Below are 144,179 nucleotides of genomic sequence, written 5' to 3' on the forward strand. Positions count from 1 at the left end.
GAATGTTATTTCATTTTCAAAGACAAAGGAAAGCTTTGCTGGGTACATTATTCTGGGCCAACAATTTTTTTTTGCTTTTAGAATCTGGCACATGTTGCTCCATTCTCTTCTGAACCTGTAGATTCCTGTGAGAGGTCAGTTGTGATTCTGATTGCCATTCTTCAATGTGTCAATTGATTTTTTTCATAATAAAGAAATTCTCATTTGTGATTTCATTAAATACATTTTCAAACCCAGCTTCTCTTTCTGAAACTCCCATAACTCTTACATTTGGCTTTTTAATAGTGTCTCTTAATTCTTGAACACATTTTTAGCTCGATCCAGTTTTCCTTCCTGATTTATGATTGTTTCCCCACGGTGACAAGAAATATTTTCCAATTCTAAGATTCTTTCTTCTGCTACCTCCATTCTATTATGGAGACTTTCCACTGAATTTTTAATTTGCTCTGTTGCATCCCTCATTTCTTACAATTTGGCTTGATTTTGTTTTAGTGTTGCTATTTCCTGTGTGACATACTCCTCAAATTCCTTAAATTCCTGTATGTGTGTCTCCTTCTAATAAGAAGCTTTATAATGAGTTTTCTGAATTCTGTATCCACCATTTTGGCAAAGGCTTTTGCTGTAATGCGAGGGAGTCTTCAGTAATATTCAATTTGCCTGTCTCTTCTTTTGCTCTTGGTCATTGTACTCTGGTTAGCAGATTCGTTTTCTTAGGGCAAGTTTCTAAGCCATGTCACCCACAGGTGTCTAAAATTCAATTTTACTTATTGTGGTTGGTACACAATTCTTTGTTTGCAGTCACATATGCCACTCCCTCCAGCAAGTTTCAGCTCTGGACTCTTATATTAAACTTCTGCCATGGTCTCTGTAGCCCCAGCTCCTGGCTCAGCACTCTACCTCCCGTGACACGGTGCTGAGGCTGCACCATTTTCTGTAAAACCTTTCTCCCACTTCTGGCTCTAGCAGTTTCCAGGATTAGCGAGATACCAGGTGTCCTAAATTACTAGGTTGTTGGTGGTGCTTATCTTGCTGGAACCTGTTGGCCATTACGTCTGAGGGCCACATGGACCTATTTTGACCCATATGAAGTCAAAGTCAGTATTATTTTCCCTGTGGGACCAGTGCAATGCACTGAACTCAGTGAGTTTACTCCCAGCCCAGCACATTCACTGCTCACTGTTGTCCCTGCAGTCTTAAATTCTTTGCCACACTGTACAAAATGGAGCCTGATGTGCCGCTGGTGGAGTTCTTGATCTGATCGTTGTTAGGTGTGAGGGCTACCCTGACCTATTTGGGGTGGAAACTGTAGGATGCCATGCCATTACAATTCACTGAGCCCAAAATGAGTTTGCTCCCAGCTGTGTGCACAGTCCTGTCCCACTTTGCCTTTGCCTCCCTACACAAAATGGTGCCCAGTTCAGCTCTAGTGGGTGTCTGGTCTGTGAAATCCATCCTGTTCTCACACCACCTGTCTGGGACTCGCTGCTCTGTCTTTGTACAAGTTCAACTCAAATAAACAAGCAGGATGAGCAGTTTATTGTCTGGGTTCACCTCCTGAGCTCCCGGTGAACGTCCCTTCCCACTTTGTTGCTGGTGGAGTTTCAGTTGCTGGTGGAGTTTCAGTTGCTGGTGGAGTTTCAGTTGCTGGTGGAGTTCAGATCGCATTTTGCTGAATGCCTCTAGGGTATCTGGTCACTGCAGCACCACACCATTTTCTCCACTGCTTTCCCATGTCCATCAGTCTCCAGGTGACCCTCTGCTATCAGTCTGTCCTCTCCTATTTCCTGGAATGTGCCCACTCTGCTTCGCCCTGGATAATGTTTCTCTGTTTAAATGTTTCCTAACCCTATTCCACCATCTTGATTCTACCCAAGATTTTCACATATTTTAATCCAAAGAATTTCTCATAGATGTTCCTCACATGGTTAAGAAAAACGAAGAAGGATAGAATGAAGAAGTATTCTTTCACTTCTGCAATGTTTTATTTTATATGTCAACTTGATTGTTGCAAGGAAGGTCCAGATGGCTGAAAATGTATTATTTCTATGTGTCTCTATAAAGGTGCTTCCAGAAGACTTTAGAATTTTCAGTCAATATACTGAGTAAAGAAGGTCACTCTTACAAATACAGGTGGGCATGACAGAATCCTATTGAGGTCTGACTACAGCAAAAAGGCAGAGGAAGCATCACTTTGATTCTGCTTGAACTTGGACATCCATCCACTGTTGCTCTGGGACATTGGTTTCCCCAGTTCTGAAGCCTTTACATTCAGACCAAATTATATCACCCAGCTTGCATGGACCAAATCATGAGAGTTTTAGCTTCTGTAATTGTGTGAACCTAATTCTATAATAAATTTATTTACAAATGTACTGATGTAGATTTCTACACATTGACAATGGAACACACACACAGTACACGTTATACATTGCAAATACGATAAGATTCTTGACAAAGGAATACTAAGTGAAAGAAGTCATTCACCAAGAGATAAATTCTGTCATTCAAAAAAGAGCAAATATTGTATGATTCCACTTAATATGTGGTGCCTGGAGTTGTCCAGTTCACAGAGGCAGAAAGTAGAATAGGGACTGATGGGAAAGAAGAATTGAGAGTTGGTATTTCACAGATATGAGATTTCAGATGGGAAAGATTGAAAAGATCTGGAGAGGGAGGGGAGTGATGATGTCATAATAATATGAAAATATTCAGGCCCGGCGGCATGGCCTAGTGCCTAAAGTCCTCACCTTGAAAGCCCTGGGATCCCATATGGGTGCCGGTTCTAATCCCGGCAGCTCCACTTCCCATCCAGCTCCCTGCTTGTGGCCTGGGAAAGCAGTTGAGGACGGCCCAATGCATTGGGACACTGCACCCGCGTGGGAGACCCGGAAGAGGTTCCAGGTTCCCGGCTTCGGATTGGCGTGCACCGGCCCGTTGCGGCTCACTTGGGGAGTGAATCATCGGATGGAAGATCTTCCTCTCTGTCTCTCCTCCTCTGTGTATATCTGGCTGTAATAAAATGAATAAATCTTTAAAAAAATATGAAAATATTCATTCCACTGAATTATACACTTAAAATGGTTATGATACTAAATTGAACACAAAGACTAAAAACACAATAAAATAAAACCAAGGACACATGTTTAATCTATTATTAAGAGGCCAGTCAGCATGGCCACATCCCACTTCAGATTCCCAGCTCTGACTCCTAGGTCAAACTTCCTTCTAATGTAGCCCATTGGAGGCAGTAGGTGACTACATAAGTAGTTTGGCCCCTGCCACCAACATGAGTAGATTGAGTTCCTTGGTTTCAGCCCCTGTCGCACCCTGGTTATTCTGGGCATTTAGAACACAAAAAGCAAATGGAAATGTTCAATCTCTCCCTCTCTCGCTCCTTCACCCCCTTCTCTCTATACTTCTCAAGTAAATAAATGATATTTTAAAAAATGATATTGCAAATGCTTTTTTCAATTTTAAAATTCACTATATTTTACCTTTTTATCAATTTTTCTGATAATGATGAACAATATTTATGAATATGGGGAAAAGGGATATTCTTACGTGTTATGAGTAGATTCAAAATTGGAAGAGCCATATTAGAAGAAAATATAGGCAACTATGTCCAAAAGTCTTATAAATATTCATATCCTTTAACACAGTGGACCATATTTATGGATATAGTCAATAAAATAATAGAAGTGCAGATAATATTTTATGTCCAAAGATGTTTATGAGAACATTGTTCATTTCAGATCATTTGAAACAATTTATGTGTCCTGCAAGTGTTGATTTAAATGCATTTCTGCCCATTCTTTCCTGGAAACACTGCACTGGCATGAAGAACAATGTGATAGTTCATTATCTCTAAAATTTTGTTGTATATTTGAGTCACCTAGGGAGGTTTTATCATTTTCAATGCCAGCCTTATCTTATACTCATTAAATCAGGACTTCTGGAGGTGGGGCCCAGACATGAGTGCTTTTTAAAGCTCTCCCTACCCCCACCTCCTACTGACTTCAATGTGCAGCCAAGTTTAAGAATCACTTGTGTAGATTTCTATTTATTGACATGGAAAAATAAAAATATTCACTAGAAGTTGATGACAAAAGCAGATCATGGAACAGTCTATAAAATGAACTCATTTAAAAATATAAATGTGTGGGATTTCTGAGTAAAGATGATGGATTGAACACCCACATTTGCTTTTACTTCCTCCTGAAACTCCACTAAAACAACAGTAAGGAGGTTTTGAAGATGCAAACTGACAAGGAAAAATAACTGAAGAGGGAAAAATCATCAACACAACTTGAGAAACTGGAAAGCATTCGAGTGGTATTTTAGCAGACTGAGGACCTTAACTCCTAAATGGACAGTAGGTAAAGCTAAGAAATAACTCAGTGTAATATGTGGAACCTTGACTCCTACTGACAAATGAATTAGTGAAAGATACACCTTTAGAAAGAAGGAAAGAACAGGCCACTTGAAGGGTTACTTCAGAAGCAGTTAATATTTCAGATTCCTATCCAAACTCTGCAATAGTTGCAGCCTTATTTTCTAGAGAAAGTAAAACACAGAATCAATTAACAGACGGCATCAGCACTGTTGTGGGCCAAGTACTATACTGAGAGGAGATGTACTCACTTAAGATTGAGATTCCCCAGTTCTCTTTCTCAGTTCCCATAGCTGTGGTACCCAGGTTTATGCCTCCAGGAGGCAATTTGCAAGGCATCAGATTAGCCTTAGAAGAGATACTTCAAGATATTTGCCATGGCCTTGGTGGTCCCCTGACATTTATATTCTGAAGTCTTACTTCAAGTACCTCAGAATGTGACAGTATCTTGATATTTACTCTTTAAATAGTTATAGTTAAAATGAAATCATCCAGAGGGACCCTGCTCCATTTGGCTGCTGCCCTTAAAAAAGTAGATTTAGACACATAAACACACACTGGAAGATTAAGTAAAGATATAGGAATACAGTTATCTAAGAGTGAAGCAAAGAGGACTCCCCAGTCAAGTGTGTTTGATATCATGTCTTGTTCTTGCTTCTAAAATAGTGAGAAAATGCTTCTGTTATTTTAGCCACCCAGTCTGCACAACTTTGTTACAGCAACTCTAACAAAGTGATATAATTGTATATGAGAATCGACTCCAAAATGGCCCAGCCATACCAAACCATGATGAAACTCTAAGTTATTAAAACCCACTCATACCCTCAGTTTCTAATTAACTTTTGATCTCCCCATATTACATGTAAACCCACACACAGGTTTATCACACATCTGTGAAACCTTTCCAACATGAAGAATAGAATCCAAAGAATACAAGAAACAGACACTTTGAGAAAACAGAAGTTGTTCAAGAAAAACAGACCATTTCTAAATTACAGAGTTATTTCAAAATGTTCATGGAAAAGTCGAATTGTGAGATTAGCATACTGGGAATTAACTTCTATATACATCAAGTGTATATACTCCTATGTAATAAGATTTATTCTTATTTTAGTTCATTTTTATTATATGTAATTTTATTTTTTCTTCTACTTGCTGTGTCATGATACCTTTAAATGTCAGAAAATTAAGCTTATCACTGGGAACTGAATGAATATGCTATTGTAACAATTTGCAAAAAAAATTGAAGAGATGTAGGAAGGGAGAAAGGAGAGCAGAAAGGAAGAGACCCTAAGGTTCTAAATGTGTATCACAAAAATGTGAAATCTACTCATTTTATATAAATGAAAAATTAATAATAAATACATTTTAAAAGATAAATTTATCTTGGAGCAAAAAAATTGAAAACGTACATAGTTTTCATAAACACATTTTCTATGACCTTTATAAAGACCTCTCCTATGCAATGGGCTTCAAAATATTTTGAATTAAAATAAATTTATTTTTCAATTCCATTTTCCACGATTTTTTGAAGCATCCTACTGATCCTTGCTACAACATGAGTAAATATGCTTATCTTTAAAAGGATGTAAGGGAATGGAACTAGAAGCAAAAGAACACATATTATACTACTACTGCAATAATTTGAAATGCCAAGACAGGAAAATCCATAGAAACAGAAACAAAGGTTAGTGACTATCAGAAGGTGAAGGGATAAGGCAACAGTGAACGGTCGCTAATGCATACAGGGTTTCTTGGTGGAAAGATGAAAATGTTCTGGAATCTGATAACGATGATGGTTACACAACTCTGTAAATATTGCTAAATGCCATTTAAAAGTACACTTTGAAAGGATCAATTTTATAGTATATGAATTGTCACAAGTCGCTGTAAAAAATGTGTAATATTATCCTCCATGAAATATGAGAGGATAGTTGCATCTGTACACATAAAAATAAAAACTGGATGATGTAAAGTAAGAAATATTCAAAAGCAAACAAACTGAAAGCAGCACTTTGAAATCAAATCATATTATTATTAAAATTCAATAGTTGTAATATAGAGTTGAGGAAAATATCCCCAAAACAGTGAAACAAAAAGATGAAGAAGCAAAATGACAGAAAAAGAAGATAATTACAGAACTAGTCCAAGAGACATGAGTTCTCAAATAATGGCAGTGCAATGAAAAAAAAAACCTCGAAATTACCTATTATTCATTGCTATGTAACATATTCTACGAAAGCTTAGGGACTTAAAAGAAAATGATCGTGTATTTTTTGTGTTATCTGTGGATCAAGAAACAAAGTGCTTGGAAGCTCAAAAGAAGGTCCCAAAGTAGGCAGCAGGCAGGAGCCACCTGAAGGATCATTTTTGAAAGGATCATTGTCGAAAGGGTAAAGTTGGCTGTCACCTGAAGATACAACATTTTTTTCAACATGGGGACTAGAGTGTACTAAAGACACAGAGACAGGGAGAGAGAAGGGGAGAAAAGGGAGACAGGGAAAAGGAGAAGGGGAGAGGGAAAAAGAGAGAGAGATCATAGTTAATTTTATGACAGCCTTGGAAGATGCACAATGCTAGCTTCTGCCATACTGTACTGAAGTCATTGTAAATATCTACCCATGCTCAAGGAGAATAAATAAACCATACTTCTCCATGGAGGAATGTCAAGGTCATATTGTAATTAGAGCATGTGGTGGAGGTGGGGGAGGGATATGTATTGTCATGGTAATCATTGGAAAAGACAGTCTCCCACAGGGAGAAAACATCAAAGAAGTACCAATTATTTAATACTAATTACTGTTATTTATTATTTTATAAATGCCGATTACATAAGGCAAACTTCCAGAACTGATTAATGTGAGATTCCAGCTTCAAAGATAACATTAAGAGCTCTATCTAATGAACAAAAATAAAATCAAACTAAGTTGCCTCACTGAGAAATTTTAGAACATTGAGATCAAAGTGAAGATCCTATATGCTTCTGCAGTTCTCTGTGTGTGACTTTGTTTTTTGTTTTGTTTTCATGCCCTACCTTGTTTTGTTTTGGAATTACCCTTTGCATCACTGGGAAGATAACTCATCATGTAACTTTGAAAATCTCAAAACAGGTACTTGCTCAAATTTACTCAAATGTCATACACCTAAGCACACTGATCAGTGTATTATATTCCACAAATAGAATAAAGACAAACCCAGATCGTTTTTTTCAAATGATATAGACAATAATTTAAAATGGCTCCCTCCTGAGATCGTAAGCATCAGGGACAAGGGAAGCTTGGAGCTGTGAGGAGCTGTCTATGCAGCCAACTATGAGGGACCCACTTCGGAATTCAGCTAACCTGAAGGGAAGGAGAGTCATGAGGTGCAGGGAAAAGACAGAGGTGATAAGGCAGTAATTTGAGTGCCAAGAACTAGTTCCACTCCTGACCATCTAAGAGTTCTAACTAGTTAAATAATTCACTGTATCTGTGTTTCAGAGGAGAATAACCGTGAGAGACAGTAGCCATAAGAATATAATTTTCTCAGTTTCACAAAGATAGGTTCCAATTCCTGGGTCACTTAAAAAACCTTAGTAATTAATTATAATAACTTCTGCCACAGTATTTACTCATACTTTCATGCTTTCTTTCAAGGGAATATAGATCCTATTATTCCATCAAATAATTTTGTATAAGTCAACATTAGAAACATGTATAAAAAGTTAATTTTAAAAATTTTAGAAATGACTTATAAGCATATCCTAAATTAGAGCCCTAAGATACACAGCTAAAGACATCCCAAAAGGAAACTATAATTCAAATCTTTGAAATTTTACACATCAAATGATCTCTTAAAAGTTCTAAATAGTGTTGGGGAGACCATTTCTGGTCTGAAGGTAGAGCTGGCAGAGTATCATCCCAATCAATTAAAAGCCCCAACATAACATCAGCTACAATTTATAATGTTATGGAATTGATTGACATAGTATTGAGTAACCACTATGTTAAAAGAAGAAGAAAGAAAGAAAAGAAAGATAAGAAAAAAAATGCAAGTTCTTATGCTTGGTATATGCTTACAATGAAAGAGCCTCAACTGAACTTGAACTGTGGTAATGCAACAAGGTGGAGGAATCCACCATGGTGGGAGGGTTTGGGAAGGGGTGGGGAGAATCCCAGTGCCTATAGAACTGTGTCACATAATGCAATGTAATTAATTTTAAAAAAGAAAAAAATTTAAATAAATATATAAAAAAGTTCTAAAAATTACTCTGTCAAAATTATAATTTACTACTCATAATGTTTAAATATGAAGACTTTTAAAAGTTAGTACAAAATATATGCTGTAAAAAAACTATGCACGGATTCCAAATTTTCTTGCACAGAAATAAACTTACCTTTTAATTCAACTTTTTGCAATCTTTGTGTCTTTGTATATATTCCTCTCAGGATACAACAGATAGGACTTTAATAACATGCTAATTACATTAAAATTTTCAGATGAAAAAGAGAAGGCAGAAGATGTTTTTGCAATTATGATACATTTTTAAAAGATTTATTTATTGGAAGTTGGTACAATGGCTCAATTAGTTAATCATGTGCCTGCAAGCGTCAGCATCCCAAATGGATGCCAGTTCATATTCCATCTGCTCCACTTTCCTGTCCAGTTCACTCTCTATGGCCTGGGAAAGCAGTAGAAGATGACCCAAAGCCTTGGAATGCTGCATCCATGTGAGAGTCACTGAAGAAACTCCAGGCCCCTGCTTTGAATCAACCCAGCTCCTGACAATGGGGCCATTTAAGGAATGAACCAGTGGACAGAAGATCTTTCTCATCTCCCCTTCTCTCTGTAAATCTGCCTTTCCAATAAAAATAAATAAATCTAAAAATGACAGAGTCTCACAGAGATATTCCGTCCACTGGTTTACCCCCAAAATGGTCACCACGGCCACAGCTGAACAGATCCAAAATCAGGAGCCAGAACTCCATCTTGGTCTCCTTCTTGAGTGGCAGAAGCCCAACTGTTTGGGTTGTCTTCACTATTTTTACAGGTGCATAAGCAGGGAGCTGGATTGGAAGTGGAGCAGTCAGGACATGAACCAATACTCATATGGGACGCCTTATAGCAGGATATAGCATAACCCACTAAAGCTAGCATAATTAAACTACTTTCTAGCTCAGTTCACAAATAAATGTACTCTAATTTTTGTCTAACAAAAAATATTTCAGGGGTATATATTATCACACTAATCCTGAGAAGAAAGCTTTCCAAGTCAGTATTTATCTTAGTAGTTTAATGTCATAGGGTTTTCAGAATGATGACTCTAATAAACCATGTACTTGATATGTTTGAAGTCACTTAAAATGGGTTTAGAGTCATCGAAACACTCAATCCACATTCCTTGATTAAGATTCCTTGAAAAAGTTCGTGGAAATCTAATTAAATATATGATTTTATTTTGATGCAAAATTTGGTACAAAATTGTTTCATAATATGTGAAAATGTGTACAATAGAAAAGATGCATGGATTTCAAATTCTTTGTCAAAATAAACTCATACTGTTACTTCCATTTCCATAAATTCTGGGGTATTATTCACCACCAAGGGTTTTGTTAATAAGGATCTTTAGGGGAGTTTGTTAATAGGGATCTTCAGGAAGTTAAAAAAAAAAAACACAGTGCTCTTTTCTTCTCTCCCCTACACCTACAAAAATAAAAACAAAACAAATAACCCACCATATTCTAATCAACAGATTAGATTCTTTGAAATCAACAAAGAAAATAAAATACATGAAATCATTCATTTCTGTCACTAATTTGTAGGTAAAAAGAATATTTGAAAGGGTAGCTTCTTGTGACCTCTAGGAACTACACATTTTTATCTCAGATGCTATTTAAGTGCTTTACATGCCTGTCACACTTACCTATCACAAAACCCACGTCATAAGGGTCGCATTTTTGAAGAAAGAAAACAGACGCACAGAGTTGAGTAAGCGGCCAGAGGCCTTGAAGTTAGCAAGAACAAGAACCAGAATCAGAGCCTCTAGCAAGGTGACTGGAGAAGACTGCTTGGAAAACGCCGGCAGGAAATAGCTGACCAGTCCTTAAGACAAAAACTTATTTTGTTCTACCTTAAACCACAGATACTTAATAAAGTTTGAATAAGCTGCCTTATAATATAAAAATTCTCTCTAGTTGGCAAACTATTCAGATCAAGTCACTTTTAAGAATGTAAAATATGGGCCTGGCGTGGCAGCCTAGCAGCTAAAGTCCTCGCCTTGTACGCATCACGATCTCATATGGTCACTGGTTCTAATCCCGGCAGCCCATTGCAGTCACTTGGGGAGTGAGTCATCAGATGGAAAATCTTCTGCTCTGTCTCTCCTCCTCTCTCTATATCTGACTTTCCAATAATAAATAAATCTTTAAGAAAAAAAATCATGTAAAATATGAAGAAACTTGTCATAAACATCAAACCCATGAAATTAGTAATATCTATAAAAATAATTTGTATGTTCATCCTCAACAAGCAATCAAAGTATTCTGCTCTCTATCAGCCAAGAATGAATTATGGTAATTCAGGTATATGGATTTATCAAAACATGTAACACATAAGGAAAAGCAGTTTTCCTTACTTTCATTTTAATTTTATAACATTATTTTGTGAATGTTAACAAACCGAAGGCCACAAAGTTTCCCACCTTGCCCTTCCCCAACCATGAATCTATTCCTCAAAAATAATCTATTGTGGGGGCCCAGCATGGTAGTCTGGTGCAACACATAAGAGACAACCCAAAGCCTTGAGACCCTGCAAGTGCATGCAAATCCCAGAGGAGGCTCTTGGCTCCCAGCTTCAGATCAGCTCAGCTCCGGCTTTCCCCAAGCTTCTGGCCAGGTGTGAATCATCGGATGCAAGATCTTCCTCTCTGTCTCGGCTCCTCTCTATATATCTGACTTTCCAATAAAAATAAATAAATCTTTTAAAAATAATATATATTTTACTGTTTGGTTTTTTTAAAAAACTGGTTCTTTGTTTATTCTCATTTATTTCAAACGCAGAGAAATAAAGAAACAAAAAGTATCCAGCAGTGGATCACTGACACCCCAAAGCACTCCCCGAACACCCACGCCTGCAATAACTGGGGCTGTACTTGAGCAAAAGCTGGGAGATGGGAAACCATGTGGGTGACAGGAACCCTGTTACAGAGCCACTGCCGCTGCCTGTCCAGGTATATATTAGCAGGCAGCTTGAGTCAGGAGCAAGAGCCGGAAATCACACCCATACAGCATGCCAGAGCATCAAAGAGCATCTTAACCACTCTTTCTCTTTTTTCAGCTCTCTGGAAGCACAGACGACATGTTTTTTGATTTGTAGCTATTGACAGGCATAGCCCTGATAGGAAAGACCAGCCCTGCATTGTCGCAGTTCCTCTGGTCCTCTCTCATGTTTCCTGATTTGATCTTTGTTATTTTTAGTTCTCTTCTGGTTACCTAGGTAACTTTAAATACTATACTTAAAGCTCTATTTCTCCTTCTATCAGCCTCTGATAGTATCTCTTGAATAGTATGTGTTTAGGAGCAATATTGACAAACCAGAACATTGGATGCAGACAGATGCAGCTTCCTAGGTCTGTTCCACATGAAATCACACAGAGTCCTGTGCTTGGAAGGGCTCTATATTAGGATTATTGCTCCATTGTCATAATGTCAAAATACCTGACACAATAAAAATGTTTTAAATAGAATGTGACGTATTGATTATGAATAAGTAATCCCTATTCAATGCAATGCCAATTAAAACCCCAACAGATATTTTCAAGCAACTCAACAAGTGTCTTCTTAAATGTATATCTTGAGAATATACAATATTTTCCTTTGCTATATCGGATGTCAAAAGCTACTACAAAGCAATGTTAATGCAATATTGGTACAAGGATAAAGAACTGAAAAATGAAATAACATAAAATGTGGAAAATCAGATTCATAAACATATTGAAAGTACATATGATAGGAATGAGGAGTGTTTCTACAGAGGCAAGATAGTTTATTTAATAAATAGTTCTGGGAAAATTGCCAAATATTCTACTCAAAAATCAGGTGTTGGTAGATTAAATCTCCAGTATGAATAAAGAAAACTTTAAAAATCAAAACACTTAGAATATCTTTTAAAAACTCAATCGTTGGACCTGGCGTGGTAGCCTAGTGGCTAAACAGCTTGCCTTGCAAGCACTAGCATCCCATATGAGCGCTGGTTCTAATCCTGGCAGCTCCACTACCCATCCACCTCCCTGCTAGTGACCTGGGAAAGCAGTTGAAGACAGTCCAAAGCCTTGGGACCCTGCACCCGCATGGGAGACCTGGAAGAGCTCCTGGCTTCAATCAGATCAGCTTCCACTTGGGGAGTAAATCAGCAGATGGAAGATCTTCCTCTCTGTCTCCCTTGTTTCTGTATATCTGACTTTCCAATAAAAATAAATAAATCTTTAAAAACAAAAACAATCTTTCAGGAAGTATTTCTTTTAAAAGACCAAAAAAAAAAAAAAAAGAAAGAAAGAAACTGATAAATCTAAGTTCATTAAAACTATTAACATTTGTCATCAAAAATAAAACAGTAAAACAATAAGTAGGATAAAGGTATGTACAACAAATATGCCTGAGAAAAATACTAATATCCCTGACACCTAATGAACTCCTCTAAAACCATAAGACAATGAAACAGCAAACTGGCCAGAAGTCAGGAACAAGCATCATTGAAGACCAAATGTTTTAGGTGGCAACTCATTAGAAGCGCTTGATAGGAATACGAACAAAACAAACTGTGAACTATGTGAACTAACGATTCTATTTCTGGGAATGTATGCTAAACTACACATGCACATTTTCTTTTTTGCACCTATTTCTAACTTAAATATAATCATGTGCACTGCTACATAGCTCATGATAGAAAAAATCAAAAATAGAAAAAAATCCAGCAAGTGACTACAGAAAGAAAGGTGATATATTAAGATAATTAAATGTTGTAAGGTAGAAAAAATGAATTCACTATGAATATATTCAACATCATGACTGAATCACGTAAGCAATACAGCATGGGAAAAAAAAGTCAAAGGACTAGTTTAGTATTCCATTCATATAAAACCGAAAAATTAGCCGAAAACTACGTAAACACAGATGCAAAACCCAGGGTGCTAGTTACTCCTGCGGCAGGCTAGAGAATGAGAGAGAAGCGCAGGGCAGATTCACCATCCAAGATCCTTGCAGAAACACACAAGTATTGTTCTCTGCATTTCTGAGACAACGAAATGCTTTTAGTTCCCTTTTTACTTAGAGTGGCCGATTGTAGGTGCTGTTGCTGCCACGGTTATGGCATTCTAACCCATTTGTCAGTGATATTGGCAGGCACGGAAGCCACAGTCTGCACCTCAGCTCTAGCTTACCTCAGCGTTTTTCAACTTCATTAGGCTCTTCATCTGGGTATTGCCTTTTCTTTCTTTGTCCTCAGATGTGCTTTGGAGAAGATTCTTACGATAATTTATCCAATACTGCCCACTATCTTTTGCCATGATATACCTTAAATCAGCTTTTCAGTTTCTTCTATGAAATTGATAATTTCCACAGCATTTTAACTTCCATTTTGTCAGTGTTTGTCAACCCATACTAAAATAAAATCAGTAATCCCTCCGTTTTTAGATCTGCTGCCAAATACATTCATGTAATATTTACTTACAACTCCATCACTATCTAATACAAGAATTTCTGTCTCATCTCTGCTTATAAATTTCGCTTTAAGCCTGTCATGCATTTTCCCTTAATCGAGAATATGATGTTATCTAGCTTAAAACTATTTTTAATGAATATGCTTTGGGATTGCATTCTATACACAATCATTTTGCTTCATAATTTATGAATTTCAGCTTTTGTTTTTCTAGCTTGCTCCTGGTTTCTTTCTTCAAATATTTTTAAATGACTACTGTTTCTTTAATCTTTATATTGTTTTTAAAAATACTTTTAAAGATTCATTTGTTTGTTTGAAGAGCAGAGTTAGATTGGAGAAGCAAGAAGAGTCAGAAGGAAAGACCTTCTGTCGACTAGTACACAAGATAAATGGTGAGGGTTAGTGGCTAAGGTTAGGGTTAGGTTAGGGTTAGAGGCTATAAGCCTCCTCCCATTTTCCAGCTGGGTGACCAGGTCCCAAGGACTTAGGTCCTCAACTGCATTAGCAGGGAACTAAATCAGAAGAGATTCAGCCAGGAGATGAACCAGAGTGCTTGTTGAATGTTGGAGTCACAATGCTAGCCCCTAAAATAAAGACATTCATAGCCATAAACTTTTTTTTGATAAAGTACATTTTTTGTTTTAATTACTTTCCTTTTTTATAGTAAAGATTTATTTTATTGGAGCTGGCATCATGGTGTAGTGGGTAAAGTTGCTGCCTGTGATGCCAGCATCCTTTTTTAAAAACTTTTTTTGAATTTTGATGATCTTTACATAGTTGATTAGGGCTCAAAGGGTCAAGAGCTACAGGAAAGTGGTCAAGACCACGGTTTCCACGTTTTCTTTTTCCTTTCTGTATCTGGGGGAAAGGGAGAAATAAAGGTAGAAGCCACACACACCCTCCTAACCATCCCAGGGTGCCGGATGTGAGGCATGCTTCAAGGGCACTGCTCAAGTCATTTCAATAGTTCAGCTGCTCTGAATGGCTGCCAATCTCGCCATTTCAACTATGATGAAATTTCTTCGGAATCCACTGGCTGACATAGTCCACCTTAGCATCTTCACTTGCACAGATTTTTAGTGCCAACACTTGGCTCGGCGAGTTGATCAATTTGTTCTGTCCGCTTGTGCCAGGTGTCCTATGCAGGCTTCATTGTACTACCATATCCTCCATGCGCACTTGGATATACTGTCCACTGCTCCATCTGAACCACTAAGGCAGCTCAGATTTGACACATGAACTCCACGGTCAGACCATGGAACCTGCAATTCTCTTCATGGTTGGGGTTCTGAGTCCGGCAGTTTGATTGGGGGGATCCCCAAAGAAACTTTGTCTGAAGTGATCCCAGATCAGATTCTTGGGTGTGCTTTCCAGTACAGGGTCTGGCACACTCAGTCACCCCAATCAGCCTATGCATATGCTGGTGGTTGCAATTGCTGGGTCAGTTCTGCCTCTAGCCTGGTCTTCTATATAACTCAATAGGTGTTGGAGCCCAGCCCAATCCTGCCCACCATATACTCAGCCCTCATACAAACCAGTGGGAGCTGTAGCCTAGTTGGGGCGACTCCCAATAATCCTCACCAGGCCTGCCCCATGCCCTAGTTCCCATGCTTGCCAATATGTACAGCAGACTGGTCCAGTCTGTCCCACATCCCATTCAGCTCTCATACATGTCAATGGGCATTGAAGCCTAGTTCAACCCAACCAGCCCCACTATCCAGCCCACACACCTGTCAATGGGCGCCACTCTCTGTCTAGCAAAGCCTGCCCCAGTCCTGGTTCTCATGCTCGCCAGATGGAGTGGGAACCCAAGAGGGAGGTGCCCACTGTTTCACTACTGGCCCACTCCCACTCCCACTCCCAGATCATGCACTCTCCAGGTGGTTCTGCAGTTTGGCTTGACAGAATTAGCTCCCTGTGTTAGCATCTGCTAGCTGATGCTTCGGCAGAGCACAACCAACCCACACCCACTTTGACATATAGTTGCACCAGCAGGAACAGTCAACCCAGCCTGGCTTTTCCCTGGTCCAACTCACATGAGGCCAACATGTGTTGTAGCTCTGCCCTGTCTGGTCTACCCCCATCCCAACTCACGCTCTCCAGTAGGAGTGGTGTTCCAGCAGGGGAGCCCTCCACATCCCCCTACCAGCTTTGCCCCCTCTTCCTCACATCTTACATGCGCTGGTTGGGTGACGCGGTTTGGTCTGGCATGGCCTGCCTCACCTCAGCTTTTACCAGTGGGTGCTGTAGTCTGGCCCGGTCCAGACCATCCCCAATTCCACCTCAGATTGGTGGGGGCTACAGCCCAAGAAACTGATTTTAGAATTGTCTTTCAACTTTGTTTTTGGAGTAACTTATTACTGATTTCTTACATGGTAATTTGCTTCCTACCTCCTCTCCACAACTTAGTATGCCAATCAATCTAGACATAGTTTTGTGATTGAATGTATTGATATTCAAATACTCTATGTATCAGATAGGAATTGCACTGATGAGTTAGAAAGACAACATAATAGTATCTTAGTAAAGACTAGGTTATTCTTTTCACACGAAAATAGTAAATCTGGAAATAAGTGGTTCAAGACTGTCTAAAGTGTTCTAATGTTAATTTTCTGCATTCCTTTTACCTTTCTGCTTTGTAATTTTGAATTGTCCTCTTCATTTTCAATGTTGTCTCATGATCACAAGATGGCTGTTACTGTTTCAGTAATTACTGCCAACATTCCAGGCAGAAGAACTAAGAAAGTAAACAGGAAAAAAATATTTTCCAGTTGAGTCAGCCTGCCTTAAAGAATTTACCTAGACCATGCACCAAGGATGTATGCTCATCACCTCTTTGTGGATTCAGCTTTATCTTGTCCACTGCATACAGGTTTCTGCTTACATTTGCTATAGCCTTGCCTTTTAATCACATAATGTTCTTATTTGTCCTCTTCAGCGCTTTTAATTTTAAATTCCTCTTCCATTATTTTCAATCTGCATTTACTTAACTAATACTTTCACTCTTCCTTAATTTCAATATTTATCCATTTATGTACATGCATTTTTAATCTATTTGACTGCTTTAAGTGGAGAAACTACTTGTCTGTGTTAAGCGGTGAAACTTGGTCCATTCAAATATAACTTCAAAGCTGACATGCTTTCTTTTGTGTTTTGTAACTGTTTCGTGTTTACAATTTATGTTGTATTGGTACTTACTGTATTTTTCTTTCCTCCAATACACAAATTTCTTTATAATACATTTAAAATAACATAGCAAATGCTGCATCCATCATAATGCTCAATTTATTCACCCATTTCCCCTCATGGCAACAAGATGACACACTTAAATTAATTTACTTCACCCTAACTTTGCCACCCCTGATGTTTGGTAAACCTTTATTTCTGCTCACCACCCATGCACATTGCAGTACAAAGTTTATATGTGGTCCTGGGACAATTGGACCTATTTGGAAAGAAAACTTGAAGCTCAACCCAAACCACCAACCTTAAAGAAAAAATTAAACTCAAATGTATTATAAACCTAAAGCTAAGAGCTAAAACGTTCAAAACTTTTACAAGACAATGTAGGAAAAATGCTTTTCAGCCTAGGATAAGCAAGGAGCTTTAAGAATAGGACATACAAAGAGCAATGTGTAAAGAAGACCCTGGACAACACCAAAATGTAAAACTGTTGCTCTTTGAAATAAACATGTTAATATAAATGTGAAATATACACATTTTAACATGAAGCTACAAACTGAAGGAAAATATTTGTAAGGCACACAACTAACAAAGGACATGTATCCAGAATAATAAGGAAATAAGCAACCCATTTAAAAACAGGGAAAAAATTTTGGGGTAATTGGCCATAGAAAATGTACAAATAAAGACATGAACTCAACATGGCTACTCACTGGGAAATAACAAATTAAACTCCATGTGTAGCATCACCATGCCTATTAGAAAGGTAAATTCTTCAAATGACAGTACTGGTGTTGGCAAAAACTTTGAGCAACACACTTTGCTGATAGAAATACAAAATAATACAGCTACTTTTAAAAATGAGTTGACAATTTCTTATAATGGTAATCACATACTCACAAAGAAGCAACCCCATTTCCAGATATTTACCCGAGAGAAACATAGTTTGTCTTCAGACACAAGCTCCTATGCAAATGCTATACCAAATTTTCTCATAATCTTTCAACTCAGGAAATAAACACTATGCCCTCCAAATAGTGAATATACTTAGATGCTTATACATACATACATATAATTTACTACTGTTCATCAGTAGAAACTAATTAGCCATCATACATGCAACAACATGAAGTCTGAATGTATTTTGCTAATTGCAAAAAATCAGCCTCAGGACCACTACTGTGGTATGACAAGTTAAACTGTTGACTATGTGGCCCACATTCAGTCCAGTACCATGCCAACATGCCTAGGAAAGTAGAGGGGAATGGGCAAAGACTTTGGATCCCTGCAACCACCTGGGTAACCCCAATAAAGCTCCTGGCTTGCAGCCATTTGGGGAATGAACCAGTAGATGGGAGGATATCTACCTCTCTCCTCGCTCTCCCTGTAATTCTGCCTGTAAAATAAATGAAAGAAATGTTTGAAGAAAAGTCACTCTCAAAAGACCACATATTGTATGGATCCATTAATATGACATTCTGGGAAAGGTGAATTGCCAGTGATTGCCAGACTTTGAATGTTGAGAAAGAGGAGGTCACACAAATGCTATCAGTTGTCCAAAAAGAAAAAAAAACAAACAAAAATGTTGTCATTTGTCAAAACTCAAAGAGCCATACACCCAAAGCAGTAACTTGTAATTATGTAAATTGAATCTTTAAAAAAAGTAATCAATAACTCAATTGTGTACTTTGTGGTTACTTCACAACCAACACAGTGATAAAGTACAAAATCCTTCCTTCTAAGTAATCTGGTGAGTAAATCCCATAGAATCCTAAAGCATGGCAGAAGGCTTTTTTTACCAGAAGCATAACAGGCCAACCAGAAACTGAAAATACCTAGCTAGGCCTGAATCAGACCAAGACCAGTGCTGTATTCTTCAGGAGCTCAGCTGCTACAGATGAATTCTTTTCTTGAGCCTGGTAATACTAGCAGTTCTTGCTGTGCACATCCATTTTGGCACTTGTTTTCAGTCGCCATCTAACCTGGAGGAGGGACTCAGCCAAGGCCAGCTCCTCAGAGTTCAGTTTTTGGAAAAGGTTTTTGCTCTGATTCTAAGTGTTCCCTGTCCCTGTGCTCATCCTCTGGTCTCAGGTCTAGAGCTTGCTAGCACAGTTCTCACCAGATCTCATTTGATCTCCTTTGCTTATCTGATTCACGGCATTTTTCATTAGTGGCTGTTTCTAGTTGTGCACGTAGGAGAAGCCCAGTTGTGATGTTCACGGATAGTAAGGCAGAGGTTCTCAGCTGACTTACTGAGCATATGCCTCTCCTGTGTGTTTAATGCCGGAACTACCATTACACTGTCCTGGACTGTATCTCCCTCCTACCCAAACTATGCATTTAACACACCCTTCTGCCATTTACAATCTGCCTTTCCCCCATTTGTCAGATTAAAACATTACAGCTTAAGCCAAGTTTTCAAGACTTTCTAAGAGGAAGAAAATAAAAGAAAAGCAAACAAACTCTTCTTTTCCCAGGACTTGTGGCCTTGGAAAGGAACAATTCAGCTGCATCTGTCCAGTCTACAGGCAATCTCAGTTACATTCCACTCTGCAAGGTCATTATTTCCATTAAATAAAATCATACTTGAATTACAATGAATTATTTAATTTTCTACAGCAATAAGGAGTACTTTAATCCTTTAGTGGAATTGTAACAATACAATTTCAATTCTCGATGCTTGGAAAGCACTGATGATTTCAAGATGCTATTACTCACAAATCAAAAACTCAAACCAATTAAAACTCCAAACCCTGCTTTGATTTACCTGCCCAAAACAGTTGAATACCTGTCACTCATCTTTAAACAAATTTATAAGAGAAACTATTCTTATACAACTAACCAATGGAAATTTCATCTCCTTTACATATACTTTTATTTTGTTGGAGTGTCCTATTCTAGGTAGAAAATCATTCCTGAACCTATCATACAATTTCAAGAACAGAATAACTCATCCACATAAATCATAAGACTCAAGATTCAAGCTGTCTTTAAAGAGGAAAGTTTTAGAACACATTTTAAAAGAATCACCCCCTCCCACCCATTTCACCTAAAATATAGTGATTAACTTGAACCTAATTTCCTTCTCGACTGCTTTTCCAGGGAAAATCAATAGTCACAAAGGTTTTTAAAACATTATAAGCATTTCATGTGGGCCACCCTTACTGGCATTAGGTGGTATCTCATTGATGTTTTAATTTGGATTTCCCTTATTGCCAGGGAGCTTGAGCATTTTTTCATATGATTATTTGCCATTTGGGATTGTTCCTTTGTGAAATGTCTGCCCATTTCCCGTGCCCATTTCTTGAGTGGCTTGTAACGACACTTGCTGGCGAGGTTGCGGGGAAAAAGGAACCCTACTCCACTGCTGGTGGGGCTGCAGATTGGTACGGCCTCTATGGCAATCAGTATGGAGAATATTCAAACAACTCAAAATCGACATACCGTATGACCCAGCTATAGCACTCCTAGGAATATATCCAGAACAATTGTTTTATGGGAAACCAACATGCACTCCTATGTTCATAGCAGCACAATCAGTAATTGCAAAAACATGGAAACAACCAAAATGCCCATCAGCAGAGGATTGGATAAGAAAGCTATGGTTCATCTACTCCATGGAATACTACTCAGCTATTAAAAAAAAACAAAATGCAGTTCTCTGTGGCCAAATGGGCCAAACTGGAAACCATAATGCTAAGGGAAATGAACCAATCCCAAAAGGTTAGATACCACATGTTTGCCTTAATTTAAGATGATATGATGTTAAACATATCATGTTATGTTATGGATATTATGTCATATGTAGTATATAAACTAAAATTGAACTGTGAATGGGGGGGTCACAGAAAGTGGTTAAGAACTCGCATTTATTTTTAACATGTTGACTGCTCAATACCATGTCAATTAATTCCATAATGATGTTAATTGTTGCAGATGGTATATTAGTGCTTTTATTTGACCGGGATGATACTCTGCTGTCTCTGCCCTCAGACCAGAGAGGGTCTACCCAATAAGTAGTTGGACTTGACTGGACTATAAGATGTTGGACTCTATGCTTGGCAAATACTTGCAAAGAGGGAATTTCAACTGAACTTGAACTATGGTTATGCAACAAGGTGGAGGAACCCACCATGGGGGGAGGGTGGGGGGAGAATCCCAGATTCTATGTAATTACAACACAATGTAATTAATGAATGAATTTAATAAAAAAATTATAAGCATTTATTATTCTTTCCTAAATAGAACATTTCCACTGTTTAAACCTTCAGCTTTGTAGCTCTGTATCATTTCTGCAAGAACTGGCTCTGTGAAAAGCAGAGCTTTTTCATCTCTGCTGTCACCAGTTTGTCCTTCTAAAATCTCTAGCTGCTGCCACATCAATACTGGAAAAGCAACCAACTGCTAATGTTTAGGGTTTTGAGTTCCGTCGTTGCTCTCTGTAGTACCAGGCCCTGGGGCATCTCTCTGGGACACCTCTTTGGACTCATGTCTGGTTACCCTGCTTCTCCTGCCTTCAGTGTTCCAACTCCATTTTCTATGTTAGAAAACAAATATATTCTTTAAAAGCACTGAAATGAAAAAGAAAGACTAAGAAGCGAAATACTACCATGTTCTCATAATTAAGAACTAGAAATGGCTACCACAGTCGCTGCTCACAAACATGAGCTCTGCTTTGGACCTCTATGGAACTCAGTATCAGTGAGGAACAGGGGACAGATTCAGCACCCTGGGCCTCCGTTTCCTCTTTCTTTTCTCATATCCTGGAAAACCCATCTCCCATCGACTATTTTTCTCATCAACTCAGTTGGGAACCCAGTAATTACCTTCAATCTATAGATTGATGTCTTTAGTACTCTTAGGAAGTTTTTTTTTTTTAGTATTAATCTATTTGAAAGGTAGTGTTAGACACTGTGGAGAGAGAGGAAAGGAGAGGAATGCGGAAGGGGGAGGGAAAAAGAGAGGAGAGGGATGGATCCAAACAGCCGGAACCTGAACTACTGTTCAGGTGATGCTGGTGTCACAGGTGAGGGCTTAAGGTACCTTAGTGCGGACTCCAGGAAGATCTCCTTCATTATTTCTTTACTACCGACTCTCCTTTATCTGTTTCTTTTGCTTCTGGAATTTCGACTAATTTTCACATTGCTCTTTTCATATTTTCCATATCCATTTTTTTTTTGCTTTGTGTTTTGAGTTTAATTCAAGATCACAAATTTGGATCTTGATAGTAGCTATCCTCTCCTTTAGTTCATCCACTACATTGCTTAGTTGGCAAGTCAAGTTGTATAAGTTTCAAAATTATCCTTTGTGCTGCACTTGAATTTCCTCAGATGTTCTCATTTTCTATTTAAATTATTATGATGCTTTTCGACAAAATTAGGACAAAATGCTCCTTTAATTCCCTTCCGTATTTACAACAATATACAGGACAGCATCCTAAGACTTTGAGAAAACTGAGCATCCATATTCTGATTTGAGAAGAAATTTGTTTTTTAATAATAAATTTATTTCATTTTTGATGATGTTTTTATAGTTAAGAAAGATACATGCCCATATGGACCACTGAATAGCGTGGGGAGGGTCAGGGAATGCGGGAAAGTGGATGAGACAACTGTTTCCAATCTCCTTTTTCTTTCTGTGTTTGGAGAAAATGGAGAGGAAAGGGAGGGGGCCACTCCCAGACAGCCACCTAATGTCATCTCAAGGTCCCTGATGCTGGAGCATGTTTGAGGATACTGCTTAAGTGGTTTCAATGTTTCTGAAATTTTGTTGATTTTGCTGCTCAATGGATGAGGAAATTCTTCCAAGGTCCACTGGCTGACATAGTCCATCTTAGAGTCTCCACTTGTGTACATACTCACTGACAAAGCTCGGCCAGAAAAGCTATCTAAATTGTTCTGCGCTCCCCCTGCCCCATGATACTAGATGTCCTCTGCAAGTCTCAATGAACTGGTTGTCATGTTTCCCACGTGCATCTGGGCATGCTGTCTACTGCACAGGCTTCAACAATCATGGAGACCCAGTCATGACACATGCACTCCACCATCAGACCACAGATCCTGTGATGCTCCCTGTGGTTGGAGTTCTGAGTCCAGCGGTCCAGTTGGGGTGTCCCCAAAGAAACCTCACCAGAGGTGACAGCAGACCTGACTCCTGTGTGTAACCAGCTGGTATGGGGTCTGGCTCCGTCCATCACCCACATCAGCCTACACAAACATTGGCAGTTACATTCACCCAGTCAGCTCCATCTCATACTGTGACCCAGTTCATCCCTGCCACCACACATTCGCCCCCCCCACACACACACCAATGGGAACTGCAACCTAGTTGGAGCGACCTTTGCCATTGGATGATGTAACCTGCCATAATCTGGCCTAGCCGGGCCTGCCTCCAATCCAAACTTCCTCTGGTGAGTGTTGCAGCCTAGCCCTGCCCAGCCTGCCCTATCCCTCACTTTCATGCAAACCAGTGGATGGTGATAGCCTAGCCTAGCCCATCCTGGCCTGCACCCCGTCCTGGTTCCTGCACATCCCAGTGTGCTATGGTTTGGCCTAGCACTGCCCAGTCTGTCCCAGACCCCAGAGCCAACCCACATACATACCAACAAATGAGGCAGCCCTGTCTTGTATGGTCAACATCTAGCCCTGACTTACATGCTCACCAGCAGCAGCTACAGCCCACCAGAGGTGTTCCCTAAGTTCCCTCACTAGGCCTGTTCCCAGACCCAGATCTCACATGTGCCAGCGGGTGTTAGGCCCTTACCCGGCACAGTCTGCCCCCGAGTGTGTGGGCTGGTAAATGTTGCAGCCTGGCATGCCCTACATCCAATGCTTGGGTACACCTGTGGGTGCTAAATCCTGGATTAACCTAGCCTGTTCCCAACCCCAGTACCCACGAGTGTTGGAGAGTTCCATGGTTATGCCTAGCTTGATCCATCACCACTTCCAGCCCTCAAGCAATCCAGTTCCACAAGGGTGTGCCCACAAGTCCCCCACAGAATTTGCTCCCAGACCTGGTTTTCTCGCATTACACTTGGTGTCATGGCCCAACCTGACATGATCTACCTCCTGCCCCAACACTCACTAGCAGGTACTTTGGTTGAGTCCTGCCAGGCAGGCCCCCCTACCCCCAGCATCTACCAGTGCTTTTGTGTGCATCAGTAGATGGTGGTTGATACCAAGAAACCTACTGAGGTCTCCCATGTGGGCAGGTGCATTGGTCTAACCCAGAAAGATCCTCCGGTTTCCCTCCTCCAAACTCCTGGTCTCAGCCCCCTGATTTATCTGCAAGTGCAGCAGCCTTGTTGGTGGAAGTCCCCCAGAAGTCACTCCTCACTTGCCACATTCTACCTCTGCAGTTCTCCCTGCCACATATCCCCAGACCCCTTACCCTGAGCAATCCACAGCACCCCATGCCCATGAGCATGCAGATCTCCAAACCTAGTCACTGAGCAGTGTGTTGTGCCAGCTTGGGCCCCTGTCTACCTGCCAGAGTCCCACATACACTCAAGCCCAGGTTCCCAGACCCTGTCTGCCAGTGTACCAACATCTGCCCCTCCCCGCCTATCTTAAGAAAAAAATAGGCATGTATGCTATCACACTGGAATAGTAACAAATATTTGGAATTAAGCATGCCCAGAATGTGCATCTGCTATTACCTGCTTTAATCTCCCCAGAGTGTAACACTTGCCTAGGTACAATGTAACCTAGGCAGTTGCCTACAGCTGGGAAAGCATTGTTTTTTTCCTAGCAGATTTGTTTACCTGGATGTGTCCCATGGATCTTGCTATTTACAGCTGCTAGGCTCCTGAGTTGGTGTTTTATTGTATTGCCATTTTTCACTCTGTGAGGTTAAGTTCTGGTTGTTTTGAAAGCACTAGGTTGAGACATAAAGGTGGAGGCAGTTAAAAAAAAAAAAAACAGACAACTCCACAAGTCCAGTGTGGATGCAGAGAGTCACCTGTGAGTAGTTACTAAACACATATCACTTTTACTCTGATCACCGAGATTTGGGGGATGGGGATGCAGTATTCTTCACCTCAGTCCCCAAGGTCATGGGTGCTTGTTTCCAGGTGTTCCTGGAGTCAGTGGCGGAAAAAACACCCCACGCACATTTTGTCCTGCAGAGCTCAAGGCTTTGAGCTGGAATTGCCAGTGTCTATTTGCCTCAAAAGAGGAGATTAGAGTTTGGCTCTACATATCAAAAATACTTGTCTCTGCTTCCAAAACCTTAAAATTCCACTAATACTAAAAAAAAAAAACAAACAACACCCTTTGGGTCACACATTGACTTTCAGCTTTAAAATTCTGCCTGATGTTCTCTAGGTGTATTATAAGCATTTTCACAAATTCATCACATTGCAGAAGCTTCTGATTTTAAAAAACTACAAGATTTATACTCTTAATGTTGTTTCTATACTCTTCGGTCTTAAGATGTAATTGTCAGTGTAGGATTAGCATTGGCTCCAAACTCTAAGATTGAAGAATGACTCTCCTCTGAATAATTAATGGGTGAATTTCCATGAATAGTAATATCCTGTTGAAAATGTGACTTGTTATTTTCTTATTTGCAAAAACAAAAACCTTTATTTAGACAGATTTAGAATTTTAGGATATATATCTTTCAAGCCAAGCTGATTTCAGTCAGCATTTATAAGGTTTCATGTACTAAAAAAACACAGCTAACAGTAATTGGTTTCACGTGAAGATTTAAAAACAAAGCAAAACAAAACAAAACAAACTAGAACATTCTGGTCTGTCATGTGATATGTGATGCTCAGGGCTATCAACCTAGATGTGGAAGAGTCCAACCAGCAGTTGTGCTTTTCTGACAACGCTCCTATACACTTCCAGGGAAATGCTTGTGTCTTCAGTTTCCCAAAACTAATTGTTTTTTTGTTTAATTATATTTTTGACAATCTTTACATTGTTAATTAGGGTAAAAAGGTGCAAGGGCTATAGGAAAGTGGGTAAGACTATTATTTCCATATTGTTTCCTTCATATATCTGAGGTAAAGGGAATATTGAGGGAGAAGCCCCACCAAGTCTCCCACTCACCCCAGGTCCCGGAGGTGGGGTATGCTCTGAGTTACTTGCTTAAGTGGTTTTGATAGTTCACCAGTTATGAATTGCTGCCAATCTCACCACTCCAAGGACGATGAGGTTGTTGAAGAATCCACTGATCGACATAGTCCATCAGAGAGTCTCCATTTGTCCAGTATTTCGCTGCCAACATGTAGCTGAGGTGGTTGATTGACCTGTTCTGTCTTCCGTCTTTTCTTGGTTAGGGTTCTGAGTCCGACATTTCAACTGGGGAGATCCCCAAAAGAAACTTTGAGGTGTTCCCAGTCCAGATTCTTGTATGTACTAGCAAGTACAGGGCCCGGCACAGTCCATTGCCCCGATCAGCTGGTGGTTGCAATTGCTGGGTTGGTTCTGTTTTCAGTCCCGACTTCCACTGGAACCAATGGGTGTTGCAGTCCAGCCTGGTTCTGCCCAGCACACACTCGGCCCTCACATGTGAGGGCCAAAACTAATTTTGATGGATACCCTGGCCATGCTTGATATGTGTTTCTAGCACGAGCCTTCTTGTCTTCCATGACATTTACTATTTCCCTCATTTCCTGTGGTAACAGCTCCTATGTCTAAAACTGCACTCATTGCACTCATTGGAAACATCACTGCTAATATCTCCAGCCTTCAATTAGGTCGGTGCTGCTACTGGTGTCCACTAATAGCTACATGAATGCTCAGGCTGAAGCAACACACTGCTGCCACTGCTGAAACAGCTGCTGTCTACCCACTGTTTAAAGCTGTTGGGCCCAATGCAAACAGCCTCAGTATGCCAGCTTTGGAAATCTTTCACTATTTCTCTTGTATCCCCAATTCCACAATGAGGCCATGGGTTCTAGGGTAAGGAGAGAATCTGAATGAATGAATCAGGCCTCCTTTCCAATAGCCTCTGTCTTTTAAACACATTTGTTTGATCTGTGTGATCCAAACAATACACTTCTGGTTCCCAAGAAAAACAGATTTGTGGTGGGCCTTTTCCCTATGAGTATTCTGGTCATACCTAAATCCAGGCTGTGAAAAAAGCTTAGGCTCATACAAACACATCTGGATGACATTCACCCAAATTATTGTTATTTAAATGTAAATAGTAACTTTGTTATATAGTAATTTTTCTTCATTATTTCCTTATTTTTAACATAAATACTTTAGGAATACTTTTCTCTCATTGGACATTTATTTATTTGGAAATGGGAGTTACATAGAAATTGGGATACAGAGATTGAGACCTTGAGATTCCACCTGTTGATTCATTCCTCGGGAGCTTCATCTGGCTCTCCCAGGCGGTTTCAGGGGCCCAAGCATCGAGTTGCCTTTTCCAGGCCATTAGCACATTAGCAGGGAGCTGGATTGGAAGTGGAGCAGCTGGGATTCCAACTGTCACATGGCATGCCAGCATCTCAGGAGGCAGCTTCTCTTACTATGCCACAATGCCGGCTGGGAATAATTTTCATTTTGCAAAATGGTACAAACATAATGTAGAATTCCTTAAGTACTCTAAGCAGTTTCTCCTTATGTTAGCATTTTACATTGCCATGTAACTTTTGTCACAAGAGACCAACATCTTTGAGTTACTATTAACTACAGATTTTATTAAGATTTAATTAGCTTCCTTGTGCTCTTTCAGGATCCAATCCAGGATATTATATCACATTTTGGCATCAGGTGTTTTCAGTCTCCTCTGACCTGTTACCATCCTTTAGTCTTTCATTCTCTAAATTTTTATTTAATTTTCTGTTTTAAATTATTTTATTTATATAAAGTGAACCAGTTTCATGTATTTCATGACACAGATTTCAGAGCATAGTAATACTTCCCAGCACATGCTCCCTCCTGATTGTATCCCCTACCCATCCTTCTCCTTCCTTATTTTTCAGGTTTTACAATGTTATCCAATTGTGTTTATATGAGTTATAACTTTTCTACTGTATGTATTAGTTATCACATATCAGGGAAAGCATATATTTATCTCTTTGAGATTGCCTTATTTTGTTAAGTATAACAGTTTTCAGTTGCGATCATTTTGTTACAAAAGAAGATATTTTATTCTTTTTTTAAATAGCTAAGTAGTATCCTGTAGTGTATATTTATCACATTATCTTCATCTAGTCATCTGTTGATGGGCACCTGGGTTGATTCATTTTTTTAGCTACTGTGCATTGTGCTGCAATAAATATGTGTGTACAAATAACTATCTTGTATGCTAATTTCATGTTATTTTAGTAAATTTCCAGGAGTGGGATAGCTGAATCATACAATAGATCAATTTTCACATCTCTGAAGAATCAGCATACAGTCCTCCAGAATGACTACAGTAGCCTGCATTCCCACCACCAGTGTATTAGAGTACTTTTTCCCAAGTCTTCACCAACATTTATGGTAGCCATTCTAACTGGGGTGAAGTGAAACTTCACTGTGCTTTTCATTGGCATTTCCTTGATGGCTAGTGATCCTGAGCATTTGTGTGTGTGTGGCTGTTGGCCATTTGAATTTTATCCTTTGAAAATTGTCTGTTCATGTGCTTAACCATTTTTTAACTGGATTGTTGGTTTACTTGTCATTGAGTTTCTTGAACTTTGAATGGATTCTGAATATTAGTCCTCTGTAAGTTGCATAGTTTGCAAATATTTTCTCCCATTCTCTTTGTTGCCTCTTTACTTTGTTTCCTTTATAGTACAAAAGCTTCTTAGCTTAATACTGTTATAGGGTGCAGCCAGAGATAGCCAGCACCCATTGACAGTGGGCAAATGAAATTTGGCTGTGTCCCTTATCCTCTGTCCTGAAGGTGGGTCCTAACAGCAATGGAATGATAATTCCATCCTCAATCACTTCCCCCACGTCCTAATTAGGCAGGATATTGGATGTAGACAAGTCCAATTAGTCTAGGCATTTTTAGCTACAAGCCCAGTTCCTGTTCCTGCCCATCCCAACGAGCACTAATCAACTCCTTAGCCCACAACACTTAGGTGTTCGCTCTGTGACTCACCTAGCAACTGAGAGGGGACGATATTGCATTGTCATGTAACCACTCCCCTCACAAGCCCTTTAAAAGGCCCACGAAGCAGGGGCTCTCACTCTCTTTCTGGCCAAGTGCTTCCATTACTCTGGCACCTCGACTCTTGGCTGACCCAGGACAGGTAACCCCCTGAGCATGGTCCCTGTGTACTGCTTAGATGGGGTAATGGTTATAATAATGTTGTTTCTGGTTTGTGTGCTGTCAGGAGTTCCAGGAGGGGTGAGGCCTAGCAGTAGTGCAATGTGGGCAGAGAAGCCAGGGTAAGGTGAATGTCTGCAACTTTGTGAGTGTGTCCAGGTTATTCGTTGCATGTCGCTTAGGATGACTTATATTGTTGGGGAAGCTGGGACATAGGTCTTCAGCTTAATGGATGGACTTAAGGATAATGACCATTTGTTCCTTTTGGGGTTATGTTCGGTTGGATTATGATTGGTTGGATTATGATTGGGTGGATTGCAGTATGGACTTGTGATTTGCTTTTGTGCTCTATTATCACCAAGCTTGGTTAATAAAGACTCCTTAATAAACCTTAGACATGTCTGGTGTGATCTCGCTCGCACCCCCCAACAATATAATCTCACTTGTTTATTTTTGCTTTAATTGTGCTTCTGGGGTCTTATTCAAAAACTCTTTGACTATGCCTATATGTTTACAGAGTATCATACGTTGATATATAAACATATTCCTGATACTTTTTCAAGTAATTTTCTGGTATCAGGTTGTAGATCTTGACCTATTCTGAATTATATTTTTTGTATAAGGGTAGGGGTCTTGTTATATACTTCAGCTCATGTACATTCAATTTTCCCAGCATCACTTATTGAAGAGACTGTTCTTTCTCTCTGGATTGATTTCAGGTCACTTATCAAAAACTAGTTGTTGCAGGTACCTGGGTTAATTTCTAGGATTCTATTCTGTTCCATTGATCTGCATATTTGTTTTTGTAAATGAACCATACTGATCTGACAACTGCTCTGGAGTACTCCTTAAATTATGGTATTGTGAGGTCTCCGGCTTTGCTTTTGCTGTTTTTAATTGCTTTAGTTATGACTGGTCTCCTGTGTTTCAATATAAATTTGAAGATCATGTTTTCTAGACCTGAGAGGGTCACAGGTGTTACAACTGTACTTACATTTAATCTGTAAAATTTTTTTTTGGTACTATGAACATTTCTACCAATCCACAAACATGGAAGACAGCTCCATTTGTTGTGGTCTCTTCTATTTCTTTAATGTTTTGGAATTTTCATCATAGAAATCCTCACATTTTTGGTTAAATTTATTCCAAGGTTGTTTAAAATTTTGTGCAGCTGTTGAGAATGTGATTGATCTTACAAGTTCTCCACTATTAAATCGTATACACAAAGGCTATCAATTTACGTGTGTAGATTTAATATCCTAAAACTTATCAGACTCTTTTATTAGGTACAATAGCCTCTTTCTCTTAGTACAGTATTCTGGTTCCCCGATATACTTGACTTTCTTCCTTTGAATTTATATCTATTCAATTTCATTTTCTTCCCTAATGGCCATAGCTAAAACTCCCAGGACTATATTAGATAGCAATGGTGAAAGTAGGTATCCTTGTCTGGTTCCAGATATTAATGGAAATGATTTCAACTTTTCCCTATTCAATACGATGTTGGCTGTGGGTTTGTAATGCATTGCTTTGTGTTAAGGAATGCTCTTTCCAAACCCAGTTGTGTTTAAGGATTTTTTTTTCATGACAGGACATTGTATTTTGTCAAATGCTTTCTCTTCATTTGAACCATCCCAGTATACCAGAGATAAATCCCATTTGATCCAGGTGAATGATTATTCTAATATATTGTTAGATTTGATAAGCTAGTATTTTGTTGAAGATTTCTGCATTTATGGTCATAAGGGATACTGGCCTACCAACATATTTCCTTGTTGTAATATTTATTTCTGGTCTGGGGATTAGGAAGATGTTGGCCTCACAGGAGGAGTCTGCAAATAGTCTTTCACTTTCCATTGTTTTGAAGAATGATAAGAATTTGAATAATTTTTCCTTGAAAAGTTTTGTAGAAGTGAAGTCATCCAGTTCTGGGCATTTATTATTTAGATTGGTCTTTATTACTGATTCAATCTCCAAGTTAGTTATTGCTTTATTTATGTTTGCTATCATCATGACTCACATGAGGCAGATTGCATGTATCCAGAAATCTACCCATTTCTTCCAGAGTTTCCAGTTGTTGGCATAAATCTGTTTTTAGTGATTCCTGATGATTCCTTGTGTAACTGTGGTGCCCCTTGCTGTATCTCATTTTTAATCTTAGATTTTATTGACTTGGGTCTTCTCCCTCTTGGTGGGAGGGGGTTAGTTGGGTCAATGGTGTGTCGATTTTTTTTTATTGTTACAAAAACTACTCTTTAATTCACTGATATTACGTATTGATCTTTTGCTTCAATTTCTTTATGTCTTCCATAATTTTAATTATTTCTTACTTCCTACTACCACTGGATTTTATTTGTTGTTTTTATAGACCCTTGACATGCACTGATAGATTATTGGATGCCTTTTAATTTCATAGTGACAGCACTACTTGCTATGAACATAATGCACTGCTTCTTCTGTATCCGATAAGTTCTGATATGATCTGCTGTCAACTTAATTCATTTCCAGGAATTTTTGCTTCTTTACTTTGTTAATTGTTTCCTTTGCTGTGCAGAAGCTTCTTAGCTTACTACAGTCCCATTTGTTTATTTTGGTCCTGACTTCCTTTGCTTTTGATGATTTTTCTAGGAAGTCTGTGCCTACACCTATAACTTGCAGAATACTTCTAACTTTGACTTCCAAAAGTTTGATGGTTGCTGGGTATAGGTTTAGATCTTTTAACCATTTAGATTTTGCTCTGATCAGCAGAGCCAGTAACGTGGACAGGGAGAGGGTATGGGGATGAAGCACCAACAGGAGACCAGTGATGGTAGAAGTCTCTGTGAAGTCTCCCTTTATTGCTCCTTCACCTCTCCTTATATACTCTTCCCCCACATCCTAATTTAGCCAGGAAATTGGATACAGATAAGTCCAATTAGTCTAGGTGTTTTTAGCCACAAGCCCAGTTCCTATTCCTGCCCAGCTCAATGAGCACTAACCAACTCCTTAGCCCACAACAAGATTTGATCTTTGTATATGGTGAAAGGTGTGGGTCTTGCTGCTTATTTCTGCAGGCTGTTAATAAGTTGCCCCAACAGCATTTATTGAAGAGATCTTCCTTTTTCCCTGGATTATTTTCTGTTTTCTTGTCAAAGGTTAGATGGATGTGCAAGTGTGGGTTCCCTTCTGGTGTTTCTATTTTACCCCATTGGTCTTCCTCTCTGTTTCTGTGTCAGTAATAGGCTGTTTTGATAACTATGGCCCTATAATATGTTCAAAGATCTGGAATTGTGATCCCTCCAGCTAGGTTTTTATTCTTCAGGATGGTTCTGGCTATTCATGGTCTTTTGTGTTTCCAGATGAACCTTTGTACCATTTTTTTTTTAAGATTTATTTTATTTTTATTACAAAGCCAGATATACTGAGAGGAGGAGAGATAGAGAGGAAGTGGAGCTGCTGGGATAAGAACCAGCGGCCATATGGGATCAAGGCGAGGACCTTAGCCACTAGGCCACGCTGCCGAGCCCCCTTTGTACCATTTTTACCAGCTCTGTGAAGAATGTGCTTGGTATTTTGACTGGAATCACATTGAATGTATATATTGCTTTTGGTAATATGGACATTTTGATGATATTGACTCTGCCCATCCAGGAACATGGTATGTTTCTCCACTTTTTGAAGTCTTCTATTTGTTTTCTTAATGTTTTGTAGTTTTCCTCATAGAGATCTTCCACATCTTTTGTTAGGTTTATTCTCAGGTATTTCATTTTCTTCTGTTATTTTGAAGGGTACCATGCTGGCTAGTTCTTTTTCCGCCTTGGAGTTGTTTGCGTCCACTATGGCTGTTGATTCCCGTTCATCGATTCTGTATCCTGTCACTTACTGAACTCTCACATAAGTTCTAGCAGTCTCTATTGAGTCTCTTGGCTCTCCTATATATAGAATCATGTGTCTGCTAACAGAGGTAGCTTGGCTTCCTCATTTCCAATTTGAATTCCTTTGATTTCTTTTCCTTGTCTTGTGGCCTCTGCAAATACCTCCAGAACTATGTTGAAGAGCAGTGGCGATAGCGGACATCTTTGTCTTGTTCAGGATCTTAGTTGGAAGGTTTCCATCTTTCCCCATTCAGTATGATGCTGGCATTGGATTTTTCATATATTGCTTTGATTAAGTTGTGGACTGTTCCTTCTATGCCAACCTTATTTAGAGTTTTTGTCATGAAGTGGTGTTGAATTTTATCAAAATCCTTTTTCTGCATCTATTATTTATTTTTTTAAATAGAGATTTATTTATTTTTATTAGAAAGGCACATCAGGTTTACAGAGAGAAGAAGAGACAGACAGAAAGCTCTTCCATCCATCCACTGGTTCACTCTTCCGGTCGCTGCAAGAGCTAGAGCTGAGCTAATCTGTATTCAGGAGCCAGGAGCTTCTTCCAGATCTCCCATGTGGGTGCAGGGTGCCAAGGCTTTGGGCCATCCTAAGCTATCTTCCCAGGCCACAAGCAGGGAGCTAGACAGGAAGTGGAGAATCCAGGATATGAACTGGCACCCATATGAGGTACTGACACTTGCAAGGCAAGGATTTAGCCAATGAGCCATCATGCCAGGCCTTTCCATGAACTTAAAAGAACCCTATACAGCCACAAATTGCTCTCAGTTTGGGAGATTAAGTAACAAGCGTCTAACTAAATCATGATTAGAAGCTAAGTTTCAAAATACATTAAAAATATTTGAATTCAATAAAAAAAACACTACAGCAGTTAGGCAGAAGCAGATTTACATATCAGCAATAAGCAATTGGACTTTGAACTTGAAAAGATAATTTAACTTATATCAGCACAATAAATGAAATATTCAGACATAAATCTAACAAAATATGTATAAGATCAAAAGAGAAAAACTACAAAGTCTTAATGAAAATAATCAAAGAAATACTAAACCAAGAGAGTGATATTCTGTATTTATGGATAGGAATATACAATACTATTAAGATGTCAAGGCTGTCTAAAATATAACCTCAGCATGTTTTTAGCAGTTATTGACACATTGATTTTTAAAAAGATTTTCATCTATGTTTATTGAAAATATAGAATTACAGATAGAATGAAAGACAGAGAGAAATATCTTCCTTCTACTCATTCACTTCCCAAGTGGCTGCAATGGCCGGAGCCGAGCCATTCCAAAGTCAGGAGCCAGTAGTTTTTTCAAGGTCTCCAGTGTGGGTGAAGGGTCCCAATGCTTTGGGCCATCCTTCATTGCGTTCCCAGGCCATAAGCTGGGTGGGAAGTGGAGCAGCTAGGACACAAATCAGTGCCCATGTGGGATATCAGCACTTGCAGTCAGTAGATTATCCATTTGAGCCATCGTGCAAGCCCCAATGCATTGATTTTTGAAGTTTATATAATAAGGTAAAAACCCAGACTATCCAATACAATATTGAAGAGCAAAGTTGAAAGACAGTCAACATCTACTTAAAGAATTACTTATAAAGCTACTTAAAAACAATGTGGTATTGATGAAAGAATAAGTAAATAAATCAATGGGTAAAACAAAGATGCCAGAATTAGATGCATTCAGTAACAACCACCTCATCATTGAAAGACCAAAGGCAATTCAATGGAGAAACCAGAGTCTTTTCAAGAAATAGTACTAGAATAATTGCACATCTAAATGCAAACAAAAATAAGAATCTGGGCCTGGTGTGACAGCCTAGCGACTAAAGTCATTGCCTTGAATGTGCCAGGATCCCATATGGGTGGGTGCCGGTACTAATCCCGGCAGCTCCACTTCCCATCCAGCTCCCTGCTCGTGGGCTGGGAAAGCAGTTGAATAAGGCCCAAAAGCCTTAGGACCCTGCACCCATGTCGAAGACCCAGAAGAAGCTCCAGGCTCCTTGCTTTGGATCAGCTCAGCTCCAGCCATTGCGGCTGCTTGGGGAGTAAACCATCAGCTGAAAGATCTTCCTCTCTGTCTCTCCTCCTCTCTGTATATCTGACTTCCCAATAAAAATAAATAAATCTTTTTTAAAAAAGGAATCCATGTAGATCTTATATCTTCCATTAAAAACATACCTAGCAGGAGGCATTTAGTCTAGCAGTTCGTATGCCAGTTAAAATGGCCACATCATTTATCATAGTGCCTTGGTTTGATGCCCTGCTCTTGCTCCTAACTCCAGTGAGGCATATCCTGGGAGGCAACAGTGATAGTATAAGGAATTCCATTCCTGCTACCCTCATGGGAGACCTAGATTGAGTTCCTGGCTCTTGGCTCTGTCCCAGTCCTGGCCATTGAAGTCATTCGAGGGGTGGATGGCTGAATGAAAGATCTCTCTCCCTCTGCCACCTTCATTTGTTCACCTACTTATTCATTCGCTTACTTAATTACTCAGTCTGTCTGCCTTTCAAATAAATGCTTTTTTCATTTACTCAAAAGGTGACATACACCTAAATGTAAAACACACAAAAATATAGAATTTCTACAAGATAACATAAGAACATGGGAGATGCAAGATAGCTGAATAGAGATACCTCCAGTATAGTGAAGAATCAGAACACCAAAAGAAGGATCGCATTTCCAGGAGATTGACTGAGGGAAACTCTAGTAAAGAAGTGATGGGAACAGTTAACCGCACAGAAATCCATAAGCCAGCAGAAGGAGAAAGAACAAAGCACAGCATACATACACACACACACACACACACACCCCTAGAGGATTTGGTCAACTTCAGTTGAAATCCCTCAGTGCAAAGACTAGGGATTTTGGTGCTGTAAGCCTTGGCATCACACAAGCCCACCCAACAGGAACTGAAGAAAGTCCCATCCATATCACAGATCCAAGGCAGTAAGTATTTATGCCCAAAGTCACAGCATCACTCAGGCTTCGCTGATGGGACCAGCAAACATCCCGCTCTGTGTCCCACATCACCAAACATGTAGCCCCTGCCATCTAAATCCCCAGTGTGATTCACTCATATTTCTACGGTACCTAGAGAAATACACCTTTGTAAATTAAAATCCAATTCAAAGTCATATTACTGTCTCTGTAAATTGTTAATCTTATACAATTGTGACACTGATACATACTGCTGACATTGATTATAGCTGAAGAGATCATTTGGGGGTTGTAATCCCAATCAACTATCCAAATGATACCCCATTGTTCATCTGAACAACAACAAAAAAAAACACCTTTTTAAGCAAAAGTTAACTCCATAAAGATCAATAAACTGTTATACCAGACGTACAGATGCTAACGTGGTCACAGGAAACCAGGAGAAGCAAGCAAGCAGATTAGCTTCAAAACATCAATCATTTCTCAAGAAATACATCCTATCTTGAAGAAAATCAATGAAATGACTAAAATAATTGAAAATGGTGATTCTACGAACCTCAGGGAAACACGTGAATACAAGTAGACAGTTCAAAGAAATATGTTAAAACAATGTATGGTATGAATGAGAAATTCAACAAAGAGAATTAATTAGAAAGAATCATCCTGGGCATCCCATTTGGGTGCTAGTCTCAAATGCTCTACTTCTGATACCGCTTCCTATTAGTGCATATGGGGGAACATGTAAAAACGGTCCAGGTACTTGGGAATCTATTACTCACATGGAAGACCCAGATGAATCTCCTGACTCCTGGCTCCAGCCTGGACCAGTCCTTGCAGCCATTTGTGGAGTAAGGCAGCAGATGGAAGATGTCTTTCCCACCATGTGTGTATCTTTGTAACTCTGCCTCTGAAATGCATAAATAAATAAATCTTTAAAGTCCAGCTGTCATGAAGGAAAAGTTTAGGAGCTGATGACTTTATAATTGAATTCTACTAAACATTTAAAGAGAAACCAACTCTAATAATGCTAACACTATTCCAAAATACTGGAAATCTGTCAAGCTACTTTTTATGACGTCAGCATTACTATGACAACAAAACCAATATCTTTGATAAAAATAGAAGCAAAAATTCTCAGCAAAATATTGGCAAACTATATCCAACACTGTATCAACAAGATAATGGTTCATTATCAAGTGGAATTTATCCCAGGAATGTAAGGAGATTAATTAACTTGCAGGTTAATAAATACAGTAAAGGATACCAAAAGAATAAAGAAAATCGCATGATCATCACATAGATGCAAAAAAAATCTTCATCATAAATGCTCTCAGAAAATTATATATAGAAAGAACATCACTGAAAACAATAAAGGCCACATATAACAAACTCAAAGATGGCATCATACCAAGTACAGAAAAGCTGAAAGCATTTCCTTTTAGACCTGGAATAAAAGAAGATGTGCACTTTCACAACTCTTGTTCAATACAGTATTGAAGTGTTAGAAACAGCAATTAGGGAAGAGAAAGTAAAAGGAAAGGCATGAAAATTGTAAATGAAGGAGTAAGAATATCGATGTTTTTATCTGATGTGGTATCATACATAGAAAAACCTTCACACTATCAAAAAGCTGTTAAAGCTGATAGGCAAATTAAGTAAAGTTATAAAATACAAAAATCAATATTGAAGAACTGTAGCATTTTACACACCAACACAGTTTTTCTCAGAGAGAAATAAAGAAAGCATTCCCATTCACAAAAGCCATAGAATATGTTGAATGAATTTAACCAAAGAAGTGAAATAGATCTATAATGAAACTAGAAAACATTGATAAAAGTAACCACCAAAGACACAAAGATGGAAGGATAATCCTCGCTTAAGGATTTGAATAATTAGCATAATAAAAATGACCATGCTACTCAGAACAACCTACACATTAATGCAACCCCTAGAAAATACCAATAATATTTTTATAAAAGTAAAAAAAATGCACCTAAAGTACAGATGGAACCACAGATTTTCCAGGTTAGCCAAAGTAATGTTGAGTAAGTAAATATATAAAGCAAGCAAGCAAGCCGAAGGTATCAAAATAACTGAATTAAAAGGTATATTATCAAGGTGTATAACAGCATGGTACTGGCATGAATCCAGCATACATGCAGCCACCTGATTTTTGACAAAGGTGTCAAGAACATTACTAGAGAAGGGACAGTTTTTAAAATAAATGATCCTGGGAAAACTGGCTATATTAGATTCTTACCTCTTCGGGGCTGGCACTGTGGCGCAGGGGGTAAAACAGTCATCTGCAGTGCCAGCATCCCATGTGGGTACTGGTTTGTGTCTTGCCTGTTCAACGTCTGATCAAGCTCTATGCTAATGACCTGGCAAAGCAGTGGAAGGTGGGCCCATGTCAGCCATGTAGGGAATCCAGGTGAAGCTCCTGGTTCCTGATTTAGGCCTGGCCACACCCTGCCCATCGTGGCCACCTGTAGTGTGAACCAGTGAATGGAATATTGCTATCTCTCTTTCTCTCCCCACTCTCAAATAAATTATCTTTTTAAAGATTCCTACCTCTCACCATATATGAAAGTCAACTCAGAATGGATCAAATAACTTAATATCTGATAAAATAAAAGAAGAAAACATAGAGGAAATACTTTGAGACATTTCAGACTCAACAAAAGCACATACAAAAAAGAAAACAACAGAAATGCATTGTAACAAACTCAAATTTCTGTAGAACAAAGGCAGTGACCAATAGCATGAAGAGACATCTGAAAGAATGGGAGAAAATATTTTCAAGATACCTGTCTAAAAAAGGATAAATATCTAGAATATAAATCCAACAAGAAAATAAAAACAAAAAGAGTAATCCAGTTATGAAATGAGCAAAGAAACAGAATAGACAGCTACTAGTTGAAGAAATACAAATGGTCAATAAATACGTAAAAAACATGTACCATCACTCGCTATCAGGAAAATGCAAATCAAAACGACAACTAGATATCACTACACTCCTGTCAGAATAGCTACTACCTAAAAGATTGAAAGCAACGAAAATAACTGAGAAGAAAAAACAGGAACTCTTATACATTGCTGGTGTGAATATAATTTAGTGCTGATACTATGGAAAACAAAATGGACCTATCTTAAGAACAAACAAACAACAATAACCAAAAAAGACTAGAAATGAACTGCCATGGGCCCCAGCAATTCTGCTATTGCGCATATACCTAAAAACAAGAAATCATGTTTCAAAGAGATACGTGCTGCACCACATTCTTCACAACATTCTTCACAAAAGTTAAGATACAGTATCAGCCAAGATACCCATCATCACATGAATGTCTAAAGAAACAGTGTTACATACAGAACCCAGCACCTTGCAAGTGCCAAGATCCCATATAGGTGAAAGTTCATATCCCGTCAGCCCCTGCTTCCCATTCAGCTCCCTGCCTGTGGCCTGGGAAAGCAGTCGACCCAAGGCCTTGGGACCCTCTACCCACATGGGAGACCAAGAAAAAAACTTCTGGCTCCTGGCTTCAGATCAGCTCAACTCCTACTGTTGCGACCATTTGGTGAGTGAGCCAGTGGATGGAAAATCTTTGTCTCTGTTTCTCCTTCTCCCTGTAAATGATCTGCCTTTTCAATAAAAACAATTTCTTTTAAAAAAGTGTTACATACACACAAGAGATTACTATTCACGTATAAAAAGAATGAAATTCAATCATTTGTATCTAAATGGATGCTGTTGTAGCACAGCATAGTAAGTGCAATAAGCCAGACGGGGCAGGCATTGTGACATAACTTATTAGAGTCCTGCCTACAATGCCAGAATCCCATATGAGCAAAATTTTGAGTCCTGGTTGTTCTACCCCACCTACCAACATGGAAGCTCTAGATAGAATTCTGGCATCTATACGGTCCAGCCCTGGCCATTGTGGCTATTTGGGGCGTGAATCTGGAGATGGAAGATTGATTCTCTTTTCTTCCCCAAATCTGAACTCCTGCTCTCTGTAACGTATTCAAATATATAAATCTCTTTAAAGAAGAGAGAGAGAGAAAGAATTCAGGCACATTAAGATAAACATCATATGTTCTCCCTCATGCAGGAGTGCTTTCTCCTTTACGGGTAGGAAGCAAGAGGTAGTTTGAATGATCAAACCAGACCAAAGTAACAGAATACTATTGTTACCCAGTACAGCAGGGAGACTTCTCTTCAAAATAACGTAGTATATATGTAGACCAGAACAAATAGGCTTTACGCTGTCAATAAAAAGGAATACCAAAGTAAGTGAATGCTGTTTATCTGATCAGGGTATATCATATATGTGTATGGAAATGTCACAACATAGAACATAAATGTTATTGCGAAAATAACAAAGAATTTTTTTAAAACTACTTAAGAGAAAATATAGGCAAACTTGTGTCTGGTGATAAGAGTTTTGGGTAAAAGGGAACTGGATGGGAAGTAGAGCAGCCAGGACATGAACTGGTACCCATATGGGATGCTGACACTTGGAGGTGGAGGCTTAGCCATTTAACCCATTGAACTGCCCCCACCCCCACCCCTTTACACAACTCTTAGAATGGCCAAAATTCAAAACATTGAGTACATCAAAGTCAGGTAGATATGTAACATCAGAAAGCCTCATTCATCGCCAGTTTGGAAGAATTTTCAGAGCTTACTCAACAAGCCAAACATAGTTTTACTATGCAATGCATCAGTCATGCCCTATGGAGTTTATTCTTTTTTTTTAAGATTTATTTATTTTTATTGTAAAGTCAGATATAAAGAGAGGAGGAGAGACAGAAAGATCCTCCATTGATTCACTCTCCAAGTGGCCGCAACGGCCGGAGCTGCATCAATCTGAAGCCAGGAGCCAGGAGCCAGGAGCTTCTTCTGGGTTTCCCATGTGGGTACAGGGTCCCAAGGCTCAGAAATGTCCTCAACTGTCTTCCCAGGCCACAAGCAGGGAACTGTATGAGAAGTGGGGCCAGCAGGATTAGAACCGACGCCCATATGGGATCCCAGGCACGCAAGGCAAGGACTCTAGCCACTAGGCTATTGCGCCAGGCCCACCATGGTGCTTATTCTAATGAGTTAATAATTTAGCCAATGGGGCTGATGCAATGATTTAACTGGCTAATCCTCTACCTGCAAGTGCCAGCATCACATATGGTAACGGTTCATGTCCCAGGTGCTTCAGTTCCCATCAGCTCCTTGCTTATGGTGTGGGAGAACACTGTAGGATAGCCCAAAAGCTTTGGATGCTACACCCATACAGGAACTTCTTCCACATCATATGACTTCAGATCAGCTCAGCTCTGGCCATTTGGGGAGTGAATCAGAAGACAGAAGATGTCTTCTCTCTTTCTGTCTCTCCTTCTCATTGTAAATCTGCCTTTCCAATAAAAATAAATAAATCTTTTTTAAAAAATTGGGTCCACACTAAAGCCTCAAAAACAAAGTTTACAGTAGTTTTATTTATAAATGAAGGAAAAGTTGGAAATAACTAAGATGTTCTTCAGTGGGTGAATGGATAAACAAAGTATGGCAGATTTTTCACAGTAAAAGTAGAGAAGCTGGGCCCAGCGCGATAGCGTAGTGGTTAAGGTCCTCACCTTGAATGCACAGGGATCCCATATGGGCACCGGTTCTAATCCCAGCAGCCCTACTTCCCATCCAGCTCCCTGCCTATGGTCTGAAAAAGCAGTCGAGGATGGCCCAAAGCCTTAGGACCCTGCACCCACGTGGGAGACCTGGAAGATGTTCCTGGCTCCTGGCTTCAGACTGGCTCAGTTCCAGCTGTTGCGGCCGCTGGGGGAGTGAACCATCAGACAGAAGATCTTCCTCTCTGTATATCTGTCTTTCCAATGCAAATAAATAAATCTTTAAAAAAAGTAGAGAAGTTAACAAGTTATGGAAAAGACACAGCAGAACCATGAGTGCTTTCTTCCAAGTGTTTCTTCTAATGTATAAGAATGCTACAAAGTAAATGACATGCTGGAAAAGGGAAAACTATACAATCAGTGGTCACCAATGTTGGGAAGAAAGCAGATGAATAAGTGGAGGACAAGAAATTTCTAGGAGAGTGTAGCTATTCTGTATGACACTGTAGTGATGGATAATATGCACTTGGCAAAACACATGGCATTGCACAACACAGTGAACCTTAATGAAAACTACAGGTTGGTTAACATTAATCATCAATTGTAGTAAATATGCTATATTCAGCAAATATGCTGAATGTGTGATTTCAAATTTTGTTAACCAAAATGAACTTATTATTTTAAAAGACTTATTTGACTAGAACCAATAATTTAAGCAGTTGCTTAACCTGGTTAGGTCACAATACTGACAGAAAGCATATTTGTATTCCATCTTCCCATAAGAAGCTTGAAGGGAAAACTGGGTGGAGGAGTACATGTAGGAACCTTGTATGATCTATCCAGTTTTATGTAAATCAAAAACTGTTCTAAAAATAAAGACCAAATTCTGTTTTTCCCAGTATCAAACTCAAACGAGAGGTCAAGGGAAGGTGAGATTGTCAGAGTCATGAAAGAAGTGAGACTTAAGCTGGGTTCTGAGGGGTACATAAAGATTTCTCCAACTGGAAAAAGTGGGAGACTGTTCAGTTGGAATTGAGGCCTGAAAAAGACTAAGAGGGTTCAAATTGTGAGGAAAAAGGAAATAACAGAAAAAATCAATGCAAAGACAATTGGCAGCAATTTGACAAACTAGGCACCAAAGCCAGTGAAGAAGTGTTAAGATTCTTTCCAATATCAGATATCAGAGGTGGGAGCAGACTTGACCTTCATGTATGCCCACTCACTCATTCATTCATTCATTCAGTATTTAGTAAATATCTACTATGTTCCAGACATTGTGGCGGGCACTGAGGATAGACAGTGCATAAAATTAGTGGGAATATTTCTTTTCACTGAACTTACGCTCTAAAAGTGGGGGATGAAGGGACCTGGTATTTTCAAAAGAGAACAAAACAACTATTATGACTAGAAAGATGGAGGAAGAGCGAATGGTCACATAGACAAGATATCAGAAGGCAGTTTGTGTAGGACACTGGGGCCGTAATACATCACTCTGCCCTTCACTTTCAAGATTCAGGCAGCCCCTGGAGGAGTCTGAGCGGCAAGTGGACTCAGTTATACCTGAAAAGGGTCAGTCTGTCTTCTGTGTCGAGATGTAACAGAGATGACAAAAGTGGCTGCCAGAATATCAGTGAAGAAATTATTGCCATAATCCAAGTAAGAGAATGGAGGTTGGAACCAGGCCTTCAGCAGTGCAAGTGGTGACAGATTCTGAACTCTGAATGGATTAGATGTTTTAGAGAAAGAGAGGGACAGTATGATTCATTTTAGGCCTGAGAAACTAATTTGAAGGTGGAGGTTGCCAGTAACAGAGGGAGAACATGCAAGAGTATGCTAGTGAGCTTGGCTGAGCCCAGTTTCTATATTCAGCTGAGCTACCTTTATTTATTATTCCATGACACAGCTCCGTAAGCCCCAGGATTTCATTTTCCCCCTCCCCAATTCCCTGCCCCTCCACTGATTTCACCCATATAATTACAATAGTATAGTCCTTCATAATCAGTCATAAGCCCATCATTCTGCTATTTAAGTGTATCCTCACATTGTAGGCATGGACAGTGGCAGAGCCCAGCATCCTATCGTCGAGATACAATCAAGTTTCATTGCAAGCCCATCTTTGACTTGTAAGTAGAGATGCACATTGCATTTTACCTCCGCATCTGGTTGTGATTGTCTCTACTACATAATTATTATACATCCTCTCACATGAAAAGCTATAAAACAAAATCAACAAGAGAGAAAAACCAAAAAATTATAACATGAAGTTAAATAACATGCTACTGAATGACCAATGTATCGCTGAAGAAATGAAAAAGAAAATCAAAAACCTTCCTGAAGCAAATGATGCTACTATCTTACCTAAGAGTCAGTAAGGAAATTAGTAAGGAAAACAATTTTTTTGAATGAATGAAAATAAAAAAAAATAACAAATCCCCTGAGATGTCAAAAAAACAGTATTGAAAGAGCTATTGATCTTGAATCATGAAGGTTGCCTTATGTCTAAGAGAACATGACATTTGCCCTTTTGGGATTGATTTGTTTTCACTGAGCACAATGGTCTCCAGTTGGGACCATTTGGTAACAAACAGTAACATTTCATTATTTTCAATGGCTGAGTAGTATTCCATGAAGTATATGTAACACAGTTTCTTCATCCACTCCTCTTTTGAGTATCTGGGTTGTCTCCATGTCTTTGCCATTGTAGACTGCTGCTGTGAATAGAGTTACAGATCCATTTTTTATATGAAGACTTCATTTCCTTTGATGTATTCCCAGAAGTGGGTTAGCAGAGTCATATGGCAGATCAAGTTTAAGTTCTCTTAGCACTCTCCATACTGACTTCCATAGAGGTTGTAATAGCCTACTCTCCCAGCAGCAGTGAAGGAGGGTGTCTTTCGCCCCACATCCACTTGAGCAGGGGTTACCAGAGTTCTGCATGTAGGCCAACCTCACTGGAGTTAAGTGGAACCTCAATGTGGTTTTCATTTGTATCTCCCTTACAGCTAGGGAGCCTGAGCATTTTTTCATGTGTCTATTCAGCTAAGCTAACTTGAAAGGGGGTTTGAAAACCAAAGCTCAGAGTGGGAATGATTACAAGTCAGGTGGGCAAGAGTGCATCACAGCATGTGCAAGTAGTGAGGATAAGTACTTATTCATTCATTCAAAATGTCTTCAAATCAACCGATTTTAATATCACAAAGACATCAAGAGAAACAACATAACTTCTTTCCCTAGAAGAAATTAATATCCCAATGAAGCAAACAGAAACATAATTAAATAATTATAGTACATTAAGCATCATAGACATACTCAACATCTGATTCCCTTCTATGTGTTGAGCAGTGTGGTGAGAATGGATGAGTTATGCACTACAGAGCACAAAATGGGGAGCAGGTGTTTTAGCCTAGCAGTTAGAATCCTACTTCTGACAACGGAATATTTGGGCTTGATTTTCAGCTCGTTCCTGAGTCCAGCTTCTGACTAATGCACATGCTGGGGACAGCAGTGATGGTTCCTGCTATCCATATAGGGCAGTCTGGATTGAGTTATTTGCTCTGAATTTTGGTCTTGACCTGGGTCCAGATGTTTTCAGCATTTTCAGCATACACACATTCCATACTAGAGTACCTGGGTTTGAATCCTGGGTCTGCTCCCAATTTAGCTTCCTATTTATTAATGAAGACCCTGGGAGACAGCATGTATTAGATAAAGTAATTGGGCCTCTGCCACCCATATGAGAGAACCAGACTGAGTTCCTGCCTCCTGGATTTTGCATGACCCAGCCCCAGCCATTTTGGGAATTTGGAAGTATGAATTAGAAGATGAGAGATCACTGTCTCTCTCTCTCTGCCTCTCAAATGCAATCAATCGATCAGTCAATCAATCAATCAATCAATATTAAGAGCACACAATAAATTCTTGCAAAAGTTAATGAAGTTATTCAAAGGGATTTCACCACAGTATGATATCATGGAATCAGCAATAACCTAAGATAGCTACTCATTATAGATATGTATCAGGAAAACCTATGGAAATATTCAGTAAAAGTAAGAAAAAAATGTTTATGTACACATAGCAATGTGGATGCAATTCAAAAACCTCCTATCAAGTGAAAACAGTTGGGGATGGAGATTTACACTTCAATATCACCTCTGTAAGTACAAAGGCATACACAAAACATTACCTCTTTTAAATTGTCAAGCATCTGTATAAAATCCATTCCAGTTTTTATCTAGAATAATGTGATTTGGTTGAGGAATATGAAGAAAAGTAACTTAAGGAACATAATAGCCGTGCCACCACCCCATATGGGTACTGATTCTACTCCTGGCTACTGCATTTTCCATCCAACTCCCTGCTTGTGGCCTGGGAGAGCAGTGGAAAATAGCTTGGGCCCCTGCACCCACATGGGAGACCCAGAAGAAGCTCCTGGCTCCTGGCTTCGGATCTGCTCAGCTGCGGCCACTGCAGCCATTTGGGGAATAAACCAGGAGTTGCAGCATCTCCCTCTCTGCCTTTCCCATTCTCTGTCTCTCCCTTCTGTAAATCTGCCTTTCAAACTAATAATGACAAGAGTAAGCAGTAAGTACCTAAGATTCCGCCTTAAAAAAAATATAGAAAAGTAAAAATAGAAGTAAGTTTGTTTTTGTAGAAATTGATGACCACAATGTGCTAACAGAAGAGCAAAGTTAACTCATTGCACCTGAGGCAAAATAGACACCTAATAGGAATCCAGCTGATAATGCGAGGGGGCAACTCAGAGACGTTAAGGTATGAAAGGCTGTCATAGGTTCAGGAAACAGAACCAGGTTGAGTGTGGCTTGTAAAAAACTAATCTATTTGAAAAGCCTCGGTGAACCGCGTGTTTTAATGTGGGGACAGAATAATCTTTCTGATCCATGTGTCCTTTTTACCTTGTTGGAGCTAAACATAATGTCCTGTCCTCATCCACAGGGTGAAATTCTCTTTCAGAGAGGACGGTTACTTGGAATCTCACGAGAACTCCAAAGACCCCAGGCCAGTGAGCTTCTCGTGTTTAGTACGGCCACGACGGTCATGGCCCTTGCTCTGCTGCATTACAGCTGCGGTTCTGCACGTAACAATGTTGCTGTTCTGGCTGCAGTGTGGCGTGAAGGCAGTGTGAGGCCTAAAGACGTCTCATTCTGGGGTACCTGCCTGGGGAGGTTCATCCCACCTCCACCAGCTCAGCGCTAATTCTCACCTGTCACATTGCAGCTGCAACCACTTCCCTGTCGCGATTCACCCCTGCTGCATCAGACTGGGTCACGTTCCAGAACCACAGGCGTGCGGCTCTTCTTAGCCCTATCACAGCTATAGGTCCAGCTTTGCTTTCCTGAAATCCACTCCTCTAGGCTCTAGGTTCTAAGTTCAAAGCTGTCAGTCTTTTTTTTTTTTCTTTTGCTCATCAGTATTTCATTAGCAGATAGAAGTGCCTGGTGCATGGGAGATACCCAATAAACTTATTAGCTGGCTACCAGTACTCCAACAAAAGCAAAACAGCAGGAAGGATGGATGCACACGCAGTAGAGGGGCGGGGATGGGTTTGCATTAGTCCTAACAGAGAGGGCCAGGGGAAGAGGTACAAAGGTGTACTGGCGCCTGTGGAAAGGAAGCGAAAGTGCCCACACACGCGGCCTGCACTGGACGGTGGGCATACAGAAGCAGGAATGAACTGTAAGGGAATTAAAGACTCTTTAGCACATGCTTTTTTCACGTACACCAAATAAAATATGAAAGCTAACTGAGGAAGGGCCCATGTTTCCACAGGTCCTGACAAGCCACATTACCCGCCAAGGGCACAGCAGTGTTTGCCTTCTGCTGCTATGGGTGGCTGGAGGGAGGTGTATGACCGCTGCTCCCACTGTTACAAGTTCACAGACGTTTCCAATCTAATCTGTCACCTTTATTCTCCCCGTGTTGCACCTCCAGCTCAATGGGACGCAGAGGTACTTCACAAAAACCAGACCAATCCTCTTGCTCCAATCATAGCCAGGCCAAACTGTGGTAAGTACCTGCAGTCTATCCCTACGGGCGGCTCTGTCCCACGCCTTCCGACTTGCCTCTACAATAATGGGGACCCAGGCCTACGCCAGCCGACGCGACACCGCACAACCTGTCACCGCCCTTCGCGCCTTGCAGCCCTCTGCCGAGCTCGCGCACGCCCAAGCCCGCGCACCCCGGACCCGGCATTCTGGCTGGTTCCCAGCAGTGCGCATGTGCGCGCTCCGCGGCCCTCAAGGAAGGAGAGGGCGGGGTCGAGGGGGCCAGCCCGCGGGGGGAGGGGCGGCGTCGCTCACGTGACTCAGTTTCACTGTTTACACGCGGGGCCGAGCTCGGAGCCTCAGTCAGGCGCTAGGCTCCGTTTCGGTTTCACTTCCGGTGAGGGGCCGCCTGCGAGCGGGCGGCGAGCCGACGGCGAGCGCGGGCGGCGGCGGTGACGGCGGCGCTGCTGCCGAGGGGCGTGCGGCAGCGCGGCGGCGGCGGCGGCTGGGCCTGGAGCGCCCGCAGCCCGGCTCTTGGGGGCGGGCTCCCGGCGCGAGCAGAGCTGACGAGAAGATGGAGGAGCTGGTGGTGGAAGTGCGGGGCTCCAATGGCGCTTTCTACAAGGTACTTGCTTCTAGGGCAGGGCCCATCTTCCTTCTGCCTTCCCTCCCTTTTCTTCTTGGCGTCGGCTGAAGGCAGGCCTGGGGCCCTGTTCCCGAGCGCCGCGCCCGGGGCCGGTGCGCGCTCGGCGGGATGTTGTTTGGGAGGGAAGAGCAAACCTGGGCCTGTAGGAAGCCCCGCTCCATCTCCACCCTGAAGCTCACGGGAATGAGAAGAGAGCTAGGCGAAATGGGGGGGTTTTTAGGGACAAGACCCGCCAGGGAGAGATGGGGATGGGGCCAGGGCAGTCGGCAGGTGTGCGATCCTGGCGGGAAGGGCCAGCATGGGCGTCAAGTGACGGCGATGGCTTATTCCTGCTTTCCTAAATACCCTCTCCGTGCGATCCGGGCCTGTCCTATAGGTACTTGTGGAGGCTCAAGTGTCGCTTCAGCCTGGCCGCCCCCTGCCTCGCACAAGAGCATTTAAGGTCTCCTTTGGCTGCTTTCCAGTCCAGCATGGGGACTTGGGAGAGCTCCTCTGTTCTGGACAGCTAAGGGGTGCGGGGAAAGACTGCGAAGTGCTAGCCAGCAGCAGATCACAATGGCAACTGATGTGCAGTGGCCTCTCTTTGTGGATTTCATGGCAGATTTTACACTGGAAAGTTTCAGGAAAACCCTCACATATCCGAGCAACAATGCATGAAAGAAGTTGGGCGATGGCAATCTTCTTGGCCGCCCTTTGTAGAAATGGAAATTAATTCCTGAATGCACATGCCTCAGTGTCTATGAAGATCAGCACTTGTGCTACTGAGGTTTTCTTGTGTAAGTCTCCAGAGACTCGAATAGATGCCATAGAACTTCGAGAAATTAACCGAGAGCATCGGATGATTACTGAGGCATTTTTGAAAAGTTTGGGTTTGCAGATATTGTGTGTGCTGCAGAACTTCACCATGTTTTCTTTGATTGTGTAATGCTGCAGAGCTTCTTGAAATGTTCGGTGGACATTCATGGGTGTGCTGGCTTTGTAAGTTACATCATTGCAGCTCAGCTATCTTGCATTTTCAGAAAGAAGAGGAAAACTTTCTCCCTCTATTTGTAGTGCGTTTATTAGGATGCACTTGTTGTAGATGCAATCATGTGTTAAGTTCTTTCCTCTTCCATGTCTGTCGCTTCTATGAATATCCTATCGCCAGTCGAAAGCGCACACGTCAGGAAGCATGCAAAAGGGTATGCTTTGACCAGTTTGGAGGGAAACTTTGGATTACAATATGTAAGTGAGTAATATGTGTAAACTTTTCAGTGCATTTAGCAAAAAGAAATCTCTTCCTGTACAAAGAAGCAAAAGGTGGTATCTAAGTCTCTTCCTGTACAAAGAAGCAAAAGGCAGTATCTATGTTCTTCGTCTCACTGATAGATAACCGTTCCAGCTGACAATGCACTCAGTATTTTTGGTTGCGTTTATTTCAGCGATCCATACTTTTTGCTTGTTAGTTTGCGTAGAATCATTCTGGACCCTAGATTGGTAGTCTTGGACATTACATTTGTGATTTTAAGTCATACTGCATATATGCCTTTACATGCCTATATATGTATGTTATATACTATATGGTAGTGAGTGATCAGTCCCGTAATCTGCAACATCAGCCTAGATTCATTGTGACTCTTTAACTCTCTTTTTGTGAAATTTGCTTGCCATAGCGGTGAGGACTGCAGCCTGGTCGTGAAAGTTGTCTTGGCTCCTGCAATTTTTGTTTGTAAACTGTCTGGAACATAAGAAATATCCTCTGCCTTTGTCAATGACCTGCACTTTCTGGGTTTCATTTTTTAAGAATTACTAAATTTGAAGATGAACAAAAAAGAATGGGCTATCCTTTCGTTCCTTGGGGAAAATTATGGAGGGGAATTTTTTGTTATGATTGTTTAAGGCTGATTTTTAAGAAAGCTCAAATGGTCTAAATTGATGAAAAAGTGGTTTTGCTAAGTAATAAATGAATCTTTAAGTGACTTCTAATATTGCCTTGGGTCGCAAAGCAAAAATTAATTGAATTGCTTATCTTCTGGGATGGGCAGGAAGGACAGGCACTAAAGACTAAAAAAAGGAACACCTTTGGAGAAGTGTTCACTTTGGAAGGAAGAGTGGGAACCTTGCTCGCTAAGTTGACAGAAAACTAGATGCAGCTTTAGGGTGATTTCATTCAGGCTTTCTTGTGCCTGACAGAACCACCATCTTCCGAAAGGCAGTCCTCTGATGCCCTTGGCCATGTTTGCAATAGAAACCATGGATAGAGTATATCCTGACAACTATTTGATTCTCTCTAAAACACAGCTCAAGCTCAAGATTCAGAAAGAATGGAGCCATTAAGTCTAAACCCCAAGATGCAACTTCTGTCCTCTCTTTTTCCCCTTTGGTGTTTATTCTTCACAACTTAAAAATTGGGTCTGATCTTCTCCAGAGCCCGTACTTTGATGCTAAAGTATGTTTCTCTGAGTTAGAAGAAGTTGGCCTTGCGTACCACTTAGAGAGCCTATGGGTTCAGAAAAACGCCTTATAAACTCTTTACAGAGCATTTCCTAAAGGAATAGTGTTTCTTCTAGGGGCATCTGCCCCAAATAACCTAGTTGTCTTTGGACTAGGAGTTCTGATGTGCTGGGAATGGTAATGAACCGACTCCATTGGAGATACAGGATGCACATCATTCCAGTAGAAGTGCCACAGTGGTGTGTCCTAGGGTCCCTGGGTATTAGAATTGTTGAAGTTTGATGTTAGGAGACAGTTTGTCCTTTGATGATTATCTTGGTAGCTGGCAGCTAAATACAATAAAATATACAATCAACGGGATTTTTAAAAATGAAGACATTGGTTACTAACAACCAGCCAAAAATTACTGTTTTACTACATGTAATCTTGCATAAAGTTTCCAAGTTTAAAAACTTCCATAAAATGAAAATTAACTGTACTGACGTATTTCTCTAGAGATAACTTTGCTTGTAGATGTGATTTTGTGCTCCTGGCGCTTCAAGGAAGTGAGTTATTGAGGTCAACCGCGTTCCCCCTCGCCCGGTTTACATACCCTGTTCAGTGTTTATTTTCTTTATGGATGCAGTGCTTGTCCACATGATTAGGGTCATATTTACAAGGATGTGTGTCAGTGTGTCAGGCTCTGGCACCTCACATGCAGTAACTTCTGGAATGCTCCCCCACAAGTGCGAGGTGCTGTTGTCGTTTTGCGTTTTGGGTGAGGCTGTAGAGGGACAGAAAGGTATCTGAATACCAAGTAAGAGAAGGTAGAGTTAGAAAACATTGCTCCTGCTAGCAATACGTGTGTTGCATTTGGAGCTTACAAACTGAAGTACTTAAGATTAAGTGCATACACAGGAGAAAAACTATTGACTTATTCAGTACTGTTTTATTTATAGCTGTGGTGCCTTTTGGTCAAATGAACCAGAAAGAATTGTATTTTTCCCCAGGATTTGTGGAAAAACCTACTGGTAATGTAGTAGTTGTGTTCCTTGGTGGTCAGGGGTTTATGTTGAAAGCTCACAGTAACCAACCTTATCACCAGTGGCTGGCTTTTAGGCTGCTGATTACTAAGTGAAAAATATGAAGTGCAGTGCATGAGTTGAAAGTTTAATACAGATGGGATTTCTCTATTTCATCATTTCTGGTAATGTAACATTAGGATTGGATAGCTGCAGTCGTTACATACTTTGTTACGACGTGGTGATAGCTTTGCTTCTTTGGTCCAATTGCTAGTAAACTGGTAATCCCATACTGTGGTTTTTTAAGTGCCCCCCGCCCCCATGAAGAACCTGCATCTGTTTTGAACTGTTTAACACTTTTCTCAAGCCCTAGAGATTTCAGTAACTTTTTTTTTTAACATTCCAAATAGCCGTTTAGAATTTGGTAACTTCTAGAAATATGTTTCTTTTTCTATCCTTATTTTTTTTAAGTTTGCCTTTATTGAGAGGTAACTTTCTCAGATGCAAGAGTATTTCTGCTACCGCGTTTTTTAGAACATATGCCCCCATCTAGTTTATCCCTCTTTTAGTGCCACCTCTGTGTAATTTCAGTAGTCACAACTCCAGAAAGTTGCCTCAGTTCCTTCCTTGCAGCAATCTGAAGTCTAGAGATTGCCTCTTGGAGATGCTCACAGCTATTACGTAGAGCCAACATTCTGAATCTAGGTTTAATTCACAGCAAGATTAACTGCCAAGTTCACAGACTACAACAAGAGCCCTAGTTCTCTTCTAACCCAGTGTGGTTCTCTGTATGTTCACTAAAACTCATTTAGTCTTCTGCCTTTGGAAGCATCTTAGAAATTTCCTTATTTTCTTTGCAAACACCAGCTGTGCTTGATAGGCAAGGATCAGCGCTAAATGCAGTTTCCAAGAGCTTGGTGGTGCCATTGAGGTATTCAGAACAGTGTGATGCAGGTGAAGAAGGGATGGGATTGAAAGGAGGAATCCGGCAGATAAGGAACCCTTGTGAGAGTGAGAGTTGAAAGACTTGATACTCATTGGAGCTATTTGCCCTTTGTTTGAGGGCTGGCTGGGCCAGTTCTTGTATTCTACTTGTTAAAGTAACAAACAGAAGATATTACAAGCTTTCTATATTGAGGTAATAGGCAAACACTGAGTAAAAACAACTGATTTCGAAACAGTCTTGCAAACATCCCTGTGGAGATAACTCTGTGTCCCTCAGGCAGAGGCCCTGTGTGCTGTAATGATTATTCAAACCGAGGCTGCATTTGGAATTGCATTCAGAGCCTGTGGACATTCTTTTTTTTTTTTGGTAGTGGCAATACTTGGACATCTTCCTTTTTTGTGGGAATATTTGGTGTTAGGAAAGTGACAACTATTATCAGTGAATGATTAAACTTGGCAGTAACTTTTAGGCAAACATGAAAAATAAAATTGTGCAGAAGTGTCATAAGACAACTGACTTCTAGTCTGTTTCTTCTGGTGGGTGTGCAAAGTCCCCAGAGTTTGTGGATGATTTAAAGAAGTGCTGCCCTCTACAGTAGCCACTGAGCCATAGGTTGCTTTTGAGAACTGGAAATGTAGCAAGAGTGGATGAGAAACAAATTTCAGTTTTATGGTCAATGGCTGAGAGTAACTTCACCAGAATGAATACAGTTCTACAAGCTGACCAAAATTTTATCATTCTGAACATGTAATGTACAGTAAGAAACTAATGATAAAATTTTAGACAAGGATAGACAAAGACAGAATTATGGCTCTTCTTGGTAAGTAAGGAATCACTCATCTCCTAGTCGGAGTCTTTATTTTAATCAGTACTCTAATGCCATCTTCCAAAGCACATCAGAGAGATATAGGGGGTATCTTTCCCTTTGTCTCTTTTTCATGACTAAGAGCCCAAGAGTGTCAAGTTTCAGCACGCTTAGCTCAAAATCAGGCTTCTTTTTTTTTTTTTTTTTTAAAGATTTATTCATTTCATTACAGCCAGATATACAGAGAGGAGGAGAGACAGAGAGGAAGATCTTCCGTCCTATGATTCACTCCCCAAGTGAGCCGCAACCGGCCGATGCGCGCAGATCCGAAGCCGGGAACCAGGAACCTCTTCCAGATCTCCCACGCGGGTGCAGGGTCCCAATGCATTGGGCCGTCCTCGACTGCTCTCCCAGGCCACAAGCAGGGAGCTGGATGGGAAGTGGAGCTGCCGGGACCAGAACCGGCGCCCATATGGGATCCCGGGGCTTTCAAGGCGAGGACTTTAGGCGCTAGGCCACGGCGCCGGGCCCCAAATCAGGCTTCTTTTTGCAGAAGTAATAAAGTCATAGTGAGGCGAAATCTCAGAGTCCAAAAGATCGTGGTCAGTATTAAAACTAGAGTTCTCAAAATACATTGTAGAAAATGTTGATAGTTTAAATATAGGTCAGTAAAACTAAGCAGGGGCACAGTGCTAGCAAGAGAATGTGTTATGACAGTGTGTCAGTGCGTTCCATAATGGCCATGGTTCCCAGCTGCTCCGCTATGCTGCTGCAGCGGGAGATGGCCCAAGTGCTTGAGCTGCTGCCACCTACTTGGGAGACCTGGAAGAAATCTGTGGCTTGGGCCAGGCCTAGCCCTACCCTTTGAGGCTAGCTGAGGAGAGAAAGCGCAGGTGGAAAATCCCTGTCTCTCTCGCCCTCTCTATAACTTTCAAATAAATAAACCTTTTTAAAATTTATTTTTATATGAAAGTCAAATTTTTTATAGAGAGAAGGGAGAGAGAATGAGAGAGAGATCTTCCGGTCTTTAATTTACTCTCCAAATGGCCACACTGGCCATAGGGGAGCTGATCTGAAGCCAGGAGTCAGGAGCCTCTTCCAGGTCTCCCACGTGGGTGCAGGGTCCCAAGGCTTTGGGCTGTCCTGCACTGCCTTTCCAGGCCTCAGGCAAGGAGCTGGATGGGAAGTGGAGCAGCCTGTACACGAAGTGGCGCCCATAATGGTTGTCAGTGACTAAGTAAATCTCTAAAAAGAAAGGAAATGTATATTTCTCCGACTTTGAGCCAGCAAATATGAAGATTTGTTTCTATACTTTAAGATAATAATTTAGCTACCTCAGTTATAATGCAGTACTTGATGCTACCGCAATGTACTTTAGTCTATAAGCAAAATTTTTCACCATAGTTTGAATTGTCTTTATTTAAGCATTCTTGGAGAAGTGTGGTTGATGCCTGTTTAAGTTGATTACCATTCTGTTTTCCAGGGCCCTGCTTCAGGTTCTGTAGTTTTTCCTAGAAGTAGATGATTAATACTTGATTTATATACTTTAATTTGGATTTTGAGGAACTTTAATTAAAAAAAAAAAAAAGACAGGCGACCCTGTAAGTACCGGTTCTCCCAAATGGCTGTGATGGCTGGGGTGAGCCAGCCAAAGCTGGGGGATATGACTTCCATGTGGCTTTTCCATGTGGATTGCATGGGCCCAAAGACTTGGGGCATTATGCTCTGACTTGCCAGGGAGACTAGCAGGAGCTGGCTGAGAAGCAGAGTGGCTGGCACTCTAACAAGTGCTCCAGTGTGGGATGCCAGTGTGGCGGAGGGTTGTCTTAATGTGCTGTGCCCCACCTCCAGCCCCAGGAAGCTTCATGTGTTCTTAAAGAATCCTTTTACCTACATCAAGCCTCTGAAGACGTTTTCTTTACCAAGGTGTCTGCAGTAAATCATTGTATTTATTTACAAGATTTTCGAGCACCTACCATGAGAGTGAAGACAAACTACCTATCTTCCGAGTGTGGATATTCAGGATCCAAAGCCAAGTGGATTCATTACTCTGTTTTTTCCTAAGAGGTTTATAGGTTTAGCTGAAGTTTAGATCTGATGTATTTTAGTTACTTTTTGCATATGATATGAGCTAAAGATTGACATTTCTTCTTTTGTCTGCAGTTACCCAAAAGCCTCAGCACCACTTGTTGAAAACACTCCTTCCCCTTGTTAAATTGCCTTGACATCCTTTTAAGCAAAAACATGTTTTATTATAGTTTTAAATTCACAAAATAAAAATTACTGAGTTGTACAGAGTTTCCATATATGGCTTCCTTTTTGACAAAGGATTTTTTTCTCTCACACCCTGAATTGTTCCTCCTTCCTAAATCTGTGTGCCTTTTGCCCCTTCGATCTGGGGAAATGCCTCTGCATCATCTACTCCCTTTAGTTCGACTCATTCTTCCTTCTCTTTTAATGTTCACTGAAAACCAGGTTTTATTCCAGTGATCTTCTCTTATTATGTGTCCCCTCCCCCCATAACACACGTCTTTGTTTTTTAAAGATTTACTTATTTTTATTGGAAAGTCAGATGTACAGAGGGAAGGAGAGAGAGCAAGACAGATCTTCCAACCACTGGTTTACTTCCAAGGTGGCTGCAAAGGCTGGAGCTGAGCTGGGCTGATTTGAAGCCAGGAGCCAGGGGCTCCTTCTGGGTCTCCCACGCAGGTGCAGTGTCCCAAGGCTTTGGGCCATCCTCCACTGCTTTCCCAGGCCACAAGCAGGGAGCTGGATGGGAAGAGGAGCAGCTGGGACTTGAAGTGACACCTGTGTGAGATCCTGGCTCATGCAAGGCAAGGACTTTAGCCAATAGGCTACTGTGCCCTGCTCTGCCTACTTCCCCTCGCTCCAAGCACATCTTTACCCAATACTGCGATTGGAACCTCTTAGGAAATGATCCATTTGGTAACTCCACGGAGTTACTACTAAGCTCTCTGGAGCATTAGTGAACAAATTAAGATCTACACATCCTCAGGAAGCTTAGTCTTAGTGAAAAAAATAAGCAATACTGATATAACGGAGTGAGGTGTGTGATGTCAAGGATAGACACAGAAATGCCATCAGGGCTTTAATGTAGTCATCTGAGTTTTCCCATACCTGAACTGAACTGAAAGCCAGCACCAGTCAGTCCCATCAGTGGAAGATAACTGGATAAAATGGAAGATCAGTCAGAAGAAAAGGAGGAACCGGCTTTATGGAGAGAGGCCTCCAAACTACAGTGTGTGTCATAAGCAGTTGAGCTCTTCCAGAGAGCCAGCCCTAACGTGGTAAAATATGAAGCTTCCAGAGTTTTGGGTGTGAAGTAACAGATCAAGAAGAACCCCTCACAGCCGGAGACATTTGTCCGGTCCTACGGGCAGGGAGAAACCAGTGAAGGAGAGTAGAGAAATAGTAGGTACAGTGCAAATTTTGAAAAAGGTTGACGTCTCTCAGTTATTGTAAAATGAGTTCAGATACAAAGTCCTTCTAGCTTTTCTTCATGCTTTATCCTATTCCTGTAATTGCCCAAACCCTGCTTTTCTATACCTATTGCTTCATTTTATAGAATTACAGACAACATGCCAATTAAAGGACTCTTCATAATTAGCTATTATTTTGTTCTTTCTGTAAATTGCTGTAATTGTGTCATCAGATTTTAAAAGTTGAGCCTCTAAACTTTATAATTTTTTCCCTCCAAGTGCCTACGAGTTTGAGAATTTCAACACTAGTAATTTAGACTTGGTGTTTGCAGCATATGATTGGAAAATTTGTACTTGCCTATACATAGTTTTGAAATATTTAATCACTGGTGCATTCTCCTAAAATTCCATTGAAAGGTATGTTACAGCAAAACTACACCAATGGACATAGAACTAAAACGTGTTTCTTAATTGTTAATCGTGCTAGCCTAAAGTATACCTTCGCTTTTGCACTCCACCGGTGCATTGGAGCTTTCCAGTATCTCCGTATTTCCCATGAAATGCTGAACTCTGCGGAGCAGTTTTGGTTTTACTTATCTTTTTTTTTTTAAGATTTATTTACTTATTTTTATTACAAAGTCAGATATACAGAGAGGAGAGACAGAGAGGAAGATCTTCCGTCCGATGATTCACTCCCCAAGTGAGCCTCAACGGCCAGTGCTGCGCGGCGATCCGAAGCAGGGAACCTGGAACCTCTTCCAGGTCTCCCACGCGGGTGCAGGGTCCCAAAGCTTTGGGCTGTCCTGGACTGCTTTCCCAGGCCACAAGCAGGGAGCTGGATGGGAAGTGGAGCTGCCGGGATTAGAACTGGCGCCCATATGGGATCCTGGCACGTTCAAGGCGAGGACTTTAGGCGCTAGGCCACGCCGCCGGGGCCGGTTGTACTTATCTTTTATAGTTCTAGGACCTGGCACATAGGATCTGGTATGTGAAAAGGGAACGACTCTTTCATTCAACTCACTAGGTATTCTTAAATATAAGCTATTTGATAGCTCCATGAAATTTTTTTTAAAGATTTATTCATTTTATTACAGCCAGATATACACAGAGGAGGAGAGACAGAGAGGAAGAACTTCCGTCCTATGATTCACTCCCCAAGTGAGCCGCAACGGGCCGGTGCGCGCCGATCCGAAGCCGGGAACCTGGAACCTCTTCTGGGTCTCCCACAAGGGTGCAGGGTCCCAAGGCTTTGAGCCGTGCTCCACTGCTTTCCCAGGCCACAAGCAGGGAGCTGGATGGGAAGTGGAACTGCCGGGATTAGAACCGGCGCCCATATGGGATCCCGGGGCTTTCAAGGCGAGGACTTTAGGCGCTAGGCCACGCCGCCGGGCCCAGCTCCATGAAATTTTAACTGAAAACAAAAATGATCTTTAAAATTAAAAGTTACTTTAACTTTTTCTTATAGGCATTTGTGAAGGATGTTCATGAAGATTCAATAACAGTTGCATTTGAAAACAAGTAAGTGTCTTGCTATATAGACTTACTGTTTACATTGTTTAATATTTTCTGCCAATCTTTTGACATTTTCATAATTGAAGTCTAGTTTGAATGTTTTTCAGGAATGACTCTTCATTTTAGCCAGAAGTTCCTGAACAGCTCCAGTTAAAGCCGTGGAATGACTGTGCTAATGACCTCAACTTCTCAGTCCCCTTGACTATGGAAAAAGTTCCTTCCATTCTAGAAACTTGAAATTTGGATAGGGATATTTATAATTTTTAAAAGATGAAAATGAAAAATTCTTGGGTATTAGTAAAAAAAATTACGTGGGTTTTATAACATTCAATGTAAAATTGGTGGCTTTTGTTCTTTAGTACAATTTATCAGATAGTCATGTTTAACATTAGCTTGTATTATATATTTCATATCTTTATAATTCTAATAGTGATAGCTGATCTTTTCTGCTTTCTTTTGCTAGATGACAAAATGAAAGTATGGCTCTAAGAAACATTACTTGTAGGATAGCAATGAGAGTATAGATAGTAACATTTTGGAGAGAAGTGAGATCGGTCTCCCAATGTTTTCAGTGCTAATAAAGTCTGTTTTCATAATTGTCATTCAAAAGTTTAAAGGAAAAATAAACTCCCTAACCTAACTATGGAGGTAGCCATAATATTAGAATTTTACTAAATTCTGATGAATAGTGGACAGTTAAAAGGTTTGGGAGTTTTATGTACCAAGAGACTTAATAGTATGTCATAACTAGTCTGCAAATCTGTAGAGACAAAAAGTAGATTAGAGGTTGCTTAGTGCTAGTGGGGGATGGGAAGGACTAGAGCTAAGGAATACAGGGTTTCTTTTGGAGGTGATGAAGTTATCAGGTAATTTCTCATGATTGTACACATATGTGGATATAAGAGCCAGTGAATTATACATGTGATTTGGTGGGTCATATGATATGTGAATTATATCTCAATAAGCCTGCTAAAATACAGCCTATGATCTGTATTGAGCAATAAATAAAAACATCCTGATTCTAAAACTGTTGAAAAACACGACTGCATATCAATGCCTAGAAAATAAATGTTGCAATCAGAGCATTAGCTTATTGTTTTAGCCAACAGAGCAGAGCAGACTCAGACATCAGAGGAACATTGGCTGGAGAAGACTGAGGACCGGGCGTGTTCACCCCATTCCTGCCTGTAGACTGATCTCAGTCCAAAACACAAGTTTGGATAATAAAATACACTTTCTCTGATCACATTAAAACAAATTACAGAATTTGCCTCTGCTGCTTCAAATATCCCTGGATGTACAGTAGGCGACAGTATCACACTTCTAATGGAAAAATCTCTGATCACCTGGAGGGTAGTTTTTTTGTTTGTTTGTTTCCTTGTAATTTTTCTGTTTTTTGCTTACTCCCATCGCTAGGTAAACAGTTTCCCATTAAGAGAGATATCTTCATTTGCCACTCTTAGTTTCTCCTGTAGTCTCTAGCCTGAAGTGTTAAGCAGATACTCATTCCCTCTGTGCAAGTAAGAATGTGTCATATATATGTGTGTCTGTATTTGTATGTGTATATGACTTACCGCAAGGGATTGCTGATTTTGAATCAGATTTCTTAATATAAAGTCAGAAGTATTGCATCCTTGCACCTTCTTCTTTATCTCTTGGATCTGCATGTATGTTTCTTTTCAAGCTGTCAGTCATCCTGGAAATTTGAAATTAACAACTGGTTTCGCTTGTGTTCTTAGCGGCAACAGGGATGGGGCACTGCTCTGCTTGCTAGGGCCCTGCCATCGCTCTGTTAAAAATCCATCTTCTGTAGGACCTCAGATTTGCATGTATCCATTCTTTCCTTTCAATCAACTTGTGTTAATCAGATTGTTTTGGATGATTTTATTTTTTAACCTTTCACATTTCATGTTTTTAGTAATTGATTTTTCTCTTTGTATTCTTGACTTAAAATTGTTTCTTATCCTTTGAAATCAAGGATACCATACATTATATGCTTTACAATTAAAATTTAGCAATTTATGTTAAAAGGCACCAGTTTTCAATCCATAGACAAGGATGTTTTGAAGTAACGACTTAAATTTTTTTACGGTTTTGAAGTGTGTATGAGTCAGGGAAAGGCACATTCTAATACTTGTACAAATTCTGATTTAATTATTTGCCCTCTTAGATAATTTTTAAAAATATTTTGGAACAGTTACCGAGAGGGAGGGGTTGGAAAGAGTGGGAAAGAGTCTTCCCTGAAGCGTTTCACTCCCCACAAGGGCTGGGCCACACTGCAACAGGAGCTTCCTGTGGCTCTCCCGCATGGCTGGCAAGGGCCAGACATCTGGGCCGTCTCCTACTACTTTGCTCAGGCTCACTAGCAGGGAGCTAGACTGGAAGTGGAGCAGCTGGGAAGCCAGCTGGCGCCCATATTGGATGCTGGTGTCACAGGCAGCTGCTTTACTTGCCACAAGCCAGCCCCATAATAACTCTTCCTTAAAAACAAAAGCAGGGCTGGGCACAGTAGCCTGGTAGCTAAAGTCCTCGCCTTGAACGCACAGGGATCTCATATGGGTGCCAGTTCTACTCCTGGCTGCTCTACTTCCCATCCAGCTCCCTGCTTGTGGCCTGGGAAAGCAGTTGAGGACGGCCCAAAGCCTTAGGAGCCTGCACCCGCATGGGAGACCTAGCAGAGGCTCCTGGCTCCTGGCTTTGGATTGACTCATCTCCAGCCATTGTGACCACTTGGGGAGTGAATCAGTGGACAAAAGATCTTCCTTTCTGTCTCTCCTCTCTGTATATCTGACTTTCCAATAAAAATAACAAAATACAATAATAAAAAACAATTGGCACTTCCCTCATTCCCCTTTAAAAGCAAGACATTAGCATTGTGCAGTGAACAAATCTTAATATTTGCTGGTAAAACACCCCAAGAACCCAAAAGGACTGCTCCAGAAGTTGAATCCCTCAGCGTTCCTGCAGTTTGTTTTTTAATGTATCTTTGTGGGCTTAAAAGGAATTTTGGGGTGTCTTTCAATGTTTTTTTCCATGTGATTTAAAAATGGAAACCATAGGCCACTTGACTGACTTTCTGTAGGCTGTCTCCATTGGGTTTCTGTGGTTTAGGGGGTCGCCACCAGCCCAGTGCCTGCTGATGTAGCATGCTGCTCAGCTGCTGGCTACCTGTAGCAAGGACTGACAGCCTTGTGGGATCTAACATTTAAAAGGGGGGGGAAGTGAGTTGTGAATTGCAAATGTGCTGACTACGCCAGTTTGCTTGGGAAATTGAAGGCAATTTCTGCGGTGGTTGGAATGTGGTTGAAAGTTCCCTGGCAAGTAGAATTATGTTGATGATATTACTAACAATTATTGATGTAAGCATTTAATGTAAATATCGAAGGACATTTCTGTTGGCGCCGTAATATCTAGAAAGTCTTAGGAGATGAAATTGGAAGAATGACTGTTGATCTGTTGTGTTTAGAGACATCTAAAATGAAAGCTGCAGAGCTGTTGTGCTTTGTGGAGAATTTGCTGTAAAATATTTGTCTTAGCATTAAGCTGCACTTGGCAAAAACTGACCCGTGTTAAGCATTTGCTTCTTAAGACTAGATCAAGAGAGTCCCTCTTACACCAGATGCTAACGGCAGCGTGGTCAAGGGTGCAGTTGACCTCCGAAAGCATATTACATAATGGTACGTGTGTTTACTTTCAGCTGGCAGCCAGAGAGGCAGATTCCGTTCCATGATGTGAGGTTCCCACCACCTGTAGGTTATAATAAAGATATAAATGAAAGTGACGAAGTTGAGGTAAGTTTCTCCTTTAGTGCTGGAGGAGTGGAGGTACTTGAATTGCCTGTACTTTTTCAAATACCTTAGCTTTGATACTACTGAGCTACCTAGATTAGTGTGGCTAAAACATTAATTCTTAAGCCCAATCTGTTTTAATAATGATTTGAAAATGGTACATGATTTAAATGTGACAGTCTGAGGATCACCCAGGATATGGTTTTGAACATCACTGTCCTGAGTTTGGGGTGTGTGTGTGTGCACACACACAGTATTGGTATTTTCCCCTTTTATTGCAGTCTAAATATTTAGGCCACATATTGTTTGTCTACTGCTGTATGGCTGTTTTAAGCAAAATGGATTAGGAAAATTGATTTTACAAAGAAAAGAAATAATGCTACTTAGTAGAACAATTACCTGGAATTTATTTTAGTAGTAGTGAATCTCCCTAATAAGCTGCAAATTTGTTTGTACATATAGACCACAATTCTTTCACTCACTCATCTGCTGTTGCTACAGAGATTAAATACACGAGCGAGATAATAGTGTATGTGAGTGTTCACTTTAAATTGCTTTTGCACTTTGGGCAGATGTAGTTTTCCTTATATTACAGTACGTGTACTGTCCTACCTTTTTGCACACACAAGGTTGAGCTGCTTCTCTTTTCGTACAGTATATTGTAAACAGTTGCAATTTCGTGAGTGTTTATATTATGAAGGAAACAGCTAAATAGGCTTTTGTCAGGTAAGACAAAATGGCACTGGGTTCTTGAATTCTTACTTTCTGTGCTAGGTACCAAATGTACAGCTGAAACAGGACAAAGTTCCCTGCCTTTGGTGAGGTCACATTCTAGTGGGAACAGCTAATAGCATGACAAGTGTGAGTAAGTCATATGAGGAGGAAAACAGCAAGAGGATGAAAGGTAATGTAGGGGAAGTTCTAAACAGTAGCCCTGGGGGGTCTCTGGATGTCCAGGCCTAGGAGAAAGCATTACTTTTATTGTACTCAGTACCTGCTAGATGCAAAAAAGCTGGGTTCTTGTAAGGAATCCTCATAGTATTTGCACCTCCTCTCCACTTCTCTAGGAGAATACAAGCTGTGTAAAGGCAAGAAGCAGGTCTTTTGGTCTGTGTGAGGAGGAATGGTTACAGTGCCTCCCCAACCTGGTCATGCTGACAAGTGAAGACGAGTGAGATGCCAGCACGGCCTCCCTGTGTTAGCTACCAGTTAGCTGAGTTCATTTCTCCGGTTACTGCGGAGGTAGAGATAGCTGCAGCAGGGAAAGGTAGATTGGGTTGTGCTTGGTTCCCGTATTGTAAATGTGTAAGGGAGGTGAGTTTGAGCCCTGACTTGTGAGCCCTATACTCTGCCTCTCTCTACTCTCTGGGCCTCTCCTCCCCACTTCCCGTGGTCCTCAGCACTTCTTTCTGTTTCTGGAATGTTTGCATCTTTTCACTTATGCATACTATATTGTCCTTGCTCCTGTTGCTCTCCGTTTGCTTAGTGTGTTCACAAAGATTGCACACTGCACACCTTCAGTGAACTCTGAAGTCGTCACCAGTCAGTTAAAAGAGGTGATAGCTAGCATCTGAAAGAGCAGGAAGATAATATCCAGAAGGTCGCCAGGATGAAATTGTCTTTTTTTTTTTTTTTTTGAAAGGAGGCAGGAAATGGCAATCTGTCCATTTAGTCCCCAGGAGACATGAATGTCAGAAGCTGTGCTGAGCCATTAGTGGTGCGATCCATTTAGTAACTAAGGAACCAGGTATTCTATCCGTGACAAAAACTTCCAAATAGTTCTTGCTTATTTGAATAAAATGAAAACAGGTTTGTCCATGTTTAGATGCACTTCTCTAGCTTAGTAAGTATGTAGGGGAGCTATGACCACACTTACGAAGGACAGCTCGTTGGGAGCACTGGCATTCCTGAAGTAGAACAGATGTGTAGGAGAGCTGCCTTTTGCAGGCGGGTCTCAGGCAGTCTCCACGAGTTCCTGATCATGTATAGTTCAGAGTACATAGGCACATAATCTGGGTGAAGAGAATACGGCATGATTTGAAACACACATCTGGGCATTTTTAAAAGAAAATTTCCTAGACATCTAATTTATAGATTCCAAATGATGTTGATCATGAACTATGCTGCATTGTAATTTTGTGTAGGTTTATTCCAGAGCAAATGAAAAGGAACCTTGCTGCTGGTGGTTGGCTAAAGTGAGGATGATAAAGGGCGAGGTAAGGAAAACGCTGCAGGATTTTTTTTTTTTTTTTGCCTTGCACTCATTCCCTTTTCTCAACCCATTTACTGCACTTTTCTCTCAGTTTCTATCTTGAAATGTTACCCATTTTGAATTTTGAATTACACCTCTAAGGTTTTCGCTAGGTAGCTGTTATGTTTTAGGGTTTCCATTGATTAACTTTGTTTCCTGTAGAAAATTTGTTTCCAGATACCTCAGCAGGTGTAGCTTCTTTCAGTCTAAGCGCTCTGGCTAGGTGTGACTCTTCTTTATTTCTCTCAGTTTTACGTAATAGAGTATGCAGCATGCGATGCTACCTATAATGAAATTGTCACAATTGAACGTTTACGATCAGTTAATCCCAACAAGCCTGCTACAAAAGATACATTCCATAATATCAAGCTGGATGTGCCCGAAGATTTACGGCAAATGTAAGTGGGATGCTGGGAATGCTGAGAACTCATTTTATGCAGTTAACTTTAAAAACTTTTTATAAATATTAAATTCATATTAAATGCCACAGTTCAATGAATTTAATATTTAGCTTTTCCTACTTATATAATCAAGGCAGTCTTGTATGTATTGAAACTTCTTTGGCTAGATACATGGTTGTACATAACATGTATTTGTTTTCTAATAAACCAGCTTCATTTGTGAATTGTAAGCTTTTGAAGCTGATAAAGCAAATGAGATTAATTCTGTCTTTAATCAAGTTAAATTCTTTCAGCTTTTCCTTTTTTTAGCCAAAATATCTGTGTAGTATCAGATTGTTGAATTGGCTCCTCCTTTGAGACATAAGCAGCAAAGAAATTAAACTGAACTTTTATGTTACATGTTTTTTTCTGGAACCATGATTCTTTTTAAACTCTAAATCCATTTGCATGTAGTTGTGGCACTCATTTATTTAGCGGTACATATTCTGTTTCCAGGTGTGCCAAAGAGTCGGCACATAAGGACTTCAAAAAGGCAGTTGGTGCCTTTGCTGTAACTTACGATCCAGAAAATCACCAACTTGTAATTTTGGTGAGTTTTCGAATTGTATTTGGAGGATTCATTCCTTTGGGGGGGATTTGCTTTGATAATAATGTTGTTAACTTCAATAATTTAGTCCATCAATGAAGTCACCTCAAAGCGAGCACACATGCTGATTGACATGCACTTTCGGAGTCTGCGCACGAAGCTGTCTCTGATACTGAGGAATGAAGAAGCCAGCAAGCAGCTGGAGGTATGTGTCTCTCCAGAGCACTGTGGCCAAGACTATCTGGAAGTGAGAACTGTACGGTTCCAAAGTGGAAAGGGGCAGCTTGGCATTACTTACCATTTGCTAGCAGTTCTTTATAATCTGGAAAATTAAATTGTACGAAAGTGTAATCATACTAAGGTTTTCAGGCCTGAGCTTTCAACGTAAAGCAGCACTTTGTGTATCTGAAGGGACTTCTGACCGATTCACTGTTACTAGAAGTTCGTCCAAGCTGCTAATAAATGAGACAGTGGTTCTCCCATATGATGTTATCATTAAAGCACTAGAGTGTTGAAATATCTAATCACTCCTGTCATTGTGTCTGTTCATCTCTGTTTGACAGGGTGTAGAACTTCCAATTGGTTCTCACTCTGTAAAACTCCTGCTTTCAGTTTCCTGCAGAGGTCCTTTCCCCTAACTTATTAGTTCGTCTCTTATGGTGCATTTTATCTACTTTTATTAATTCTCCAATGATTTCCATCACCATACATTTATTTTCATTTGATAACTACCTAGTATTTCCATTCATTATCATAGATGCGAAATGGATTTAGTTTATTATGCCAACTGATGTATTGTACTGTTAAATGTGGCAGTTCCCCATCATTATTCATTTTGATAGAAAAAAGCATCATGCAATTGAAATCGTTTTTAAAGCAAAAGTTGAAAGCTACATTTTGAGGGAGAAGGTAGTCAGTTCTATTCTTGTATATTTTTTGACTTCCGACTTGATGTGTGAGTACTGAACTCTTATTAGGAGAGGAAAAAGTCAAATCTCTTCGTTTTCCTTATGGCCATGGGGAATCTGTGTATTGTGGGGCTTTTGTTTTGTTTTGTTTTGTTTTGTTTTGTTTTGTTTTTTCGGCTTTTTTGCCTGTTTGTTTTCATTCTTTCTTAATGTCCCTATGTTCACAATTTTGTGGTTTCTTTAGCAATTCTCTCGTAACTTTTAGGCCAGAGCAGCCTCCTTTCTCGTTGTGAGTATTAATGGATATATTTGTTTGCCTCTTAAATCTCTAATTCTCCTTAAATGATCTGTATCCTGTCCTTGACTTACCATACATTAGTAAAGTATCAATGAAAAGAATGATTAAGTTAATGAACCAGGACTCAAAAACATTACTTTGAAAAAAAAATGGATATTGTACTTATAAAATTGTTTATACCAGATATGTGCATTTCTTCAAATTACCAGGTATGCTGAATAATGAGCGACTAGTGTGCATGCCTTTCGTCACTACTAATAATATTCCTTTAAGAACTTTGCATTTTTCAACATGAGCCACTAATATGTTTGGTTTTCATTAATGGCATGCTAGAACTAAATGTGAGACTTTGACATTCTAGTTAAAGATCAGGATTATCCACAAGTTTGGGGTGTCAGTGTAAGTTAGTTTCATCATTACTGAGTATTTGAAAGAGTTCGTCATATTCCTGGAGCCACATCCAGGTCCCACAGACTTGGATGGAAAGTAGGATAAGCTTAAATCTTTGGCATGGTCCATGCTCTCTTGTTTGTAACTACTCGGTTACCAACAAGCTTTAGGATCTTTTTCTTTAGATTTAAGGAGGAAAGAAGGTTTTAATATCATCACTTCAAAAGAGAGGTGGATCACCATCTCTACTTTCCCAGGCCACATGAAGGGAGCTGGATGGAAAGTGGGGCTGCCGGGATTAGAACCGGTGACCGTATGGGATCCCGGTGCGTGCAATATGGTCGCCAGTTCTAATCCCGGCCGCCCCACTTCCCATCCAGCTCCCTGCTTGTGACCTGGGAAAGTAGTCGAGGACGGTCCAGAGCCTTGGCACTCTGCACCCACGTGGGAGACCAGGAATAGCTCCTGGCTTCGGATTGGCTCAGCTCCAGCTGTGACAGCTGCTTGAGGAATGAACCATCGGACGGAAGATCTTCCTCTCTGTCTCTCCTGCTCTATATATCTGCCTTTGCAATAAAAATAAATAAATCTTTAAAAAAATAAAATTGTAAAAGCAATGCTGTTTGCAGAAAGCATACATTTATGTCCTTTAATAAATAAAAAGTAAATGAATTTTTATGAAGATGGATAATTTTAACATTGCATCTGTGAGACCAAGTGAGACTAAATGATCTGCTTCGTAGTCACTGCCTTGGCAATGTCATTAGTAACTAAAGCCACCTTACAGATAGACTTGTCAAAGTGACTTTGGAAAACTCTCAACAAGCTCTTTCCTATTAATAAAAATGTATCAAATGGTACACATATCATGTGACCTAAACAATATCTGTGCTGTAGGAAATAGTTTCCAAAATTAATTTTCAACTGAAACTAATTTACAGGCCCCTGAAATACAGGGCCAGGAGAATTTACATGGCTGACCTAATTGTAGTAGTTTTATTATTTGATTAAACATGTTGATCAACTGTGTATTTCTCTTCAGAGTTCAAGGCAGCTTGCCTCAAGGTTTCACGAACAGTTTGTTGTACGAGAAGATCTGATGGGTCTAGCTATTGGTACTCATGGTGCTAATATTCAGCAAGCTAGGAAAGTTCCTGGGGTCACTGCCATTGACCTAGATGAAGATACCTGCACATTTCATATTTATGGAGAGGTAATTATTTTGCTAAATATATTTTTTCAAATCAGTATTTCAGTTGGCTGGTTTTGGTCTTGAACCTTTCCCTTCTTTTTCTTAGGATCAGGATGCAGTGAAAAAGGCTAGAAGCTTTCTCGAATTTGCTGAAGATGTCATACAAGTTCCACGGAACTTAGTAGGTGAGTCAGAAATATCAGTTAACACAATACAAAACCAAAATTTACATCAGCAGTATATACCAATAGAATTTAATTTCCCCTCACTCAAAGGTATTGTTGAATTGAAACAACCTTTATAAATTGTGGTCTGGTGCTGCAGTTTATAGTGCATCCCTTAAAGAACTGAGAATACTGAGACTTGAAGCATGGCAGTGAGTTGTTACATGATTAACTGCAGAGAAATGAATTCCCTTTAAAGGTGTTTGAAGATTGGGAATTAGGCCGGTGTTGTCACACCGCAGCTTAAGCTGCCTTGTGATGGTGGCATCCCATATGGATGCCGATTTGAGAAGCTGCTGCTCCGCTTCCAGTCCAGCTCCCTGCTCATGCCTCCGGCTTAGCAGTGGGAGAATGCCCCACGTGTTTGGGTTGCTGCCTCCAAGTGGGAGAGCTTGAGCGAGTTCCTGGCTGCTGGTTTCATTCAGCCTGGCCCAGCCCTGGCTCTTGCAGCGTTTGGGGAGTCAGTTGTGGATGGATGATCCTGTCTTAATTTTACCTTTCAAAGGAAAAATTTGGCAAACAAAAATCAGGAGTGAAATTAGAACTGTAAATGGTCTCACCAAATAGTTACTGGATGAACGGGAGCAGTGTCTTTGTGGAGAAAAATGATGGTGGAGCTTTCCAAGGTATTTTGAAATGGACTCTCGCAAAACATTTTCCTAATAAGCAGGTGTTACTGTCATTTTTCGGCCTTCCACAGAGGTGACAAGCAAAGTGTTCAGAGCATTGCAACGAAACTGTGGCCGTGAACTTTGCCCTGATTAGACCACTGGCACCCCTTGAAAGGCACTGCGTTGATTGAGCTCTGTCTTTAGAAGCATGTTGATAAAGCACTGTTTCATCTTGTGTTTCATCTTCCTGTGGAGAGCTCTGCTCTTGTCTGCCACTGAGCTGAGCACGGCAGTTTTGGTATAGAAGCTTTGCCTCACTTGAGTTTTAGAGTCAGAGTTGTCGAGGCAATTGAAATGTCTATAGTGTTGGCTGTTGTTGCTGTTGTAAATCATTGATCCTCTTCAGGAACGCATGAACAACATTCATTTTATCCTCACAGTTAGACTGATGTGCATGGTCTGCTGCTGGGAGCTTTGTTGCCAGTGTCGTCTCATTGTTTCCATAACATGAGTTATCCCGGGGAGGGCGTTGTGACACACTAAGTCACCACTCCCCCTTATCCTTGGTGACGTGAGTCCAGCTTGCTGTATTCCTGATCCCGCTAATTGCTAATGAGTTCTAGTAAGCAGCAGGTGATGGCTCAAGTGCTTGAGCCCCTGTAGGAGACTCAAATGAAGTTCCCGGCTGCTGGCGTCCACAGTGCAGGCTCTTACAGGCGTTTAGGGGAATAAACCGGCAGGTAGAAAGTCTACCTGGCTCGTTCACGCTGCCTTGCCAGCGGATTACATTTGAAATGTTCATCCATTTGCAGATTACTGATTCTTTAGCGCATTATACCTGTGACCTTTTCATAAAGCACCAGTGATCTTGCCATTCTTCCACCTGGCTTCACCATAAATTTGATATTTGTACTTCCATTTTAGCAGAATTCATATTGCTGTGATAAGAACCCTTTTCATATTCCAGACCCTTTAATGTCTCAAACTAAATGTTGCCCAGAGAGAGTTAATACAAATTTACTTTGGTGTAAAAAGGTTTAAAATGTTCCTTTTTTTGTAATGCACATTTCCCACGAACTTTTTAAAAACCCTCCTCATAAAAGCATAAAGATTTTCTTACGTCATTAAAAAAAAACAAAACAAAACACCAGGAATGATGCCCCCATGTCAGAAAAAAAAAACTATCTGAAAAGTAATGCTGTTGTTTTTAATTATCAATAGACAGAAACTTGTATGTCAGTTTCGTTGATGTTTGGGCCTGGTATGATAGTAGAGCACAGTACTTGGGTGCTGCGTTGCATCATTTCTCAGTATTTGTTTGACCTTGGCAGTTGATTTAGTCAATTGGCGTCCTTTTCCTCCACTTGTCAAACATCTCACAGAGTTGCAATAATTAAATGGGAAGGTTACCCAATTGTCAGCTCTATTTTAGTGCAGCAGAATTTTACTAAATTGCCCATCGGGCTTTGGAAGTAACTATGTAATATAGAAAGTGGATTATTTGTTATTAAATAGCAAAAGCAGGTTCTACTTGTGAGCTCAGAAGATCATCAGAAAAGTTGCTGAAGTGAATTGTCCTAGTTTTTTGTTCTGTTGCGTTTCTGTTTGGTAAAATGAGAATTATGGTTTCCAGATGGTCTGTTACAATGCTGGAAGCAGTCGTTTTCAGAATGTTTTTATATAAGATTTCGCAAGGGAGATGCCATAGCAGTATTTCACGACTTTTGCTTGAGTCTCAAAATGTTATTTAGGATATGTACACAAATTCTCCATCGAATATACACTCATATATCTTTTTCTGAAATTTTTCCTTTTTCTTCATCTTCTTTGCTAGTAATTTGCTTTATTCCATTAGCTGTGGTCAACATTAAAATCAGCATTAATTTAGGAAAATGTGTCATAGATGAAATACAAAGTCAGAGATAAATTCCACATGGTTTTTGTCTTGCCCCTGCCCTTAACTTTGCATTTGAAGAAGAGCAAAATAATTTAGAGGGGGCCTAGATCAGTGGTCCTGATTTACTGCTATTAGTGCTGTTCCGTGAACAAATAACCGATCTGCGAAAGTTCCCAAGGGATTGGGATAGCCCTGTGCAGTGAGAATTCCAAAATTATGGTCTGATCAGAAGAACCACAAGATCCTGTTGTCAAAGGGCCTTTCACTGGGCTCTTATCATACACACACTGTGTGTGTGTGTGTGTGTGTGTTACATCTACTTATGAAAAAATAATTGCCTATTTCAAGTAGTTGAAAACTTTGGGGTTTTAAGAGCTGTTACTGAAGAATAATTAAACTGGTTATAAGCTTTCTCATTGTGATGTTGTTATCTTAAAGTGTGCTCTCTTCATCTTTGACTAATCCCCTTCCTTACCTCTTCATACTTATTGTAACTTGTGACTTACGCACAGGAATAATAATCTGTTAACACATTGGCCCGAAGAATGGTGTTGTTTCTAGATGTATCTGGAGCTGCTGAATCCATTTGTCAACTTAGGATAGCTCTCATAAATGTATCATATCTGATTTTAAAAACTACTTAGCATGGAGGAAGAAGCAGATTTAAATCAGTTACACAGGAATTGAAATTTGCAGATATGTTGCCTATTAAGTCTACTTTATTTTTTAAAAGTTTCATAGTAAGAATGCTACACATCACAGTGCCAGCAAGTTTAAAGTGTTCTCTTGTGTGCGAGATAAGAGACTGCAAACCACAATAGCAATTACAATTGTTCAACTATTTCACAAATACCTTATCAAAGAAATTTAAACAATAATGACCAAATCAAACCAGAGATTAGTTTAAATTTGTGTTCCTGAGAAGAATATCTGGCTTGGTATTAAAATCTTACAAGTTGGGCCCGGCACAGTAGCCTAGTGGTGAAAGTCCTCTCCTTACATGCGCCAGAATCCCATATAGCACCTGTTCGTGTCCCAGCGGCCCCACTTTCCACCCAGCTCCCTGCTTGTGGCCTGGGAAAGCAGTCGAGGCTGACTAAAAGCCTTGGGACCCTGCACCCATGTTGAAGACCTGGAAGAACCTCCTGCCTTCAGAGCACCTAAGCTCTGGCCATTGTGGCACTTGGGAGGGTGAACCAGTGGACCAATCCTCTCTGTCTCTCCTCTAAAAATCTGACTTTCCAATAAAAATAAATAAATCTTAAAAAAATCTTATAGTTCTTTTGTGTATGTGTGTGTATTTGTGTATAATTTGTTTATGAATGAATGAATGAATGAATGTTATAAGGCAGTTTACAATGGGGTGTGTGCTTCAGCTTGAGATAATGTATTTTTAAAACCAAATATGCATTATTTATTTTTTAGGCAAAGTAATAGGAAAAAATGGAAAACTGATTCAAGAGATTGTGGACAAGTCAGGAGTTGTGAGGGTGAGGATTGAGGCTGAAAATGAGAAAAACGTTGCACAAGAGGAGGTATGTTGCAATATATATATTGTTTCTGGTTTGTCTAATAGAAGTTTTAGTTAACATTAATTTAGAGGCCTCTATAATATGTACATAATATGAACATAAATATTCTGAACAATCAGGCATGTCTGATGTAACTAGTTATATATTTGAACATAATGATCTCTGGCCTCCTGTGATGTGACTTTGAGTGGATCACTTTAACCTTTTCAAGTGTCTTTCAAATGGGAAGGCATACATTTAAAAAATGCAAAATATACATCATTGGACCTGGACACTAATGACACATTAATGAAATACAGGAAATTTTATGTTGCTGATAGAGCACTTTTCAAATGTTAATTTTGCTGGAAAAAGGACAAAATTGGGACACGGGTTCTGTTTTCTGGCATTTATCTTCGGCTTCTTTAGTTTGGGAACTGGGTGGTATATATGTTTAAATTTGAGCTTGAGGTGGGGGAGAAGTCTTGTCTTCCCCAAGGTCCGCATCTCCGGGTTGGTGACCCTGACCTTTATCTTCCTGGATAGATGCTTTGATGGATTGGGATGAGGTGAGAAGGGGGAGGTGTGCTTTTCCATCTGTTGGTTTACTTGCTGAAACTCAGTGTCATAGTTTTCATATATCTAGCCTTCTTTCAGGAAAGTGTCTTAGATGAGGCTTAAAACCTGTGGGATTGCTTCATAAGTTTTGTGTTCTGTACTGTTAAAATTTGTATTCTTAAAATATGATCATTGATACAATAATGTAGCTACCTAAAATTCTTAACATTTGGATTTTTTTTTTTGTCTTTTACATTTTTTAACCAAGGAAATTATGCCACCAAATTCGTTACCTTCCAATAATTCAAGGGTTGGAGCCAATACCTCGGAAGAAAAAAAACATTTAGATATAAAAGAAAACAGCACCCATTTTACTCAACCCAACAGTACAAAAGTCCAGAGGGTAAGAATTATTTGTCACTTTGAGTTACACTCTTAAGTTCAGTCAGATGTCTCAGTTGGTCTTTTTGGTACTTTCTCTGGTTACTTATATAATGCTTACGTTCTGTTTTTTCAAATCCGACTGCCAGGTTATGAAGTACCACAAATGAACTTGACACATACTTTTCAGCTTATTCACAGTGACATAGCTTATGGTGTAAATGCAAAATAGCAGTTACGCTTACTAGTTGCACTTTTCTTTAGAGGGTGGTCTTTTTGTTTCTGTTCTTTCTTTAAATTTTCAGGTGTTACAGCTCAAAATGTACCTTCTCTTAAATGCATTTGTTACTTAAAACCATGTTTTAGAGCCTTAGCTTCATTATGTGGACTAACCTAACTATTGAGAAATGGGTTTAGAAGGCCTACAGTGAAAGTCTTGCATTCACACTTGTGTGTATCATTGTTATAGTTAATGACATCACTTGCGTTCCTTATACTGCTTTAGGTATTAGTGGTTTCAACCACTGTAGCAGGGGAATCCCAGAAACCTGAACTTAAGGCTTGGCAGGTAGGAAAACATTCCTTGAAAAATACGTTTGAAGTTTAGATTTTAATGTTTAGTCTCCTTGTTGAAGAATGCAAGTGATCTTCATGGTTGGGACAGGTGCAGGAATGTTTATGGTTGTGTGAACTTATTTTCCTAACGATAAAGCTCAACACCTTCCCCGCCTTCTCCTACACACTCTGGAGGAACTGGAGTCACACTAAGGTACTTGGAGTTTTCTTAACGTCATCATACTCTGTTGCTTGTGTAGGTTTACTCTGCCTGGAATATTCTCTCTCCCCTACTTGCCACAACACTGACCTTATGCTGTGAAGGTTTTCTGTACTTAGTGCTGTTCTTGCGCCGTTCGCTGGGTTGCGAGCCTTCCCCTCTGTCCTTGAATGTGCTAACACCTGCTTTAGTACTTATCTATCTATGGAGAGAGATGCTTACCCCCTGAGAGCTGTTGACGAAGAAGATGCCATGACTCCCAAGAGGTTCAAAGCACAAGTGCCATTTTACAAAGAGAAGTGTAACTGAATGTGGATTGGATGTTCTTACAGCATGGGAAATCACTTTTTCTTGGTGTCTGTGTTGAAGACCACAGTCCTTTCTTCCTTTGGATTTGCTATCCAGCCTCGCTGAAGCAGTTCCTGGATACTCCCACAGTTTGGACACAGCAAAAATAATTTCGTTTGTTCCAAAATAAATCTAAGTAGATTTAAAAGCTGATTTTAGTGATAATCGACCTATTGGAAGAATATGGCATTTATTCCTTCATATGGTGTTTTGCAAAACAATGAAATGAGCGAATGCCGTCGTAACAGAATTGGGGAAAGTCAACACCCAAAAGGAAAGAGCCTGATCTCCAGGAAGGAGCTCTGATTCTTAAGCCTGCTCAGCTCGTACTTCACACGTTTGTTCTTTGGTGTGGAGAAGCCATGTGAAGCCTGTAGATTTTCACTGGCACCTAACTTTTCAGATAGTTGTTATACTAGCAGGCCTACTGGATCCTCAGCCTGTAAGCAGTGTTTGCTAATTCTTCGATGTTACTCCCCACCAATAGCTACATTCCTGTGAAGAGAAAAAAAAAAAAATCCCTTTTAATCCCCTCATGGCTTTAAGATGTGTGTTGATACCCTGATTGGATGCAGACCACAGCAGCTCGACTGTAGCCAGACCAAGCAAATGCAAGTTATTCAGAGTGGTACTTGGCTCAAAAATACGGCTTCGTACTTTGTCTCACCTTTAAATTTGCCTGAAAGTTAAAATGTATCCACACCAGAATTATCATATGATTTTCATTAGTCTCTTGTGAGTATCAGTAACAAGGTGCATTTCTTCAGAAGCAAGGTGTTGAACTGCTCACCAAGTTGAATGTCATTGTTGCCAGCTACTACTTACACAACTGTTCAGGCTTCTTAGCTTGTAACAAGAAATAGATTGTCATTTATACTGATGAACTAAAGGAACACTTTATGCCCTTTTAAAAATCTATCCTTACATTAAAGTGTACATTATACAGAAAGAGAAATGCAAACTTTCTTTGTAAGTCAGTCTTTTAAAACGTTTCAAGTATATTACTGAAATGTGAGCCTGCTAAACTTTATGTTCATAGATGCACCGAGGTGTTCTTGTGTTAGCAGATGAATTGTTGAGCTTTCATTATTTTGTTCCTTTGTGCTTTGTTTCTACTTGATTGATAACAATACCAAAATGGATATGGTTTTTACTTTTGTATCTCTGCTATCTAATTTTGAAATTTTTAAGTGTGGTAAATGAATTAGAATTTTTCAAGCCATTCATTTATTTGCTTAGATTTCTTATATTAGAGTTTGTATAATTCTGAATCTTATGTTTGTGGATTTTGCCAATATTTGATAGTAGTCTATAAAGCACTGGGTACATTTAAAGGACTACTCTGTCGATTCATCTTTATTCACAGATATGCAAAGTATACTAGCTATATTTGCTTTCATGCATTAATTATACTTCTAACAAATTTTTATACTTCCTGTTCACCAGTCCCTGTGCTAGGGATTGAGTCACTTTTTACATTTTTCAGATTAGTTCTTCATTTTTTCTTTAACACTTTAGTTGAATGTTTATTTCTCATATTAACAGAAATTGTGCCCCTACTCCTTCTGTGTGTGTATGTGTGTGTGTGTGTGTGTGTGTGTTTTGTGATATACTTCCTTAGGCTGAAAGATTTCCCCTTGCACACTCTCCCTCCCACTGTTTTCTCCTATATAATAAAAATAGTAGTCCTGCATTATTTGTATAGACTTGTTGTAATTTTTTTTCAGGGTATGGTACCATTTGTTTTTGTTGGAACAAAGGACAGCATCGCTAATGCTACTGTTCTTTTGGATTATCACCTGAACTATTTAAAGGTGAGAGCCAAATTTCTAATCCTTTTGCACTAATATATAAAAACTCCATTGTAAGTCTTTCAGCAATTCAGCAGTTAGGATTAATTCAGCTTGTATGCGCAATGTGTGATCAGTAAATAGGGAAAATGCTCACTGTCATTCGCTTTAAAATCGTTCTGAAAGCAACTCAGTTTTTCATCATTACAAATTTAAGATTGATATATTTATTGTTAATCAAATTCCTCTGTGTCCGCTAATTCTTAAGAACTTACATTCCATTTAGGTAATCTTGTACAGAGCCTTCTAATCTAGATGGTCTTTGCTAGATTTTCTGATTTGTTGCCAAATTTTGCGTCAGTAACACGTTGTTGTTCCTTTTATGTCACTTAATAAGAAAATCTCTGTGTTTCATAAAATCATCCTCTGTACATGAACATGTATCTATATATTTGATTATTCAGATTGTAAATAATTTATTTCTTCTTGTATTCGCCCATGTTAGTATCTGTCAGTTATGCCTGCTCTAGGTTTCTAGGTTGCAGCCTGGAGGCTGTAATGTGTAGTGGACAGAGCATTGGATTGCCAGTCTAGTGATTTGCTTCCTTCCTTTCTTTGGCCATGAACTAGCTATGCAACTTCAGGCAAGTTCCTTCCCTAGATTGGCTGCATTTTGAATGCTTTTTAGCCAAAATGTTCTGACTTAACAAAAATGGAATTTTATCCATTTTCTGCAGTTGCTTCTTTATTTCCATACGTATCAAAATCATGTAGCTCATGTTACGTAGTCTTTAAAAAATAATCAAACTTTCTGCTTTGCTTGTGTTGCTCTTCAAGAATTCTGGATAATTTCTTGAAGAAATACAAGGAAGTGATTTTGTCTTGGGCGTTTCATCCATGTTGTGGTGGTAGGCTGATTAAAGGTGGGAAGGCTTCATCTAGCAAGGTTTGCATGGGTAGGGTGCCTGCTTGATTTGCTTATGTGTTTTTTGTTTTACAGTGTGTTATATCTAACATTTTGAGTGATTTTCTTTATATTTCTGAACTAACTACAAAGATCTGGAGAGTTAAGGATGCATTATATCAAACCCTTTGTTCTTTTGACTCATGTTCTCTTAAAATCATTTTGTTGTTCACAGTTCTGTGTCATTTTTCATTATTATCAGCTGTCTTGTTGCCATTTCCCATCTGGCAACTCTCACCAAAAGTGATGACTTGTCCCAATGGAATAACCTAGAATGCAATTCTGTTTTGCAAGATATACCCAATACATGAACTATATCTTTGGAGGAAGGAAGCCACCATCTGCAGTCTTCTTTTTCTCAAGTCCTAGGCAGAGTGGAGTGCGGTTCACGGCACAGATGAAAGTCACTGAGATGCCACCTGAGCATTCCTCTCCAGATGTCATACCAAGGGCTAGGGAATTTAGTTTTACAGTGCCTTCTTCAGTAACTGTTTATAAAGACCAGAGGTGGGTGATGTCCAGTCTGCGGGCCGTGGAAGAGCCACAAAATCATTTGATCTGATCCTGCCAAGGCAATTGCAGGCAGGACTCAAAATTCAGTACATCTATAGCAGTCTTAATTTTTTATGTTGATAGTTTTGAATGGTGTACAGATGATTTTGTAAGCATACAGTTGGTCCTTGGCAGAAAAAAAAGTTTCCCACTCCTGGTTTAGACAGTCGCTTCAATGACCTTTGCTTAAATGAGACATCAGTGGTACCATAGGAAGGGATCTGGTTCCAAGTAGCCTGTCAATTAAATGTTTACAGATCGGTTGGCAAGACGGGTTTGAAAGGAGGGTTCATCTGGATTTGATAGAACCCAGTGTATTGGAAGCAGTTTGTGGCCTCAGACATATATTTTGGTCAGCTAAATTTGTGCTGTGTCTTGATCTCACAGAGTTGTGGTCCTGTAGAGTTTTGAACACATGCTAATACCCCCTTGATGTTTTAGTCAGATATTAAATAGTTTTTTTTTCCCTTAAGTAAGGAATATTAACATTTTCAGTTCATGGATAATAATCATTCCTTAATTGTATAATTGTATCCAAATTAAGTATATTCATATTTTAAAACAAAAATAGGCCTATACTCAATGCTTTTGTAAACTTAAGTCATTATCTTGCAAATCTGTTTTAATTAGAATAGCTTCAATGTGTGGTTTTTAAGGTTAGTTGATTTATCTTAAATATTATTGATCTGTATTCATAAATTTTAGCATTGTTTTATTCAATGTTTTCTCATCAAAAAGTCCCAAATCTATCATATCTGCCTTAGAAAAGTGGAATAATAGTGTCAAATCAAGTGACTTTAAGTTCTGTTTAGAATGATTGTAACATTGCATGTTTTGGTGATGTCTCTAATTCAGGATATAGATAATCTCTTCCCTGTGGTTATTTTTTTTTAAGGAGACCTTTCACTTTCTGACAATTCTGTGTGATGCTGTTTGCTGTAAATTTAGAACTGAAATTGAAGTATTTCTAGTATACCTTTTATCTGATGAAAAGGAGAAAGGTATTATTAAGTAAAATGTCAAATTATTTTTACTCTTCTCTTGTATATTTTAAATAGGAAGTAGACCAGTTACGTTTGGAGAGATTACAGATTGATGAGCAGTTGCGACAGATTGGAGCTAGTTCTAGACCACCACCAAATCGTGCAGATAAGGAAAAAGGCTATGTGACTGATGATGGTCAAGGAATGGGTCGAGGGAGTAGACCTTACAGGAATAGGGGGCACGGCAGACGTGGTCCTGGATACACTTCAGGTACAAACTAAGCATTTTACTCAGTAAGTTTATCTTTTCCTAGACTTAATAGCTGCTAACCTCTGATATTCATTAGTACCCCATTATAACAGTTTCTCACTATGTGGTTTCCAATTCCCAGTGGGTTATATGATGTTGTAAGAGACAATAAAAACATGATGACAAAGCGTGTAGTTCCCCGGGCAGGTATGGGTACTGTCCATGTTCTGACTGGGGATCGATCTGCTTAAGCCCTGTGTACTGATGTCCCAAAGGCCTCTCCTGATTCTATTACTGGGTAGGCATTTGTACATTTCATTTGTACTGCGGCTCATTTTATGCCAGGCATGTGCTGGTCATAGTTTTGGCTGCAGTATCCTATGGGTCATGGAATGATTTCCAAGTGGCATGGTCAAAATCAGGCCTAGGCACAGTCAAGAAGTAGGCAGAGTTTCTCTTTGCCTTTCCAGCTCTTCTGTCCTTGCTTCTTTCTATTCTCCCTCCCTGTACTTTTCCGTTAACCTGGTCCTCCCTGCCAGTGCGGTGCCTATTGTTTTTCTTGCTCAGTTGTGTATCTACTATATAACTTTCTAATGATGGTATAAGGTATAATCCATCTCACAAATATTTGCATTTCAAAAAAAAGAACTCTTAACATGGAAAAAACCTACAAGATCCACAGAAATGAAGCTCTAATGATGAAGCTAGAATTGGTTGTTAGCTCCAACAGAGGAAGAGAGGTACTAGAGTGATATTCTGGAGTCCGGGAGAGCCGCCTACGCTTAGAGCCAGCCTTGAACCTAACCCCATCCCCTCTCCCAACAATCTACTCTTTTGCCTATGAATTTCCCCCACACTGTAGAACTCTTTTCCCCTATTCCCATCTCCTGTGCTTTAATCCCCTGACACAATGGTTTATTAGAGTAACACTTTTATTAATGATCAGTTGGTCTCTTGGGAGTAGGAGGGAAAATTATGAAATGAGCATCAGGCAGACATTTCCCTTTCAACAAGGTCCAAACCCTGTCCCTCTTTGGAGACAGTTGTCACAATGGCTTTCGGCACATCTCTGAACAAAAGCATCCATTACCCTCTCTCTGTGGCCCGGTCTTGTTAAAAGGAGCTCTCGTCAGTGAGGTTTTATTTGTCAGATGTTGAATTTACCTGTTGTAGACAACTTTTCCTCCAGAGAGCACAGATGTGTAAAGGAACACAGATGGTTAATGAGATGTCACACTTGGGTTTGAACTTAGGTGACAACAATAAAATGCCTTTTTCAAAAAGGAAACCCAAAACTGTTTATGACCAAAAATTAACTACAATATTTCAGTGCCCTTCAATTTGAATTTAAAAGCTTTATGTTTTACAAAGTGGAAGATGATTGTTTTATTTTGGTGGGCTTACAAATTGAGAAAGTATTGCATTACCCCCCCCCCCCCGAAACGTCTCTGGAAGCTTCTTTTAACCTTTTTTTTTTTTAAGTTGGACAATGGTATATAACTTTTAACTCTCGATAGGAACTAATTCTGAAGCATCAAATGCTTCCGAAACAGAATCTGACCACAGAGATGAACTCAGTGATTGGTCATTAGCTCCAACAGAGGAAGAGAGGGAGAGCTTCCTTCGCAGAGGAGACGGCCGGCGGCGTGGTGGGGGAGGAAGAGGACAGGGAGCAAGAGGACGTGGAGGAGGCTTCAAAGGTACAGAGGTTTGCATTATTAACGAAGAAAGCAAGGAACTCCGGATGATGTGATGAAATATTACCAGGAGCTCATCTTACCTGTTTTGCCCTAATCACCATAGGACAAACAGGCTCTTATTTGTGTGGTACCTAATAAAATCGTAGATAGCCTTCCTTTATGGTTCATGTAGAACACGAGGTTAAACATTGCTTCTTTGAAGATTCTAAACATAGCATCTGGTTGCTATTTTATATTGACCCGTAACGCTGCTGATGCAGAATTGTAATAATTTTGTAATATTTGTTTGCAGCAGGCTACATTAACTGTTATGTAATTAGAAATTTTTGACTGTTGATGACACACTAGAGCCTATGGTTTGTCTAAATAGAAGGTGGGAGGTAAGAATCAATAACTTAAACTTTTGGAAAACCTTGCTATAGGAAACGACGATCACTGCCGAACGGATAATCGCGCACGTAACCCAAGGGACGCTAAAGGAAGAACAGCGGACGGATCCCTTCAGGTAAACTCCAAGTCATTGCAGTGTGCAAGGGGGAGATCTGGGAGTTGATGTTTATGTTTATACAGATGTAGAATTACAGATCAAGTATATGTGACATACTTTCCCTTCAATGTTACAATTGTATGTAGTTTTACACCTTGATGAAAACTACGCAGATAAGATTTCTCTAGGGAATATGCAATCTGTATTTGTGAAGCTTTGACAGTAACATTGCAATTTTAATAACCTGTTTGTGAGCCCTCACTTCGCCCAAAGAAGAATCATCCTAGGAAATAAGAAGAGTAAGCTCTGTGGATATGTCCTCCCTTCCGTTACAGGGGCACGGTATTTCAGTGAGGAAAACAAAGTTCTGTCTCCCCAGCAATGCTCATGACAGCTGCTGCTCGGCATAGCTCCGTGCCGACTCAGGGAGCTGCTAGCTCATGCACAGGGACTCCGAGGGCCCCATCGTCCTCAGTGGGAAACGCCCAGAGCGATGATTTTTCAGTGAGCACTGAGCATGTCTAGGCATCTTTGGCTAAGTGCTTTGTGTGTGTGTGTTATCTCATTTCTTCATCCAGCAGCTCACTGTTGTTGAGCAAGCTGAAGCTTCAGTCCTGCGTCCACGGTCACATAGCTGGCATATGGGGGGAAGATACTCAGCTTGGGGTCTGATTCTCAGAATGAACATTGCCCGTTTCTATAACGTTCAGCTCTCAAGGCAAGTGGTTAGGGTTCTTGCTAATTGTGTAACCACAATTCAACATTCTAGAACCACACTCAACATTAAAGATCTTATGGTGAAACCTTGCAATGGAATATTCCTAGGATTTCATAGCAGCTTTCGTTTTTTAAAGAAATAACAAGAAACATTCATTTTTATTGGAGAGACAGCTTTAGAGAGAGAGAGAAATAAAGAACTTTCATCTACTGTTTTAATCCCCAAATGACTACAGCAGCAAGAGCTAAACCGATCATAAACCAGGAGCCAGGAGCTCTTCCAGGTCTCCCACGTGGGTGCAGGGTCCCAAAGACCTGGGCCATCCTTCACTGCTTTCCCAGGCTATAAGAAGGGAGCTAGATGTGAAGTGAAGTAGCCAGGGCACGAACAGGTACCCATATGGGATGCTGGCAATTGCAGGTGGAGGATTCACCAGTTGAGCCATAGTACCGACCACATAGCAGCTAAGTGTTATGTATTAGTGGGTTCGTAAGAACTTACAGAAAAATTCTTGTGCCTAGCTAAGAAGATTGACAAATAAATGTCTATGTATGTCATTGACAAAAATATAAAGTATATATGTACTGTTTAGGTAATTCCCCACTGAATTCGGTGGTCTTAACAGTCTGACCCTGTTAGTTAAAAGTATGCATAGTTCTATTTAAAATGCAGTATTGAATAACAGTTATGTTTTCTATATGAAAGTAGGTAGAAGATCAAAGCACTGAACCTTTGATGACCCAACAGTTAAACATACTTTTAACTTAAAAATCAACCATTTGGGGGTATTTTTCAGCATTTGTACTGAAAGTAAATAAATACTTAAGAGTTGTTTAAGATCAATTTGTCAAGGTTTTCCTTTGGTATAACATCTAGAATTCTGTTAACTATGTTCAGTGTTTGCCCTTAAATTTTTTTGTAGCTCTTCAAAAAAGAAATTTTTAACTTGTTTTTGTTATTAGAAAGGCAAATTTACAGAGAGGAGAGACAGAGATCTTCCATCTGCTGGTTTACTCCCCATATGATTGCAATGGGCAGAGCTGAGTTGTTCTGAAGCCAGGAGTGTCCTCCTGGTCTGTTATGTGAGTGCAGGGTCCCAAGGACCGGCTCATCCTCCTCTGCTTTCCCAGGCCATAAGCAGGGAGTTGGATGGGAAGTGGAGCACCCAGGACATACACTGGCACCTGTATGGGATCCCAGTGCCTTCGGATGGAGGATTAGCCATTTGGGCTAATCCGGCCCCAGAATCTAAGTTTCTTTATGGCCTTCTAGGATTTGTCTTTCCACAAATTATTGTCTCCAAACTTGTTTGTGGAAAAACAAATTAAAATGTGTTTCTTGTGCTTCAAAGAACATCGTATTTTTTTTTCACTATGTATTTACCATGACCTTTTGGAAGATCTGTCATACAAGCTAGAAACCAGGGCTCATGTTGTTCTGCTGTAAGCTGATGGAGTTCAGTCTAGAGAAACACATCTGGGACAGATGTAAAACTTCAAAGTAAAGGCTAATGAGTGAGTTCGTTGAGTTCTTAACCTGCTTGTCAGGATAAGTAGGCATTATTTCTTCTCCTAGGTATCAAAATCTTTGGAGAATAATCTTTTTGAGCTCTAGTGTTAGGGTCATGTATAACAACTGATAATCGGTACAAGTAGTTGATTTTAACCGTTTCCTACTGTTTTATTCTGCTTAAAAGAAGACATGGTAGGAGTGTGAGTATCTCTTAACTTATGCAATGAGATGACTGTTGTGTTCCAGTTCAAGAAGAGTGCTTTAAAATGAAACCCGATAAAGACTCACTCGTATATCCTTGCACTTCTTATATTATCATCTCCTTTTCCCGTATGATATGTAGCCTTCACACTTTTTGTCAGGCCAGTGACATGAGGATATGATCTCTATATATAACAATTATAACTTGTTTTAGATCAGAGTTGACTGCAATAATGAAAGGAGTGTCCACACTAAAACATTACAGAATACCTCCACCGAAGGTAATCGGCTGCGCACGGGTAAAGAGCGTAACCAGAAGAAGGAAAAGCCAGACAGCGTGGATGGTCAGCAACCACTCGTGAATGGAGTACCCTAAACCGCAGAATTTGGAAGTTCTGTTTCCTATACCATTTCTGTAATTCTTATTCCATATTAGAAAACTTTGTTAGGCCAAAGACAAATAGTAGGCAAGATGGCACAGGGCATGAAATGAACACCAATTCTGCTAGGAATTTTTTGTTTGTTTTTGGTACTGACCATAAGCAACACTTTTGACATTTGCACAAAAATATCTTGAAATTTGGATTCTTGCTTTTAAATATACTTAGCACTTCAGGGCGGGATTTTCGTTTTATCTTTCAAAGTACTGAGCAGTGATATTCTTTGTTAATTTGGACCATTTTCCTGCATAGGGTGAGAACTCACCAGTACATTTCAATTTTTGGAATAAATAGCATTTATGGTAATCATACTAGACTTCTATACTCAGTCTCAGAAAAGTCTCCATGAAATGCTATGTCATTTCATGTCCTGTGTCAGTTTATGTTTTGGTCCACTTTTCCAGTATTGTTGTGGACCCCGAAATGTGTGTGATGTGACATTTGTCATTTTCATTAGCAAAAAAAAAGTTGTATGATCTGTGCCTTTTTTATATCTTGGCAGGTAGGAATATTATATTTGGATGCAGAGTTCAGGGAAGATACGTTGGAAACACTAAATGGTCAAGATGTAGCAAACCCTGTCAAACATTAGTACTTTCTAGAACAATGCATGCTTTGCATATTTTTTCTTACATAAACATCAGGTTAGGCAGTATAAAGAATAGGACTTGTTTTTGTTTTGTTGCACTGAAGTTTGACAAATAGTGTTATTGAAAGGGATGTGTAATTTTTATGTATAGACTGGAGAAGAAATAACTACTCTTCATTTGAGAGAGGCACAAATGTTTTCAGCTAGGAACAATTCTGGGGCGAAAGTCAGTCGAATATGCCTGCTCTTTGGCCTGATGACCAATTTTAACTTAGATCCTTTTTTTATTTTGTCCTCCAACTTTTGTGAAGTTTTTCATATTTTGATTTCGAAGTTACTTTTCTGAGAAAACGAAGGTCATTTCCATGATAAGCGTAATTATCCTGTAAAATGCAGGTACTTTGTCTAAGGAACTTGGGAAGCAGGTGAAATGTTTTGTAAACTTTGAAATATAAGGCCTGACATATAAGCAGAATCATAAAGCAGAATAGAATCGGTTAACAAATAACACAATTTTTTGATTATGTTTTTCTCTTTGTTTTTTTATGTGTTTGGTTTCGGTTTTGTTTTTTGTTTTTCTTTTTTAACTAATAAAATTTGATGAGGAAAAATATGTGAAGGACCTTCACTCTTAAGATGTTATATTTTTCTTAAAAAGTAACCCCAAGTTAGGGGTACCACTGAATCTGTACAGAGCCGTGCAAGCCGAAGTTCTGCCTCTGATGTGTTTTGTGAGTTTGTTTCTTTGAATTTTCATTTTACAGTTATTTTTCCTTGCATACAAATAAGCATATGAAATGGCAACAAACTGCACATGATTTCACAAATATTAAAAAGTCTTTTAAAAAGTATTGCCAAACATTAATGTTGATTTCTAGTTATTTATTCTGGGAATGTATAGTATTTGAAAACAGAAATTGGTACCTTGCACACATCATCTGTAAGCTGTTTGGTTTAAAATACTGTAGATAATTAACCAAGGTAGAATGACCTTGTAATGTAACTGCTCTTGGGCAATATTCTCTGTACATATTAGCGACAACAGATTGGATTTTATGTTGACATTTGTTTGGTTATAGTGCAATATATTTTGTATGCAAGCAGTTTCAATAAAGTTTGATCTTCCTCTGCTAAATTGATGTTGATGCAATCCTTACAAATGATTGCTTTTAAAGTTTTAAGATAGGAAAAGAAATCTATAGAAAGTGTTCTGTTACAAAGTGTAACTGTTACCACTGGCGATGTCACATGTCATAGGAAGTTAGCTGTTATCTACCAACTTTGAAGAACTTAAATCTTGTTTAATAAAACAAGTGAAAGATCCAAGTGGTACAAAAATGCAGTGTACCATTACAATATGCACTAAGTCTTTTTTTTTTTTTTTTACCAAGGCTGAATCCAGCAAGGCGCTAACTTGCTTAAATGTGAAATACTAACTTCTAAAACTGTAATTTGATTCACATGTTTTCAAATGGAGTTGGAAGTTGATTCATATTTCAATATTTGTGTGCTAAACGTGTATGTTTTCAGTTCAAAGTCATGATGTTTTTAAAATCTTATTAAAGTTTCAGAATCTGAAGATTGTTTATCTAGATGTAAATTTTTATTAAAAACTTGCACTTACGAAAAAGCAAAAAATTAGTCTGACAGATGTTTGCTCCGGCTTTACATTTCCTGAAAAAACGTAATGGGAGAATGTTACTTATGCAAAGCAAATGTACGTTGCAAATCATCCTTTCTGTGTGCTTAACAGGCAAAAGTGAACATGTGAAAATAAGTCTCCATATTTTCACAGCATTTCACCTGTGACCTGCAAAAGGCCCATACATGGAAAAGGTGACAGCACCTAAGTTGCACCTGCTGTTAGAATCTGAAATAACATGGGGCAGCCCCTACACTGATGAGCTTTTTTTTTTTTTAATCAGAAAAAGGAATGCCTATCTTCAACTTTCTGTGTTTCCACTGTGGTTCTTCTTTGCCTCTTCACTGCATATCTGCATCAAAGCACAGAGTACTAGCGTTCAAAGAAGCTGTAACATTCGAAGTTGCCAGTGCAGCCCAAATGTAGTTCTCTAGTCTGACTCCTACAGGGCTCCTCAATAGGAAGGTTGCTGAACCAAAAGTGAAGTTGGCTCAGATCCCAATCCTGTGCTTCTTCAGAGATGCTAACTATATTCCTATACATGTAGTCTGGAACACAGATGGATAGGGTACTCATCAGTCCTAGATTTAGTAAACACTGGCCCAAGAAACACAACTTGTAATATGGTCCACTCCACAGCAAATTAACGTCCCTGACAGATTTAGGGACTGATATTACCACAGATGTCGTTGCTGTGTTTTCTGGTCTTATGTCAAACTGTGTTTGCATGGATGTGTCCATTTCCCTTGGCCTAGCGCAGTATGTATAAAAACATTCCAGATGGGTGCAGCCATGGTGATGCCTCCTGGAGGATACTATGCATTAGTCCCGTCAAATCTCTGAAGCTGCCTGCACTTCCAGAGTGTGCTGGAATTGTGCAGATAAAACACCGTCGGGGGTGGGCATTATGGGGAAACAGATTATGCCACCACTCGGGTTATTTGCCTGCATTCAGGGCTCATGGCTCTGTGCTTCCAATCCAGCTTCTTGGCAGTGTACACCCTGTGAGGCAGCAAATAATAACCCAGCTACTTACTTGCCATCTACACGAGAGACCCAGATGGAATTATTGGTCCCTGGCTTTGGCCTGGCCTGGCCGAGACCTGGTTCTTGCGGATATCTGTGGAGCAGATGAGAAGTAGAAGGTCTTTATTTCTGTGTTGCTCTGCCTTTCAAAATTAAAAGAAAAAAATTAAAGTTACTTACCGTGAAGTGAGAAAGAAAACATTGCTGTCATGCAAGGTTTATAGCCATGTCCAGGAGGGAGCAGTAGGCCATGCCACTTCAGATTCCACAGACGTGTATAGGCAGTGAGGAAGCCCGGCGTCTCTGCTCCCCACCCCCCAGTTACGTATCATTGTGGTTTCACTAGTGGCTACCAGGGCACTTACAATGCCACATGATGAAACTTTTTACAACCATTACTAGCACTTGACATCCAATCCTAGAGCACTGTGATGGCAGCTCTTGGGACACCGGCACTCTAACCATGTGGCTCATGAGTGCTTCAAACGTGGCTCCTCAGGATTTGCATTTTAAGTGTAGAATGCACAACATTTTGAAGACCTTGATCAAAGAAAAGAATGAAAAAAATCTCACTTTAACAAATTTAATCATTGGAATGTTAATATTTGACATCTATTAACTACGTCATTAAAATTGTACCTATTTATTTTTACATTTTTAGTGACTGTTAGATCATTTAAAATTACATATGCAGGTCACATTATACTGAAATGGGTGGGGCTAGAGAAGCAGAAGCAGGCCACTCACACAGACATTGCACAGCCTAATAAGGGAAAACTAGTGGCCTCTCTGACACTGTACGACGGGGCTGTGGCCTGTAGGCCTGTGTGCCTATTACTGACCAACACATCCTGCCTGCACTGGGGAATGCTGCTCAAGCATCTACAGAACAATGGCCTCGGATCCAGCATCCACATCCTGCAATAGATTCACTCTACCAGATCTCTGAGATGACTGTCAGTAAGGGTACCGTTGGAAAAGCATGAGTCACTCGTAATTGAACTGTTTAATATGTGGATTAGTTAATCATGTTCAAGGAATGGAATTCTGAGGTGAGGGCATTCAGATAGCAAAAAATAGGCTCTGCAGAAGACTACCATTCTAAAGCCCAGTGAGGCTTCTTTTTACTCTCAAAAGCTCAAAAAAGATCACAGAATTAAAACCAAGACCTTTGAGAAAAGACTGCTATCCAATTGGTACTGACACAGTTGTAACTTAAAGGCAGCACCCCATAAGGCCAGAACTTAAATCATTGAGGAACTATGGTGCTGCTTTGGAGAGTGTGGGAAACTGGAGATTGGGTCCAGCTGGTGCTACTGGAGTGTCTGTTTCCCACCAGAGTGAAGAACTGCCGCCCTGCACCCTTAGAGCCCTGGACAGAACCTGGTGTGGCGCATGTGGTGAAGGAGCAATATGACACAGAGTTCCAGTTTCGGCATCACAGTATAGTTTAGAATTGAGTGACAATACCTTAACACTTGGCCAAGTGTGACAAGCAGGAGTAGGGAGTAAAAATTTTATCCCCCACTAAGTGCAAATCAATTCCAAGGAAAGGTATTTGCCCACCCAGTAGGTACTGGGATAGCTGTGCTACCTACCATGTCAAGCATAGGCTCAATGCCAGCCTTGGTTTCAACAATTGGTAGTATACAAAGAAGCCTGTTGACTGATGGGATAGTCCCTTCCATGGTAAACAATTGCAATGCAATGCTAGGCTATCTTGACAGTGGTAAGTGTTGGCAAGCAGTGGCAGTGCTGCTCTGAATATATGTCTAGAACTTCAGTTGCTTTTGGCAACAAAGCATTCTGCTCACTGATGAATGAAATGTACCTTTACCTTTACACACATTGATGGGCTTCTGTTAAAGGATTCACCCCTTGCTCAGAACATTAGGCCACCAAACACAATATTTAAAATCATACAGATGCTATTCTCCCTATGGAAACAAACATACCTCATGCACGGGCTCAATTAAAAAGCTGTATAATGTAGTTTTCTCCAAGAAAGGACCACAGATTAAGAAAAATCATAGCATCTGGAGAGACCAAGTCAGTTAAGCTTGTGAAGCATCCTGTACATGGTGACCTAAGGGATCCATGTTCAGACCTACCGCAAGAACAAATCTGTCGTGAAGAGCTGTGATTTGACATACAGAGAAGCTACTGACAGGCCCAGAGCCTGCACTCCTTGGCTGCTGCATAAGCTTGCAATTCCAGGTAAATGTGGCATGATGCTACATGGGGACTGGCTCATGCTGAATGATTTAAGTGTGTGTTCCTTGCCCCTACACATGGGTATGCAGAAGGTCCTGACTGCTTTGGACACACACTCTATTCAGGTTGCTATCCACTTCTCCTAGGTAACACACGTGTATTTAAGGCTTTGACTGACTCACCTTTGCTATATATTTAAATGTCCTTAATTTCATGACAACTGAACTTATAGTCAAGCAGCAGTGCGCCAATGGCCTTATAAGTGTATGGAGTTCACTAACTCCCGTGTTCCTTTCCACTCCTGTGAATCAGGTGCAACTTTGTGCTAGAAATATCAGCTCCTGCAACAACTGTGCTGGTCTTTTCAACAACAAGCTCAGTGCTGGGAACTAGCACAATTCTCTAGATGTGTACACTGACACATCCCTTGTCTTTGTGCAGGTCCTCTGATAGGTAGAAGCCAGGACAGGATTACGTGTGTGATATAGTTTTTGGATAAACACTTGTGAAAGATGACAAGCAGGAAATTTGTGAAAGTCAAGGGAGAATTCAGACTGTGCTGTGGATTTGACATGGCTGAAACAAAGGGAAGAAAGGAGAACTGAATGGGTAGACCGAAATACAACTCAGTTCTAAGAGTTTTGCATCCAGGCTGCTGGGAGCCCCCTGAGCCACATTTTAAAGGGATTCGGTTCAGCTTCCAGGCCACTTTTGCTTCTGCCCTGCGAAAGCAGCGCAGAGGTAATTCAGGATCTGCACCCATGAGGGCAACCCAAGGACTTCAGGCTCCTGGCCTCAGATCAGCTCAGCTCCTACCCTGGCAGCCATTTGGCGAGTGAAACTGTGGGTGGAAAACCTCTCTGTCTCTCCTCTCTGTAAAATCTGCATTTCAAATAGAAATAAATCTTTTTTTTTTTAGAAATATCTATTTTAAAGGCACAATTACAAAGAGGAAAGAAAGCGAGGGAGAGAAAAGGAGGAAGAATATTTTTTTCTATTGATTCAAACCCATATGACCACAGCCAGGAACCTGGAACTCCATCCATGTCTCACAGATAGGTGCTGGGCTCAAGGATGTGGGTCATTTTGTTCTACCTTACCAGGCACATTATTGGGAAGCTGGATCAGTACCCATATGGGATGCCAGAGTTTGCAAGTACCCATATGGGATGCCAGAGTTTGCAAGCAGCAGTTGAACTTCCTATATACCACAATGTTGCCCACAGAAGAATTTTTCTTTTAGACACTAAATTAACAGGCACTTCTTTGTAGCACGCAAACTAGCAAAAAGCATCACTATGTTGCCCGAGGTGATGGATCCTGATAATCGTTAAGTGTTAGGTGTTGCAGGAAAAGTAAACCAATAAATAAATAAATTCAAAAGCTATTGGGGATGAAGTTGTGACACTGCATGTGAAGACACCATTTGCAGTACCTGTGGTTATTCACAATAGCTGATTGGGATGTGGGTGAGTTGGGATAGGCTGCAGCAGAGTGTGGCATACACACAAACCGGGGATGGGTATGAGCCTGGTGGGGATTATTGGGGGTTGCCCTAACTAGGCCGCGGTGCCTGCTGGTTTGCATGAGGACTGGGTCTGTGGTGGACTGGCTGGGATGGGCCACAACACATCCGTTCATGTGAGAGACAGGGTTGAGGTGGAACTGACCAAGCTGCATCCACTGGTATATGCATTGCCTGGTGCAAGTGACAGACCAAACCTAACCACGCACTAGCTGGCTCACATGAGTCAAGTCTGAGGTCACCCCAGTTGAGGTTTCGTAGAGAACTCCCCGACTCAGACTGCAGACACAGGGAAAATCACAGGATATGTGGTCTGACATTGGCATGCATGTGTCTGGACTGGGACCCCTCGGTTGCTGATACCTGTGCAGTGGACAGCATGTCCAGACGCACATGGGGGCCATGGCAGTGGCCAGCTCATCTAGGCCAGCTGGGGATGCCAACAGCCTCTTCAGAGAATGGAAAGCAGAACAGGTTGGACAATAATCCTGGTCAAGGTTACAGCTTGCTCCTGGGACTGTGGATGCACTAAGGTGGACTGTCAACTGGTAAACCTTGGAAGACTTTCTCACCCCTGGAGCAGGGAAATTGACACCTCAGGGCTATTGAAATTACTCAAATAACACCCTCACAACACTTCCTCACATCAAGGTATCTACAGTGTCATCAATGGCCAGTCTCCCACTTCCGAGTGCTGATAACAGTTTGACAGTGAGGAGCAGCCCTCTTCCCTTCCTTCCGTTTGGACACAGGAGGAAAAAAATAAACAAACCTATGTCCCACCCACCTTCTCCACATCTGATCCTTCCCGCATTAATTAGAGGCTCAAGTGGACCTACATGCATCTCAACTATGTAAACAATATTAAAAATTAGTTACAAGACACTGCTTGAGACACTGGCATCCCAGTTTGAAGCAACTCTGCTTCTGACCCAGCTCAGGAGGCAACAGCAGATAATGGCCAAAGCGCTTGGGGCCCTGCAGGCCACATGGGAGGCACAGAGGTCCAGGTTTTTGGCTTCAGCCTGCTGCAGACCAGGCCATTACAGCTTTCTGGAACATGAACTAGTAGATGAAAGATCTTTATTCTCTCTCTCTGTCTCTCTGTGTGTGTGTGTGTGTGTGTGTGTGCGCGCGCACGCATGCATACTCATGCACATACAATTGCCATCTCCATTGTTTTGCCTTTCAAATAAACTAAAGCTATTAACAGTTTTGTAGACAATTTTTAGTCAAATATGTTTTCGAAAAACTGAGGCTTTTTTTTTTTTTAAGATAAAAAGGGATCTGGTGGGCCCGGCGGCGTGGCCTAGAGGCTGAAGTCCTCCCCTTGAAAGCCCCGGGATCCCATATGGGCGCCGGTTCTAATCCCGGCAGCTCCACTTCCCATCCAGCTCCCTGCTTGTGGCCTGGGAGAGCAGTCGAGGACGGCCCAATGCATTGGGACCCTGCACCCGCGTGGGAGACCCGGAAGAGGTTCCTGGTTCCCGGCTTTGGATCGGCGCTCATCGGCCCGTTGTGGCTCACTTGGGGAGTGAATCATAGGATGGAAGATCTTCCTCTCTGTCTCTCCTCCTCTGTGTATATCTGGCTGTAATAAAATGAATAAATCTTTTAAAAAAAAAGGGATCTGGTGCCATGAAAGCCAGCATGCCACACAGGTGCTGATTTGCAGCCCACCCAGCTCCCTGATTGTGGCTTGGGAAAGCAGTGGAAGATAGCCCAAGTGCTTATGACCCTGTACCCATGTGGGAGACCTGGAGGAAGCTCCTGGATCCTGGCTTCGGATTGACTCAGCTCTGGCCGTTGTGGCCATTTGATGAGTGAATTAGCTGAAGGGGGCTCTTTCCTCTCTTGTCTCTCTGTAAACTCTGCTTTTCAAATAAAAATAAATAAACCTTTTTAAAATGTCAGTTTTAGTTTAAAGAGATAAAAGGGTAGTAGGTTTTTTTTTTCGTGACACATCCTTAAAACCTAAAGAATGATATTTATAGATGAGAGATGGAGAAATTGCAAAAGCGAGAGCAAGTCATATTTAAAGAATCATTTGAATTTGAAACCTTATCCTTCTTACCCATATGGAATGTGATTAAAACTGGCAAAGACAATAGAATAAAATTAATAAAAAACTTTCGGAAGACCAGAACATAGTAAGAATAGGATGACAGTAGAGTCAGGTATCCACACCACTTATAACCCGGAGTGTGGTAGCTTTGCAATGGAAGCATTGCTCTCCGTCAGCGGGTGTGCCCAAGCCAATGCAATGAGCGCGATTTTGTGGAGTGGACTGATTTGAGAGCCAGAAGGGGGCGCAATGCTCTCATTTCAACAAGGCGCTGAACCTTGGCGGAAGCTACTTCGGGCCACCCAGTTTATGAGTGGTGATGAGTGTCACCTTTGTGCTCCTCACACATTTATTCTCTGTGGTTTATTTATGTGTGATTCAATGTCACGGTCTCCAAAAGGCAAATATTGTTCTGTCTGAAAACTACTACACCTCCAACAATCTACTCCCGCGCACCCACAGACGCTTTAGCCACCTAGAATTCATCCCAGCCTCGGCACAGAGTGAGTACTTTCTGCCACAAAGGCAAGGCACCGCTGAAGATGGCGCCCACAAAGCGCCAGTGGCTCTTGTGGTGGAGGAGCTGATGGCTTAGTTTGCGTTCATTAACATTCACATTGAACTAGGTACATTTCGTTGCTGGCTGCTTTAGTGAACATGGCAAGGAATTCCCAGCCAAGGCTAGAGTCTAAATTCGGTACTCCCTTTTGTCAGTAAGCAGTCATGTTAATGGTGCAGGCCTCAAGCCTCATTCATTTACCAAGCATCTAAACTGGTCAGGCTTTGCGAGGGGACACGAGCGTACAAGACAGGCGGGGGGGTGGAAGGGGGGGGAGAACTTGGAATGAACCAGAAGGCGTCAAGAGAACCAGGCTCAAGTCTCGCGAGAGTTTTCACGTGAAGAGAGCGTCAACCTGCCAAGGGCTTCTAGAAAGCACGCCACCACAGGGCTTCTGGGACAAACGACCACGAGGCAGCGAGGCGAGCAGTGAACAGTGAGGTGGCTTCTTAGTGAACCAGGCAGAGAGCCATGCCTTCGGAGGCCAAGCCTCTGAAGGAGAGGCTGCGATCTAAGCACGCCTCGCGTGGCGGCCGCTCGAAGCTGAGGGCTTCTGACGTGGAGCGCTATGTCCAGGACCCGGCCCGTGGGGCCCAGAGAGCCACAAACAGGATGATGATTGCGGCCAGGCCTCAGGGTGCCTGGCAGACACCCCTGTGTGGAATCCGCCCTGAGGCCCAGCAGCACCCTCTGGCCGGGCTGTGGGCCCGCAGGCGTTTCCAGATGCTGACTCTGATCATCTGGGCCCTTCTGGTTCTGGGCTACTATCTCAGGACTGGTGAGTCCCCGCATCAGCCCCTGGCTGAGGGGAGGACGCAGGTCAGGGCAAGACCTGGTGAGGGCCAGGACACTGGTGAGGGGTAAGACACCCGGGAGAGGGGAGCTGGGTCGGGAGGGGACACCGGTCAAGGGAGGACACCAGTGAGCGGAAAGCCCGATGAGTGGGAGGACGCCAGTCAGAAGGCCCAGTAACGGGGAGGAAGCCAGTCCGGGAAGGCCTGGAGAGGGAAAGGGCCGGAGAGGGGGAGGACGCCGATGAGGGGGGGAAGTGCTGGTGAGGGGAGGATGCCAGTGAGGGGGAGGACCCTGGTGAGGGGGAGGACGCTGGTCAAAGGGCGGCCCAGTGAGGGGAGGCCTGGTGAGGGGGAGGACGCTGATTGTGGTGAGGCCGGTGAGGGGGAGGACACTGGTGAGGGGAGGACGCCGGTCAGTGGGGAGGCCCGGTGAGGATCGAGGACGCCAGTGAGGGGAGGCCCTGTCCGGGGGATGACGGCAGCCTGGGGGAAGCCCAGTCAGGGGGAGGCCCGTTGAGGGGGAGGGAGGACTGGTGGGGAGGAGGACGCCAGTGAGGGACAGGCCAGGTGAGGGGAGGACACCGGTTGTGGTGAGGCTGGGTGAGGGGAAGGATGCCCGTGAAAGGGAGGACACCTGGGTGAGTAGGAGGACACTGGTGGGCAGGGAGGCCCGGGAGGTGGAGGATGCAATGAGGTGAAGGACACATGGGGGAGGTGATGATGTGGGTAGCGGGCGGAGGACACCCGGGGGAGGGGAGGTGAGCAGTGGGGGAGGATGCTGGTGAAGGGGAGGACGCTGGTGTGGGGGATGATGCAAGTGGCGGGGAGGACACCAGGAGGAGGGGAGGGAGGGGGTCAGAGGGAGGACGCAGGTGGGAGGGGATGCCGGTGGTGAGGAGAAGGCTGTGGGTGTGAGGGAAGGCTGGGGGAAGGGAGGGCATCCGAGGGAAGGGAGGGGAGGCCCCTGGTGAGGGGGAGGACGCCTGTGCAAGGGGGAAGGGTGAGGAAGGGGCCCGGGTTAGAGGGAGGACGCTGGAAGGAGGGGGCTGCGTGAGGAGGTAGGGGGATAATGCCCTGTGGGAGGCCGGAGACGAGGGGGAAAGCGGGGGAGGGGAGGCAGAGAGGGGAGTTGGGGGAGGAGAGACGGAGTTGGGGGAGATGGAGGGCAGAGGCGAGGGGGAGGAAACCAATGGGAGGGGAGGTGAGGTGGGAACAGGACACCTACAATGACACCACGCCAGTTTTAATTTGGAGTGATTAAAAAATATTTTACAGCTGGAAGAGGAAATGGCTATAACACATTTTAAACACACCACATTCCGCGAATTGTAATTTTACATTATGTCAAGTTCACCTCAAAAAAATAAAAAGGATGTGGGAGGGAAGTATTTTCTGGGAGAACTGAGGTTGTGAGAGGGGGGGAAACTCAAGGTAGGAAGGTGTTTTTGAAGGGGGATTAGAGTTGTTAAAGAACAGGCATTGCTGAAAAGGTGGCAGAAAGACTTGCAAGACTAAAGGAGGGAAGGCCTCTGCGAGGGCAGGAGATGGGCCAGCCTGGACGGTCACCTGGAGGGAACATGGCACAGGGCCCCAAGGGAGAAAAGCCAACGCTTGGTTGTTCGCACGCACAGTCCCCTACTCCCTCCCCAAATCTGATCCCCCCAAGCCCCTTCTCCCAATCCCCTCTACCCCAGCCCCACTGGCTCCCCTACCCCCCACCCCAGAACCACCTTCTGCCCCCACACCTCCCACCAGTGTCCTCCCCTACCTGCAACTCGAACCCCCTAACCCCACCAGCATCCTTCCCCCCACAAGCCCAGGCCAACCCGCCTCCTACCTGCATCTCCCCCCACCTCCCCCGCTCCCTCCACCCTTCACCCTTCACCCTTGCCCACCACAGCAGTCCTCTCCCGTACCCCTACCCCACTGGCTTCACATAAGGGCAAAAGGTCCTGTCCCAACTGCTTCACTTCCCATTCAGCCCCTTGTTTATGTAAGATCTCGGCGCTTGCAAAGTGAGGATTTACCTATTGAGTCATTGCACTGGGTCCCAAATATGCCTTTCAAATAAAAATAAATACATGTATTAAAAGATTTTCCATCTACTGCTTTTTTTCAGATTTACCTATTATTTTGGAAAGGTAGATTTACAGAGAGACACAGGGAGCTATCTGCTACTGATTCATTCCCCAAAGGCTGCAACATCCAGAATTGAGCTAATCCAAAGCCAGGAGCTTCCTCCTGGTCTCCCGCAGGGGTGCAGGGGCTCAAGGACTTGAGCTGTCCTTCACTGCTTTTCCAGCAATAAGCAGGGAGCTGGATGGGAAGTGGAGCAGTTGGGACACAATCAGTTAGTTGCTCATATAGGATGCCTGCAGTGCTTGTAGTTAACCTAGCCTTTTGAGCCACCGTGAAGGCCCCAAATAAATACATTTCTTTAAAAAGCCACTTGACCTACTGGTGGGGACTGGATGCCTTCACCCCAGATCCAAGTGGGGCGCTGTGTTTTGTCAATGCTCGAGACGTTGCCATAGGGATTCTTCACAGCCTTGGAAGGCAGCAGTTAGTGGCTTAAGGATTTGAGTTCCTGCTTTCCTGGACTGCACTCCCGGTCCCTGGCTTCTGCCTTGCCGAATCTAGCTGTTGCAGGCATTTAGAGACCAACTGGCTGGGTTTCTTTGTCTCTCTGCTTTTTAAAAAAAATGCCCATTTTTCAGGTGCTGCCATTCCCTCAGTCCATAAAGTGTTTCATTGCATTTTGGGATTGAATGAGTATCGTGTGACTATTTTACGACCAGCTTATGAAATTTACTCAATTTAGGTTCTTTTCACTTTGGAACTTTTACAAACAATGCTACTCTGAAAAGCTGTGTGCAACTTCTTGGATATTTTCAGTTCTCCAGGAATGGAATCATTAGATCACATGGGAACTCTCTATTGAGTTTTTCAGAAAATCCCAGATTGTTTTACAAATTGGCTGAACCTTTTTACATTTCCATGGAAAGTGGGCAAATCCAATTTCACCAGCCTTTGTTATCTATCCCCTTTCAATTTTAGCCATTTTAGTGGTTGTGAATTGTATTTTGTGATTTTGATTTGTATTTCCCTAATGACTAATGATATTTTTTGCATGAGCCTGTTAACCATTTGTATATATTTGAAGAACTGTCTTTTCAAATCTTTCGATTTTTTAAAAATAGGTTCTTTTGGGTTTTATTGTTGAATTACACATCTTTGTATACTGAGTAATGCTAACTATCAGATACATGATTTTCAAATATTCCTTCCCATTTTGAAAATTGTCATTTTTATTTCTTTATCAGATATTTTATGTCAAAAGTGCCTAATTCTGAGAAAATCTAATTTATACACTTTTTTAGTTGCTTATGCTTTTGTTGCCACATATAAAAATTGATTATAAATCCAAGGACATAAAGATTGTTCCTATGGTTTTACCGGTTTAGCTATTATATGTGGGTTATTAATCCATTTTGAGTTAAGTTTGGTATGTGATGTGTGTTGTGGATCTGACATCATTCTTTTGCAAATGGGCATCTAGTTATCACAGCACCATTTGTTGAAGATTGCTTATTAAGTATTTTTGGCACCTTTGTAATAATCAATTGACTTTCAGTGTATGGGTTTATTTAACTATCAAATCTGTTCTGTCAGTCTGTCTGTCCCCATGGGAGTACCATATCTTGACTGCTGTAGCTTTGTGGTGGGTAGTGTGGAAATTCATTTATATGTGTTCTGACATTATTTTTTAATTTAAAAAATTTTTAAGACTTAAATTTTAGCTTAGATTTTAGGAGATTCAATATAGTTTGAATATATAATTCTAATAGTATAATGCTATTTCTTTTTCCTTCCCCCATCTTCCTCCCATTTTTTGTTTGTTTTCAAGATAGTATGTTTAAGTTTACATTAAACTAAAAAAATCTCACTGCTTTGCCAAATAAAATTAATAAAGAGCAAAAAGACTGTAGTGTAGTGGGAATATAAGCAAAGAATCTAAATGATAATTAAATAGAAAAAAGATAATTTCACACATATACACCAAATATTAACACAATCATAGATTATTAAAAGTAACATAGAAAAATAGTCTTAACCATTGGAATGACAAAGTTATACAAATTTTCCAAACCTATAATTTCAACAATACTAACACACACAGGCATTTCTTTGCTTCGTTTTTTCTTTGTTTTTTTTTTTTTTAATTTATTTATTTTTATTTCAAAGACAGATCTTCAGGGAAAAGGAGAGACAGAGAGATTTTCCATGCCCATTCACTTCCTGAGTGTCCGCAATAGCTGGAGCTCTATCTATCTTTTATATCTTAAACCAATTAGTTGTTTTGTTGATCTTTGCTATTGTTTTTAGTTTTAATTTTATTTGTCTTCTGTTGCTTTGGGGTTTGGTTTGTTTTTGTCTTTCTAAATCTTTGACACGCATTATAAAATCTTTGATTTGAGACATATCTCTCATCTGATATAATCACTTAATGTTGTAAGCTTCCCTGTTAATACTGTATTGCAATATCCTACAGGTTTTGATATATTGCATTTTTACTTTCATTTATTTCAAGAAAGTTTTTGATTTTTTAAATTTCTTCAGTGACTCGTTGATCATTTAGTAGTATGTTGTTTAATTTCTACATTTTATGAGTGTTTTATTGTTGTTCATTTCTAGTTTTATCACTTTGATACAAGAATGTACATGATATAATTTCAGTTTTTGAAATTTATTGAGGCTTGATTTGTGACCCAATATATGAGCTATCTTGGAAAACGTTCCAAGTGCTGATAAGAAGAACATGAGTTTGATAGTTGTTGGGTGAAATGTCTTGTAAATATCTGTCAAGTCTGTTTGCTTGTTAGCATGTTTTATATACATGGGTATGCATTGGCTGCATGTATTTATGTTTGTTACATCTTTTTGCTGAATCTGGTCTTTCCAAAATACAATATCATTTGACTCTACAGTTTTTGATTTAAAGTCCATTTTATCTGATACCAGGATAACTATTGCTGCTCATTTTGGTTTCTGTTTGCTTGCTAATCTCTTCCTGGATCTTCTCTTTCAGTGTATGTACATGTTTGAAAAATGAGTTTCTTATAGGCAGTATATAGTGGAATCTAGGTTTTTATTCATTCGTCCAAAACTGAGTGTTTAGGCTTGAAGTTTTAACTCATTTACATTCAAAGTTAGTATTGATAGACAAGAAGTAACACCTGTCATTTTATTGATTGGATGCTAATTATGACTGTCCTGTTAGTGAATTTGGTGGTGGTTGTTTTTCATGATGTGTACTTCTAATGCAGGACTCCCTGCAGAATTTCGTACAAGGCTGGTCTGGTGATGGTGAATTCTCCCAGTTTCTGCTTATCTGAAAATTACCTTATTTCCTTCCCTTTTAAAGGATAGCTCTTCTTTCTTTTAAAACTCAGAATGTATTATCCCAGACTCTTCATACCTGTAGGGTTTCTTCTGAGAAGTGTGTTATTAGTCTAATTCGTTTTCCTTTGTATATAACTTGATACTTCTCTCTTACTGTCCTTAAAATTGTTTCATTTTACTTAACTATTCACAATTTAAGTACAATATGCCTTGGTGAAGACTCTTTTTGGTAGAGTCTTCTTAGGTTCTCCAAGCTTCTTTTTTGTTTATTTTTATTGGAAAGGCATATTTACTGAGCAAGGAGAAACAGAAAGATCTTTTGTCCAATGATTTACTGCCCAAATGGCCACAACAGCGAGAGCTGAGCTGATTCGAAGCCAGGAACAAGGAGCCTCTTCCGGATCTCCCATGTGGGTGCAGGATCAAGGCTTTGGGCTGTCTTGAACATCTTTCCCAAGTTACAAGCAGAGAGCTGGGTGGGAAGTGGAGCAGTCAGAACATGAGCTGGTGATGCTCATATGGGATGCCAGTCCTTGTAGGCAGAGGATTAGCCAGTTGATCTATTGCACCGTCCCCTCTCTGTGTTTCGTGTATCTGGATGATCTCGTGTCTTGCAAAATGTGAGCAATTTTCAGCTATCATGCTATTGATCAGCTTTTAAATGCTTTTTTCGTCTTCTTCCGTTTTAGGAATACTTATATTATTTTGTTCATGTAAAGATATCTCATATTTCACATAGACTTCATTCTTTAAAATCACTTTCTCTTTATTTTATTTTGATTGAGTTATTTCAACAGTCTTTTGACTGTTGAAGTTCTAGCTATTTTTTTTTAAAATTTGATTCAAAGTTTTATCTCCAAAATTCTATTTGGTTCTTCTTCATTTCTATCTCCTTAGTAATATTTCATTCATGTCACTCAATGATTTCCTTATTTGTTTAATCTCATTGTATTCTCTAGAATTGTGTTGTTTCCCTGAAATCTTTGTTTTGAATTCTGTATCTGTCATTTTATAAATTTCCTTTAGTTCAGGATACAATTGTGAAGAGTTATTATGTTCTTTTGCAGCCACCACATTGCTCTTAAACAGTGATAATTGCCATCAGAGGGTTTTGGAAAGTAATGGATGTGTTATATGTTGGTACTGATTGTGTCACTTCTTTTAAGGAGGCTCAAATTCTGGATCTTACAATGAGACTATTCTGCAGAACAATGATGATCAAACTCTAGGAGAACAATCCATGTGGTACCCTCTATCGCGTTTTTTCTTTCCAACAAGTAAGTTCTTGTTTAACATCGACCTCCAGCCCCTGCCCCACCAATATCATTGTTTTCAAAACAGTAGTTAAATGTTTAGGAGGCAGTGTAGTATAGCTGTCAGTGTAAGATGAGTCAAAATCACTTGCATGAAATAACAGTCTTTCCCCACACAATTAAACTGTTTCATTTTAATAGAAACCACTGAGTTACATGGATTCCGATTTATGAGATGGGAAGTAAATGCTTATACTATATATGCATATATATATATACTTATACTATATCAACACATATATCAGTGTATATATTTATATACCGTGCATATTTACATATGCTGCATATATTTTATATATACAGTTAATATATGTGTGCGTGTATATAGGTATATATAGTATTCCTTGAAAAGTATAACTACAGGTTTGTCAGATGTGAAATTTTTGATGAATTTATTTCCTCTTCTCTGTAATTGAAAATAAACACTCTTGCCACTTAAACATTAACAATAATAATCTGAAAATAAAATTGATTTCAAAATTTTTAATAATTTGAATCTAAATATTAACATTTAGCATAAAGTTTATCAGCTACAACTCAAGTGTAAACTAGCAGAAGCCTGACATTATGAGGAAATTTGAATATTATATCATCTAATCTTTTAAGTCATTTAGTGTTTATGAATGTTTTAAAATCAGATTTATTTATTTGAAAAGCATAGTTATGGGGCACTGGGGAGGCACAGAGAGAGAAGAGAGGGAGGAGGGAGAGAAGGAGGGAAGATGGGGGGGAGAGAGAAAGGGAGGAAGGTAGGGAGAGAGAGAAAGATTTGCGATTCCATCTGCTGGTTCACTTCCCAGAAGGGCCACAATGGTCAGGCCTAAACAAGGAGCCAGGAGCTTCAAGGTCTCCCGTGTGGGTACAGTAGTCCAAATACTTGGGCTATTTTCCACTGCTTCCCCAGGTACATTAGCAGGGAGCTGAATCAGATGTGGAGCCACTGGAACTCGGATTAATGTCCAGTTGGGATGCCAGTGCTGCAGATGGCAGCTTAACTAGCTGCACCACAGGAGTGGCCCCAGCTTCTTGTGATTTAAACCCTAATACCTTCCTGAGAGTTTGAATAATGCCAGCGGGGAGAAACTAGGCATGCAGGAAACGCGTTCATTCTCTGCCTGGCTTCTGATTATTGTCATTATTTGTTGATACTGAAGTACTTCCGAATGCCATTAAATAACCAGTTATTGGTATGGGTATTATGGTGCAACAGGTTAAGTTGTCCCTTAAAATACTTGCATTGCATGTCAGAGTGCTGCTTCAAGCCCTGGCTCCTCATCTTCTGATTCAACTCCATGTTCATGTGCCTGGGAAGTACTAGGCACTGCTTCCCATGTGGGAGACCTGGTTGACATCCCTGGCTCCTGGGCTCTTAGCAGCTACTGGAGGAGTGAACCACTAGATGAAATTCTTTTTCTGTGTCAACTTTGCCTTTGTAAACAAATAAATAAATATTGTAAAGACATTTATAAAATGTTAAATTAGTTACTACTTTTAAATCCTTGCGAGCCTGGTGTTTTGGAACAGCGAGTTGAGCTACTGCCTGCATTGCTGACATTCTGTATGTGTGCTGCTTCAAGACCTGGCTGCTTTACTTCTGTTCCAACTGCTTCCTTATGGCCTGGGAAAATCAGAAAATTATGGCACAAGCATTTGGGTCCCTGTTACACACGTGGGAGACCAAGCTGAAGCTCCTGGTTTCTGTCTGGCCAAGCTCTGGCATTGTAGAGAGTGAAACAGCAGATAGGAGCTCTTCTGTCTCTCTCTCTCTCTCTCTCTCTCTCTCTCTCTCTCTCTCTGTGTGTGTGTGTGTGTGTGTGTGTGTGTCCCCATGTGTCCTTCTTTCTATAACTCTGCTTTTCAAATGAATACAAACAAATCTTTTAAAAAGAATAATAAAGAAATAATGTTTTAAAAAGTCTACAGTTAGGGACTGGCATGATGGCCCAACTGGCTAATCTTCCACCTGCAAGCACTTGCATTTCATATGGGTGCTGGCTTGTGTTCTGGCTGCTTCACTTCTCATCCAGCTCCCTGCTTGTTTACTTGGAAAGCAGTGGAAGACAGCCTAAGTCCTTGGAACCCTGTGAACATATGGGAGATCTAGAAGAAGCTCCTGGCTCCTGGCTTTAGATCAGTTCACCTCTAGCTGTTGAGGCAATTTGGGGAGTGAACCAGTGGATGGAAGATCTGTCTGTCCCTCTTGGCTGTAAATCTACCTTTCAAATAAAAATAAATAAATCTTTATGAAGTCTACAGTTAATTATGTAAGAGATTGGACTGAATCATTTCTGACCTTAAGAGATGTCGTGGATTTTTTTCTTAAAAAAAGAAAAAAATCTGCTAATGGCCTTTTTAGTTGTTTGTTTCTCATGTAAAGGTGAATGTGTTTAGAAACACTTGTTCAACCTTGCAAGTGTTACAACATATCTGTACATTCAGATGCATACACATTTATTGAAATTCATTCTTGGTGTTCACACAAGAAATAATTGCTTATTCAAATTATAGAGTCAAAACTTGAGGTCTATTAAAACAGATCGTAGTGCCAATTTAAGTGTTCACAGAAGTAGGTCAGTACCAATTGTGTCACTTTCTTTGCTCTAGCAGGAAACCAGAGCAATCTTAGTTACATTCATTCTCATTAATGCATTCAGTCAGTTTCTGGAGCTTACTCAAATTAAGTTAGAGACTATCCGTGGCATCATTTTAACAAAGTGTTAGTTTGAAGGAAATTTGGTTTATTCTTGAATTCCTTCTGTGTTTATTTTACGACTACTACTCAGTTCATGATTTCTAAAACTGCCTTATCAATGATCTATTAAAAACTTGATGTTTGGGCCTGGCGCGATAGCGTAATGGTTAAGTTCCTCGCCTTGAACGTGCCAGGATCCCATACGGGCGCTGGCTCTTATCCCGGCAGCTCCGCTTCCCATCCAGCTCCCTGCTTGTGGCCTGGAAAGTAGTCGATGATGGTCCAAAGCCTTGGGACCCTGCACCCACGTTGGAGACCAGGAAATAAGTTCCTAGCTCCTGGCTTCGGATTGGCGCAGCACCAGCCGTTGCGGCCACTTTGGGAGTGAATCATTGGACGGAAGATCTTCCTCTCTGTCTCTCCTTCTCTCTGTATATCTGCCTTTCCAATAAAATAATAAACCCTAAAAAAAAAAGACTTAATGCTTTTCTGCAGTTTAAGAATTGGAGATAGTTAAACAGCTATTAAATGCTGCTGTGTTGTTTAGCTTTTCTTTTCCCTCATTCAACATTATTTCTGTAAATGATTTAAATTTTAATGTGCCACCTTAAATGTCGTTTTTTCTAAAATTTTGTATTGTAGTAATTGTTTAATAGGGGACGTGTTCGTTAGTGGCGCTAATCCTCTTTCCTGAATTTCTGTTTTGGAAAGCATGCACAGTGAAGCAGGAGCAGGTGGTCAAGGCTTGCACCAGGAAGAAGGATCTCAGAGAGAGTGAATGTTTGAGATATAAATGTTGCTTCTCATCATCCAGGATCACTAACTTAAGATGCTATGCTCCACTCAGAGATAGTAAGTACATCCTCTTCCATTTGTTTTATTTCTATTGTAAACATTGAAAACAAAAGGGCCACAGTTGCCTAAGACCGCGTGTCATCCTCCGGTCTCCCACTTGCGGGGTTCATGGCCTTAGAGCAGTGCTGGCCTGAGAAAATGGTGACATGGCCAAGACGCATGAACAGGTTCTGCTTGGCTTGGAGGTGGCTGACTGTGCCAGTTCAAAGTTAGTCTTTTTCCTCTGCTTTAGTCCCCTCTGTCTTTTGTGTGTTTTATCCTCCATGCCTGGGATTATATGCTGTGAGGACGGAAAAGGAGGTGATCTCTTCCCTACTCCTCATGACAGGTCATGGGCCACCTGCCTGTATCGTCGAAGGATAGGTTAAACAAAAGGAAAACATATTGAGTATAGTTCAACGTGGCATATAAACCTTCATACTGAAGACCCAAAGGCCCAGGGCGAATTATTCCTTTATATACTTAGGTTCAAAGGATACAGAGAACTGTGGTGATATGATTGGCTAAATAAGGTGTTATCTTGTAAGAATAGACTGGTTTTTATCTTAGGGATTTTTGTCAAAGTTTTGGGAACTAAGCCATCTGTTTTTGCAACCTTTATTTGGGTGGTGGGGATGCATCAACACTTGGTCCCATGATGTGTTAAACACTAACAAATATTATAAAAAGGATGCTCGTAAAACAATATCATATGCTATTGCAGTCCTTTTTCCATTTATAGTTCTTTGTTGAACATCTAGTATTAATAATGGAAGCCAAAATCTGATTATGAATGTTATATTACAGTTTTAACACTGTCACATGGTGTTTTGTAATGCATTCATTATTTGGGCCTTTTTATTATGTGTGAAGAGACATTTTGTTCTTGTTGATGAAAAAAAAATTGAACTGTGACTTGCAATTCCCCAAGGATGTCAGAATACATTCCCCAATGAATGTAAGACTGAAATATGCTTATTAACCTGCAAATTCTCAATTTTTGTTTAATGTTTTGTAATTTAGAAGTAAATATGTAAGAAATCATTTCTTTACCAAGTTAATTGTTAACAGATTAATTTGTTCCTTGAGTGCTTTAGGATTTACAACATGACTGAGGAAAAAACATAATTAGGACCACAGGAAATAATACATACCATGCACTATAATAATCTGGATTTTTAAATTTTATTTATTTTTATTGGAAAGTCAGATATACAGAGAGGAGGAGAGACAGTGAGACAGTGAGAAAGATCTTCCGTCCAATGATTCACTCCCCAAGTGAGCGCAATGGCTGATGCTATGCCAATCCGAAGCCAGGATCCAGGAACTTCCTCCAGGTCTCCCACACGGGTGCAGAGTCCCAAGGCTTTGGGCCGTCCTCAACTGCTTTCCCAGGCCACAAGCAGGGAGCTGGATGGGAAGTGGAGCTGCCGGGATTAGAACCGGCATCCATATGGGATCCCAGCACGTTCAAGGCGAGGACTTTAGCTGCTAGGCCATGCCACCGGGCCCTATAATAATCTGGTTTTTACAAAGATTTGTTTGAAAGGTAGAATTAGAGAGAGGGACACACACAGATAGAAAGGTTTTTCCATCTATTTGTTCACTTCCCAAATGGCTGTAATAGCTTGGATTGGACCAGATGGAAGACAGGAGCCTGGAACTCCATTTGGGTCTCAAAGGTGTTGTAGGGCCCAATAACTCAGGCTATCCCCAACAATTTTTTCAGGTGTTTTAGCAGAAAGATGGATTTGAAGTGGAGCAGCTAAGACTCGAACCAGAGCTCATGAGGGGTGTTAACATTGCAGGTGGTAATTTTAACCCACTGTGCCACAACGCTAGCCCTTGAAATAATCTGTTAATAAGAAAGCAGCTTCAGTTAACACTTCTATTGGGGTAGCATATATTGGAAATACAGCCTTTGTATTTAAGGAAGATTTGATAAACTGCTACTTATAGAGTAACAGATATTTACATATCATAGAGGAATCCCCCCCTCATTTTACTTAACTAACTAATTTTTAAAAAGGCTTGATGGAACAACTCAGACTTGATTTCTTTGTTTTTGTTGACGTCCTCAAAGTAACAGGATGTGATTAACCCGACAGAGCCTACACAGGTGCTGCGGATGTTTGGGGTCAGCTTGATCACCATCATCAGCCTGGGAGTCCTGCCCATCTTGTGCTGCTCTCTTTTCCAGAGGAGGTAGGCAGGCATCAACTTTTATTTGCTGCTTTCTGCGTGTGCATGCGTAGTTCTTGCAGACACATTTGTTCATATGCTTCACAAAACCCAAAGACTTTGTTTGGGTGCCTATCGTTAAAAATAAGGTGGTTTAGGAGAACCTGAAAGTGCGGTTAACATGTTTTTTAAAAATACGCATGTGGGAGGATCCCACCATGGGGGGAGGGTGGGGGGGAGAATCCCAGATTCTATGTAATTACAACACAATGTAATTAATGAATAAATTTAATTTAAAAAAATACGCATGTGATTTTACCTTTCCACAGATTCAAGATACCTCTTGCACAGTGTACACATATATTACTACATGAAATAAACCTCCAATTAGATTGAAAAATAAACCAGCAAGCTGAGAATGTGCAAAGTGGGAGTGACTAGGGAGGGTGAAGCAGGATTCCTCTGCGGTGTTAGCTCCTCAGATTCACCTTCTATTTCCTTTTTAAAGATTGTTTTTATTTTATTGGAAAGGCAGATTTACAGGGAGAAGGAAAGACAGAATCTTCTGGTTCACTCCTCAAGTAGCTGCGATGGCCGGAGCTGAGCTGACATGGGTACAGGGTACAAAGGACTTGGGCTATCCTCTGATGCTTTTCCAGGTCATAAGCAGAGAACTGGACCAGAAGCGAAGCAGCCAGGACACAAACCAGCACATGTATGGAATGCTGGCACTGCAAAATGGAGGATAGCACATTGATCCACTATACCAGCCCCTGCCATTGGGTTTTAATAGTCATCAACCACTCGGTCTTAAACACTTGGAATGCCCTCAAACCAGTTTGTAATGTTTTTCTTCTTATAATCTTTTTAAATAGACTGATTCATTCTTTTTTTAAAAGATTTTTTTTTTAATTGGAAAGTCAGATTTACAGAGAGCAGAGACAAAGATATCCCATCTTCCGGTTCACTCCCCAAGTGGCCATAATGGCCAGAACTGAACCAATCCGAAGCCAGGAGCCAGGAGCCAGGAGCCTCTTCCAGGTCTCCCATAGGTGCTGGGTCCCAAGGCTTTGGCCGATCTCTACTGCTTCCCCAGGCCACAAGCAAGGAGGTGGAAGGGAAGAGGAGCAGCTGTGATAGGAACCTGTGGCCACATGGTATCCTGGTGCATGCAAGCTGAGGAGTTTAGCTATTGGCCTACTGTGCCACACCCTCTTCTTGTAATCTTATATAAAATATTGGTGTAGTGCTAATATGATGTTTTGAAATTTACTCTTTTTTAAAAAGAATTATTTCAAAGACAGAGTTGGGGAGAGAGAGAGAGAGAGAGAAAGAGAGAGAGGTCTTCTATCCACGGTTCATTTCCCAAAACTCAATTGGCTGGTACTGGGCCAGGCAGCAGCCAGGAGCCAGAAGTTTCGTCAGGGTCTCCCATGTGGGTGTAGGTGCCCAAGGACTCTAGTCATCTTTCTCTGTTTCTCCAGGTGTGTTGGCTGGACTGGAAGTCGAGCAGCTGTGATTTGAATCATTGCCCATAGGGATCCCAGTGCTGAAGACAGTGTTTAAATACGCTGCTGTGCTGCATCACAGTACTTTGTCCCGTGACTTGAACCATCTGAATGCCTCACAGCAGGAAGCTAGTCGGCAGCTGGAGAGCAAATTCAGATGCTGTTCTGTGGGACATGGCTTCCTTTGAGCACTAAGGCACCAGTGCCCTGCGTGGTGTTTCTCTTTGATAGCTTCACGTCTGTTAGGACAAAGTTAACATGGAGGTGTAGGCCAGTGCTAGGCCTCGGACTAGAGTGAGGCATTCGGAGCACAAATACTAAGGAAACACTCAACTCTCTGCTGTACTCGTCCGGGATTTGCACCTGACATTCCCAAGAGAAGTTATCTCTTGAAATGCTCTTCCAGAGAGAATGTGCCTGTTGAAAATAAACCATTTTTGTTTCAGTTAATGAGAAAATAGTATATGAGTTGTCAAAAAAAGGTTTCAATTTCACTAATGATTGACCCTGCATATTTACCTCACTTTCCATGAAGATAATCAAATGTTTGCTCATATCCCTTTACCGGAGCAATTAAGAGTGAGCTGGGTGCAGGGTGGCAGCCATTGCAGTTTGTGTATGGCAGTAAATGCTTTTCTTAGGCATTGCTGTTTCCTCTGCTGAGTGGGTAACCTCTGTTCTTTGGCCTCTCTTTTTTTTCCCTTTGCTAGATGATAGGAAATAAAGGAAGAGTTTTTTTCATGTTCCTTCTTCCCTTAAAAACCCCATGAATAATAATAAAATATATGCTAAAAATTGGTGGCTAGAATTACACCATGTAATTTGTAGAGCTTCTAGGATAATAAAGCCAATATAGTCATTTAATTTTGATCCTTGAGTTATGCCTCTGCCAAGATTATGGAGATGTTCAGAGGTCTACTGGATTCTTTTCTCTAAAATCAAATCCAAAGGATTATCCCTTAATAATAATATAGTTTTGCTGGTTTTCATAATACAAACAGTTTCAGAGAGTTGAACAATATAAGTATATATATTGAATATCATATATTTTGGTTGGTTCATGCTATCTATTTTACTGTTCTGTGTAAGAACAGTATGTCCTTTCTGTCATCTGAGGTGCCTGTCAGAACTTTGGAGCAGGTGGCAGTTTCAGCATGATGCTGAGCTCACAGGAAAAACGATAGTGCGTATTAGGATCCCTGTTCCCTTTTGCTGGTAAGTTGATTGTGGAGGCCAGGGGAAATACTTGTGTGGAAAGAAGGTCCGACTCTGCTACCAAGCACGAAGCGAAATGGAAGAAAAAGGCTGCTTGGAGCAAGATGTCTCCTTATACCCATCACCTAAACTCACTTCCTTTTCTCCATTCCAAAGAATAAAATGGTAGATAAAACATTAGAGGTAAAATAATCCCATAAAAGGGAAACAGATGCAGTACTAAAATCAGTATGTGGTAGCTAAATTTAAGAAGGAAAAGAAAGATATTGGGCTGGTGCGGTAGCCTAGTGGCTGGAGTCTTCGCCTTGCATGTGCTGCCTGTATGCTTGTATGTATGGACACTGGTTCATGTCCTAGTGGCTCCACTTCCCATCCAGCTCCCTGCTTGTGGCCCGAGAGGGCGGTGGAAGATGGCCCAAAGCCTTGGGATCCTGTACCTGCGTGGGAGACCTGGAAGAGGTTCCTGGCTCCTGGATTCAGATTGGTGCAACTCTAGCAGTTGTGGCCTCTTGGGAGTGAGCCAGTAGATGGAAGATCTTCCTCTGTGTCTTTCCTCTCTGTCTAGCTCACTTTCCAATAAAAAATAAAGAAGAAAGTCGTGAAACTTAGTTGTTTGTCTAAATCAAAGGAGCTAGAAGGCAAGTACAGATCTACATGATGATCTGGGCCTCTGTTGGAAGAATGCCTTTCCTTTTTAGTATCAGAAGACACCCTTAGCTCCTCTTCCTGCCGAGTCTAGTATTACTGTGAATACTTGAGCATGCCTTGGGAAAAGTGCCTGTTGCTGTTTTTGCCTTCAGTTGAAGCCAAGAGGGACACTATTCGAACATTCCTTGGTTCCTGCCATTTGGACAGTGCCTTTTATTTACACACCAAATAAGGAGCAAAAATAGCTAATGTTGGAGGAAGAAAAATGAGAAATATTTAAACAGGGGGTAGAAAGTAAAAGAATTTTAGGTTGAAGCAGATAATCCCCTTCGAGAGCCACATGCACTGTGTTCCCATGATGCCTGCTTCCGACTTTACAAAACTGATTTTATTCATTCAGTGTTTACGTGCGTTAGGGCTAGGTATTGTGGAGGATACACCAACTTTAGTACGTGGAGCCTATTTTTAAGTAGCTTAAATCCACCTTAAGTCAAATCGCAAGCATAATACATTTAAACAACAAAAACAATACGGATGAGATGAGGCATTGACAAGCCTTCTGAAGTGGGGAAGCTCAGGCCCGGTGGGAAGGTGAGAGACTCCACAGTGGTGTGCCATTTGAGATGGGTTTTGGGGCCTTGAGAACCAGCTTTGCAGAATGCGTTATATCTAGGTGAGGATTTCCTCATTATAGACCCCTTAATTGCTTGTCGTTTATAAGCAGAGATGGCTTGCCCTAGTCTGTAACTGAGCTTTCAGTTTACTTCTGCTTAAATTCAGCTGTGACATGCACCAGTTACACAGAAAACTGGGGCCTGCTTGAACTGCTTGCCATACGCAAAGCCGAGAAGAGAGCATAAATGAAAAGCTTTCTAAGAATTTACTGCTAATAGAATTGTTGACTTTGCATATAATATGTGTTTTGAATTTCATTGCATCCTCAAGGTTATGAAGATCTATTTTTATGCTGATTATACTCATTATTATATTCATTAGGCTTCAGTGTCACTCGTAGGCTTAAGGAAGAGAAAGATTAACTGGATGGAGACAAAAGGAAGGGGGAAGCCGAGCTGAAGGAACCTGAAAGGAGCTGGCGGCACTGTTCCCATCACAGTATTGGAGCACAGAGGATAGTAATTTCAACTGCCAAATTCAATTTTGAACCTTTATCTGATTTTGTGTTTAAACCTGGGTTCATACGCCAGTTAAACATTTGTGTGTTTTATAGTGATTTCATACCTGAGTATGTACCAAGCTTTGGTATCATGGCAAGTTCAAACATTTTAGTGCCATGCCTGTGAAATTCAGAAGAGTTGCATTTTCATATTTTTTCTTCTTATCAGATGGAATTTGTAGCTTTGAATTAAGAAAAAATCGGAGCCCAGTCTGAAAATGGCATACTGTTTTTGTTTCACTAATAAGAAAGCCATGTTTGTCAATGCCTATAGACTATCTGGTACACTGATGATGTAGAAAGCGCGTCCCCCATGCACTTCCAGTGTTGCTGCTTGCCTGATGGCTGTAACTGACAGTTTCTGCATTTAGACAAACCCTGCTGTGTGATTCTCTCTATTTTAATGTAGCTTTCATTATGCTGGTAGTTGTAAAACTACTTGTTTTCTTAGAATAGGAGGTAAAAAATTGAGAATAAATGTGTCAAAGTTGCCCCCAAATCATCACTCATTGAATTTAAAAAATAGACATTTACATGTTCAAATCTGCATGTTTGTGTGTCACTCATACTGTACAATATATGTAGTAATGTTATTTTGAAAATGCTTTATGTGGTAATTAACCAACTGCTAGAAAGTTTGAAGTTCTTAGGATTATGTATACTTGAATTCTCAGGGAGGAGATAAAATCCACAAAATATAAAATAATGACTAGATTCTAATAACTTTGATAAAATATCAGATGGGAATGTGAGCAAACTGGCACTCTGTTCTAACATGACTCACTATAGATTTGAAATGTGTCTAAAGTCAGTTCTTGGACCTTGTTTAAACTAATTTAGATACTTTTGCATAAGAGAACCTCATTAAATGTGGATTATATGTCTGAAGCGCTGCCATTGCTAGGGCTCTAGGAACAGCAGTTTAGAGAATTCTGGAATAGTACGTATTTTTTAAAAATATGATCTGTTGCCAAGTAACTAATAACCTAATTAAATAATTCAGTGGTCTTTTCTAAATTTTCGTCCAAATTGACATTTTTTGTTACTCGTGCATTGTTGCCTTTTCCCTTCTTGAAACTTCACTCCCTTGGACTTCATTGTTCCTGTTTTCATTCTGATCCTTTTTACTTTGTCTTTGTTTTCCAAATTGTGATTTTTTTTTATAAACCATTGAGGGCATTTATCAGAGAAGCTTAAACACGGATAGTAGAAAGAACATTTCTAAAGACATTTGATCTCGGGTCCAGCGCAGTAGTCTAGCTGCTGAAGGCCTCACTTTGCATGCCTGTGATCCCATATGGGCACCGGTTCTAATCCTGGCAGCCCTGGTTCCCATCCACCTCCCTGCATGAGGCCTGGGAAAGCAGTAGAGGACAGCCCAAAGCCATGGGATACTCCACGCAGATGGGAGACCTGAAAGAGGTTCCTGCCTCCTGGCTTCTGATTGGCTCAGCTCTAGCCGTTGCAGTCACTTGGGGAGTGAATCATTGGACGGAAGGTCTTCCTTTCTGTCTCTCCTCCTCTCTGTATATCTGATTTAACAGTAAAAAATAAATAAATCTTTTAAAAAAAGAAAATTGTAAATGTGAGTGTAATGTGAACGAATTCGGTTCAATTTCAACATTTATGGAAGGATGACTCCTTGTAGATTAGAAGTGAAAAGGCAGGCTTCTTAAGCAAGATAATGTGTGAAGTGGGTGGTGAAGGATGTGCACCACTGATGGGAGTGGAGAGAAGTAGGAGGACTTTACTGTGGTGGAGGATCAGATGATAAAAATTACTGTAAACCAAACAACAATGATGGTCACGATAACATGAGTGAGCCAGTTCTGTTATTTTCTAGCATTATTACATCAAGTGGCTAAGCATAAAGAATTCTCTGTGCAAATATCCATTTCCTCCGAACCCCCATTGTTACTGTATTGCTGTTGAGAAGTAAGGTTTCACTTAAATTTTTCATATTGCAGCGGGTGGACCAATCCATTACGAAAGAAAAATAGTGGTCTTTTACAAGTGTTTAAGAAACCGAAAATCAAAATTAAAAGCGATATTGCAAGGATGGAGGAGGCGATGGATGAGGACAGTGATGGAAGTGATCCGGAAACTAGAGGTAACTGACAGTAGGATATGATGTTGAAGGACTTAATCTCTGATTCTTATTAACTTTAGGGTTCTGCTTTTCATCTTGGTTTGACTGATCATTTCTACTCTACTTAGGTTTGGCCCATAGGGAAGTCAGCTTCTGAAACAGTGTATTATCATTAGGGGTATTTGGATGGTAGAAAATGGACAAGGCAAATGCCAATTTGGTTAAGTGCCATATTGTATCAAAGAAGTAGTTAAGGCCTTTAGAGGGAAGGGAAAAGTGAAATTGGCCTGCTTTGACTTCTGAGCTCCCTTGCTAAGCAGTAATGTCTGTGGTCTCCAATATGTGTTTGTATAACACGGTATATCCAAGGAAAGGAGCGCTCCCTCAGGAATCTGACGGACCTGGGGTAAAATCCTAGGTCTTAGTTGTTACTCTTAACTCCTAGGACCTGCTCCCCAGACCTACATATTGCAGTGTTGGAAGAGGTTTGAAAGAAGGGTTCTGAAATCACACACTAGGGATTACCTTGGCTTCACTTAAAGAGGCTTACAAATCCCATAGCCTTGGCATGAGTTGTCTCCTTCTGCAGTAATTATGAAAGGCTAGTAACTAAGAATAACATTGTTGATGAAAAAAGAGGGTCACGTAGTGATGTTTCCAGCGCTAAGCACTTTTACTAATCAGCTCCTTAATGTCATCATTGGAGATTTTTCATGTAGTTTAAACGATAAAGCTTTGTGAAAATGCTTTTGAAATGTTAATTCCTAGCCTCAGTTGCAGGGAAGTGGAACAGCGGAATAGCACATCATTGAATTTAGTGTCAGGTCCCTCCGACTGGTACCAATGTTGTCATTATTTACGGTGGAGGAATGGGCTAGCTCCTTGGTTTGCCTAAGCCTTGCCTCCCCGCTATGTGGCATGAAATTAAACTGAAAAAAGGAATTGTTTCAAGAGAAATGAAAGATAATCCTTACATAAGGTATTATGCATACAATGTGGATATAGCTGATAATACATGTATTGCTTAGCTATGGTAAGACATAAGTTGTTAATGCATGTATATTATTCATACTATGTGTTATTACCTTGTATGAAGAATATTCATAAATTTCTTCCAAAATACATAATATAAAAGAACTATACATGTTTTTCAAAATGTTTTTATATCAAAATATATCTTTCAATATATCTTTTAATTCCATTTTCCATGAAGCTTATGGAATATTCTTTTATACATGTTATGCAAAGCTGTGTGTGCACACATGTGCATATTATAACTAGTTTAATAAAACGTGTTTCTGTGAGCTAGTCATTGGGGCATGGAAGCTAACTTTATTTTCCTAAAAACTGTGTATGTGTATGCCTCATGGGGATGTTAAGATGATGTACTGCAATGCTGAAAATGCTTAATTATTACGTTAAATACAAAAAACTTGAAAATTGTGTGCATTTTGTTATATGAAAATGTGTAATGTATGTATACTAGTTCCTTGAAATGCTTAACCCGTTTTACTTTTCTCTTGCAGCTTTATTTCACCACTGAGATGAATGCAAGTGGTCCAGAGCAGTGAGGATTTCTAAATTTTCCACTTAATTTGCTCATGTATATCTCAAAATACTAAATAAACCTTATAGTGCATCAAACCAGGATACAGATCCTTTCTTTAAAAAGTAATTCTTGCAAAATTATAAAAATTGTGTGTAAAATACTGGTGGCATTTCAGACCCTAACTGGTGATATGAATTTTGTAATTTGGCTTATTTTGTCAACATTTATTTCTGCTGGTGCAAAATGAGAAAGGTCTCATGATGTTATTCACCTCAAGTGTGTGTGGGAAGGAACACAGCCATATTATGCTGGGTATGAAACTGTTTGCAGGGAAAGAGAATACTTTCAGTGGTGTTGTCCTTCTTTATTTACAACATTCTTTTACCCACAATAAAAGTGATGCATATTATACTAAATTTGGCAAGTAAGGATATGGGCAGAGAAAAACAGAACAAGCAAAGGCCCACTGCTCAGAGCTAAGCACTATTACTGTGTTTTCTTTACCTTTTAAAAAAAAAAAAAAAAAAAAAAACAAAATCAAGATGGCAGAATATGTTGGAGCTTTCAATTGACTGGGATGATACTCTGCTGGCTCTGTCTTCAGACCAGAGAGGGTATACCTAAGAAGCCGTTGAACTTGACTGGACAATAAGATGCTGGACTCTACGTTTGGTATACACTTGCAATGGGGGAATCTCAACTGAACTTGAGCTGTGGTTATGCAACAAGGTGGAGGAATCCACCATGGTGGGAGGGTTTGGGGAGGGGTGGGAGAACCCAAGTATCTATGTAACTGTGTCACATAATACAATGTAATTAATGAAGTTAAATAATAAATAATAATAATAATAAAAAAAGATGGCAGAATAGGGTAAGGACATGTTCAAATGAATGGAAAAAACATCTAATCAGTATGAAGCAGAGACGACATATTTCAGGAAATAGGAAAGGACAGAACAACAACAGACGGGTACCTGGAGACTGACAGACACAAGAAAGCAGTGGACACAATGGTGTGGTGTTGTAGTGACTCATACTCCAGCAGCATTCAGCTAACACCAATCTGAACTCCACCAGCAACCAGGTGGGAAGGGGCTTTCACTGGGAGCTTGGGAGGTGAACCCAGACAAAGAACTGTCCATCCTGCTGGTCTGTTTGATTTGACCAGAAGCAGAGACAGAGCGGCAGATCCCAGCCGGGCAGTGCGAGAATAGGGTGGATTTCATAGCCCAGTCAGCCCGCTAGAGCTGAATTGGGCTCCATTTTGCGTAAGGAGGCAAAGGCAAGGGAAAGGACTGAGCATACACTGAGCTGGGAGTGAACTCATTTCTGACTCAGTGAACTGCAGAGATGTGGCATTCTACAGGTTCCATCCAAGACACGTCTGGGTAGCCCTCAGATCTGACGGGCAGCAGATCAAGAACTCTAGTAGTGGCATGTCAGGCGCCGTTTTGTACACTGTGGCAATAGCTTTAGGACTGCAGGGGACAACAGTGAACTGCGCATGTGCGGATTTCAGGAGAACTCACTGAGTTCAGTGCATTGCACTGGTCCCACAGGAAAATTATACTGACTGTGGCATCGTACGGGTCAAAATAGGTCCGTGTGGCACCCAGACCTAACGTCCAACAGGTTCCGGCAAGATCAGCGCCACCAACAACCTAACTATATAGGACACCTGGTGTCTCCCTAATCCTGGGACCTGCTCCAACTGAAAGTGGGAAAAAGATTGCACAGACAACAGTGCAGCCTCAGCACAGTATCGCAGGAGGTGGAGAGTGGTGAGCTAGGAGTTGGGGCTGTGGAGACCATGGTGGAAATTTGACATAAGAACCCAGACCTGGAACTCGCTAGAGGTTGTGGCACAAGTGGCTGAAAGCAAAGAGTTGTGTACCAACTACAATAAGTAAAATCGCATTGTAGACCTGTGGGTGACAGAGCTTAGAAACCTGCCCCAAGGAGAAGACTGCTAACCAGAAGTACAATGATCAAGAGCAAAAGAAGAGACAAAGGCACAATGAATATTACCAAAAACTCCCCTGCAAAGGAGCAAAACCCTATGCCAACCTCAGAGTTAACTGAGGAAGACATGGAGAAAATAGAGGACACAGAATCCATAAGACTCATTTTAAAGCTTCTGATCAACAATGAGAAGGACATGCAAGAGTTCAAAGAATTTAAGGAAGCAATAAAGCAGATCAAGGTTGATATATCAGAAATTAAGAACACAGTAGAGCAAATTAAAAGTACAATGGAGAACCTCCAAAATAGAATGAAGCAAGCAGAAGAAAGAATTTCAGAATTGGAAGATATTTCCTGTCATCAGGGGGAAGCAAACAAAAAGCTGGAAGCAGAGCTGGATCAGGCCAAAAAAAGTATTCAAGAATTGAAAGACACAATTAAGAGGCCAAATATAAGAGTTATGGGAGTCCCAGAAGGTGCAGAAAGAGAAGCTGAGTTTGCAAATGTATTTAATGAAATAATTAAGGAAAATTTCCCTAATCTGGAGAAAGAATTGGGAAACAAGATCCAAGGAGGAGCATAGAACTCCCAACAGGCTTGATCAAAAGCGATCTTCACCAAGACACATGATCATCAAGCTCTCTTCAATTGAACATAAGGGAAAAGATCCTTAAATGTGCACATGAAAAAAATCAATTGACATATAAAGGAATGCCAATGAAACTCACAGGAGATCTCGCACAGGAAACTCTACAGGCAAGAAGAGAATGAAGTGACATATTCCAGATTCTAAAAAAATAAAATTGTCGGCCTAGGATAATGTATCCAGCAAAGGTTTCTTTTGTCTTTGAAAATGAGATAAAATTCTTCCACAGTAAAGAGAAGTTACAAGAATATGCCTCTTCCAAACCTGCCCTACAAATGATACTTCAAGATGTTCTCTTGACAGAGAAGAGGAATAGCAACTACCAAAACCAAAGGCAAATGGGAAGAACATCCCAGTAAGTGACAACAGAAGACTAAACCAATGAACAACCCATTCCTAAAATGACAGGACCAAAGTGTCACCCATGCATATTAAGCTCTGAATGTAAATGGCTTAAGCTCAATCAAACGTCATAGATTAGTAGACTGGATTAAAAAACAAAACCCATCTGTTTATTGTCTGGAGGAGACACACTTCACCAACAAAAATCAGCAGAAACTGTATCGCATGGGTTTTGTTGTTTTCTGTTAGTTTCATCTCTTCAAAACACTTTCTTCTGATTAACTCATATAAAGCTCAAATGGTCACTATGATTTTAATTCCGATTTCATTTCTTATGAACTCTGGAAATATAATTTTCTTTCAAGTTAGGAATCTGTTGAAATGTGTGTTTTAATCACTTTATGTTATGTGAGGAGCAGAGAGACGTTCCCTGAAGTCCAGGTTCAGATCCAGGTCTTCACAGGGGCAGCCCAGTTTTGTTTACTTGAACCATTGCTTGCCGCTTTCATAGCACGTGTTGTCAAGGACGCAGAATCAGGATCAGATCTGGGACTGAAAGGCAGGAACCTGGGGCATTTTATTGACTGCACCAAAGGCCTGCTTCTGGACATTGTTTTATCCAGCATTCCCAGAAGGTTTTAGGTTGAGGTCGGAACCATATCAGCTCTATCTGCTCGTTTGCCAGAATTCTCCTTATTTAGCCCCCAAGAATAACGAACTGTTTAATAACATGGAAAAGTGCTCATGAACAGAGATTACAAAGTAGATGATAAAACTTTATGTAAACTAAACTACTGGTTTTATTGTAAACATGCATCAACAGTAATTTTCTTGAAAAGTATATAACTGTCGAAACTTCTATAGGTAAAATTTATGTTAATATCATAGGAATGAATGATTTTGAAACATGATAAAAATAAATATTGTCCTATGAATAGCAACTGGAAAAAGATGGGATAGTAGGATAGGCAAAGATATGCTGAATATTGGGTGAGGTAATGTAGAAATGATGTTTCCATTGTAATGTAGGGGCTTCAATTTTATACACCTATGACACTTGGCTCTTCACGCATTGGAGTGAGGCAGTGACCAAAAGTTATTTCTCAGAATTCTAGATCCAGATTGCAGGTCTTATTGTGCATGTAACTAGGGCATGGGAACAGGAATTTTAAACAATTGCTTATTAAAGGAATTTTTCTTTTAAAGATTCATGATTTAACTAGGACAAGAATAGAATAAGTTAACTGAAAGATTTGAATGTTAAATATCACTGGAAAGATTGATACAACTCAGTTTATAAAAATCATTTTATTTTTGTTTGCTTATTTTAAATTTATTTACATAATTGAGAGATATGAATGTCCGCATAGGCCTCTGATTAAAGTGAGGAGGTTCAGGAACAGAGAAACGTGGGTGGGACATGCTTCAGGTTTTTTTTTTTTTTTTCTCTTGTGTGCACAAGGGAGGAGGAGGAGGGATTTGCACCTTGCTGTTAGACTACATCAGCACCTAGGGATGGAGATGGCCATTTGATGCCGCCTTAGAGACCCTGAAGGGGGAAGAGTGTTCTAACAATATTATTTCAGTGGTTGTGACAGAACTGAGAAGTTGTTGGTTTTGTTGCTCCAGTATTGACAAACTCTTTGTCTGCTGGTTGCCTAAGTCCACCTTAGCGCATCCACAAACCCAGGAACGTGCTGCAAAGCTTGGCTGGGAGAATTGTCCCACCTGTTCTGCTTTCCATCCTCTGACAAGGCAGTTGACATCCCCTGCTGGCCTAGATGAGCTGGCCATCCTGTCTCTTGTGTGCAACTGGACATACTGTCCACTGCACAGGCACCAGCCACTGGGGAGGCCCAGTCCCACCACATGCAGTCCAAGGTCAGACCGCACATCCTCTGATTTTCACTGTGTCCATGGTCTGAGTCCAGTGCACTAGTAAGGGAGTCTCCCAAGAAACCTCACCTGGGATCACCTCAGACTGGACTCTTGTGTGAGCCACCAGTGCAGGATCGAATCTGGTCTGTCATCTACACCAGTCAACATACATACTGGTGTACTCGGCTACCTAGTCAGTTCCACCTGAGCCCCGTCACTCACATGATAGCAGCTGTGGCCCAGCCCAGTCACTCCACCATAGACCCGGTCCTCATGCACACCAGCAGGTGCTGCAGCCTAGCCGGGGCAACCCCCAATAACCCCCTCAGACCTTCTCCTAGCCCCAGTCCCCGCATGTTTCAGCCTCTGCTGTGGCCTAGCCCAGCCCAGCTGATATCCTGGCTGACTCTGGTGCACACCTGTGGGAGCTGAGGCTTAGCTTAGCCCCACCTGCCTCCAGACCCTGCCTTCACATATGTCAAAGGTGCTGCCACCCTGGTGCCAGCCTGTACTGCCACCAGCTCTGGTGCTTGTGCTCGCCAGTGGTAAGTACAGCCTAGCATGGGAGTAGCCAGTTTCCCTGCCAGGAATGCTCCCAGTCCTGGATCTTGCATGTGCCAAGGGGCACTGCAGTCCAGTGCAACTTGACTCCCACCCAGTCCTGGCTCTTGCCAGCTAGTGCCGTGGTATAGCTGGCTGGCCCATACCCATTCTGGTTCTCATGCCTACAGGTGGGCGCAGCAGGTTAGCCAGCCAGGCTTGCAGCCAGACAGCCTGCCAGCCGTCCCAACTCTCACACTCACCAGTGGAAGTAGCAGTCCAGCAAGAGAGTCCTTGAAATTCCTCACAGAGGCCCTGCTCCCAGGCCTGCCTCTTGTCTGTGCAGCAGGTGCTGCGTCTCCAGTGTGAGACGCCCCATCTCCAGTCTCAGCTTTCATCATCTAGTGTAACTGCCTAGTCCAGCTTGGTCCAACCCCAACCCTCATGTGAATTAGGGTGTTGTGGTCCAATCCTGGCTGGCATAGATCTGATCCTGTCCTGAATCTCGGTGGTGCCAGTGTGTGTTGTAGACTGACATATTCCAGCCTGCCACCAGACTCAGCTAATATCTATGCCTAATGGGACCTGTAGCCCAGCCTGGCATGACCTACCCCCTAGCCCCAGCTCCTGTGGGAATTGTGGCCTAGTAGGGGAGTTTCCCAAGTTCCCCTGCCAGACCCGGTATCATGGGCTCCAGCCGGGGTAGCAGCCCTCCTAGGCATGGTATGCCCTCAATTAGTCCTGTCCTTTGCATGTGTCCATGGGTGCTGCAGTTTGGTCCCACCCAGCCTTCTCCCAGCCCCAGCTCCTGTGAGTGTCAGGTGGGCTCCTGTCAGGCAAGTTCTGTGGTCCAGCCTAGCTTGGCCTATCCCCATCCCCAGCTCTCTGGGCAAACAAGTGGGTGTTACAGTCCCACAGAGGTGAACACATAATTTTCCTACAGATTATCACATTCTTACATTCTCGTGGATGTTGTGGCTCAGCCTGGTGTGGCCTACCCTTGCTCTAGCTGCAACCTAGCCCAGCCAGGCATGCCCCCCCAGCCCCAGCTTTTGTGAGTACCAACAGGTGGCAAGTGATGCCATTTAGCCCAGTCCAGTTCTCCTATGTGGGCAGGTGCCTTGGTTTGACCCAGACATGCTATCCAGTTTTTCCCCTCTAAACCTCTGTCTCAGCTCCCTCTCCTACCATTGATTATGGAAGCCTGGTCCATGGAAGACCTCCAGAAGTCATTCCTTCCCTTGTAAACCTGCCCTCAGCTGCTCCTACTCCAAGATATCCACTGACCCCCTTCCCCAGAAAAGCTGCAACATCCCTTACCTAGGGGCTGCAGTGATGGGACCTGGCCCAGAGTTCCTTGCCTTTCCCACTTATCTTAAAAAAGAAAGAAAATGAATAAATAACCATGTTGGCAAACTGGTGTAGTTAACGCAAAAGGGGATTAACCAGGCCCAGAATGCCCGCCATATTTGGCTGCTTTTCTCCCAGCAGTATAACACTTGCCTAGGTACAAGGCAGCCTAGGCATTTGCGTACATCTGGGTTTGTTTCTATTAATGTCTCAAAATATATGATAGCTGTGAGCATGAGCATGGGCTCAAAACAGTTTGACAAATTGTAAGGCTTTTTTTTTTTTTTTGCCCTAAAAATGATACAAGGTTTCTTGGAAATTTTAGTCCCAGTTGGAATGTCCTATCTGAAAGGTACATGTGATCAAATGGAAGAGAGCTCCATGTACACATAATACCAGTCACAATTTCCTGGTTTTGGTATTGCACTGTAGTCATGGAAAATGTAATCACTGGGGGAAACTGGGTGAAGGATACACCAATCTTTCTGTTCTCTTTGCAACTTTCTGTGAATTTCAAATTCTGTTAAAATAATCATTTTAAAAAAGAGAAGCAACAACAGTAAAATAAGTGGCACAGACTAACATCTCTCAGGAAAGGCAATGTGACTCCTGAAATCATGCCTCCTCTTGCTTGGTTGAACATCAAGGCTGGGAGAAGAGGTTTAAGCTGACTGATGCCTGAGTGCTTCGCCAAATAAACTGTTAGACAAAGGAAAGGTAAATATAGCCAGAAGAGCATTGATGAGTTTTATTTTTATAAGGGCATAATGTCTTGTTGCAGCTAGGAAAATGTCTTTCTAAAACCTTCTGCTACTAATTAGTTTATTTAGACAGTTCATATGACCATTTCATTTGAGAAGGAAAAAAATCATCTGATGAATTGAATAATCAGTCAGAATATCAAGCTCTTCACTGGATAGCAAAAGGCATGGGATGTATGCTTATAACAAAAGTAGCTCGCCAACTAGCTGAATAGCTTTTAGGTGATCCGATGTATATTTTAAAAGAATTAATGGTCATAGTTAGAATAAACATAAATAAAAAGAGTATTGGGAGATGGACCTTAACTATTGAAACTATGTTGAAATGTGGTAACATTTAAGACTCTTTAATCCACTCATCTTATTTTATTTGTAGCAGAAATTTGTTTCTATGTCCAAACTAAAATTCAGATGTATCTGGACTCCACTTCTGCCTGAGGTCTGGGAGAAGTTGTTTCTTTATTGGTCCTTGAAGAGTAGAAGCTTGATAAAAGATAGATGTACAGAACAGCCTCTTCCTCTAACTGACTCCATAGACGAGGCCTGAGACCTTCGGAATAAAGAGCATTCCTTCTGTTTCCCCATGGAACATAGTGTGTTAAGTGCACTGGAAGTAATGGAAGCTGCAGGTTGGGAACACTGGAAAATAAGCATCACAAGGGGATCAGTAGGACAGTGACTTTTGAGAAGAATTAGAAAAATTGGATAATTATTTCTGTAAGTATTTGTGGGGGCAAATATTATATTCTAGGTGGTAAGCAGAATAAAATTACGTGATCCATTAGAATATCAGGAGCACTTTAGAAGGAACTAGGAGTTGAAGGAAAAATGTTTAGAGAGGCATTGAGGGGAGGCACTGGCTTTACTAGAATAATTACGACAAACTTCATTGAGTGTGGAAGATTCGTAGGATGTAAAGGAGTTAGAGATGGTAACTAATGGAGTTGTTGGCCAGAAGAAGACAGAGTCAAGGCCTCCAATGGGTGTGTGTGACAGGTTTGCCCAAGAGGAAAGAAGCCTTTGTGGATGATTCAGAGCAAAGGGAAGAGTATTCAATGAGACCCTAGGGAAGATGAAATTAAGGGTTTTCCACATTGGCTAAGATTTTGGCTTTATGAGCTTGGAAGCAGAGTAAGTAGCTGGGCAGAGGAGAGCTGTGACTTGGCTTGTGCTTTATTAGAATAATCAGATCACTAGGATTGTTGCATTGAATAAATTCTAGAATGGTCAAAGAAGCAGGATGCTTAATTGTATCAATATAGGTGACTCAAACCAGCGTGGTAGCAGGTAAGAGGGATTACAGAGGCCATATTTTTGAAAGTATTTTGAAGGAACTGTCAATATCATCTCCTGATAGAATTGATGTGAGATGGGAGAGAAAAAGAGAATTCAAGAAATAGTAAAATTGTGGAATTGTAGTCAGCTGGGATTTGCAAAGGCACAGGAGAAGCAGGTTTGAGTATATGATGAAAAATTAATCATGCTTAATTTCAGATAAATTATAGACATTCAAGTGCACATATTGAGTAAATAGTTGGCACTGCAAGTCAGAAATTCAGAATTGTCAGTTTATAGATGATATTTGAAGCCATGTGTTAGGTTGAATGGGATAGTTACAGAAAAGGACCCGAGACTAGTTCTCAAAATGATATGGAGAAAAAGAGGAGAGCCAACAAAAGGCATTGAAGTGTCAAAGTAAGTGGAGGAAAACGCAGAGTGTATGTTGTGCAGGTCGGTGGTTAAGTTCTGCTAGGTCAGTGTCTCAAATGCTCCATGTTTTTGCTCTCCCTGCTCAACCCCAATTACTCAGGTGTCTCCACCATAAGGGAAATCTCTCGTTCTTTTCCCCATGTGCTTCCACCTTCATTTCTTTCTTTCATAGAGGGTGGCCCAAATGCCTAGATGACACTGGACAGGAGTAAAGACAACCTGCCTCTGGAAAAACACAAGACAGAAACATGGACACAAAGGTGGAAGGTATGGGAGTCTATGGAGGTCCATAGCTCTTCAGTTTTCTCAGATAAATGGGAAGCACAGTCACGAGCTGAAAGAGTTGTTTTGGCAAGCTGGTTCGCATTGTGTGAGCAGTATTCTGTGAGAACAGTCACTCTCAACCATAGCTTGTGGTAGCGTGAAATTATAATGACTTCTCTGGAGAGAGATTTAGCAATATTTTAATCCATTGACAAAGCAATGTCACTTCTAGTAACTTAGCCAGAAGATAACTGTGGAGAAGGCTCAGAAGGCTGACCTTCTCTGATGAGCAAGAGCACTCTGCCTGGAGTGGGGTGGCGTTCTTCAGGAAAACCTCCGGCCTTGCTACAGTGAACATCTAGAGTACAATCCGGTTGGGAGGGCAGTGTGAGTTGAGCACAGCTGCAGCTTGTGTCCTTGAGTTGATAGCCTTGTTTTGGTAGAACACCGGGGAAGGAGCCCAGCTGCTTCCACCATGACTACCCATTACGCCTGTTGTTTACTGCGTTCTATTTCATGCTGTGCTCTCCGACAAAGCGTTTGGATTACTGACCCTCTGGCTGCCATTGGTCACTCCTGTAAGTAGAATAAACCCAGGTCTCTCCCAGTTGGACTTCCAGGTGATTGCTTTGCAATGAGGTAACCTTATATGTGAGTCCTCTTGAACCTTGGGCTTCAGTTATGAAATAGCATACTCACCAAGGTTATTTATTATGGCATTGTTTGCAATATGAAATATTGAAAATATCCCGAAGGACCACTGACTGGGGACTAGTAGATGAAGTATTCCACAGCTGTAGAAGGAAGGGACATCTTCACATGCTTACAGAAGATGATTTCCTGCTTATGTTAATGAGTAAAACATGGAAGAGACAAGGCAGTTTATATAACATGAGCAGGAATGAGAAATGACAATGTATACTTATTTTTATAGAGACATAGAAAGTAAGAAGTGATTCTTTTAACGCAGTGGGTAGAAAGAGTGCAGAGGGAAAAGAGATGGGATATGACAATTTTGAAATAACCGTATTGCTATGTAACTAAGTACATCAAGTTTACCCTTGAGAGTGTATATAATTCAGTGAGATTTTTTGGTGTAGTAACAAAATTTTGCATCAATAAATAATCATGTATTTTCTAATTTAAGGGTATTTGATTTTTTTAACCTTTCTTAACATTTACTTTCAGTTTTCAAATGTTTGTTACATAGATGAGGGGACTGGGTGGAATGGTATCGGCTTAGGGAGCTGGGCTGGGGGAGGTGCGGGAGAGAAGAGTGAGGGAAAAAACCCGCCTTCCCTCCTGTCACCATGGGACTGACTGAAAGGGGAGATATTGTGCCACTCCTTGTGGCCAGATTATATCAGTGCCAGGGGACAGAGATGGTGCCCTGGTTTCCTTCCAGGGACCCTGATGGGGAGACACGTATCCTGAAGGTTTTGTATGAGAAGTCTCGATTGTTTTCAGATGCTATTGGCTTCATTGCAGCAGCTGTGAGTCAACACCCTACCTGCTAGCTGACCTATGTTTTGGTATGTCCGTAGCTTTAGATGCCTGGAGGAGATTTTGACTTGCAGCAATACAGAATATTTGCTTCTTTCCAGAACAAAATCCACTGTGTATTAGCAGTGATTTCCCACTGCATTCCCTAGCCTCCCCTGCCCAGCCAATGAACTACTGCAACCACTAATCCACTTTTCTTCTAGACAAGTCATACAAATGAAGTCGTATGGCGTGTGAGCTTTTGTGCCTGGCTGCTCTCGTTTAGCATAATATATTCAAAATTCATTCAAGTTGTTGCTTATGTCAGGTTTATTCTTTTTAAGAGTGCGATAATGTAGTGTATGAATATACCACCTTGATCAGTTTGCTGAACGTCTGGACTGCTTCCATTTGGGGGCTATTATGAATAAATCAGGTATCAGGTACAAGCTTCTATATAAACAGATTTCTGTAACTATTGGGCATATATATCTGGAAGTGGAATTTCTGGGTCATTGGTATTTTTATGAGAATATATTTCCTGATTTTTATGCTAAGATCTTGACTCTACTTGAGATAACGAATCAGAGTCGTTAAGTAAGGGTACAAATGAGAGCACAATTAAATAAGAGAGAGAACACATTCACACATGAATGTGGACAACTCCGTGGAGAGAGGTAATTGCTGTGAGAGGGCCTGAGAGGTGCTTAGGAAGACAGAGGAAGGAGAAGGCAAGAGAAGACCCAAAAAGACCAAGGCCACTCCCTTGTGTAATGGTTCCCTTTATGGGGAGGTTCTCTGAATGTGCGGATAGGGTGGAATGGGGCCAGGTTTGGTGTGTGAGAGCTTTTCTCACACATGCGGTTTAGCTTCTAACATTTTCATCATAGCATATCCTTTTCAGGTCCAGATAAAAACACAGGTGCATCATGGGAAAGTGGGCAGACTGAATAGACATGTAAGGATATGGAGTTACAGTCAGGGTTGCAAAATAAAAATCTCCTAGCTCATTTATTCCTACCTAACTTCCTCCCTAGATCACTCATGGCAGTACTATCATGCCTAGAATCTTTATTTTATTTTAAAAATATCTGTATTTCTTTGAAAGAGTTAATAGAGAAGAAGGGAAGGAAAGAAGGAGGGAGGGAAGAAAGGAGGGAGGAAGAGAGAGAGCAAGAGCGAGAGCGAGCACGCTTGCAGGAGACTTTCCGTCAGCTGCTTCATTTCCCCAATGTCCACAATGGATGAATCCAGGACAGTCTGAAGCCAGGAACCAAGAGCTTCTGGGTTTCTCATACCTAAGTACTTGAGCCATCATATGCTACTTCCCCAGGTTCATTCACAGGGAGTTTTATCAGAAATGGAACAGCCAGAATTGGAGCTGGCCTCTCTATGGGATGCAGGCAAGGCAGGCAGCGGCTTAGTCTGTTGTTTCAAAGTGCCTGCACAAAACATTTTTGTATTTGATGGTAGCCATCTTAGTGGATGTGAACTGGTATCATATTGTGGTTTAATCTTTGTTGTTGTTGTTAATGGTTGTTGATGTTAATATTATTCTGTGTTTATTAGTCAAATCCTTAATAGACTTTGGAGAAAATGCTGTTCAGATCTTTTGGCTAGTTTTTAGTGGGTTTTTCTTTTAATTGCTTGAATTCTAAGACGTCTTTAATATTCTTGATAAAATTCCCTTATCAGACATGTAGATATTTTTCCTCTTACTATTTTTGTAATATCTTTTGAAGCACACTTTTTTTCTCACTTTGATGGTGCTCACTTTATCTTTTCTTTGTGTATATATATATATATATATATATATATATATATATATACACACACACACACACATATGGGATGTGTGTGCTTTTGACCCTCACCATCTGGGACAGCCATCACTTACCGAAAAGACCACTCTTCCCTCACTGCACTGCAGTAAATCCTTTGGTAAAGATCATATGATTATGTAATTGTGGGTACTGTAATTTCTATTTTGCTTCACCTATCTGCTTATACCTCACAGTCTTAACTATGTTAATTATTATGGCTTTATACTGGGTCTTGACATCTGACTGTACACATATTCCAGCTTTGTTCTTTAAGGTTGTGTTAGTTATTGGTAATTTATATTTCTGAATAAATTTCAGTTTAAGTGTGTCAAATTTCCTATGAATTCTGCCATTTTTATTGGAATTTTATATACTCCATAATCAAGGTGGGAGGAATTGACATAGGCAGAGGAATTGACATAGTAACAATATAAAAATTTCAACCTGTGAACATGGCACATTCCTAAATTTACATAGATTTCCTTCAATTTCTTTCAAAAGTATTTTATAGTTTCTAATGTAAAAATCCTATAACTCTTTTGTTCGATTCATTTCTAATTACTGGCTTTCATATGCTATTGTAATATTTTTTAAAAAATTACTTTGCAATGACTACTGTGGTGGCATAGTGGACTAATTCTCTGTCTATAGTGCTGTCATCACATCTGGGTACAGGTTCGTGTCACAGCTGCTCTGCTTCCCACTCCAGCTCCCTGTGTATGGCCAGGGACAACCATACAAATCCTTGGGATCTTGTACCCATGTTGGGTACCAGAAAGAAGCTCCTGGCTTTGGATTAGGCCATTGCAGCCATTTGTGGAGTAAACCAGAGGATGGAAGACTTCTATGTACTCCTCTCTGTAACTCTTTCAAGTTAAATAAATAAATCTTCAGGAAAATACTTTGTGGTTACTTTTCCAGAACTGCAAAAATGGATTTATCTCTGTATTTCGCCCCTCACATCAACATTATTGAAATTATGTGTTAAAATTGTTAACCTTCCTAAATGTGTTACGTCATTATAGGCAACAGTAGTTTCTGTTTGCTCATGTAAATCCATATACCTTTTCCACTTTTTCTTGCCTGATCACAGTGCCTAGGAGCTTGTCTAGCACTGAATCTGTTGCTAATGGACATCCTTGTCTTGCTTCTCATCTCAAATAAGTTAAAAAAAATAGTAGCTATAATGCTTCATCTCTAGTGTTGTTAATTATTTATTCCGATTAAGGAAGTTTTCTTCTCCAAATGTACCAGTAAGTTATTTTTTCTTTATAAGTGACAACTGATTTTCTGCATCTATTGTGATCATACGGTGTTCAGCCATTTTTTTTCCTGCTAATATGGTAAATGATAGAAATTGATGCCTCCGTTATCTGTGATACATGGTTGGTTGGTTATCTCAGGGTTTGGTGCAGCACCACATGAGTGCTTCTTCAAGTCTCGGCTTCTCCATTGTTGATTCAGTTCCCATTTGTCTTAGACTATTTGAAATCTCATATTATAATTTTTCATTTTTAAACATCTAGTTGAAAGGCAAAGTTACAGTGAAGAGGGAGAGAGAATCAGTGGGAGGAAGAGAGATCGTCCATCTGCTGGTTCAGTCTAGGGCTGCGCCAGTTCAAGTTAGAAATCTGGAACTTTGTCTAGGTCTCCAGTGAGCTGAGTACCCAGGCTTTCTGCTGTCGCTTTCTTGGGCGCATTCACAGGAAGCTAGATCACAAGGGAAGTAGCTGGGACTCAAACTGGTTCATTGGCATCACTGGGGGCAACCTGCTCTGTTACATCACAAGGCTGACCCTTAGTTTGACAGCTTGATTTGTTAAAATGCTCACGTTATACTATGGTCAGTGTTTTCTTTTTTGGTGGAAGTCTTTGTCATTCCTTCAAGTGTTTGAAATAATTTATTAGTGAGGCCATTTCATCCTGGAGTCTTACTTCGAGGGTCTGATTTTAACAACAGATTTCATCTCTTGTATAGATACAGGACTATTCTTGTGTCAGTTTTATAGTTCCATGAATTGCCCTACATGTTCTTATTTTTCTGAGCCCCTCAAATACACATGTATTAGACCTTTCTAACATTTTGTGAATTTCTTACACCCTATTCATGGGCTTTCATCCTTTTTATGTCCACATTTCTTTCTTAGTTTCATGTACTGAATTATCTTTTAGTGTTCCGATTTTGTTCTCAATATGGCCTGATGTGCTATTAATTTTGTTGAGTTTTTGCTTTTAGTAATTGTATTTCTGTTCTGGAGTTTACATTAAAAAATAAATTGCAGTTCATTGGTGAGATTCTTTCTCTTGTCATATATTTTATAAATATATCCATCACAATTTTCAAAATCCATTTAGTGACTCTAGTACCTCCTAGTGTCTTTTTCTTGTGATCTTATTTCTTTAATATGGCAGTACATTTTTCTTGAGTATCCAACATTGTGTGCATGAGAATCTAAAGGGGCCACAGCTCTTTATCTCCATCCTATGCTGATTGCCCTTTGCACCTGCAGATCACACCTATTTATCTAGGGACATTACTGACTCAAGCATACTTGGTCGACTTTGTGCATCCAAATATACGCTTGTTTTACACACATTTTCACAGTGTTAACCATCTAGGAGCTCTGGGTCAGAAGCAAGGTTGATCTCTCTGGCTTCCCCTCTTTTGCCAGCTCATGGACTCTGCAGTCTCGAGCCCTCTGAACCTGTCACAGACATGCTCTTTGGTTGATGTTTCTGATTTCCTTCTTGGTCTCATTCTCTGTACCACGTTCAGTTGTACATGTCTCTAGAAACAAGAGGAGCCCAAGTGTTGGGTTCTGCTCAGCCTGCCCTCTGTTATCTTGTTCCTTCCAGCTCTGGACTTTTAGCCTCCTCAGTGCCATGAGGTCACCTAAACCTAGTTTGCTAGCTTCTCTGACTCATTCTCCTTGCGAAAAAAATCTCAGGGGAAAAGAAGTATCCAAAACACAAGGCTCACCTTAATGAGCTGCGCTTCTTTCTGGTTCCACTCTCTGAAATCTTGACTGTCTCAGCAGCTCTCTGCTTCCTTCACAAAAGATGTTTTTGAACATATAAACCAGTCTCAAAAAGACAAATATCATTATGTTTTCCCTGATCTGTGGTAACGAATACGTAGAGTACAAAAATGTAATTCATATGAGCAAAATTGATATTTTGATGTTTGATTATTTTTTACAGCTTTTGCCTAAATTCTCAAGGAACAGGATTTTTTTTCTATAGTTTTAAGAAAAAACCTGACATCTGGGAAGATGAGAAGATATAGAGCACTAGGAGTTTTATGTGAGATTGGTCACTTCCGATTTGAGAATAATTGTAACAAAACTGCTGAAAGCATCTTGTTGGAAACATAAAGTATTTTCAGGACTAATGCACTGTATCAAGAACTGTGTTTGTAAATGACCAAGAACATGGCTGGGCTGGGTATTCTACTTTGTAGCTTAAAAGGAGTTTTTTTTCCTCCACTAAAGGCTAGCTATATAAATTTGTTCAAGCTTTCCTTAAATGAGAAAAGATAGGGGGGAAATACCAGAATTATGGAATTAAATACTTGACCTTGAAACCAGGTACCAACTTTTATGATACATGGCTGCTATTTTACTTTAATGGTGATACTTAAATTCTTTCTCTATATTAAAATAAACAAACAAGTTTGTCATAGAACTTCTCTTCACGATTATATTTATACAGCCATCCTTTCCTAAATGTGACATATTCCTTCCCCCAAATAAATGTACACAGTTTTGAAATATTTATTTAAATATTTGAAAATCAGAGTTGGAGAGAGAGAAAGGCCAAGACCCAATGGGAAAAACCTTCCATCCATTGGCTTACTCATTAAATGGCCCAAATGGCCCAAACTAGGCCAAGTGAAGGCGGGAGCTTTTTTTTTTTTTAATGTTTGCAAGTTTTCTAATGAAGTTCACTGATCAGCCTTCTTGCATGCATGGCTTCTGAATTTTTTTTTAAAGATTTTATTATTATTGGAAAGCCGGATATACAGAGAGGAGGAGAGACAGAGAGGAAGATCTTCCATCTGATGTTTCACTCCCCAAGTGAGCCGCAACGGGCCGGTACACGCCAATCTGATGCCAGGACGAGGAACCTCTTCCGGGTCTCCCATGCGGGTGCAGGGTCCCAAAGCTTTGGGCCGTCCTCGACTGCTTTCCCAGGCCACAAGCAGGGAGCTGGATGGGAAGTGGAGCTGCCGGGATTACAACCGGCGCCCATATGGGATCCCGGGGCTTTCAAGGCGAGGACTTTAGCCGCTAGGCCACAGCTGCCAGGCCCATTTTTTTTTAAAGATTTATTATTATTGGAAAGCCGGATATACAGAGAGGAGGAGAGACAGGAAGATCTTCCATCCTATGTTTCACTCCCCAAGTGAGCCACAATGGCCGGTGCGCACTGATCCGATGCTGGGAACCAGGAACCTCTTCCGGGTCTCCCACGCGGGTGCAGGGTCCCAATGCATTGGGCTATCCTCAACTGCTTTCCCAGGCCACAAGCAGGGAGCTGGAGGGAAAGTGGAGCTGCCGGGATCAGAACTGGCGCCCATATGGGATCCCGGGGCTTTCAAGGCGAGGACTTTAGCCGCTAGGCCACGGCGCCGGGCCCGAAGGCAGGAGCTTTGTCTGGATCTCTCATGTGGATATTGCTTGAACCATCTTCTGATGCTTTTTCTAGGCCGTTGCCAGCAGGTTGGGTTGGAGGTGGAACAGCCAGAACACGAATCAGTGTCTGCAGGAGCCTGGCATCACAAGATCATAGGAAGCGGTTTTACGTGCTATGCCACAACACCAGACCCCAACTAAATGCATATTAAAGCTTTAACTTTTTCTTCATTTTCATCTTCCCTTTTGTACTATTTTCTTTTAAAATTTGTATTTGTGGGGCCAGCGCTGTGGCATTGTTGGCTAAAGCCTCTGCCTGTGGCGCTGGCATCCCATATGGGTGCCCATTCGTGTTCTGGCAGTTCCACTTCTGATTCAGATTCTTGATTATGGGCCGGGAAGGCCGTGGAAGATTGTTGAAGCCCTTGGTACCTGCATGCGCATGGAAGACCTTGCGGGAGCTCTTGGCTTCTGGCGTGGATGGTTCAACTCTGGCCTGGCCACTGGGAGAGGGAGCCAGTGCATGGAAGCTCTCTGTGACTCTCCTTACTGTAAATCTGTCTTGCAAGTAAAAATAAAATAAACCTTAAAAAAACACTTTTTTTCTAAGGTAAAGCAAAAATTGTGTAAAAATATTGAATTTGTGGGGCCAGCCTTGTAGCAGCTCAGGGAAAGCCTCTGCGTGCAATGCCAACATGCTCCCTGTAGTGCCAGTTTCTCCAGATGCAATCCAGTCTCCTGCTAGTGTTCTGGGAAAGCAGCAGAAGGTGGGCCAGGTATTTGGGTCATTGCCACCCATGTGTAGATTTGGGTAAAGATGCTGGCTCCTGGCTTTGGTCCGGCCCACTGCTAGTCAAAGCCACCATCTGGGGAGTGAATAAGCAGATGAAAGATCTCTCTCTTTCTCTCTCGCTCTCTTTGTTTTCTCTTTGTAACTCTTTCAAACAAACAAATGCTGAAAATGTTTAATTTATGATGATTATATTAAGCGTGCTAATGTGATTAAAGGGGAATCATTGGCAATGCATACCGAAATGTTTCATGGTGAAGTATCTAGATGAAGTCAAAATACTTTCCTGCTTCGAAAAAGGTTACGTGTGGATGCAGGTATGTGGTGAGAGCGGCAGAGTGCGTGTGACGCGATGTTCACAGTGAACACAGGTGAGCAATGTGAACCTGTTGAAAATTAGATTAAAAAAACCAAAACCTTTGTCACCTCTGGTTAGTTTTTTCCAAGAGGAAATCCACTAGATGGCGGTAGAGGAACACTCTTAGAATGATTTTCTTTTGGGTCTTTAATGACCTGATTTTTCTATTTGAAAACGGGGAGATGCAGCAAATAATGTTTTTTTTTTTCTAATACATTTACATGACAATCATATAAATGTATTTACACACAATTCTATTTATTTTCTACAAGCTGCTTGTATTGAACTCAGTAAAAATTTTGCACAGTTTGTTTTTTTAAATTCGTTAAAGGTGTCTAAAATGGTGTGTGCCTCTCAAGTCTTCTGGTGAGAATATGCACAGCTTTCTCACATCTCAAAGGAGTTTGTTACCAATCCCCAAGCCACGAAACTTGATTGGTTGGAAGTAGTGGCAGTAGGGCAATGCCTTCATGATCTTTTTTTTTTTTTTAATGAATTGATATGGGATAGCTAGGAGTTAGAAGCCTTACAGTATGTGTGTGGTACTTTCATCATTCCCTCTGCACAGTTTCCTTTAAACACACACACTGAGATTAAATATTGTCAGCAAGATGTTTCTGGTCATAAACAGAAATTTCCTGCCAAACAGAATCAGCTTTTTGCCTATGTGTAATTTTTTACACCTCAAAAAACAACAGCCTGTCAGTGGAGATGCCAGCTATGTAAAACTTCATAAATAGTTGTCAAAAAGTGTTCCTTTACTGATTTGTATTTATTTGAAAGGCTGACACACACATTGAGAGAGAGAGAGAGAGAGAGAGAGAGAGAGAGAGAGAACGAGAAGATAAGAGAGATAAACCATCTACTTCGTCCACAACAGCTAGAACTTAACCAGGCGAAAGCCAGGAGCTGGCAGCTTACAATAACTGTCCTGCATGGATAGCAGGGTTGCAAGTTCTTGATTCAGCAACTATTGTCTTGCAATGTATACATTAGCAGGAAGCTAAAGTGAGGTGCTGGAGGAGTTAAAACTTTAATCCAATTACTCCAACATGTAACACAAGTATTCTAAGCAGCTTCCTAACCACTACACAAAATGCTCGCCCTAGATGAGATGATTTTTTAGGGTATGATGAGTCATGCCTATGATTACTGACAGGTCTACCCTCTTGTACTTGTTACGGTGCTTTGTCCCCGGGGCACCCCAGCACTTGCTTTCCACAAATAGCAAGGTGAGCATAATGCTCTCTTTTTCCTGATTCATTGATCAGAGAGGTGCTTTCTTCATTTTGTATTGAATTGAAACCAACTTTACAGATGTCTTTAAAACTTGTTATTTCACCTGTTTGTAAAAGAAAATCCCTGCTGAGCACTTCAGTCTTGGCTATTTGAGGCATGCCAATTTTCTAAAGAGGGTCATGTATTGAATAAAGAAAATTCACACAGTCACACACTGTGGAATACTGGTTACACATAAAAAGAACAGGATCTTGTTTATTTGCAGCTAAATGAATGCAAATGAAAACCATTATGCTTAGAGAAATAAGCTTTCTCTGATATGTAGCAGGTAATACAGAACACATAAAAACTCTAGGAATGAAATGGTCGCTTTGGGATATGATTGTCATTTTTATCCCATACTTATACTTCAGTGGGTATGTGGTCCTGTGTTCTTTTTAGTTTTTGTTTGTTCACTATTATGGCTAGTGGAAAATTAAGCCTAAGAATATAGAGTGGATCAAAATTATGACTGAAAATATTGTTGAGGAGAGTATGCGGCATGGGCAGAGCAGCAGAGCAGGGAAGCAGTGGCAGCTTCTAGAAGCTGCACCTATGGGATGCAACAAGTACTAGAATCAACCCAGTGGAAACAAAATGCCCATTTAAGATGAGTTGATAGTGCATAGGTGGTTTAAATCTAGAGTTTGTGTTCTTATTCTTTAATGCTCTCAACTTTATTAATATTAAGTAAATTCCTTTTTGATGGACTATGCTCTATGTGGTAAGCACTATCACTGGAAGAGACTAAGTAGTATAAAGGTCACATCTTGAGAAAGGAAGGATTACATTCTCTCTTCTGCATTCTCAATGCCAACATCATGCTGTGCAGTGTTGGTGACAAAGAGCTCCTGCACAGTAGCAAACTGGAGAAATAAATTATGATGCATCCCTCTTATGGGATCCTATGTAGCTGTTGGAAATGACATAAATCCATAAATATCAACTTGGAAAATACCCACACTAACTTGTAAAAAACAAGACAGGGCAAGTTGCAGAGCAATGTAAGTACAACTCCGTTTTGAAATATATGTTTGCTATTGTATGTTCAGAATGTAATATCGCGAAAACTGAATAGTAATCTATTTAAGCACTTTATGTTTGTGGAAGCAAGTAATATTTTAGCATAAGAAGAAAAATACTTTATTACTTTGTTTTCCTTTTTTAAAGATTTATTTATTTACATGGCAAAGTCAGATTTTTACAGAGAGAAGGAAAGAATGATCTTCTGTCTGCTGATTCACTCGGCAAGTGGTTGCAATGCCTGCAGCTGAGATGATTGGAAGCCAGGAGTCAGGAGCTTCTTCCAGGTCTTTCCTGTGGGTGCAGGGTCCCAAGGCTTTGGGCTGTCCTGGACTGTTTTCCCAGGCCACAAGCAGGAATCTGGATGGGAAGTGAAGCAGATGGTTTACGAACTGGCACCCACATGAGGAACTGGCGCCCATGAGATCCCAGCTCATACAAAGCGACATTAACCACTAGGCTACCGTGCCATGACCTATATATTTTTCTTTTGTCTAGACTTTTATGAGGATGTAGTCTGAATAAATAATGATATAAAAATTGTTGACACAGACCTCTGAGACCTTCATATACTCAATATTATTGTTTCTTGGTATAATCATTTCTGTTACTTATCTTAAACAGACAAAATCCATAGTCAATTAATTTGGAAATTATATTCTTTCTACATTCAAAGCTGTTTACAATGTTAAGAGGCATAAAATAGGACAATAAAAATAAGTGCGTTAACCAAAAAGACACATTGTCTAGAAAGAATGAAATAACTGCTTAGAATGAATGAGAAAACAGTACTAGAAATGTGGAATGCCTTCATATGTGAATAGAACACAGAGTGTATCTCTGGTTATTTTGGTAGCCAAGGGAAAAATGAAAATATGTTTGTACTATTCTTTATGTATTTTTATATTTTACAGATTATTTACATAGAATGAACAACTTGATGTGTTTTACAGTACAGATATAAAAGCATACTGATTCTTTCCCCTTTCCCTCCCTCCTGTCTATTCACCTGCCTTTCCTCCTCCTTCCTTCTTTTTAAAAATTTTTTTGCAGTAACATATTTTCAGCTCATTTTATGATTGCAGAGTTAGCACTCCATTAGATAAAGAATTCAACAGATAGCAATCAGGACACGAACAGACAAATGACAAAATCTCTGTCCCTCAAGAGTATAGTCAGAAGCTGTAAACAACAGTCAAATATCAAAATGTCCATTTTGCTCAAATAGATGACATTTTTGTACTCTTTGAACTCTGTATATTAGTTGCCATAGAGCAGAGAAAACATATAATATTTGTGTTTTTGAGACTGGCTTATTTCACTAGGCATAAACTAAGATTTCCAGTTGTATCCATTTTGCTATAAAACACAGGATTTCATTCTTTTTATGGTTAAGTATTATTCCATTGCTGTGTGTGTATAATTATATACCACATTTTCTTTATTCAGTTATTCATTCGTGAATATCTGGGTTGATTTCATTTCTTAGCTATTATGAATTGAGCTATAATAAAGATGGGTGTGCAAATTTTACAAGAAATTTATTATATGACATCTTATGTGTCATTGAGTGACACATTGGGCAGTTTATTGAAATTATGTTTTCACAAAAGGCATATAAACCTTTGATACAATAACTTTTCTATTTATGGTCTATAAAATGCAGCCACAGGCAGCTATTTAGTCTAGTGATTACGATTCCTGTGTGCATAGTGGAATTTTTGAGTTTGCTAATTGGCTCTGGCTCCTCACTCCAGTGTCCTGCCAATTCAGAATCTAGTAGGCAGCATAAATGGCTGGAAAAGTTGAGTGGCCTATGATATAAAAGCATAGCATGTCTTCTAGCAGATATTTTACTTGAAGGTTAAATGAGTTATTTTCATGTGAAAGCAAATAGATGAATTATGAAACAGAATTGTGATCAAAGTAAATCATGAATCTTAGACATCAAATGTATGCAAGGACTCATTTTAAGTTACATTCCCAGAGTCTGATGAAGTAGATTTCATACCTTATTAATGTTAAAGGATTTTGTTATTTATAATACCAAAGGTGTTTGAAGTACCAAAGGCATTCCATCAGTGAGAATTCTGTGCCTATAAACTCTTTGGAAGGACTAAAAGATGGAGGGTCAGGACACACCTCCATAGTTGACCTAGAGGTTAGGATGCACCTGTTGTAGCCTCTATCAACACTGTTGTTCCATCTACTACCTCTCATCCCCATAGAAGCTCAGGGTTGACTAGTGACACTCCACAAACTGTGATGACAGTCACATGAATAATGACTTAACCTTTCTTCCACCTTTCAAATCCTATTGACCTCATTAACTAAATGGAATTCACTTCAAGGACACCAACTTCAAAAGAACCAGGGAAGCAGAATTTTGGTTTTTCCAGCCCTATGGTTTAGGAAGATGGTTTGGAAGAGGTTATTGAGGATACTGGGGGTCAAGTGGTGTTGTCAAGCACAATTACAGCTCAAGTGCTAAGCAGATGGATCGGACTGGCTAGTGAGAACATTGAAGTTCAGAAAGCATGGTGATAATGCTGCCCATTTGTAAAGATAAGGGTTCCTTCAACACGCAAGCTAACAAGGACATTTATTTTTCTCATAGAAAGCATTGTACAGATGGCTGTCTCTCCAAATGGTGTTTGTTATTGGCACTGGACTCTGACCCAAACACTTTCAACTAAAAGTTTTTGAATCATTTTTCCCGATTAATGAGTTACTTATCAACTAGGCTGGCAATTTCCCGGATAGTCTGGACACAGGTTGAACAAATCGAACTTCAGGTTGCCTGTACTCTTGGGGGCTTGGAGTCAGAGAGGGGCACTTCCCTGCAAGTAACAGAGGGTATTGATTGAGCACTATTCTCTGTCTGACATTGTGAGGAATGCTTTACATGTAGAATTTTTTTAAATTCTGAGGATATCCACTTGAGGGATGTATTATTGTCTCCATTTTACAGATAAGGAGACAAATGTAAATGGTTTAAATGACTTACTGAGATGGCAGTACTAGTAAGGGATTCAGCCAGAATCTGAATCCAGGAATCTGATACCAAAACTTCCACTACACCAGATGACATTGGAGAGCTCCTGAAGATTACCTGTGGAACTGCAGAGGCCTCTTTTTCTGTTTCAGTCTGTTTTTAAAAAATTAATTGTTTTTGTTTTAAAGTCAGAAGTACAGTAGTCACAGGATGTGTTTAAGAACTTGCATTGTTTTAACATATTGATTACTCAATGCCATGTCAATTCATTCCATAATGTTATAAATTGTTGTTGATGTTGTGCTGGGGCTTTTAATTGATCGGGATGATATTCTGCCAGCTCTGTCTGCAGACCAGAGATGGTCTCCCCAAGAAACTGTTGAATTTATCTGGACAATAAGATGCTGGAATCTATGCTTGGTGTATGTTTGCAAAGAAAGAATCTTGACTGAATTTGAACTGTAATACTACAACAAGGTGGAGGAATCCACCATGGGGGAGGGTACGGGGGAATCCCAGAGCCTATGAAACTGTATCACATAATGCAACATAATTAATTAAAAAAATAACACCCAGTCAAATTATTATAAAAAAATAAAGTCAGAAAAAAAATAAAGTCAGAAATGCAGAGAGAAGGAGAGAGAGAGAGCGAGAGAGGGAGAATCTTCCATCCACTAGTTCACTCCCCAAATGTCCTCAATGGCTGGAAATCCAATGCCAGGAGCCAGGAGCTTCTTCTGGCTCTCCCACATGGGCGCAGGGTTGAGGGAGCTCTGCGCTGGATCTCTGTCTGCTTAGTCCATGTGGGAAGCCTAGACACGGGGCACACCGTGTCCTGGGGGAACCACCTGACAGTAGACTCAGCTGACTGAGACTGCAACCTGGTTTGTTCACTGGGCATGTAGCCGGAGTGGTGGACCACACCCCAGTCTCGATAAGCAACTCCAAGAAGTTAAATACAGCCCTCATCCTATTCACCAGCCACATGTAATGAACCTGACTTGAAGCATAGCTTTCTGTCCAGGTGCTAGCTTATCTAAGCCTACCTGCCTATGGCCTGAGACACAGCTTCTAGCCCTGAGAGGGTACAGAATGTGAGCTGTGGTTTGACTGGGGGATCCAGAGAGATAGACATGCCTACTAGCCAGTCACTGATGGGGTCCATGCAGTAGGTGTGAATAACACGAAGGTGTGAAGAGAACAACTCCCTGACTGTCAGGGCCCGGGGAGCTACCAGCTGCTTAGCAGGGCTCAGTGGATTCATCTCTGACCACCTTGACGCAGTTTTCACCCCCCTTCGCATGGGCACTCAACCACCCCACTAGGAATTTTGTAATCTATTGAGGCATTGTCTGCCCCTGTGAGATGGCTTTAACAGCCAACATGAGCTTAAGAGTTAATGTTACTGAGGATGTCCTGGTGAGTGGGCCTTTAACTACACACAGGAGTATAATTCAGTCTGTGCTGTTTACCCATTGCCATAAAATCTGGCCCAGATATTTATCATGCTTTCTAGGAAATGGCTTGATAAGAAGGACCCTAAAAGTTATCCTGTTACTGTGACCCTAAAGGTCATTCTGCTATGACAAAGAATATAGTTACTGTGACCCCAAAGGCCATCCTGCTATGACGAAGAATATAGCTACTGTAACCCTGAAGCCTATCCTGCTAAGGCAAAAAATATAGTTACTGTGGTCTTAAAAGGTTAGCCTGTCCTTGCAATTCTTTAGAATATAGAAAATGTAGTTGCTTTAGTTGTTTTCATAAATTTTTAGCTAGAGGAAATACAGGGTGATTTCACTAATATCATAAAGATATATTTTTGATTATTGTTTGATCACTTATGAAGCTGCAGAGCCTGCAGTTGTATAGGAATGTAATGTTTATAACTTTTTGTCTTAGATCTTCATGTTTTTTCTCTCTTGATGTATTTCTCCCATTTAGTGATAGATAAGTTGTAGAATAAGAATTGTATTAGGAGTGTATTACTGCATAAGATGTGTTGTCTACTGAGAAACTCTTGGTTGCAACGTTGGAATGGATAATGCCTTGTCTAATACTGAAACAATTTGTAGAATTGTCTTTGGAAACACTCACTCATCCATTGTAGAGTTGAAACTTAAATAGAGTAACTTAGTTCATTGCTAACTGCAATTTTTTCCGCCGTTATTACCCTTGCTTTAACAAACTGTGTGAGCTTACAGACCTAATGGCCAACTAATGTCAATAACCCCGATCCCCACAGACCAAGGCCCCAGACCTTTTAACTCATACAAGATAGGGGTCTGGTTGACACAGGCGGTGCCTAGGTTATAGTCCAGACCTGAGGAGAGCAGATGAAGATTGACAAGCCAAGATAAGCAAGGAATATGGAATCCTTCCTCAATCATTTCTCAAGAAGTTGTAAATTGTGCCCCCCTGAAGCTATGTCGATATGCCCCTAAGAAAAAACTTTGTACTGCTTCTGTATAAATAAAGTGGACAGCTTTCTCGCTTAGTCCACTACGATCAAGGAATCCTGGTGGTCCGTCTCCTTCCTTTCTCTCTTCACGCCTCATCCACGCACCCTTCCCGAGTCCCGAAACCCAGGCTGGAGCTGGACTCCGGCAAGTCACAATGTCACTGTTGGGTGGGAGTACCGATGGTACCACTCTCCTGCATTCTGACTTTTCTACTCTGTAAAAGCTTCTAAGTTCTTGCCAATAAACGGACATCCCTCACCAGTTTGTCTCAGATGGTTCTGCGGCAGAAGGACACCACCACCTCACCCCTTGGTGTTCTCAGAGTCAACTGGTCAGGAAATCCCTGAGACAGGGTCCCAAGGCTTTGGGACATCCTCTGCTGTCTCCACAGACCACAAGCAGGGAGCTGGATGGAAAGCAGGACAGCCAGGGCATGAACCAACATCCATAAGGGATGCTGGTGTTTGCAGGTGAAGGATTAGTCAATTGAACCATCATGCAAACCACCTATTTTACTCTTATTTCTCCATATTTTGATTAATGCACAAACGGAATCTGGAGTTGTATGAGGCTGCTTTCCCAAGGTGAGGTGACAGGGGCCCCGCAGAAAACCACTGGAGAAAGGAGACAACCAGGAATCAAACTAACTGATCTGTTTTTTGAGTCTAATAGTGAAGCTTATATACAGGGTGGTAAACAGAAGGCCAGAGCATTAATAACAGTAACCGGATTGGTTCCCCGACCCCACATAGCCATCAATCAACTTAAAAGTCAGTTTTTGGTAAAAATCCTTCCTCAGTGGCTACTAATCGTTTCCCTCGTTTCCCCACTGCAAGGTGGGGACCTTCCAAACAGAGGAAAACAGGATATGTACGTGTGGTCCCGGGCTGGCTGTCAGCTATCAAGAGAAGCAGGGCCTCAGTTTGCCATGCTCCCTGCCAGTTTCCTGGGTGCACAGTGTGCTATGCCCTCATGACTTCTGGCATAGGCCAGGAAGGCCTGGATCAATGGACGGCTACCCACAGTTGTAATATTGAGTGCAATAGTAAGGAGAACTGAGACCAGTGTTTCAGTATTTCTGGTTAAGCTGCCAGCTCTGATGCCAGTATCCCACAGGGGTGCCACTTGGAGTCCTAGCTGGTCCACTTTCTATCCTGTTGCCTGCTAATGGGCCTGGGAAAGCAAGGAGACCTGAATGAAGCACCTGGCTACTACTGTCAGCATGGCCCAGCCCCAACCACTGTAGCCATCTAGAGAGGAAACTGGACAGTTGGAAAATCTCCCTGTCTTACCCTGTCTGGTTCTGCCTTTCAAAGAAATAAATAGATTCATATTTTTGAAGAAAAGGAGAAATCATTTTTAATACAGGTCAAGATATTTATCTACAAATTTAGATATAACAAAAATTGTAGTTATTGAGCAATCAGTGATTCCGGGGCAGACATAAAATCAGAACCTTCTCATCTTTCCTTCTTGCACTGTTAATCCACAGTATTAGATTGTGCAGTGGAGTCATAGTACCTTATGTATATTCCCATGGCATGTGGAGTTTGGGTAGTGAAATATATTGGGAAAATATTTACATTGTGAAGAAATTGTGCATTTCTCATGTCCTGTCTGAATAGATTCTGAGCTAAATAGGAAATTTCACTTAGAAAGTCACAAGAATCGAATTATGGGCGTTTTCTGTCATTGGAATGATGGCAAAAGAATTATAGTGATTTATGCTCGTTTTCTAGCTTCAATTTCATTACTCCAAAGTCCCTGTGCAAACACCCAAATCAACAACAGGGTAAGCACAGCTGTCCATATCACACAGGTATCTGATGGAGTGTTTCCCAAACAAGGTATCATTATTTTTGGAGGGATGGTTCTTCACTGTGAAAACCTGGTTAGGGAGATTGGGGGCTTTGACTTCACTATACTAGCTGCCAATAGCTCAAACACCATCTCTTGAGAGTCCTGCCTCATTTGTGGTGTGACTGAGTAGGGGATGTGTCTTCCCTTTGGGCCATTTTTCAGAAGAAAAGTGTCTGAAACACAGATAAGTATTTTTTTTTCAATATAGAATCACCACAAGTTTTTGCATACATAAGTGTTTTACTCACATTTAAATGGGCATCTTGGATTCTCATTTTCTAATGTGCCAAACAATCAGGCAATCGTAGCCCAGAGTCAGTTGGCAGAAGTGTGACTTGAAGTCAGTTCTTTTTAGAATTACTTCAGAATTTGCATGCTTTCTACTATTCTGTACATCCTTCAAACAACTCACATATGCCAAATTTTGCCCTGGAATATGCAGAGATAAAGTTATAATTCCTATCATCAAGTCCTTTGGATTTTCAATGACAAGAGACAGAGTTCTAAAGAACTGTGATTAAGACTGTATTCTTCAGAGCCTACTGTGATGAAAACTGAGTAAGTTGATATTCTAGAAGAATTTAAAAT

At 40.7% G+C, this 144,179-nt stretch overlaps 2 protein-coding genes across 12 annotated transcripts; both read left to right on the plus strand.

The window, feature by feature from the left end:
- Positions 1 to 48,221: 48,221 nt before the first annotated feature.
- On the plus strand, positions 48,222 to 86,625 carry FMR1 (fragile X messenger ribonucleoprotein 1). Of its 11 annotated transcripts, none has more exons than XM_004587764.3 (17): positions 48,222 to 48,539; positions 58,651 to 58,703; positions 62,395 to 62,488; positions 64,630 to 64,701; positions 64,986 to 65,134; positions 65,633 to 65,726; positions 65,812 to 65,928; positions 68,362 to 68,532; positions 68,618 to 68,696; positions 72,669 to 72,778; positions 73,581 to 73,715; positions 74,199 to 74,261; positions 76,544 to 76,630; positions 79,181 to 79,376; positions 80,873 to 81,055; positions 81,478 to 81,560; positions 84,188 to 86,625. In XM_004587764.3, exons 1-17 carry the CDS (start codon positions 48,489 to 48,491, stop codon positions 84,347 to 84,349), a joined length of 1,899 nt encoding a protein of 632 aa, XP_004587821.1. In that variant the 5' UTR covers positions 48,222 to 48,488; the 3' UTR covers positions 84,350 to 86,625. The 11 variants fall into 11 exon arrangements, with proteins under 11 accessions (XP_004587821.1, XP_004587822.1, XP_058514194.1 ...); XM_004587765.2 differs by having other exon boundaries at positions 84,239 to 86,625; XM_058658211.1 differs by having other exon boundaries at positions 80,909 to 81,055.
- Positions 86,626 to 94,504: 7,879 nt separating this feature from the next.
- Positions 94,505 to 115,541, plus strand: FMR1NB (FMR1 neighbor). The gene is made up of 6 exons (XM_004587806.3): positions 94,505 to 94,811; positions 101,397 to 101,507; positions 104,947 to 105,087; positions 107,178 to 107,274; positions 113,763 to 113,905; positions 115,411 to 115,541. The coding sequence occupies exons 1-6, from the start codon at positions 94,505 to 94,507 to the stop codon at positions 115,425 to 115,427; spliced, it is 816 nt and encodes a 271-aa protein (XP_004587863.2). The 3' UTR covers positions 115,428 to 115,541.
- Positions 115,542 to 144,179: the final 28,638 nt, after the last annotated feature.

This window comes from Ochotona princeps, chromosome X, assembly GCF_030435755.1.
Source record: "Ochotona princeps isolate mOchPri1 chromosome X, mOchPri1.hap1, whole genome shotgun sequence".
Taxonomy (NCBI): domain Eukaryota; kingdom Metazoa; phylum Chordata; class Mammalia; order Lagomorpha; family Ochotonidae; genus Ochotona; species Ochotona princeps.

What these genes read in the sequence shown, in the direction of transcription:
- FMR1NB (XM_004587806.3), top strand. Translation starts at nt 94,505, where the DNA reads ATGCCTTCGGAGGCCAAGCCTCTGAAGGAGAGGCTGCGATCTAAGCAC. An exon ending in GCGTTTTTTCTTTCCAACAA is followed by an intron (nt 101,508 to 104,946) that starts GTAAGTTCTTGT and finishes TGTTTTGGAAAG; the next exon opens with CATGCACAGTGAAGCAGGAG. An exon ending in TGCTCTCTTTTCCAGAGGAG is followed by an intron (nt 107,275 to 113,762) that starts GTAGGCAGGCAT and finishes TTCATATTGCAG; the next exon opens with CGGGTGGACCAATCCATTAC.
- FMR1 (XM_004587764.3), top strand. Translation starts at nt 48,489, where the DNA reads ATGGAGGAGCTGGTGGTGGAAGTGCGGGGCTCCAATGGCGCTTTCTAC. An exon ending in CCCGAAGATTTACGGCAAAT is followed by an intron (nt 65,135 to 65,632) that starts GTAAGTGGGATG and finishes TTCTGTTTCCAG; the next exon opens with GTGTGCCAAAGAGTCGGCAC. An exon ending in CATTTCATATTTATGGAGAG is followed by an intron (nt 68,533 to 68,617) that starts GTAATTATTTTG and finishes TCTTTTTCTTAG; the next exon opens with GATCAGGATGCAGTGAAAAA.